The sequence below is a fragment of the Bidens hawaiensis genome, unplaced genomic scaffold, assembly GCF_021521415.1.
Source record: "Bidens hawaiensis isolate Kalapana, Puna unplaced genomic scaffold, B.hawaiensis_p1.1 tig00050810_1, whole genome shotgun sequence".
Taxonomy (NCBI): Eukaryota; Viridiplantae; Streptophyta; class Magnoliopsida; order Asterales; family Asteraceae; genus Bidens; species Bidens hawaiensis.
The window spans coordinates 1-121,960 of NW_027506177.1; the positions used below are offsets into that span (position 1 = coordinate 1).

Here is a 121,960-nt window from a genome sequence, read left to right on the forward strand (position 1 = left end):
ACCAGCTCAGCAAAACTCAACTGTAGTGAATCGCCGTGCTTGTTTTGAATGTGGGAGCATGGAGCATTTTAGAAGGGACTGCCCCAAACTGAATCGAGGAGCAGTCACCGGTCGAAACCAAGCATCGACTTCAGGTGCGTCTCGGGGACGCGCGTTTGTTATTGGGTCAGGAGAAGCACGACAAGACCCGAACGTGGTAACAGGTACATTTGTTGTTTCTGATCAATATGCTTCTGTGTTATTTGATACTGGTGCCGATAGAAGCTTTGTTTCCACTAGTTTTATGTCCCTGGGTAATATGCCAGTTAGTGAACTAACAAATCCCTATACTATAGAGCTCGCAAACGGTAACTCTATAACTGTCAACCAAATAATCCAAAACTGTTCCATTATTCTTAACAACTACCCATTCCTTATTGACCTACTCCTGGTAGAGTTAGGAAGTTTTGATGTAATCATTGGCATGGACTGGTTAACCAAGTATAAGACGGAGATTGTGTGTAACGACAAGACAGTTAAAATTCTCTTTTCGGATGGTGAGGTGATTGTAGTACAGGGAGAGAAGTCTGGTTCGATGTTACCTCTCGTGTCTCATCTCAAAGTATTGAAATGTTTACGCCAAGGTTGTATGCATTTTTGGCAAACGTGACTATAAAGAACCTTGATGAGAAACACATAGAAGAAATTCCCGTTGTACGTGAATACCCCGATGTCTTTCCTGACGATTTACCTTGATTACCACCGAACCGACAGGTTGAATTCCGCATAGACTTAATTCCAGGATCAGCCCCTATTGCTAAGGCACCTTATCGATTGGCACCTTCTGAAATGCAAGAACTATCCAACCAGTTACAGGAATTGTTAGATAAGGGTTTCATTCGTCCAAGTTATTCTCCTTGGGGAGCACCGGTATTGTTCGTAAAGAAGAAGGATGGAAGTTTTAGAATGTGCATCGATTACCGGGAATTAAACAAAGTTACCATCAAGAACCGATACCCTCTGCCACGAATAGATGATTTGTTTGACCAACTCCAATGGGCAAACTATTTTTCAAAAATTGACCTTCGATCCGGTTACCATCAAGTTAAAATCCAAGAGGAAGACGTGTCTAAAACGGCGTTCCGAACTCGGTATGGCCACTACGAATTCTTAGTTATGCGGTTCGGACTGACTAATGGTCCCGCAGTTTTCATGGACCTTATGAATCGAGTTTGTAAACCATACCTCGACAAATTCGTTATCGTGTTTATAGATGACATTTTGATATATTCGAAAACCAAGGAGGAACACGAGCAGCATTTACAAACTATTTTGGAGCTGTTGAGGCAGGAAAAGTTGTATGCCAAGCTGTCAAAGTGTGAATTTTGGCTACAAGAGGTACAATTTCTAGGGCACGTTGTTAACCGACACGGTATCCATGTAGACCCAAGTAAGATTGAAGCCATCAAAAGTTGGCAAGCCCCAAAGTCACCAAAAGAAATCCGCCAATTTTTGGGTTTAGCTGGGTATTATCGGCGTTTTATTGCTAACTTTTCCAGCATAGCCCAACCTTTAACTCTTTTGACTCAAAAAGATCGTGCTTACGTTTGGGGAGAAGAACAAGAAGCGGCTTTTCAATTGCTGAAACAGAAACTATGCCATGCCCCGATACTGAGTCTTCCAGAGGGAACTGACGATCTGGTAGTTTATTGTGATGCGTCCCGGAAAGGTTTAGGGTGCGTACTTATGCAAAGAAACAAAGTCATAGCATACGCTTCTCGACAATTAAAGGTGCACGAGAAGAATTATACCACCCATGACTTGGAACTGGGCGCGGTTATTTTCGCACTCAAGATCTGGAGGCACTATTTGTATGGCACCAAGTGTACAGTATATACCGACCACAAAAGCCTACAGCATATTTTTGACCAGAAAGAACTAAACATGAGGCAGAGGAGATGGGTAGAATTGTTAAACGATTACGACTGTGAGATTCGATATCATCCGGGCAAGGCTAATATAGTGGCAGATGCTTTGAGCAGAAAAGACAGGATCAAACCACTACGGGTTCGAGCACTTGGAATGATCGTCCAAACCAGTATCACCGAGCAAATTCGTATTGCTCAAAACGAAGCTCTGAAAGGAGATCACTTGGGAAATGAAAACTTGCATGGAACCGAACAAAACTTTGAAGAAAGAACTGACAAAATTCTATACTACAAAAATCGAGTTTGGATTCCCACTTTCAGTAATCTGCGTAACTTGATCATGGACGAAGCCCATAAATCCAAATACTCCATTCATCCTGGAACGGATAAGATGTACAAGGACTTGAAGGAGTACTATTGGTGGCCCGGTATGAAGAAGGATATAGCCACGTACGTCAGTAACGTGTGCGGGAGTTAAGGCTGAATATCAAAAGCCTTCGGGAATGTTGCACCAACCGGAAATACCACAATGGAAATGGGAACAGATTACCATGGATTTTGTAACACATCTCCCAAAAACTTCCCGAGAAAACGATGCAATATGGGTGATAGTTGACCGACTAACCAAATCCGCACACTTTCTTCCAATCCGAACCACGTTCACAACCAAAAAACTTGCTCACATCTACATCAATGAAATCGTATCCCAACACGGCGTACCCGTTTCAATTATTTCTGATCGCGATAGCCATATCACCTCTCGTTTCTGGCAAGCCGTACAAGAAGCTTTGGGAACCCGAATTGACCTAAGTACCGCCTACCATCCCCAAACCGACGGTCAATCTGAACGAACCATTCAAACCCTCGAAGATTTGCTTCGCGCTTGTGTACTAGACTTTGGTGGAAACTGGGATCAACATCTTCCACTGGTTGAATTTTCGTATAACAATAGCTATCATAGTAGCGTTCAAGAGGCACCATATGAAGCGCTGTACGGACGAAAATGTAGATCACCCTTGTGTTGGACTGAGGTTGGAGATACCCAAATTACACGATCTGACTTGATTCAAGAAACCACTGACAAAATCCGTAAAATCACAAGCAAATTGAAAATCGCCCGAGATCGACAGAAAAGCTACGCTGATATTCGTAGAAAGCCGTTATCCTTTGAAATAGGCGACAAAGTTTCTCAAAGTATCCCCGTGGAAAGGTGTCATTCGATTCGGAAAAACCAGTAAACTAACCCCGCGATACATTGGGCCATATGAAGTCATTTCTAAGATAGGTCCGGTAGCTTACCGACTGAAACTTCCTGTGGAGTTGAGTTCTATTCACGATGTCTTTCATGTTTCGAACCTGAAAAAGTGTCTTACTGACGAAACCGAAATCGTGCCATTAAAAGACTTAAACATAAACGAAAAACTGAATTTCGTTGAAGAACCGGTGGAAATATTAGAGGGAAAAATAAAACAATTAAGACACAACAAAATCTCTCTAGTAAAAGTTCGGTGGAATTCACAAAGGGGACCCGAATTTACGTGGGAGCGGAAATCTGAATTCAAAAAGAAATACCCGCACCTGTTTCCAAACAAAGACAAAGTTGAATAATCGAATTTCGGGGACGAAATTTTCTAACGGGGGGAGAATGTGACATTTGAGCCAAAACGAGGTAAACCTCAGCTCGTATTTACCGTTTAAGTAAATAAACGCCTTTTGAGTAACAAACGAACGATTAACCGAACGGGTCGGGTTATGACCCAGATATCTCGGGGGGGCCATTTATAAGTGATATACGATCTATACAAGCTAAAATATTAGAAATATGGCCTTAGTTTGATAGCAAACAAGTTGAACGAAAACATGCTCGTTTAATCACCCGCTATAGATTTAAAGGCGAAAGATAGTTACAAACCAAGCATTGTATCATCCGTTAAGCCGAAAAAGACTTACCAAACACTTATTTGGAACGTTTGAAGCGATCCGTGAAAATATTTTTGATTTTTACAAACGTATAGTATGTTTTTATAATTTTACACAAAACTAGCCGAAAAACACTTGTTTTCGCGTTGTTTTTCGCGATAAGTTTTTCGCGATAATTTTACACAAAACACACCTGATAAGTTTTTCGTGCCAAAACCGAACCTGAACTAAATTTGGACCGGGCTTTTCGTGTTTGGGCTTGAGAAATTAGAAACTTGGGCTAAAATGGGCCCAAAGTTGGCCCATGATGGTCCGATCGCAATCAGCAGCCCCCCCCCCCCTTATTTTTCTTTCACATTTAAACTAGATTCAAGCCATTTCCAACACCAACTCTTGAAAATTCTCGACATAAACTTTACTCCAGCCAGAAAACTTCCAAAACCCTAAGGTAAGAGCTTAAATAAGTAGCTTTTTTACTTGTTTGAACTTGTTTAATACCATAAAAACATGTCTTGGTTACTAAAAATCATTCCTAACCGTGTAAAAATCCTAAAAATGGTCCATAAACATGTTTTGATCATACACATGGTAAGGAACCTGTTTTGATAATTTTTTTGGCCATAAACACGGATTAAAGGGTTGAAACGACGTTTTTACGGTTCAAAAGTTCGTTTTTGTGCACTAGCCGAAACCCTAACTTAAGGGCTTTTATGTTGATGAATTATTGCTTGGTTTGTGATATAGGAATTGTATCTAGCTTGCTTAGATGCACAAGAACCTGAAAACTTGATTAAAAGGTCGGAAACGAGCCAAACCCGCTGAGGTAATGCCGAAACACTCGCTTACGGGCTATTTAGGTTAAGGTTGTGATGTGCATATTTTTAGGACTTGAAATTTTGCAGGGACATCAGGGACCATATCAATGAGTCCCTGTTCAAATTTGGTAATTTTTTGACCATCCGAGAATATTTGGCGATTTTATTACCGAATTGGGACGTTTATTTGGGAAAAATAGCTAAAATACTTCAAAAATTATGAAATTTTTCTGGGAACTCAGATTTGATTTATTTTGGTCACATATGAATTTTAGAATCATTTGAAGAAATTTAAAGGTGTTTTGTTTATTTGCGTTCGTGTAAATTTTTACAGCCGAATTTGGAACGAAAAGAATATCGCACGAGCTTTTAACATTCTGGAATTGATACAGGTTATTTTGGGACATGATTTGAGTATTCAGGAATTTTTGGTGAATTTTTGAAAATTGTTTGGGGTAAACGGACGATTTTCAGACGAAATATAGCTGTTAAAATGAATTTTTATAAATTAATAAATCAGTAAATAAATTCCAGAAATATTTTTATAAAAATCTACATATTTTAATTGATAAGTGGTTAAATTTTCATAATTTAATGATTAACGATTAATTAATTATGCTAATCTGAATATTAAACAAATTCAGTTTTTATAAAAACCGGCAAGTTCGCGACTAGTGAATCTGCGGGAATATCAAAACACCAAGAGTGATCAAAAAATCATATTTTTGGACTAGTTAAGTGAAAATGAACTTTTCTATGAGAAACCTGGACAATCCGGGTGGACTGTGCGCGTTTCTTCTCAAATCAAACTGAATAAGCGGAAACGGGCCCCGTGGCTAATCCGGGACCCCAGTATGTGATCTTTCTTTATAACTTAATCATTTTATTAACCAATACATTTACCCAAGCTTATTTTCCCATAACTGTTTTCTGTACGCGTAAACGAACAACTTGGCCCAGCTGGGAAAAACGGGAATCTGAGCCAAGTTCAGTTTTAAGTATTTGACGTTGAACAACATCACAACCTAAGCCTATTGCCACTTTCTGGGCGTTCCAACTACACCCAGATTAGTTATACAACTAAGTTTAGTATTGAGATTATAATAATATTAAAATATTAATATTATTATAATATTAATTATAGGAACTACTGATAACGGACTGAACAAACCACGAGTTGATACAGTACGGAATATCTACAAAACCGTGAGTTTCATGACCCCACTTTTAAACTGTTTTACGAACTTTTGCGGTGAAAAGCATGTTTGCTTATATCTATATACTTATCTGAAACATATGATGATGTGAATTATCTAAGTGCTAACACACGAAAGTCCCACGATCACAGTGATTAACTTCGAGCCGGTGGCTTGTGAATAGTACTATTGGTTTGATAAACCCAAACGGAATAGGCCTGGTTGCCGTGTCACACAGCGCCGTTTGCACATGACCATATTTATACAAACAGGCTATGTAGTGTTAGATATAGCTACCGGGGCATGTTGTGGGCGGAAAGGGGCCACAGTGGTTGATTGAGCGTGGGAAATGGAGGCACGCAGCACGAACAGTCCAGGCTTCACTGTAGCTTAGCATAATTACATCACATACATCATTTACATACTTACATACTTGTTTCATGATTACAAGTGTTGACTTGTGAATACTCATTACTGATTTCTTGAAACTCGTGAAACTCACCAACTCTAGTAGTTGACCCGTTTTAAACTGCTTTTCAGGTGTACCTAAATTGGAATGATTTGGTGACCTGTTACTTGACTGAAGTGTGTGGTTGATGCTACATGAATAGAAGCAAGGGCGATAGTAGTAAGAACGTTTAGTTAACGGACTAGTTTTGTTTGTATCGCTTAGACTGTTAAAAAATGATAGAACAAAGAAATGTAATATATTGTAAATTAGTTTGTAATGTTTCTTTATAAACAATGTATTGATATCAGAGGTGTCTGTTACATTCCCGTTTTATGCTTCCGCATTGTGCTAGTCGGGGTGTGACACTTTGGGAGTGATGAATATGGAGGAAAGATTGTTGGAAGAGGAACACTCACAAATGGAAAAGTATCATTTGAGAATGTGCATTGAAGGACTACAATACAACTTGCTCAGCATCTCTCAATGATGAACATTGCCTGATCTTGAAGCCTGAATTTATTATTCCAACTGACATGATTATGATGATGGCTCCAAGAAATGGCAACCTCTATGAACTGAGAATAAATACTGCAACTTCAAGAGGTGGTTCATGCTTTGTGTTAAAAGCATCTGAAAATTAAACTAAGCTAAGGCATAGGAAGATGTGTCATGTGAACTTAAAGAACTTGAACAAACTTGTAAAAGGTGAACATGTTGTTGGCCTTCCCTCAAGAGAGTTCAAATTGGAAGAAAAATGCACATCCTGCCTGAAAAGGAAACAACACAAATCCTCACATAAAAGCAAAATGATAAATACTATTGATGAGGTCTTGGAACTGCTACACATGGATCATTTTGGTCCTGTAAGTGTTCCAAGTATTGGGAAGAAAAGATATTGTTTGGTGATTACTGATGACTATTCAAGATTTACTTGGGTATACTTTATGGGCAGCAAAGATGAAACTGCAGAGTTGATCAGAATGTATGTGCTAAAAATTGAAAATCAACTTGAAAGGAAGGTGAAGGTCATTACAAGTGACAATGGTACAGAGTTCAGGAATGAAATTATGGATCAATTCTGCACTTCTAAGGGTATCTTTCAACAATATAGTGCTCCCAGAACTCCTGAACAAAATGGTGTTGCAGAAAGAAGAAACAGAACATTAATTGAAGCTGCAAGGACCATGACTGCTGATGCAAATTTGCCAGTCACCTTCTGGGCAGAAGCAATCAACACTGCATTTTATGTGCAGAACAAGGTTCTTTTGAACAAGGCTCAAAATAAGACTCCGTAAGAGGTTATCTTTAAGAGAAAAGCCTTATGTAAAGTTCTTAAAGCCTTTTGGATGCAGATGCTCGCTCTTGAATACAAAGGACTATATGAATAAGTTTCAGTCCAAATCACTAGAATGTTTCTTTGTGGGCTATTCATCTCATTCAAAGGCTTATAGAGTCTATGTGAAGGAGCACATGGTGGTTATTGAATCTTCTGATATAATTTTCAATGAAAATCATTTCCAAAATGTTGAAGGACCCAAGTGGCTATTTGACCTAGAAAAGATGATCAAATCATTCAAAATCTACAGTGAAGATATGGACAGCATGTACAGAACCAGCTTTGAAAATAAAGAAAAACAAAGACAAGTTGATATGGACAAGTTATGGTCATCTGTTGCTCCTGTTACAGTGAAGATATGGACAGCATGTACAGAACCAGCTTTGAAAATAAAGACTATTCTTGGTCATTCGAGCATAGATGTCATTGCTCAACAGCTCGAGCATAGAATGCAGTCTTGAAAACTTTTGCAAGTGTTTCGAGCATGCTTCCGTGGAATATGGGTGTTTAATGCCCTTCAAGCACAAACAATCCATACTAGTTTTTTCTCAAGTAACTCGAGCATGAATTTGTTACCAGTGGTCGAGCATGTACAGGTGTTCAGGATGACTTGCTTAATCCTTACTAATTACTGCTCATGCACTAAACTAAGTTTCTCAAGCACAATCACTGAAATGATTCACTTCTAAGGTTGCTCGATAGACTTTCGAGCATGCTCGATGAAGGTCTGAGCATGCTCGACAGACTTAAGTGATAATTTGTTGTTTCTATGCTACCTGAAAGTTTGTGCTTTGATACTGTGAAAGTGTGTGCTTAGTTACGAATGCTTAAATGATAACTCCATATTTAAAATCGTTGTTCTTCAAGTGAACTCTCAAAGAGCAATGGTTTTTAAATGGTAAAAGTTTCTTTTTCTAAACAACACTGTTTTCGGTGACTATGAATAAGAGAAATGATAATATTATCCAAGTTCCCAGCTTCAAGGAAGCAAGAAACTGTTTTAAGAGAAATTGAATCCAACCTAGTTGGGAAATGATAGAAAACTGTTTACGATAACTAACCCATGGATTATAAGTTCAAAAGACTTTGAGTACAGTCATTGGCAAAGTATGGTAGCTTTCCATAGTCTGTAGTTGCAATATATGATATAAACTTAAATTTGCTAAATATGATGTCGTGAAACATTGGAAAATAAGGTATGTTCTCTAGCATATCTCTCCGAATGATAGGCAGAAAGGTGATTATCCAATCATACACGAGCCCGTTGATGTTTCTGATCTATAAGAAAATCTATTAAGTATTTGAGCAGAAATAAATTATTGATATATAGAAAACCTCTCAAAAGAAAAAAAATTGAAAAGTATAAAAAGATCACAAGTATAATATATATAAATAAGTCATCTGATTTCATGACTTAAGGGGCACTAAGAGAACTACAGGGGTGGAGCATACAAGTAAGTCCTAAACACCCTGAATGTAAGGCATGTAAGTCCGGATGGCATGTAAGTCCAACGTTCAACCTTACAGTTTGTTATCAAAAAAAAAAATTATAACTAAATAACTGCTCTATTATACAAAAATCAATTTTGACCAGGGCATCAAGGGGTCGGAGTCAATTCGGGGTGATTTGGAGAAAACTAAATACGCTTTGAGAAGAGATTAGAGGCAATCTGAAGCTATAATTATAACCATTCCTATCTTATGCTCTAATTGAATTCTAAAATGTATCACCGAAAGCAATGACCATTATGCTAAGTATACCTGCTGTCAACCTAACTTGAGTAATAATAACACTGACCATGAAGTGGTGTGATCGTTGTCTTAAATAGTCTGATCCCATGTTGAGATCTTTCCAATTGACTTAAAATGAATTTTATTTTTGAACTGGATTTTGATCTCTTATGTCACCCTAAACTAATTGCACATTTGACTTACTGCTATGAGATGATTATTTTTTGGTAAAAGTTAAAATTTTGAGCATAAGACATGATTACTCATGTCTTGAATCGGTGGCATAAAAGTTGTGGTTCTCAAATTGAATTGAAATTTAAGTTAAGTGTTTCGAGCAAGGAAACTGTACTTGCTTATGCATTGTTGCTTCGAGTATACTATGAGATGTGTGAATTGACTATCTGTTTCGAGTATGACATAAGACGTTTTTCTGTTAAGTGTTCGAGCATGCATCTTATCTTCGAGCACCTGCTATGTTATGAACATTGGTGTTATGTGTTTCGAGCATGATTGCATGGTAACTAGCTAAGATCTAAGTTTTCGAGCACAAAGACCTGAAAGGAGACATTTATGTGTTTCGAGCATCGTTGTGTGCTAGATACTTAGGTATAAGCATTCAAGCTAAGGAACGTGATGAAGATCATTATGTTAAGTAGTTCGAGCAAACTCATGAACTTGACACTTAGGACGTAAGTTCGATTACGAAAATAGGAAAGATTTAATCTGCTAAGGCTTTCGAGCATAGTGTACTTAGAGCATATAGAGCTATAGATGTACAGAGCAAAGTTTCTAACACTGGAATGAATCTCGAGCATAGAGTAGAGATGATAAATTTCTAAGTACACTCGAGCATGATGCATAGTCGAGTAAGGTAAGATTACTAGTGTGACTCAGGATTGAATATTGAATGAATTTTAACAAGTACATTCGACCACACTACACCTCGAGTATGACTCAATGCTCTTCAGTAAATTAATTTAATGTGATCGAGCACAAGTCTAGAGGAATATTACTTTTTCTCACTGGTTGTACCATGTACTCAAACAAGGACAGAGAATATTCCAAGTACATCGAGCAAGAGTTGTACCATGTACTCGTGTATAAGGGGAGCAAGCTTTTAATTTGGCTGTATGCTCGAGCAAGGGAGGTACATTAAATTTGAAATTAAATGACAACTGCCGTGCGCTAGACGACAAAAGAGGTACTATACCACCCAAACGTTAGGTATAAAAGGGGGACTTTGAAAGTTTTTCACACGTTTCTCTCTCTATTAACCCTAAACGAAAACCCCTTTGCTCGTGCTATCTCCCTCTTGCTCACTGCTCTAATACTCGCTTAACTTCACTTCGATTACAGCCATTAGCTCTGTTTCGACTTCGGTTAGACTTCGTTATTCGATAATCGTCGCACCGATTTTGAAATTAGGGTTACTAATTGAACTAATTGACTAACTGTTTACTTGTTCTGATAGGTACGCATATTACTACGAAACAGGTTAATTGAAGACGCCATTACTCATCTATCTATCCTCCTATACCAGTTTTGCAACTTTGTGTACTGACAATTCTCTTATTTCTGCAGAACTGATGGCGTTTAAATTCGAAAAGCGGCACAATATGTGTGCTCAAATGGAGATAGATGATGAAAATCGCGAGTTGGAGCCAATGATAAATTTCTTAAACAACTCCAATCTGCGAGTGGCATTGATAGAAAACCCCACGATATACAGAAATCATATTTCAAATTTTTGGGGTTCCGCAACATATGTCAACGATGTCAATGGAGAAAGAACTGAGGCTTTGATTCTAAACCACGACATTGAGATAACAGAAGCATCAATCCGGGCTGCACTACACTTGAATGATAATTTTGGGGTTCAGCCATCTTACTCAGTCCCACGGCTGGTACGAGTCTTTCAAGAGACTATGGGCTACCAAGGAGGAGTTAAGGAGGGGCAATTTCAAAAGGGAAGTTTTCCCTAAGTCTACAGGTTCCTGATCCACCACGTCATACAGTCCTTATCTCCTCGGAGAGGGACATGGACTTTATTGAGCAGAGAGCTTGGCACTCTCACTGTAGCAATACTGTACAGGCAACCTTTTAATGTTTCAAGACTTATCTTTCAAGGATTGGTTTCAAATGCAGAAAAGGCAGAAGGACACAGATTCCTCATGTATCCAAGATTTCTACAGATTTTGATAGACGGGGTCTTGCCTGATCTTCAGAAAACTGGTGAAGTATTGAGGCCTTAGGATCCAAACATTTGCAAAAGAATGAAGGATGCTCAGAGCAAGTTTGTTGAAAATGATGAAAGGGATTTACTACCATGGTTGCTCGTGCCAGCATTTGAAGCTATTGATGTACCGAGGACTCCAGGGAATAGTGATGTTGAAGACAGTGATGGTGAAAATGATGATGGTAATGGTAATGATGGTGATGATGGTGCTGAGGGTGGAAATGACATGATGATTGGTAACGATGGTGCTGCATAAGAGGAATTGAGGTGGTTGTGCCTTTAATTGAACGGGCTGCACATGAGGAAGTTGTTGCAAATGTAGATGTGTAGGAGGAGACCGATGAACAGGATGAAGTTATGGTCAATCAAGATGCCGAGCTGATGGATGAGGATGTTTTTGTCACTCAAGTTGTATGAGATGTTGTAGAAACAGTAAACAAGATATCTTCACCAGACTCACCACCACCTGCAGTTCACCATGTTGACACAAAGTCTGTTAAGATAGAGGCTGAAAATGACGAGGTTACCTCTTCACCATCCCCTACTGAACCTGCTCTGTCTGATACCAAACAAACTAATAATACTCCTGTTCCTACTCCACCTACATCTCCACTACAAGTTCCATTACAACCATCCCAACCCACTCAAGATGCACATATTCAGGATCAACCTGCTTCTGAATCTACCCCACCAACTAAACCAATCCCATTCTCTGAACCATATAGAGTTCCATCTTCTAAAACAGCAGAGTCTGAACCACTCTCAGAACCCGCGTCAAAGCCAAATCTTGAAACCCCACCATCAAGCCCCAATCATTATGATGTTGTTTGTGAAAATGCCAAACTAGAGTTTGAAAACATAATGTTAAGAGAACGAAATGCCATTTTGGCTAAACGGAACTCGGCTTTGGAAGCTGCTCTAAATGAAGAATTAATGAAGATTCGAACCCTTGAGGCGAGTCTGAGGTTGAGAAGACCTCAGATGCACCAAAACAGGGGGAGAAACCTGAAGGTGTTGAGAGCTTGAAGGTGATTGGAAAGATGTATCAGAGTTCTGAAGAGGAAGTGGTGAAAGTTGGACCATCAGATGCCCTAAACATGCTAAATCAAGCATATGATGATGAAGAATCAGAGGATGAGGGGGAGAATAAAGAAAAGGAAGAAACCGAAGAAGAAATTCATAAAAGAAAAGCTAAAGGAAAGAGGGTTGCACTTACTGATGATGATCTACACCCCCTGCCCCAACATACAGTTCAATCTTATGACATATTGCACAAAGAAAATATAATTGATCCAGAAATAGCAGAAGTTGAATCTGTGAAGGCTGCTATGAGATTGATAAATGAAGAATTAGAATCTTTGGATCAAGAAGAGGAAGAGGAAATCCCTCAGGAAGTCATTGAAGCCTTAATAAACATGAAAGAAAAAGATCAAGAAGATGAAAGGATGATAAAAGAGGCAGGTGATTCTTTTAAAGTGATAATTGAAGCTCTTAAAGCAAACATGAATGATGTTGAACAAGAACCTGCACAGAGTGAAGAGCCAGTTATCACCGAACTTGAAGAACCAATAACCAACGAACCAGAACAAGAACTTGGATTGGGACCAATCATCCATGAAGAAGATGAAACCATTGATATCTCAACAAGTACTATGGTTAAACTAGTAATAATGAAGGATATTACACTCATTCTAAATAACCCAGAGAGACATCATCCAGAGATAGTAATAGCAGCAAGAAAGGCTCAAAACTTCATTGATTTGATCAAAGAAGGAGAACCAAGAGTTGAGGACCATGTGGAACCAAATGAGCCCATCATTCAAGAAGTAACTGAAGAATCAGAAAAGACTCATGTAGATGAATCTGGTATTGAAAAATCTGAGTCATTGGATGAGGAAATCATTATTGAAGAACCAGAAACTGAAATAGAGCAACCTGACACATCCCTCCAACTCAATCATCTTTGAAAAGAAAAGCTGCATCTGAAGTTAAGACACAAAAAGCTAAAAGACATAAATCCATGAAGAAGATGGTGTACAAATTAAGGTTAGACAAGCTTGAAGAGAGTATGAGAACTCAATCCACACGAAATGATGAACCAATGATTGAGGCTCTCCATGAGCTTGAAGAGACTGTTAATTTGAATGATGAGAATGAAGATGAGGAGGAGTTGAAGGAAACTGAAAAAGAAAATGAAAATAAAGATTATTTGATCAGTTTGGGATATGATCCATTATATCTTCAAAGACTATCTGAAGAAGAAATAACAAAGGAAGCTGAGGATTGGAAAACAAGAAAGACCAAAAGAGAACTGTTAATGAAGATTGGTCACAAACCTGCGTTTCTTAACTTGCAACCCTTCGATAAGATTGACAGACTCTACAAAAGAGCTCATTTAGAGGATATCTCACACTATGTGAAGAAGGTAGCAAAGAAGGCAGAGAGAGAAAAAAGTATTGAAAGAGTCTAACAGTAGTAAGAAAAGGACTGAGAAGAAAGTAAGGGATGAAACAGAATATGAATCATTGAAGGCAAAACACAATGATATAAAATTTCTCCAACTGTACGGCTACAGCTACAACTTCTTAATAAATCTCTCTCATGAAGAACAGAAGAGAAAAATTCAACTTGTAAAAGCCTCTCATAAAGACAAGAAAAGTGAGGAAGAATATCAAAGAGAACAAGAGCTAAAATTAAGATTGGCGAGAAAAAGAGAGGAGGCTAAGAAGAAGGAAGAAGAGGCAAAGAAGTGGTTTGAAGACCCTTAGACGGTAAATATGTTAAAAAGGATTGTGATGGAGAAAGGAGTGATTGAAGAGCAGTTTCAGAACATGCCTCTTGAACAATTAATGGAAATATATAATAGAGAGCAGAAACTGTATATTGAAACACAGAGAAAATTGCAGGAAGATAGGAGGAGAGCTGAAGAAGAAGTACATGTTGAAATGATAAGTGCTCTCCACAAGAAGGGAGTAAAAATGTCAAGGTTGTTGGTGCAAACAGAAGAAACAATTAAAAGATGGTATGTAGAAGAAGGGCTCGACAAAACAAAAACTCAGATAGGGAGCTCGAGTAGAACCCCAAGGTCTGAGAGTGTGAGGCCTGTGCCTCCAAGGAACTTAAATTTGCCCACACATATCTACTTCGACAAAAGATCAAAGACCTTAAGGGCTGTAACTGAAGATAAGGAAGAACATCTCATCATCTTTAGGGATGATTTGAGAAATTTCACAAAGGAACAACTGACCAGGATGACTGAACTGACCTTGTATGACAATCAAATTAGAAGTCAGCCATCTGGTCAACAAAGGAATGATCTTTCTAAATTCTTAAAAGAACAGGCAGAAAGGGGATTCCCATTCCTGAAGCAAAAGAAAAGAGAAATTAGAAGTCAGACAGAGAGAGAGAAGAGGAACAAGAGGATAATGAAGTACACACATCTGAGCTCTCCCTCTTTGACTTGAAGAAACAAAGAACACAAGCAAGCAGCTCACACCACAAAAGAAAGACCTTGAAAGAGTGCTTGTCTATGAGAAAGGTTATGCAGGAACCAAATTCAAAGGTACAACAATTCGGGAGAATCACATACATAACATACAATCAAAATGATGATTCCACTACCTTGAGAAATGAGTCTGGGATACCTATTGCGGTGATAAGACATGATGAAGATCTCAAATTCTTGCATCCACAAGACTTACAAGATCTAACTGATGCAAGATTTCCAAGTGATGCCTCCGATTCCTCAGAGCTCGGCATGCTCAAACAAAAGGCCGCCTATGTCAAGAGACTAAAGGAAAGATCTGATGCTAGGAGCAGAGGAAGAAGATAAAAGAATGGAGCAAATTGACGATTGTTTTTGTTTCTGTTTATCTTTGTAAATTTTTTATTTTATTTTGTGTTTGATGAATGAAAACTTCAATTTGTAATGCCCAAAGGGCAGAATTTCTGATTATGCAATGAAATGACTTGTTCTTGAATGATATATATTATATGTCTGATACATGTGTAACTCTATGCAGGTATGTTTTTGTAAGGCCCCGAACCCGGGAACCCCACAGTTGGTAATCATAGAAAACACTTGTAAAAATATTTAAACTTAAAAATGATTCATTTCATTAAAATAAGCAATTCAGAGAATAGTTCAGCAGAAAACATAAATAATAAAATGAGCTCCCAAAACCCGGGAATTTTGCCCAAAATCAACCTAGTTATCTTTAAATAAAAACTTTTAAAAATAAATGTTTAATAGTAAAACTTCAACTCCCGTATGCCCTTCACCGTCCAAGTAGCTTCGTGCACGTCCAAGCGATAAGGCATCCTCTTTCTAACCTGAAACTCACACTAACATGCACACAAAGTCAGCTTGAGGTGAATGAGTTCAAGTTTTAATTAAATAATATCAGTAAATAATAGTTATGATAGTCATACCATAAGTTTTAAAAAAATAAAAGGGTGCATCCATCAAATCATCATTACCGAAAACTAAACATCCTCATACATACATATACAAAATTTATATGTAAACATCCTTTCAATTACATCTCTATATATATCACAGTATATATGTATATAATATCCACGTATAACATCAGGGTAGAGCAAACGTACAACCCAAACACGTAACATCAGTGCATGCAAACACAAAGTAGGCATACACAACATCAGTAGTCGAAACGACTACAACATCGCCAGATATAGGCCAAGAAATAATGTATATACATATATATATATATATATTTAACATCCCAAGGCCTACCATATGCTAGCCAGCCTATATAAATTCGTTTTAAAAAAAAATTTCATCAAGTTAGAAAACACTTAGGTGTGCATACTAGCCCAAAATTTTAAAAGAGTTAAAGGGGGCATCATGAACTCACCTGAAATCGATCGAACACCTGCAACGAGCTAGGAAATCCCTAAGGGCACAATCACAAGCGAGGCCCTGTAAATTATACATAACGCGTCACTAAACTAGACCATAAGAACACTCATGCCTAATGGGTCGTTCAAGCCCAACACTTTGGCCCAAGGCCCATCAACTTGGCCCAAGGCCCAACACCTTGGCCCAAGGCCCAAGGGTAATCAAATCGGGTCGAATGCGCGTGTAATAAACCTTAAAAACATTTGTTAAAAGAATCAGCCCCGAATGGACCAAATTCCATTTTAAATCTTTTCATTCATCAAGATTATGTCACCCGAGTTGATAGGGTTGACGGTTCCTTTTTACAACTCTTACTTTAACATTTAAACTAAAATTCGCGCACCGCCGACTCGATTAACGAAGCACTAACCACAACAGCCCGAGCATCAAAAAAATAATTTTTCCACAGCCCTTAAACCCCCCTAGGGCTGTACAAACTGATTCGGTCGGTCACCCGATCAATTAACGCATCAAACTCAACAATTTGCAATTCTACACCCGATAAACCCTAGTTTTCGAACTAAAATCGATTGACCGACCTAAACACCTCCATTGGCCATGAAATTATAATATGATGTACATGTCATACCTAGTGGGATTTTGATGTGAAAACCTCACTCGAAACAGCCCTGGAAAAGCTCAATTGGGTAGCCACCCGGTTAACCTACAACAAGACGTTTTCCGATCAATACGCGCAATATAAGGATCAATTAACGTGTAAAAGACTTGGGGAATCGTAGTACACACCTTGAATTGATGTTCTAAGGCTTGGAATCGGTTGCAAAATAGAAAATCACGGGTCTTGCCATTGTTCTTCCTGCCGATCGCAACAGCTGCAGAAATGGGGCTAGGGTTTTTTTTTAGTGTTATAATATGAAACTTTTTCATTCTAGCCCCCGGAAAATAACAATAAGGCAACTTGGAAGAAATGTTAAGTGATTAGACGTACCGGGATGACGTAACGGCTTTAGAGAAACGTCAGATAAATCCTGAGAATTATACATACTTTACAATCCTTAATTCTTGAAACCGGAATTAATGGGCGTTACAGTCCACCCCCCTTACAATGGGATTCGTCCCCGAATCCCGATGCGACAGGAACAACTGCGGATAATGCTTCATCATATCGCCTTCGGACTCCCAAGTGGCCTTGGAACCCCTACGGTGTTTCCACTGCACCTTCACCTGTCTAACCACCTTATTTCTCAAACGCCTCTCCTGACGGTCAAGAATAGCAATCGATTGCTCAACGTAGTTCAGCTTACTATCGAGTTCGATATCATCAAGAGGCACATGGGCCTCTTCATCCGCTAGGCATTTCCTCAGATGGGACACGTGAAAAGTAGGATGAATCCCCGCGAGCTCCTCGGGTAATTCCAGCCTATATGCTACCTCACCTACTCGGGCCAATACACGGAACGGGCCAATAAACCTCGGACTGAGCTTCCCCCTCTTACGAAAACGAATAATGCTCTTCCAGGGAGAAACTTTTAACATAACCCGATCCCCAGCCTCAAACACAATAGGCCTTTGCCTTTTATCTGCATAAGACTTCTGACGATCCTGCGCGGCCTTCATAAATGCTTTAATCTTGTCGAGCTTCTCAGTCGTAGCCTCGACCACCTCTAAACTACCCAACTGCTTTTGACCAATGGAACCCCAATAGACTGGGGTCCTACACCTCACCATACAACATCTCAAACGGTGGCATCCCAATCGTGACATGATAACTGTTGTTATACGAAAACTCCACCAACGGTAAGTGACGGTCCCAACTATCACCAAAGTCGATAACACAAGCCCGCAACATATCCTCGAGAGTCTAAATGGTCCTCTCGAACTGACCATCCGTCTGTGGGTGGTAAGCAGTACTGATGAGGAGTTTGGTGCCCATCTCCTCGTGAAACCTTTTCCAAAACCTGGAGGTGAAACGGGTATCCCTATCCGAAACAATAGATACCAGCACCCCATGCCTAGAGATGATCTCACGAATAAACACATCGGCCAGCTGATCAGAATTAAAAGTCTCTTGAATCGGCAAGAAATGGGCGCTCTTGGTCAATCTATCCACGATTACCCAAATGGTGTCATAATTACCCCTAGGAGTACGAGGCAGTTTAGTCACGAAATCCATAGTATGATGCTCCCATTTCCACTCAGGTATTTCCAACGGCTGAAGTTTCCCAAATGGCTTCTGATGCTCGGCCTTAACTTGTAGACACGTCAAACACTTACTCACGTACTGAGCCACCTCAAATTTCATCGCAAGCCACCAATAATTTTTCTTCAAGTCTTGGTACATCTTGGTCGCGCCTGAGTGAATAGAATAGCGCGACTTGTGTGCCTCATCCAAAATTTTATCTCTGAATCCCCCATACCTTGGTACTCATAAGCGACCATCCATATATTTCACCCCGTCACCGACGTCTTCCAACAATTTCCCCTGACCCCAAACACATTCTGACATAATCCATTCCACCTGCAATGCTTCATTCTGGATGTTGGCTATTTGTTTCAAAATGTCGGGTTTGAGAATAAGCTGGTAGGATTTCACACGAATCGGCATCGGTCTCTCCTTCCGGCTCAACGCGTCGGCCACCACGTTAGCCTTACCGGGGTGGTACATAATATCCAAATCATAGTCCTTAATCAACTCCAACCATCGACGTTGACGCATATTCAGTTCCTTTTGTTCAAAGAAGTATTTTAAACTCTTATGGTTGGTATAAATAACGCAAGGAACACCGTACAAATAATGTCTCCACAACTTAAGCGTAAACACTACCGCCGCCAGCTCCAAATCGTGGGTAGGATAATTTGCCTCATGAGGCTTCAACTGCCGTGAGGCATAAGCGATGACTCGACCTCGCTGCATCAAAACACACCTAAGCCCCTGATAAGAGGCATCAGAATACACCACCAAATCATCGGTGCCATCAGGTAAAGCTAAGATCGGGGCATGCGTCAATCTGTTCTTCAACTCGAGAAAAGCCTCCTCCTATTCCGTACCCCAAACGAACTTAACACTCTTCTTAGTCAGCTTGGTCAGAGAAGAAGCAATTTTTGAAAAATCGGGAATAAAGCGGCGGTAACACCCCGCCAAACCTAGAAAATTACGGATTTCGGTTGGAGACTTAGGAGACTCCCATTCATTCACGGCTTCCACCTTTGCAGGGTCAACCAGAATACCACTCGGGTTAATAACATGGCCCATGAATTGGACCTCACGTAACCAGAAGGAACACTTAGAAAATTTCGCATACAATTTGTTCTTCCGCAGAGCCTCCAACACTTCCCTGAGATGACCGGCGTGATCGGATTCACTCTTAGAATACACAAGAATGTAGTCGATGAACATAATAACCGAACGATCGAGCATCGGTCTACACACCCGATTCATAAGATCCATGAACGCAGCCGGTGCGTTGGTCAAACCGAAAGACATCACCAGAAATTCGTAATGTCCATAACGAGTGCGGAAAGCAGTCTTAGGAATATCTTTCTCCCGAATCTTCAGCTGATGATACCCGGACCTAAGGTCGATCTTCGAGAACCAATTGGCCCCTTGGAGTTTATCAAATAGGTCGTCGATCCTCGGGAGCAGGTACCGATTTTTAACAGTGAGCTTGTTCAACTCACGGTAGTCCATGCACATTCGCATGCTACCGTCCTTTTTAACGAACAAAATCGGGGCACCCCAAGGCGAGATGCTCGGTCGAATAAAGCCCTTATCGAGCAAGTCTTCCAACTGGGCCATAAGTTCCTTCATTTCATTCGGCGCTAGGCGGTAGGGAGCTCAGGCAATGGGCTTGGCGCCCGGTACAAGGTACATCCGGGAAATCCCGAACAATAGGAACATCACCGACGGTAGCCACCTCGGTATTCACATTCATAGCATACGCCATATATGCCTCGCACCCCCGCTGCATCAACTTTCCCGCCTTAAGCATGGATATAATATGTGGCGTCGCATCCTTCCGATCACCAAAGACCGTAAATCGAGTCCCATCTGGGGCCCTTAGACGAACGAGTTTTTGACCACAAATGATCTGAGCATCAACATTCGCGAGCCAATCCATCCCGAGCACCACATCGAAACAACCAAGCGGCATCAAATACAATCGCACCGGAAACCTATAACCAGCCAACTCGATGGAACAACCCTGAATAGCCCTAGACACGGACACGGATTTTCCTACGGCGACGTCAACCTCAAACCCATCGACTACGCGCTCGGGTGATTTATTCAACAAGGAATAGAAAGCGTTAGACACGAAACTCCTACTGGCGCCCAAAACAAATAAAACTGAAGCCTGTAACTCATCAAGTAGGAAAGTACCTGGGACGATATTATACTACTTCTTAGCTACATGGTCAACACATACGATTTCAAAGGAACAAGAAATTATAATGGTGGAACGAAAGCTAAATAAGGAAAAAGTACCTAAGACGAAATCCGCATCCTCTTTCGCTTCCTTCTTGGAGATGTTGAAGGCCCTCGCCCTGGCCTTCGGCTTCTCATCCATCTTCCTCCTCGAGGAAGTCCCCTGCCCGGACCCCCCCCCCCCCCCCGTTTTACTGGAAGGACAGTTTGATGCCAAGTGACCCGAACCCTTACAGCGGAAACAGGTAAATGTCGGACACTCGAAATGAGGGTGTCCTACCTTATCGCAACGAAAACAAGTGCCAGACCCCATCCTACATTCCCCCTTGTGTGGATTCCCGCACTTCTTGCAATTACCGAACTCCGCACCCTTTTTAAACCCAGAAGTCTCAGTCTTTACCCTTTTCTCAGACGGATTAAAATTGCTTCCACCGGGCCGCTTACCGTACGAATTTGAGTTCCATACCTTCCTATTCTCGGGCAGCGGTAACTTCTCCCTCTGATCATATAGGTACCAGCTAGAGTGACCACCGAGCGAAAAGAGTTCATGTCAGTAATCAACACACCCCTACGAAGGTCCACCGGAAGCCCCTTCACGTACTTCTTAATCCTCTTAGTTTCGGGAGTAACCAAATCGGGACATAAACAAGCCATCTTGTTAAACTTGGTGGTATACTCCCGATGCGACATAGTACCAGCCTCCAAGGTCAAGAATTCCTGCTCTATCTTATCCAACTCATGCGGAAGACAAAACTGATCGAGAACTAATTTCTTCAACTCATCCCACGTCATCCTCCTAATCGAACGATCACCCATAGCTTGCGCCAAGTTATCCCACTAACATAGTGCCTCGGAACGAAACGAGGCAGTAGCATAAGTCACCATATCATCCCCCTTGCACTTACCAACCCTCAGAACAGCCTCCATCTTTCTCACCCACTGATGTGCTGCCAATGCATCTTTTGTACCATCGAATGAAGGGGGTCGCACTTCTTAAAGTCACCATACGAGCAACCCCGGGTCGATACACTAACTGTCCGCACCTCATCTTCATCCCCACTTGGCACATATACTTCCTCTTCCTCTTCGACCTGTACCTTCGTACTCTTCCTTCCCCTATCCGAACCCTTACCAACAAGTGACTCCTCCATGGCCCTGACGGCCTCAGCAACGATCTCAGGAATGGCGCTATAGAGCACCTGATAAACCTCATCCGCGATAGCCACGCGCATCGCAGGATCTAAGGCGAGGTTATCCCCCTCCTCGTGAATCGGGGTGTCCTGCTGGGAAGTAGGAATCTCACTCTCGGATTCGGCACGTGGCTTACGAACACGACCACGAACACTAGAACCACCCTCTTAGCTGCTCGAGTATTAACCATGACTTATCCCTACAAAGACAGAATTTTAATATGGTCAGGTACAAGTGGCATTTAGAACATGTAAGGTAAGGGTAAACTGCTAATGACGTTGATCAAGTGTAATTTGTCGTTTACTTTACCCGCCCGTCCTAATCACCCCCTGCCCTTATCCACATTAGCCTTCTATCTAACACTTAAACAGTTAATCACATTCTGGAAACTTTTAAACTTAAAGGAACGACTAATAATCTAAAGTTACCTCTTGGCGTGCAGCTACTCGCGGTGGGCATACTGGTCTCTTTTCTTACAGTTCGAGTCCAAGCATTCGGGGATGCTCGGATCCCTCGAACCAAGGCTCTGATACCAACTTGTAAGGCCCCGAACCCCGGGAACCCCACAGTTGGTAATCATAGAAAACACTTGTAAAAATATTTAAACTTAAAAATGATTCATTTCGTTAAAATAAGCAATTCAGAGTATAGTTCAGCGGAAAACATATATAATAAAATGAGTTCCCAAACCCCGGGAATTTTGCCAAAATCAACCTAGTTATCATTAAATAAAAACTTTTAAAAATAAATGTTTAATATTAAAACTTCAACCCGTATGCCCTTCACCATCCAAGTAGCTTCGTGCACGTCCAAGCGATAAGGCATTTTTTTTCTAACCTGAAACTCACACTAACATGCACACAAAGTCAGTTTGAGCTGAGTGAGTTCAAGTTTTAATTAAATAATATCAGTAAATAATAGTTATGATAGTCATACCATAAGTTTTAAAAAAATAAAAGGGTGCATCCATCAAATCATCATTACCGAAAACTAAACATACTCATACATACATATACAAAATGTATATGTAAACATCCTTTCAATTACATCTCTATATATATCACAGTATATATATATATAACATCCATGTATAACATCAGGGTCGAGCAAACGTACAACCCAAACACGTAACATCAGTGCATGCAAACACAAAGTAGGCATACACAACATCAGTAGTCGAAACGACTACAACATCGCCAGATATAGGCCAAGAAATAATGTATATACATATATATATATATTTAACATCCCAATGCCTACCATATGCTAGCCAGCCTATATAAATTCGTTTAAAAAAAACATTTCATCAAGTAAGAAAACACTTAGGTGTGCATGCTAGCTATAAATTTAAAAAGAGTTAAAAACATTTCATCAAGTAAGAAAACACTTGGGGGCATCATGAACTCACCTGAAATCGATCGAACACCTGCAACGAGCTAGAAAATCATTTTAAGGGCACAATCACAAGCGAGGGCCTGTAAATTATACATAACGCGTTACTAAACTAGACCATAAGAACACTCATGCCTAATGGGTCGTTCAAGCCCAACAACTTGGCCCAAGGCCCAAGGGTAATCAAATTGGGTCGAATGCGCGTGTAATAAACCTTAAAACCATTTGTTAAACGAATCAGCCCCGAATGGACCAAATTCCATTTTAAATCTTTTCATTCATCAAGATTATGTCACCCGAGTTAATAGGGTTGACGGTTCCTTTTTACAACTCTTACTTTAACATTTAAACTAAAATTCGCGCACCGCCGACTCGATTAACGAAGTACTAACCACAACAGCCCCGAGCATCAAAAAAATAATTTTTCCAACAGCAGCATAAATGGGGCTAGGGTTTTTTTTTAGTGTTATAATATAAAACTTTTTCATTCTAGCCCCCGGAAAATAACAATAATGCAACTTGGAAGAAATGTTAAGTGATTAGACGTATCGGGATGACGTAACGGCTTCTGAGGAACGTTGGATAATTCCCGAGAATTATACATACTTTACAATCCTTAATTCTTGAAACCGGAATTAACGGGCATTACAGTTTTGGTGCATCTGAGCTTGTTCCAATCTAGGGGGAGATTGTTGGGTCTGATTTTTGATAAGAAAGATTGGAATCTTCTAAACCTCCTCATAAAATAGCTAAGTATGGACTTCGAGCAAGCCTAGGCGATCGAGCATGGTTTTACTACTTCGAGCAACGTCTTCAGAACCTTAAATGGTTAATTCTTCTAAGTGTTAAGGCTTCGAGCAAGCTACACTTCAACGAGCAAGAGTATTCTTCTATCGAGCATGGATTGCCAATCGGGCAAACAACTTGATAATACAAGTTTTAACCAATTGTTATGACCACAGGATGATCGAGTATATGGGGACAAGCATGGATGCAATAAGAAGATGTCAAGTGATCAAAGCAAGGACTTCGAGCATAGTTTAGTTCCCGAGCAAGATTTACATCCGAGCATGCTAAAGATTGCTGAATAAGTAAAGATGAAGACATCAAGAAGAATGAGCTTGCTCGATGGACTAGTTCGAGCAAAGCATGGACAAGTCAAGAAGAACGAAGCTTACTGGAGGAGAATATATTCTCCGAAAGAGAATATATTCTAAGTAAAATATGCTCGAAGAAACTCATCGAGCATACCTAGCATAGTGAGTATGCTCGAGCAAGATTGTTACCTTGTTCGAGGACTCAACACCTGTATTATTTTCTATTTCATTATGTAATGATTAGGAACTTTTAGAAGGAATGTAAGGGTCTATAAATAGAGTCCTAGGTTTCCATTTAGGGCACGGCTTTTCACACAGCGCTCTGTACGGAAAACATTCTAAAGGAATATTCTATTGTTTCCTCGTATAGCCGCCACCTGCGCCGTCACACGAAACCCTAGACATTCCTTACACTGTTCCATTAATGAGTTATTAAATACAGTGAATCTTTGTCTTTAAATCATTCTTACTGATTATTCATTTACGTTTCCTGCTTGTTGTTTATTCCTTCACTCCTTTGTTCCCACTCGCTGGATATCCTGATTCCGCCGGGATATTCAACAAGCCTTTTGGTAAACAGAGTCGGTGTGTTCTTGTCAACCTTTAGAGGTTTCACCCGACTCACAGTACTGAAAACTCTTGATGTTCTGATATTCCAGCGGGTTCGTTAATCACGAACTCGTCGTTTTTTATCATAATTGAATTTGTTTAATCTCTAAATTAACACAATTAATTATTTGTTAATCCTTAAATTATGAAAATTTAACTACTTATCAATTAAAGTATGTAAATTTATAAAAATATTTCTGAAATTATTTACTAATTTAATAATTTATGAAAATTCATTTTATCCGCTATATTTAGCCCGAAAATCGTCCGTTTATACCAAACGATCTCCGAAAAATTCACCAAAATTTATGAGTGACCATACATCCCAAAATAACCTGGAAATTTCCAAACTCGAACAATCTTGCCAAATATCCATTTCGAGCCAAAAACGACTATGAAAATACAAATAAACGTAAATGCACAAAACATACTTAGGGTTTTCCAAATGACCCAAAATTTCATATTTGATCATGATATACCAAATCTGAGTTTCCCACAAATTTACAGAATTTGTCAAGTATATTAACTATTTTTCTCAATTAAACTCCCCAATTCAGTAATAAATTCGCCAAATATTCTCGGATGGTCAAAAAAAATTACCAAATTTGAACAGGGACCCAATGATATGGTCTCTGATTTCCGTAAAAAATTTCATGACCTAACAATATGCACAACACAAACTTAACCTAAACAGCCCGAAATCGAGTGATTCGGTATTACCTTAGCGGTTTTGGTTCGTTTTCGCCTTTCTAATCAAGTTTTCAGGTTCTAGTGCTTCTATCAAGATATATACAGCTATGTCACAAAACAAGCAAGTTTAATCAACATGGAATCCTCTTAACTTAGGGTTTCGGCTAGGGTATTAAACCGAACTTTTGAACCGTAAAAACGCCGTTTCAACCCTATAGTCCGTGTTTAAGGCCAAAAAAGTGTATGATTCTGATTCCTAACCATGTGTATGATAAAATATGTTTTTGGACCATTTTTAAGGTTTTTACAGGTTAGGAATGTTTCTTGGTAATCAAACTATGTTTATATGGAATTAAACATGATTAACTGGTTAAAAAACTTGATAAAAATGAATATTTACCTACGGTTTTTGAAGATTGGATGAAGAACAAGGAGATTCCAGATCTTAGCTCATATTTTGATGTTCAAAAATATCTCAAGTGTCTTAAATATGAAGTAACTAAAATAAATAATAATATTTAGGGTTTTTTTATCAACTTTGGCGGGCTGGGCATGTTGGGCACCCTTTTGGGCCCATATGGCCTAATTTTCTCAATTTACGTGCCCGAACGTGAAAAGCAAAGTCCAAATTTTTTTTAGGTTTGGTTTTTGGCAAGTAAAATATATCGGGTACGACAAATAGTGCAAAAACGTCCGTTTTTCAGCCATTTTTGTATAAATTTTTAAAAACATACCATTTATTTGTAAAAATCGAAAATATTTTTACGGATCTCTTAAAATATCCCAATTAAGTGTTTTGTAAGTATTTTTCGACTTAACGGATGATACAATGCTTGTTTTGGAACTAACTTTTACGTTTAACGTCATAGCGGTTGGTTAAACGAGTATGTTTTCGTTTAACTGGTTTGCTATTGTACTAAGGGCATAATATCAATATGTTGGCTTATATTAAACATATATCACTTATAGATGCCCCCCTAAGATATATGGGTCATAACCAGACCCGTTTGATTAATCGTTTGTTCAATACGCAATAAGTGGTTAATTGCTTATTCTCCGTGTAAATACTGAGGTGTATCCGGTTTTGTCACGAATGTCACACATTGCCAGGTGACAAGACGCTTGTCAAAGAACCGACACCCTACTATTGTAGATTTGGCATTTAGCTTACAGCTTCCATAATATGAATCTGAGTATGCCCTCAGCACAAACTCATCGTCTTTTGGATACCAGAGACCGACCCCTGGTCATCCCTTGAGATATCTTAAAATTCTTTTGAGAATCATGAGATGTGAAAATTTCGGATTCGACTGATATCGGGCGCACAAGCATGTAGCATACATGATGTCTTGCCGTGAAGCAGTGAGGCACATCAATGAGCCAGTCATGGATCGGTATAACATTTAATAAACCTTCTCCTCGTTGGGATTAAGACCAATACCATGGTTCAGTGGTAGAGGAGTACTGATTGTCGTTGCATCAGCCATGCTTAACTTTGACAGGACATCATTGACATACTTTTTTTGGTGGATGAAGATACCATCTGGTAACTGCTCCACTTGAAGTCCTAGAAAAACTTCATTTCCCCCATTGCACCCATTTCAAACTTAAGCTTCATCACCTCCTCAAACTGCTTGCACAGATCATCATTTGTTAACCTAAAAATGATATCATCGACATATATTTGAATGATTAGAAAATGTTCGTCAACCAATTTGGTGAATAGTGTACAATCAATCGTTCCTCTGATAAACCCATTGTCCAAAAGATGTTGGGACAATGTCTCATACCAGGCTTTCGGGGCCTAATGGAGACCGTACAGGGCTTTATTAAAGAGTTACACTTTGTCCTTGTAGATCGGATTGAAAAACCGTGGTGTTTTTCCCACGTAGACTTCTTCACTTATCTTTCCATTCAGAAAAGCGGACTTGATATCAAGCTGATACACCTTGAACCCTTTCCATGAAGCAAAAGCCAAAAAGATCTGAATTACTTCTAGCATTGATACAGGTGCATAAACTTCCTTGTAGTCCTCTCTAGTTGAATCCCAAAACAACTAATCTTGCTTTGTTTCTCACAATAACCCCATTCTCATAATGCTTGCATTAAAACAACCATTTTGTATTTATTTGTGTCTTGTCCTCAGGCAAGTTGACGAGCTTCCAAACCCCGAGCTTCTCGAATTGCATTAACTCTTCTTGCATCGCATTAACCCAGCTCTCTTCAGTCCGGGATTCTTTGTAAGTCTTTGATTTCTATGAAATAAAACATTTAAATAAGAACCGATTTTTTAATGGAGATACACTAGTATAGAAACACTGTAGGCTTTGATCAATTTGGCGTCTAGTATGAACCCCAGCGTTCAAATATCCAATGATGTTATCCTCTGGATGATATGATAATGTTCTTGGCACAACTTCAGTAGGAACTGATACTTCGGTTTGAAGATTGGTGACATTCTCTTCTTCAGCTACAGTGGACTGAGAAATAGCCTCAATAATCACCTAGTATGTTTCACCGTTGTCGTCAAACACGGGTATTGTCTCTGGAACTGCATAAGGTAGGATTGGATCTGGGACATCTTGAGGAACTGTCATAACAGGAACTTCTGGTGTGGATACAGAATATTCAGATAACTGTTGATATAAAAATGTAACAGTATCAATAGATAAAGATTCCTCAGGGAGTTTGGAACTCTCCCAAAGGCTCTCATAATTGAATAGCCGAGAATCTCCTGGTCTTTGAACTGGAGGAGTGTAACGTTGACAGTCAACGTTATGGACTTGTACAATCTTGTGGAGGCTAGGAATGTATACACGTTGTAACGGACTAGCATGCCCCACGAAAAATCCTTCAATTGATTTAGGACCAAACTTGCCACTTGGTTCAAGAATTGTACATGTAGATCCAAACGGGTCAAGCCACTTAAGATTTGGTTTACATCAATTAAGTAACTCGAAACACATTTTTGCTGAACTTCTTGACGGTAAGTACCCGGTTGAGTGTATAACAAGCTGATGCCACTGCTTCGGTCTCGAAATTCACAGGTAATTTCGAATCAACAAGCATGGTACGGGCTGTTTCAATCAAAGTGTGATTCTTTCATTCAGCGACCCTGTTCTGTTGTGGAGTATAAGGTACGCTAAACTCATGAAGAATCCCCGGTCATTACAATATTCCAGCATCTTGTTATTATTAAACTTAGTCCCATTGTCACTTCTTATTCTTCGAATTGGTAATTTGTACAAATTCTCGAGTTTCTTGAATAAGATCATCAGGGAATCAAAATTTTCATTCTTAGACTCCAAAAACATCACCCACGAAAATCTGGAATAGTCATAAGTAACCAAAAGACAGTAGAGTTCGCCAGTGATACTTATGACATTCACCGGACCAAAAAGATCCATATGTATGCATTCGAAAGGTACGTTGATGGAATTGACAAGTTTCTTCGAATGAGTTTTCTTCGTTTGTTTTCCCTTCTTGCAGTCCAAACATTCGTCATTCAATTGAAAATTCCTTAAGTTCACTCCCTCGACCAAGTTATTATGAGCCAAATGATTCATCTTCCTCGCATTAATGTGACCCATCCTGCGATACCATAACACAGACTCCCATTCTGATGCCTTGGATATGAAACATTGAACAGTCCTTGTAGACGTTGATGCGGTACTCATGTTAAGAATATAGAGATCATTCTCACGAGGAGCACGCATTAGTATCCAGTCATCAGGAATTTTGAAACTAGGTTTCAAAATTAGGCACTCCTTGTTTGTGAAATGAGTTGAGAAACACTTATCATAGATTTGTGATATGCTGAGAAGATTGTTCTCCATCTCCGAAATGTGGTTGACTTTATCAAATATGACTTTCCCATTTGTCAACGTGCCTTCACAAACTATTTGTCTAACTTGATTACCAGCGAACCGACATACCCTGTCATGTGCCTTGAAGCTCCATTATCCATAATCCAACGCGAGTCTTGAGATCTTGGAAGCCCCTGCACAATCAGTAAATGATTTAGTGAAATAAGGAAACCCAAGCCTTATTGGTCTTGGGTTGCTTAAACCTTTTAAACAACATTTTTTTCATTTTCTATATCTGATTTGCTTGAAAGTAAGTCATAGTTCAAAAAATGTGAATCAGATACATTTTTGTCCTCTTCAAAACTCGGTGACTTTTCTTTTAACACGGTTTTGGCCACCCAATTCTGACCGACATTTTGTTTCTTAATGTAAAAAGTGGATGGCTTAGAATTAACATTCTCGGATTTTTCACACCCACTCTTTACATTCTCTTCACATTTTAAAATCCTAACCTGCTCGGATTTTAAAACAACAACTGGTTTATTTACATGCCCACTCCCTCAACCCGTTCTAAAAAAATGGGATTCCGTGTAATAAGCTTTTGATATTCAGCAATTCCTGTTAAAAAATAATCGCAAAAATCCAAACATTTATCTATCCAGCCATGAGGTAAATCAGCAGCGACTCCACCAATACGAAAAAAATTGTGCATCATTCGCATACCGGTGGCAGCTTCGAATAGGTCATATATAATTCTCTTTCGCGAAAAATATAGAAGAAAGGAGTTTGTGCCCCAATATCTGCCATAAAAGGGCCAAGCCATAACAAATGCGAAGCTATACGACTTAACTCCAACATAATGACTCTGATATAACTGGCCCTTTTAGGGACTTTAATATTGCCTAATTGCTCTGGCGCATTTACAGTTATTGCTTATGTGAACATAGTAGCTAAATAATCCCAACGTGTTACATAAGGCAAATATTGTATAATTGTTCGATTTTCCGCAATTTTTTCCATACCTCTGTGTAAATAACCCAATATTGGTTCACAGTCAATAACATCTTCACCATCTAAAAAAATGGGATTCCGTGTAATAAGCCTGGTTTCTTGTTTACAACCTTTTGAGGTGGAGCGTGATCATGTTTGAATCTATTGGGACAAGCGTAGAATACGTGCCCAACTTCATTAAAGTTAAAACAACATCTCCGATCAACAAATTTATTGATCTGAGATGACGTTTCAGCTTTTTCACGCTCGGCCTTTAGACGATAAAACTCTTGGTTTGACTGATTTCTAAAAACAACCTCTTTCTCAGACATGGACGTTTTACCATGAACAAACACAATCTTTTTAACTTGTGTTGGTTTAGTTCGATGAGTTTGCTTATTGTAAAAACTAGTTTTATCAAATCTCATCGAATCAACACTGTTTTCCTTTTCCAGCACATGATCTTTAACCGTTTCCTCAGTTAAAACAGACTCTGCAACCTTAATTCCAGTTGAATCATCACAACCTGAAATTTAATTTTCAACTTTCTCGCAGGCAACATAATCATCATAAACAGACCTTGTGGTATCATGAAGTGGAGTTTTGACTTCCACATTCGATGCCTTCTTGAAACCTTTTGGTTTCTTGGTAACATATGCATTCCACATGGGTGGTGGTACAACATGATAATCCACATTTGATGTTATGTTCTTGTTCACATCTTCCTTAGATTTTGGCAAGTTTATAGGCATAATATGATCGAGAACATAAGAAGATGCAGCATAACTCACCAGTTTTAAATTGACTCTCTCAGTCTCAATCTTAAGTGTTGTAACTCTAGCTTGAGAGCTGCATTCTCATCTATATGTCTGTTGATGGCTATTTGCTTATCCTTAACCATGTGTTTTAACTTTAAAATGGTCTTTTCATCTTGTAGGATTATTTCCCACAATTTCTTCTCACACGTTTGAAGCTTTACATAAGACTCATTAGAGTATTTAAGGTCCAATAAAGCATTGTCATTATGCTTTTTCAACTCTTTAATTTCAAGATTTTTAAAATCACATTCATCACATGGCAATTCACATTTTTCACACACAATTGAGTTTAGAGTTACCTGGTTAGCCATGAATGCATGATCAGTTGGTGAACATTCTTCAATTAACCTTTCAGACTCTTCATCGGTTATGTCTTCAACTATTCCATCAACAAACTCCTCATTCTTCCCAATTGATTCCTTAAATTCATCATCACTTGAATCCTTGTCCTTCGATTCTTCCACATTATCTGATTCCTTAACCTCTTCTTCTCCAAAGTCAATCTTACCATGTGGTACCACTTCGTCATTGAACCATCCTGCAGAACTTTTAACAATGTCAAGAGGAAATAAAGAAGTAAGGTAATCAGAGGGAACTGTGTGAATCTTGTCATAAGTTCCTAGAAGCTCGTCATCAGAATCAATTTGATTAACCTCTTGATCATCCCTGTCATAATGTGTGTCCTCAGTAACAAACACAACCTTCAAAACATTATCCAAACTCTCATTCTCAACACTTTCAACCACCTTGTCCTCGACCTTTTTCTCAACCATCTCACCCTGTTTACAACCATAACAACTTCTGCTATGTTTGCCTGGAAAACCGAATTTTAGTTGAACCCCTCATCCATCTATGCAGTAGCAGCCTTTTGTTGTGATGTAGAAGCCTCTGTCGGTTTCTTACCTTTGGAAGATTCAGCCTCGTTTTGAGAAGGCCGATGATATAGCCAGTTGTAATAATCCCTCCTAAAAGGCTTTGCAGTGTTGTCATCTACGATCTTGCTCGTACACTCCCTTTTGAAGTGTCCTTTCTACTTGCATCGAAAGAATCTAACTTTGGATTTATAAAAACCCAACTTTGAAGTAGACCCATCCAACACATTCCTTCCTGTAATTTCCTTGAAACGTTGAGCTCTTCTGATTACACTAGCCATACACCAACGAATATCTATCATCTCCATATCTTCCGGGTCAATTTGATCGTAATCTTCTTTAGTCATGTTATTGTAACCAATCCAATTGGAAACTAAGCATTCATACGACTCCAAAACTGAACCCAGAAATGCCATATGTTCTTTGACTGTTTCATTGGTTAGGCCTTCTATTTTCTTCAAGTTCATAGCGATATTGCATTGGAGAACATCAGGGTTAAAAGCTTGTGTGTTTGGAGTTGATGCTTGATGTACTAGAACAATGCCCGAATAACTACTACTATATTGTGGAGTAGTAGGAACATTTGTCACAAAGGTCTGTTCAATTTGTTCAGCACAGAAAGTTGTTGGAATCTTGGGATTGGAAGATACACCTGATTGTGAACCCTTGTAGTACAGTCCAAAGTCTTGTGATGCAGTAGTTGATTTCATCTTCTACTTCTTCCTTAGTTCAAGCTCATGTGCTTCGAGCTTCTCGATAAACCTTGCTAGATTATAAAGACGGGTAAAAGCAATTGGATTTTACTACTAGATCATAATAAATTTGCCCCATTCTTCTGGTAATGCATCAGGAAGTTTATCAATATACTCGTACTCAAGCATATCAATACCTAGTCTCTTCATCTCATTGACCAGATGGCAATAACGTTCAACTAATTGTGCAAGCGATTCTCCCTTGACTTGAGTTAAAATGTCAAATTCTTTCTTGAGTAAAGCCATTTTACTATTTCTCATATCAAGATTACCTCTTTCTTTGTTCAACAATGCCTTCCAGATCGAGTAACATGAACCATTGTGCTGTAAAAGCTGAAAGATTTCAGCCTTGATAGCTTGTTGAAATAGGTTCAACATCTTCTTTTCCTTTAAGAACAAAGCCTTATCTCGTTCAATTTGTCACAATAGATAATTGTTGCAAGTCTCGTTCTTAGGAATGATATACTCTTCTTCAACAGCAGTCCAAGTCTCATAGTTTAAGCCTGGACATAGGTTTCAAACTTATCTGCCCAAGAGGGGTTGTCTTCCATACGGAGAAGCTTTGGGGGTTTGTTTGAAGTCCCCATTTCATTCTCTAGATTAATATTCTGAAGCAGAGCAGAGGGTTGAGACACGAAAGCACTTAGATTATCCATGATGATGAGATAAACAAAAAAATGCAACACCAAACAAGATCAGAGTAGGAGAAGAATGCAAATTGGAACAACGAATATGATTTAAACAGAAACCAACGGATATGTCAGTCAACGGATAAGTGGTTGGTCAACACATATGTCAAGACAACGGATATGTGAACACCAGATATGTGTAATGGATTGGTCAACGTATAAGTGTGAACGGACATGTATGGTCAACGGATATGTGAGTGTAGTCAAAGGATAAGTCAACGGATATGTTATCCCAACGTATATGTTTTAATGCGTAACATATACGGTTTATATGTTATGCGCCGTATATGTTATACGCCATGAACATATACGTGAAAATCGCATATGCGTTCAGAATACCCATGATGATAATTTGACAATTTGATTGACCAAATGATGATGAATTTGAATGAAACTTTGAATTTTCACGAAGGTATAAGAAACAACTTGTGAAGAATTGAAGGAATTTTGACGGTCAAATTTGAAGATATAAAGAAACACATGAAAAACTTGAGATATCCAAGAAAGTAACAAGCCAATATGCTTTGATAACACTCGAAAGGGATGAGTAGAATGATGTAGACACTTATTAGGATCGGAAACGGTTACCGCTTACGTTTCGAAGTGCCGAAAACAACAAGATTGGAACATCACAAGTAACGTTAAGCTCATATTTCATTAATAATCACAAACAAGTACAAGATATGATAGAATTGAGCACTTTCTCTCTCTAGCTTCTCTCTCTAACAACAGATTTGAATCACCAAAAGCTACTAAATCACGCATAAGAACAACTATTTATCGGCTTCACTTGAAATCACATAGGGCGTATAAGTATACGACGCATATGTTATGCACCGCAAAACATATGCGGCCCTATGGCGATTTATGCGCTATTCATTCAACATATGACATTTAATCCCTATACAAACAAAACTTAGACCCTAGCAATAGACATTATGTACTTACACTATTTTTCTTGTTTTTCATTCTGTATGCAAAATCCTGACTCCAAATATATTTTGGGTTCGATTTTAGCAAGAAAAACAGATCGGGTGCGCCAAACAGAGTGAAAACGATTGTTTTTTGGCCAAATTTTTGTAAATTAAGAAAAACATACCATTTGCTTGTAAAAATACAAAATATTTTCACGAGTTTCTTAGAACATCTTGAATAAGTGTTGCTAAGTCTTTCTCAACTTGAAGGATGATACAATGCTTGTTTTGGAACTAGCTTTCGCGTTTAAAGTCATAGCGTATTGTTAAATGAGAACCTTTTCGTTTAACTGGTTTGCTATATACTATGGCCACAATATCAATATGTTAGCTTCTAATATACGTTATAGATGCCCCCCCCCTCCCCCGAGATATTCAGGTCATAACCAGTATCATTTGGTTATTCGTTTGTTCGTTACGGAATAAACGGTTAATCGTTTACTCAATCCGTAATAACTAAGGTATACCTGATTTTATCACGAATATCACAAAATGGGATGAACAAGTGACTGTTCGGACCATGTTAGAGCGAGCAAATTGAAGTTGTTATAGCCCAGAACTCGATTTATCAGTAAAATAGGTATAACGGGATGTAAGGAAGTGATCTGAATGGAAAGACATGAAAACTCTATTTGAATCGAGTTCTGAGAAACTTGACTCATTTGGAGGGAAGGAATCGAATTGAATCTAAACTCGATTCGATTAGTTGAACTCGACTTGATTAGTTGAACACAACTCGATTACTTGAACTCGGCTCGATTAGTTAAACTCGAATCGATTAGTTGAACTTGAATCAATTTATTGAACTCGACTCGATTAGTTGAACTCGACTTGATTATTTGAAACTTGGCTCGATTAGTTGAACTCGACTCGATTAGAATGAGATTCGATTAAAATGGGCTTAGCTCAAAATCATGAAAAGGTCATTTTTCTAAAGAAATTTTAGTGAAGCCTTGTTTATGAAAATAAAATTTTTCCAAGCTGACCTTGCAGCTCGAACCTAACCAGGGGCTCTGCCCCTTGGACCCAGCTAGGGACTGTTGCCTTTAGACCCCGCTAACAGGGGCGCTGCCCCTAGAACTCCGTTCGTTAGGGACTTCACTAACCTAGACTATGATTTAATTAGGAGTAGCTAAGTGACGCTTGTAACTTGTTAAACAGTTAGCCGTGCGTAGCTGAGAAGAGGTGTGACCATAAACTCTAGGAACAACCTGATCAACGTGAGTTCTAGCCCTTTCTCTTTGAATGTTTTCAGGCTGCGTGCATACTTGTAAAACTAGATGAATATATATATATATAGGGAGAGGATCAAGAGAAAACTCACCTTTAGAGAGAAAACTAAAAAACTCCTAAAGAATTATTTTTAATTAAAAATAAAAAAAAATATTTTCAAAATTCTGTTTTAGCCATTATTCTTATATTTTCTTATATTTCACTCGATAAATATAAAAAAAATAAAAAAAAACCCGCTGTAATGCACATACGTATTACTGTGCGATACCATTGTATTACACATATGTATTACTATGTATTTTTGAGCTTAATAGTGTTTTATTGCATATATTCAATATTTGTATATTGTATATGTATAGTAGTGTTGTATTATATGGAAAAAAATAATAATAAAATAAAAGTCGATGTGGTGCACATGTGCGTTAATGTTGTATTACACATACGTACTAATGTGTATTCGATGTGTGTATTAGTCTTATATTGCATATATGCAATAGTGTGTATCAAATATGTGCAAGTGTTGTATTCTATGCAATACAAACACTTTTGCATATATGTAATGCACATTATTACACATGCGTACTATACCGACGAGGTTACCAACAAGTTTTTTTTTTTTTAACCAATAACAACATATAAGAATAATGGAAAAAAAAAAAAGAAACTTCAAAAAAAAAAATTTTAAAAAGTTAAAAATAGTTTTTTAGAAGTTTTTAGGAGTTTTTAAGTTTTCTCTTTAAGAGGGGTTTTCACTAGAACCCACCCTTATATATATATAGAGTGTGAATAGCCATTACAAAGATTGAAAGAATATTTGTAAGAATTTGCTAGGTGTGTTTAAATTACTTAATTATATGTGATTGTAAGAGCCAAGTAAGAGTATAATGTAAGAGTCAGGGCGGTAGGCCCTTCCAATACCGGGGTAAGAATAGAGTGGCCGACTCTATGATATTGGTACAAGAGTTGGAACGGCATAACCTATAATATATGTGCTAGAGTTAGGTCGGCAAACCCTTACAATATCTGTGCAAGAGTCATGTGATGTTTTATTTGAAAGCGTTTAGACTTTCATAACAAATGGTTGAAGTTTTTATTATTCCGCGCATGTCACACCCCGACTAGCACAATGCGGAAGCGTAAAACGGGAATGTAACAGACACCTCTGGTATCAACACATTGTTTATAAAGAAACATTACAAACTAATTTACAATATATTACATTTCTTTGTTCTATCATTGTTTTACAGTCTAGATGATACAAACAAAACTAGTTCGTTAACTATACATTCTTACTACTAACGCCTTTGCTTCTATTCACATAGCATCAACCACACACCTCAGGCAAGTAACAGATTACCAAATCATTCCGATTTAGGTACACCTGAAAAGCAGTTTAAAACGGGTCAACTACTAGAGTTGGTGAGTTTCACGAGTTTCAAAAAAATCAGTAATGAGTATTCACAAGTCAACACTTGTAATTATGAAATAAGTATGTATGTATGTAAATGATGTAATTATGTTAAGCTACAGTGAAGCGTTGACTGTATGTGTTGCGTGCATCCATTTCCCTCGCTAAATCAACCACTTTGGCCCCTTTCCGCCCACAACATGCCCCAAGTAGCTATGTCTAACACTACATAGCGTGTTGTATAATTATGGTCATGTGCAAACGGGGTAAAGTCTCAGCAATACATGCCGGCTCCGTTTGGGTTTGTCAAACCAATAGTACTATTCACAAGCCACCGGCTCGAAGTTAATCATTGTGATCGTGGGGACTTTCGTGTGTTAGCACTTAGATAATTCACATCAATACATGTTTCAGGTATGTATATGTAATCAAACATGCATTTCACCCCAAAAGTTCGAAAACTGTTTAAAGAGTGGGGTCATGAAACTCACGGTATAGTAGATAATCAGTATTGTATCAGCTCGTGGTTTGTTCGGTCCGCTATCAGTAGTTCCTATAATCAATATTATAATAATATTAATATTTTAATATTATTATAATCACAACACTAAACTGGGCTGTATAACTAATCTGGGTGTAGCTGGAACGCCCAGAAAGTGGCAATAGGTTTAGGTTGTGATGTTGTTCAATGTCTAATACTTAAAACTGAACTTGGCTCAGATTCCCGTTTTCCCAGCTGGGCCAAGATGTTCGTTTACGCGTTCAGAAAACAGTTATGGGAAAATAAGCTTGGGTAACTGTATTGGTTAATAACATGATTAAGTTATAAAGAATGATCACATATTGGGGTCCCGGATTAGCCACGGGGCCCGTTTCCGTTTATTTAGTTTGATTTGAGAAGAAACACGCAAAATCCACCAGGATTGTCCAGGTTTCTCATAGAAAAGTTTGTTTCTACTTAATTAATCCGAAAATATGATTTTTGATCACTCTTGGTGTTTTGATATTCCCGCAGGTTCGCTAGTCGCAAACTTGCCGATTTTTATAAAAACTGAATTTGTTTAATATTCAAATTAGCATAATTAATTAACCGTTAATTATTAAATTATGAAAATTTAGCCACTTATCAATTAAAATATTTAGATTTTTATAAAAATATTTCTGGAATTATTTACTGATTTATTAATTTATAAAAATTCATTTTATCAGCTATATTTCGCCTGAAAATCGTCCGTTTACACCAAAAAAATTCCAAAAATTCCACAAAAATTCCTGAATGCTCAAGTCATTTCCCAAATAAGCTTGTACCAATTCCAGAATGTAAAAATCTCGTGCGATATTCTTTTCGACCCAAATTTGGCTATAAAAATTCACACGAACGCATATAAACAAAACACCTTTAGACTTCTCAAAATGATCCCAAAATTCATATGTGATCAAAATACATCAAATATGAGTTCCCAGAAAAATTTCATAATTTTTGAAGTATTTTAGCTATTTTTCCCAAATAAACGTCCCAATTCGGTAATAAATTCGCCAAATATTCTCGGATGATCGAAAAATTACCAAATTTGAACAGGGACTCATTGACATAGTCCCTGATGTCTCTGAAAAATTTCAAGGCCTAATAATTTTCACATCACAACCTTAACCTAAATAGCCCGTAAGCGAGTGTTTCGGCATTACCTTAGCCGGTTTGGCTCGTTTCCGACTTTCTAATCAAGTTTTCAGACTCTTGTGCTTCTATGCAAGCTAGATACAAATCCTATATCACAATCCAAGCAATTTTTCATCAACATAACAGACCTTAAACTTAGGGTTTCGGCTAGTGCACAAAAACGAACTTTTGAACCGTAAAAACGTCGTTTCAACCATTTAATCCGTGTTTATGGCCAAAAAAAACTATCAAAACAGGTTCATTACCATGTGTATGATCAAAACATGTTTATGGACCATTTTTGGGATTTTTACATGGTTAGGAATGATTTTTAGTAATCAAGACATGTTTTTATGGTATTAATCAAGGTTAAACAAGTACAAAAGCTACTTATTTAAGCTCTTTACCTTAGGGTTTGAAGGATTTCTGGAAAATCAGGTTTAGAGCTACTTGGACCTCAACTTCTTATCAACTAAAATGAATAATCAAGCTTGTGGAATAAGTTTTATAAAAATGGGGGTGGGGTGGCGGCTGCGGCCGGGATTCCTTATGGGCCCATGTTGGGCTGTTTTGGCCCAATGATCTGGTTTCTCAAGCCCAAATACGAAAATCCCAGTCCGAATTTAGTTCGGGTTCGGTTTTTGGCGCGAAAAACTTGTCGGATGCGTAAACAGCGCGAAAACGAGTGTTTTTCGGCTAGTTTTTTGTAAAATTATGAAAACATACTATACGTTTGTAAAAATCAAAAATATTTTCACGGATCGCTTAAAACATTTCAAATAAGTGTTTGGTAAGTCTTTTTCGGCTTAACGGATGATACAATGCTTGGTTTGTAACTATCTTTCGCGTTTAAATCTATAGCGGGTAGTTAAACGAGCATGTTTTCGTTTAACTTGTTTGCTATCAAACTAAGACCATATTTCTAATATTTTAGCTTGTATAGATCGTATATCACTTATAGATGCCCCCCCCCGATATATTTGGGTCATAACCCGACCCGTTCGGTTAATCGTTCGTTTGTTACGTAAAAGGCGCTTATTTGCTTAATCGGTAAATACGTACTGAGGTGTACCTTGTTTTGGCTCAAATGTCACAGTGCAAGTTTTAATTCACTATGATATTTAGAACTGTATTTGTGAGTAAATTCAACTTCCAATGCAGGGCACCGGGCTCAGGCCTTACAATACACCTACATATATTTACAACAACTAAACAACCAGTATATTCTCATATAGTGGGCATATGCACAACTGTAATAAATACAAGCATATGGACATATACAATTATAATGTACACAAACATCACGACATATACACTAACAAACAAATCACCTATACAACCAACATTTAACATAAAACCAAAAGTCCAAATATGGTTAAATTAAAGTGTGTGTAATTCTACGTTCTCTGAAAAATAAAAATTATGTGCAGTTTTGGTTTCGATATTGTAGTTTTGGGTTAAGTGGTTCATCTTTTATTTAACACTGTGTAGTTTATAAGTTAATAATGTATAGTAGAAACTCTATAAAATAATACATTTGGGACCACCAAAATTTATTAATTAAAAGAGTTATTAATTAATCGATAAATTAATAATTATTAATTTATATATTAATTAATATTTTATTAATTTATAGTAGAATACTTAGTTTACAAACGCCTTTCAAGCTTCCACTTAATTATTGTATACAATGCATGTATATCAAATGAACGGCCCAATTTCTTGTTGAACAATTTCTTATTGAGCTATGAGAAAACAACACCAGAAGTTCTTACCATGCTAAGGAAAATTAGAGATGAGATTCAAAGGGAAATTGATTTCAACAAAAAACAAAAGACAATTGAGTCATTTTTCAAGAAACCTTCATAAATCATTCATGTAATACGCTATATATAAGGAATTATTAATTTATATTTTATATGGGGTCTAAAGAAATTATCAAAAATGTATTATCTTATAATTTTAGCGAATTATTAATTTAGCACCCTATCCCCGAGTCGGGACCGGCAAAAAATATTATCTTAGAGAGTTTATTAAATAATCGAGTATTAATTTATCGAGTTTCTACTGTATTCAACAATATGTAAATCGTTCACTATATTATTATACAAATACACAATAGTACATGTTTGACTTCAAAAAAAAACACGCATGCACTTAATCCAAAATAACCTACACAAAAATAATCCATTCAAATTTCATTTACATAGGAAAAGTCATAAACATAAGCTCACTACAACCTACACCGCTTAATACATACATATATATATACACACACATAAACAGCATAAATGTTCTCACACAATACAATAATACACAAACATAATTGGTCCTACACACATACCAAATTGAATTAAACTTTAACCTACACTGCACAATATATCATTCGCATGTGTTAAAGAATAAAAATTGAGAACTTTAAAACATAAAACAAAAGGTTTTAAAACATATAAGACATTATTGTCGCAAGTTTCCATAGTATATGTTTTTTTATCAAACATCATAAACATATAATACATAGCACCTTCCTACACCATCTTCTGTAATATATAAAAATTGTAGACATATCAACAATTACGAACATCTCATTAAATTAAAAATTAAACTTACCAAATATTTGATGTGAAAATCCAATAAAATAGGGATACACTAAAAATTAATATCTAATTAAAAAAAATATTATTTATAATTAAAACAATTTTATAATAAAAAAATAAGCGGGTCATGGGTCACCAAATCCAGAGAGTTTTTATCATTTATTTGTGAAATCCTTTTATAACATATCATTTATTTGTGAAATCCTTTACCATAAAACCCTGATTGGGTGTTTGGGATTCAATATTTTTTCCTTCTTGTAACTTATTAACTTTTATAAGTTAAAAAGGTGTTGGATAATGTGACTTTTTTAAGTTTAAAAATAAGGAAAAAAGAAGTTTTTATAAGTTTGGAGGGAGTAACTTATCAAAAACAACTTATATAAGTCAAAATGAGGTGCAAATAAGGAATCCCAAACATAGCCTAAGTATTTTTTAACTTTCTTAAAATAAATAAAATTAAAATCGAGAAAAAATAAATATTAAAGAATGAAAAATGTAAAACAACCCCCGTAATATGGGGGATAAAACCTAGTATATATATATATGTAATTGCCTACATAAAAATCCTATGTGTCGCGATGTGGTTACTCCCCGCCCCCTCTCGGGCCACCAGATTGCTTCATTCCTGAATGGTGGCTTCTTATGCATTTTACCCGAATTCGCGGGTATGGGTCTTATCAAAACCAGATAATCCTTAAACGGGTTATAGCATCTCATTTATGAATAAGCCCTTTCATCATTAAATAATAATTTTCGCAGGTTATGGGTCTCACTAAAGCCGGATAATTCTTAAACAGGTTATAACATATTATTTGTGAAACTCCTTAATCATCAAACAATAATTTTCACGGGTCATGGGTCTCACCAAACTCGAATGACACTTAAATGGATTATAAGATCTCATTTATTTGTGAAACCCTTTTAACATCAAACCTTAATATAATTTCTCTCATATACATTTTTCCTGTTGCCGGTCTATCATCTCCATCACCGGTTTACTTATGATTACCACCCACCATCATTAGCCTCCCCTCTCATGCATCAATCACTATTGTAACCTACATTAACCGCCCTTTTTCATAGGCAAAATATTTGTTTTCATGTTTGTTCGTTTAAAAAAAATCAGCATATTCGTGTCCGTTTATGTTCGTTTGTTAAACTCTAAGAAACCTATATATCTCAATTGAAAGAGCCCTAACGTTCAATAAATATAATAACGTAACAAACTACTATATGCGTATGAACTTAAAACAAAGCTACGTTAAAAAATAAAACATATCATTACAAAATATAAAAACAGCAAAACGATTAAAAACAGAAACCTAAATAAAACCTCCGTTACACGGGTATAATATATATAAACGAAATCTTTAAAAGCTTTCTGGTTTCTTCTTAAATTCTCTCAAGCCACCAGATTGCTTTATTTGTAAATGGAGGCTTCTCATGCATTTGACCTGAATTCACGGGTATGGGTCTCACCAAACCCAGATAGCTCTTAAACAGGTTATAACATCTCATTAAATTAAAAATTAATCTTACCAAATATTTGATATGAAAATCCTATAAAATAGGGATACACTAAAAATTAATATCTTATTTAAAAAAAAGATATTATTTGTAATTAAAAAACAATTTTATATTTAAAAAAATAAGCGAGTCATGGGTCACCAAACCCGGATAGCTTATAAACGGATTATAACATATCATTTATTTACAAAACCCTTTCTTCATCAAACCCTAATTATATTATTAACTTTCTTACAATAAAGAAAATTAAAATACAAAAAACAAATATTAAAAAACGAAAAATGTAAAGCAACCCCGTAATACGAAGGATAAAATCTAGTGTGTGTGTCTATATATATATATATATAGATATAGGGGAGATTTCAAATGAGAACCACTTTGAGTTTTAAGAACTCGAAAAACTCAACATAACAATTTTTTTTTTAATTTTTTTACACATACGTAATATATGTAGGTTACATATACGTACAAAAATTACAGAATTTTTTACGCACTGAGTCGACTTATTACATATGTGTAACGGATGCTTATAGTTGTGTAATCACTGTACATCTTTATTCTCTCTCATACTTTAATTTTTTAATCACATTTAATCTCAACCGCATAATCTAATTTATTTAATTAAATGTGTGGTCAAAAATGAAATTTTTAAGTTCTTAAAATTTAACAAGATTATTAAAATATCTCTCCCATATATATATATATATATATATATATATATATATATATATATATATATATATATATATATAGAGCAAGGTTAAAACAAGAAGTGGTTTTTTCCTAAAAAGTGTAAGAAGTGATATGGAGCATTGGATGAAATATAACAAAGAAGGGTAGGATGGTCCATAAGTATTTTTATTATGTTTTGAATTAATTTAAGAGTTGTTATATTAAATATATATTAATAATGTTTAACTTAATTGGCGTTTCATCGGGCGTCCAAAAGTTGCCATAACCAGCACAGCCACCAGGTAGGACGATGATTGTCATGGCCTGGAGCTCTTGATGATATCGGAAAGTGGGAAGAACTCGGTTTACATGCCGGAGCCAGAGAAGATTGATGAAACAGGGGGCGGTGTGTACTCAGATAACACAAAAGATAGGGTTGATTGTGTACATAGGGTCCACCACATTCCTTAAAACTCAAGAACATAATTTGGAGTTCAAAACCGGTCTCCACATCAAGATTGATGTCCAAGCCATACTTTCTCCCTGCATTGATCTCTATGAAGGTATGTGAAAACCTAGATCTCTACTTTCGAATATGTGGTTTAGCGTTATACTACTACTGCCAACAACGGCTATTTTAGTTTAAAGTTGCCGAAAAAGGTTGTTGGCGCCTGATCGGGTTGGTGGCTGGATGGTGGTGGTCGACATGGTTGGTAGCGGTGGCCGGTCGACATGGGGTGAACGGAGTTAGGGGTGCCGAAAACCATGAAGTCGCCGGGAAAAGGTTGTTGGTGCCATATCGGGTTGGTGGTTGGGTGGTAGTGGCCGGTGTTGGGTCGGATTTATGATAAGGAAGATTGGAATCTTCTCAAACTCTTCAGAAAACGGCTAAGTATGGAATTCGAGCAAGCCTAGACGATCAAGCATGATTTTACTACTTCGAGCAAGGTCTCAGAACATTAAATGGTTAATTCTTCTAAGTGTTAAGGCTTGGAGAAAGCTACACTTCAACGAGCAAGAGTATTCTTCTATCGAGCATGGATTGCCAATCGAGCAAACAACTTGATCATACAAGTTTTAACCAAGTGTTACGAGCACAGGATGATCGAGCACATGGGAACAAGCATGGAAGCAATAGAAAGATGTTAAGTGATCAAAGCAAGGACTTCGAGCACAGTTCAGTTCCCGAGCAAGATTTACATCCGAGCATGATAAAGATTACTAAATAAGAAAAGCTGAAGACAACAAGAAGAATGAGCTTGCTCGATGGATTGGTTCGAGCAAATCTTGGACTAGTCAAGAAGAATGAAGTCTACTGGAAGGGAATATCTTAACTGAAGATATTCTAAGTAAAGTATGCTAGAAGACATACATCGAGCATACCTAGCATAGTGAGCTTGCTCGAGCAAGATTGTTATCTTGCTCGAGGACTCAACACTTGTATTATTTCATATTTCATTATGTAATGATTAGGAACTTCTAGAAGGAATGTCAGGGTCTATAAATTGGGGTCCTAGGATACCTTTTAGGACAAGGATTTCCAAACGGAATACAGGCTGGCACGCACTAAATATGAAAACATTCCAAAGAATATTCTCCTTGTTTTCTCATACAATCGCGGCCGCCGTCACATAAAACCCTAGACATTCCTTTCACTATTCCATTAATGATGTATTTATTACAGTGAATCTTTGTCTATTGAATGAGATTTCATTGACCATTTACTACTGTTTTGTGTTTATTATTTACAGTCATTCGTTCCCACTCGTTGGATATCCTGATTCCGCCGGGATATTCAACAGGTCTTTGGGTAATTGAGTCGGTGTGTTCTTGTCAACCTTTCTAAGGTTTCACCCGACTCACGGTCCTGGCAAGTGGTATCAGAGCTTGAGTAAGCTCGATAAAGTCCACGGGATTGAAGCTGTGTGATAAAGCTTGAAGCTTTACTCTGTTTTTACTACTACAAATCACAGATCTAATAAGAATGGAAGACCAGGAAGTTTCCACCAACAAGATTCCAAGGATGCTTGGCCAGGAATACTTCATCAAAAGGTAGGTGCTCTTTGAAGCAGCCATAAACTACAACGACCCAGAGCTTTGGACTTCCATCACTGAAGGAAACTATGTTCCCTCAACAGCTCCAAACAACAATGCCACCGTTGAGCTAAAAATGAAGAAACGAGACGATAACGCTTTGTCTATGCTGAAGTTAGGGCTTTCTTGGGAAATTTTGTCAACTGTCAATCATCATAAGACCGCAAAGGGTATGTATGATGCAATTATTGAAATGTTTGAAGGAAATACTGAACTTAGAGACATAAATAAAGACAGACTAAAGCAGCAACTAGACAGGTTCAAGTTTAAGGACGGGGAAAGACTGAAATCAGTGTTACAGAGGTTTATGACAATTGTGAATGATATAAGAACAACTAATTTACAAATCTCTGACTTTGAGCTAAACAAAAAGCTTTTATCATCACTGTCCGGGGAATGGTACACTGCTAGCAAGTTTATCAAAGAAAAGGCTAGTTTTCCAAACTTCAAGTTAGATGATGTGATTGCCTTTCTCAAGGCTGCAGAACATGAGATGATAGAGAACCATATGATTAGGGAGGACAAGCCAAGATTTCAAGTAAATAATGCTCTTGTAGCAACAATGGGCAACCTCTCAATCAATAATCAACAGCCTATCAGTGAGGAACTATCAGACACAAGTTCAAGCTGCAGTGGCCAATCCAAATTCAATGTTCAGCTGATTGAAGATGATATTCCCTCTGCAGCAAATGGGCAGTCAACGTTCTTGCAGAACAACAATGCTTAAGGAATAGATTATCAAGCATTATTTTCAATGTTTACTAATTCATATCACGCTTTTGTAGCCAAGAATCTGATAAACACAAGCATTGTGCAAGAAGATCTGGAACAAATAGATGCTGATGATTTAGAAGACATGGATATAAAATGGCAGACAGCTATGTTGGCAGTAAGAAGCAAAAGGTTGTATAACAGAACTGGCAGAACAAGTTTCAATGGACCAAATGAAAGAATTGGTTTTGAAAATTAAAGGCCATCTGTTATAACTGTCAACAACCAGATCATTTTGCTAGAGAGTGTAACATGCCCAAGCAAGTTGGCAATCAAGTTAACCAGAATCAATTCTATCATAACCAGAACCAGAATTTCCAGCAGAGAAATCAGATTTCCAACCAAAATCCCTATCAAAATCAAAACAGAACCCAGCAACAAACATTTCAACCACAAAGAAACAATCAAATGCAGGTTCACTCAAATAAAAATAGACCAAATCAAAACACTATAAACCAGTAGAGAGATCAAGGAAATGTAGTTGTTACAAGGGTGCCACAGGATGGAAAATTTGATTGGAGCAACCATGCTGCTGAGATGGAAAAGGCAAATGTTGCATTCATGGCCATAGTGCATGACAAGCCTGAATCCACAAACTCTCAAGTACAATCTGATATCTCAATTTCTTATCTTCATATTACAATTGATGAATTAAATTAGGAGATTGGAAAGTGGAAAACTGAGTGTGGAAGAAAGGAAGTATTCTTGAATGTCTATGAGGCAAGTGAAGCAACCTATGAAAGTCAAATAAAGGGACTTGAAGAAGATTGTATGATGGCATACCAAACCCAATCAAGAATAACAATTGAAATTGAAGGGTTAAAAGGATGTATGCGGATGAGAAGATGAAGAATGCTGAATTGCTGATACAAATGGAATTCTTGAAGAACCTTGTTTCCATAGGGAATATTGTGGGTCATATTGATAAAATGACTGAAGAAGAGAAGTATAAAAAGGTGCTACCACCTTTTTGTGATAGCTACCCACTGAAGGTACACAAGGAGAATAGAAGTGAGTATCTCAAACAATTTAAGAATGTCTTTGATGATAAGGCTGAGTTTGTTGAGTAGTAATTGCAGCTGTGGGAGCTCTAAGTCATCTAAATGCAAAAAGAAGAAAAGATCAAGCAAAAAGAAAAGTAATCAGATTCATCTTCTACCAAAGATGACTCCAAAGTTAAAAAAACACTATGAGAAGATGAGAAGGGAACATGTAATGTTTGACATATGTGCAAGACCACAGCCTGTTATCAAGAAAAGAACAAAAAAACAGTGAAATCTTCCTATGATCAGTCCATCCACCAATTTATCCAGTTTTCTCTAACCATGAGTTATTTGATATTGGGGATGTTGATTATATGCCAATGAGAAGAAATTCAAGACAAGAAGAAGGAAGCTCATCAAGAACTCCCTCCAAGCTAAAGAAAATTGTGTTTGTCAAGGAAAAGTATCCACAAAAAATTGACATCAGTAAGCCAATCAAGATCGATTACTCCAACACTCTGTGTCTAAAGACCTCTTTGGGATTTGACTTTCCCAAACCTAGTGACAAAATCAAAGACCAACAACTACTTAAAGATATGGGAAGTTTTGCCAAGGTATGGTGCAAGAAATGTGATGCCTATGGACATCACACTGATTCTTGCTGGATTCTTGAGGACAGCTTTGAAATTCCTGATGTGGTGAGTGGATTCGATATGAAAAGTTACAAAGAAATGTATGAGAAATACTTGAATGGAAGTAGAAAACCATCTGACAGTGAGGAACAAAAGCAGATCCTTGAAAAGAAACTCAAAACGATTCTGAAAATCAATGAAAATGTGAAAGAGTCACATAAAGCTAAGAAGAACAATAGGTCATCTGATAAGGGAAAATCAAAGATTAGACCAGGAGTTCTTAACGGTGATGAAAAGTTTCTGTTAAAACAGGGATTTGAACCAAAAGGGTTCCAATGGAAGACAAAGAAGGAGGTGATTGAGAAGAAGAACTGTGTTATTGAGCAAATAGAAGAAGTAATCAAATCACAAGATGTGCAGAATGGGTCAGATTCTGACACAGAATAAGAATATGAGATTGTGTATGAAGACCCACCTCCAGTTTCAGTTCCAACTGCTGATGAATCATCAACTAATATTGACTTACAAACTGATGCAGTTTGTAAAGCAGATTCCAACTAATTATGTTTTATGTGTATGTGCAGGAACAGTCCTTGAACAGCAATGATTTATGGTACATGGACAGTGGATGTTTCAGGCACATGACTTGTGACAAGACTGCACTGCTCAATTATGAAAGAAAATATGAAGGGCCAGTTGCCTTTGGGAGTGATGAGAATGGAGGGAAAATAGTTGGAAGAGGAACACTCACAAATGACAAGGTATCATTTGAGAATGCTCTTCATGTTGAAGGACTTTGATGTGTTGTAAAACACACTTATTTTCCGCGCCTTTTATCTACGTATTATATTATATTTTATGTGTTTAAACTTGTTTTATATAGGTTTTACATATTAATCTTTATCTTGTAGGTTATGAGTGAAAGAGGGAAGAAACCGAGCTTTTCGAGGAGCTTACGAGCCTTATACGCATGAGATTTCAAGAAACAACTCAAAGCCCGGCCCGATTACATGTTGGAAAAACCCAATTCTTACATTATAATATACAAAAAATAAAAAAAAAAACCCAAGACCCCCTACCCTATTCCGATCGGAAATCAGCAGCCAAGAGGAGAGGAGAAAAGTTTTGTGCAGCCAAGGTTGGAGCTTGTGACATCTAGGGAAGGAAGAAGAAGGCAAGGACAAGTCTCGGGATCATTTACCATCGATTATTGCAGCCAAGAAAAGCCCGGAATCAACTTCATATCCTTCCTCCTTAAACATTGTTCATCATATTATTTTACTTGATCAATTGATACATAGTTTTGCAATTGTGTTAGAGATTGACTTTGTCAGTCAATCTCGTTAGTCCAGTTAAGTAATTAAAAATCAAAAATCAATTAAATATTATTCTTAGGTAGGTCTTGTCTAGGCTTAGTGATCGTTAGCGTCCTTACGTGTCAACGTGTTTGATACTCGGACTTCCTAGGTCTATGCTACTTGCGATCGGTACACTTGCCGGTTGTGTGTGGTTTTAGGATTTTTGTTTTATATTTAAAGCTTAGTTGTGAGGGTCATTGTTATAGGGTTATCCGACGCACATCAAGTTTTTGGCGCCATTGCCGGGGACACGGTTTTAGGCGTTTTGAAAGCAATCCGAGTTAGGACTTACCTTTTGTGCTACTTGTAATTATTTTTTGTTTTGTTTATTTGTTAGAATAGTTTAGATAATTTTATTTCTAATTATAGTTTTATGCGTCAAACTCGATCTCGAGGACCACCCGACACTGAAGCATTTCCCGAGCCAGAGAGAGTTTCGTGAGAAACGTCGCGCCGTTACACCATCGTCCACTTCTTCATCCGTTGACTCCGACGATAGGGATAGGATCATGGCGACAATCCACCACCGAGGAGGGCAGTTACAGACCGGGCCCGACCGGCCAATGATGGCGTGAGACCCAGCATCGCACCACCCGCCATTGGAGTTAACGCGAACTGGCAGATTTCGTCGAACATTCTGAATACCATTTCTCATTCTGCTCAGTTCCACGGATTACTTCACGAAAACCAGCATCATCATCTCACACGCATTGCGTGTATCTGCGACACCTTCCATCTTGCCGGCGTATCCGAAGACGCCATGAAACTCCGCGTTTTTCCGTTCTCGCTCATCGATAAAGCGAGCCTGTGGATCGAGTCCCTCCCACAGGGCTCCATAGCTACTTGGGTTGCCATGCAGACCCAATTTCTTGAGAAATACGATCCCCCGGCTAAGGCTGCTCATCTACGTAATCAGATTCATTCTTTTCAGATGGAGGACACCGAGAGTTTCTACGACGCATGGGAGCGTTTTAAAAATCTTTTAGCGTTGTGCCCGAACCACGGCTTGCAAGATTGGGCGGTTGTAGAGAAGTTTTATAATGGAGTGACATATGTGACGTAGAACATGCTTGACACGGCGGCGGGAGGAAATTTGCTGATGACGAAGTACCCGGATGAGTGCATCCCTTTGTTTAACGGGGTAGCTATGAGTGGATACCAACGACTACCCGCCAAGGGTGGTAAGAACGTCGACTTCATTTTACGCGACATGCATTCGGTGGACACGACCACCGCACTCACGGCACAGGTTGAGGCTTTAGCGAAGATTGTGAAGGACTTGCAGACGAAGAGCAAGCTGTGCGAGATATGCAGAGGAGGCCATGATACCGTTTAGTGCGCCGTCAGTTCGCAGGGGGAGGCCGTAGACTTCATAGGAAATCCAAACCGAAACCCAAATTTTTTCAATTCTTATAATTCGGGACGGAGAGGCAACCAGAATTCCAACTGGAGGGGCGGTAATCAGTCCGGTTTTCAGCAGCGTCAGAGTCTATTCCAGGATATCGGTAAGGGAGTAAGCAGTGGGGAGAAGAAGTCCACTTTGGAGGACATGATGGCGCAGCAGACGCAGATGTTGTCACAGCTTATGACGCGAGAGGATTCCCAACATAACGAGACCCAGGAGAAGTTTCGCAAGCACGAGCAGTTCATGAGGAATCAGGGAGCGTCGATTCAGAGTCTCGAGCGGCAGATGGGAGAGATAGCCAGTCGGTTGAACGAGAGGCCGCAGGGTACGCTACCGAGTAACACCGAGCAGAACCCGAAGGGATTCGCAAAAGATGTGACAACGAGGAGCGGTGCAGGGACACGAGATGAGCCCGTGATTCAAGAGATGTCTAGAGGGAGAGTCGTCGAGGAGCCTGCAGTAGTTGTAGAGGAGCAGGTGGATGAGGAGATTCAGATGGAGTCTCTGCCGGACCAGGTGCATCAGAGGAGCAGCCCAGGGAGTTCAACACAGGCCGAGAGACAGCAGTTACCGAGCGAATCACCGAGAGTCTACAAACCTAGAGTACCATACCCCGGGAGACTCCGCAGAGATAGAGATGAGGAGCAGAATTCTAAATTTCTTGATCTTTTGAAGCAGCTTCACCTTAATATTCCATTACTTGAGGCACTGACTCAGATGCCTAAACACGCGAAGTTTTTTTGAAGCCCAATTCTTACATTATAATATACAATAAATAAAAAAAAACCCTAAGACCCCCTATCCTGTTAAGATCGAAAATCAGCAGCCAAGAGGAGAGGAGAAAAGTTTTGTGCAGCCAAGGTTGGAGCTTGTGACATCTAGGGAAGGAAGAAGAAGGCAAGGACAAGTCTCGGGATCATTTACCATCGATTATTGCGGCCGAGAACAGATCGGAATCAACTTCATATCCTTTCTCCTTAAACATTGTTCATCATATTATTTTACTTGATCAATTGATACATAGTTTTGCAATTGTGTTAGAGATTGACTTGTTTATGATTTCTATTGATTGTTGAATTATTGTTAAGATGATTGGGATAAGTTTATTGATGTTTTTATTAAGTGTTCATGGCTTTCCAAATATGATTAGAGGCTAAACTTGTTAGTTCTACCTAGGAATGATGATTATTGTTAGTGTTTGATGAGCTTGTTGGATTGTTTGATTGATAGACTTGATTTGTTAATGTAAAGTTTGATTTAGACATGAAATAGGTTGTGTTTAAGGGCTGGAAATTTTGGGTAATTCATTGCTTAAACCTCTTGCATTGGTTGATTAGTTTTGTATTGATTGATCGGTGCATTGTTTGATTCTAGACTTTGTGTTTAGGGTTTGTTTGCGGTAGGTACAACCGTAGGGTTTTGTTACATGAATTTGAGGTTAAAGTATAGCGGTTAGACACCTTCTTAGAAACCGAGAGGTGATAAGAAGTTAGGGTTGTCTCATTGCCTTTGCATGCTAGAATAAGAATTGCGCGAGAGCGAGTTCTTTTCTTGTCAGGTTTAGGTGTTTGAGCGACTAGTTGATCTATTTTGGTTTAAGTTGAATTGTTCCTCTATCCTTGGTTGTGTAGTATTCATTGCGATTAGGGTCTAGTGTTGGTGAGACCGAGAGGTGAGTCAACATTAGAACACGTTAGCAATTCTTTCCCGGTTTGGTCGTTTTAGCCGATTAAGAGTAGTTAGGGCTTATTGAGTGAGACCGAGAGGTGATCTAGTGAGCCTGAGCGATCCTTAGTCGTGTCATCTTAAGGGACCCGTGTCTAGATATCATCAAATCCATTAGCTTGTTAGACCTACAGTTTGATTTAGACCTAGGTAGACGTTTTTCTCCATACGAAGTTAACACAGTTAGTTTGTCGTTAAGTTTTCTATTTTAGGTAACTTTTGTTAGTCAGTCTAGTTAGTCCAGTTAAGTAATTAAAAATCAAAAATCAATTAAATATTATTCTTAGGTAGGTCTTGTCTAGGGTTAGTGATCGTTAGCGTCCTTACGTGTCCACGTGTTCGGTACTCGGACTTCCTAGGTCTATACTACTTGCGATCGGTACACTTGGCGGTTGTGTGTGGTTTTTGGATTTTCGTTTCATATTTAAAGCTTAGTTGTGGGGGTCATTGTTACAGGGTTATCCGACGCACATCAAGTTTTTGGCGCCATTGTAGGGGACACGGTTTTAGGCGTTTTGAGAGCAATCTGAGTTAGGACTTACCTTTTGTGCTACTTGTAATTATTTTTTGTTTTGTTTATTTGTTAGAATAGTTTAGCTAATTTTATTTCTCATTATAGTTTTATGCGTCAGACTAGATCTCGAGGACCACCCGACACTGAAGCATTTCCCGAGCCAGAGAGAGAGTATCATGAGAAACGTCACGCCGTTTCACCATCGTCCACTTCTTCATCTGTTGACTCCGATAATAGGGATAGGATCATGGGCGACAATCCACCACCGAGGAGGATAGTTACAGACCGGGCCCGACCGGCCAATGATGGCGCGAGATCCAGCATCGCACCACCCGCCATTGGAGTTAACGCGAACTGGCAGATTCCGTCGAACATTCTGAATACCATTTCTCATTCTGCTCAGTTCCACGGGTTACTTCACGAAAACCCGCATCATCATCTCACACGCATTGCGCGTATCTGCGACACCTTATATCTTGCCGACGTATCCGAAGACGTCGTGAAACTTCGCGTTTTTCCATTCTCGCTCATCGATAAAGCGAGCCTGTGGATCGAGTCCCTCCCACAAGGCTCCATAGCTACTTGGGTTGCCATGCAGACCCAATTTCTTGAGAAATACGATCCCCCGGCTAAGGCCGCTCGTCTACGTAATCAGATTCATTCTTTTCAGATGGAGGACACCGAGAGTATCTACGACGCATGGGAGCGTTTTAAAAATCTTTTAGCGTTGTGCCCGAACCACGGCTTGCAAGATTGGGCGGTTGTAGAGAAGTTTTATAATGGAGTGACATATGTGACGTAGAACATGCTTGACACGGCGGCGGGAGGAAATTTGCTGACGACGAAGGACCCGGATGAGTGCATCCCTTTGTTTAACGGGTTACTATAAGTGGATACCAGCGACCACCCGCCAAGGGTGGTAAGACCGTCGACTTCATGTCACGCGGTATGCATTCGGTGGACATGACCACCGCACTCACGGCACAGGTAGAGGCGTTAGCGCAGATTGTGAAGGTCTTGCAGATGAAGAGCAAGCTGTGTGAGTTATGCAGAGGAGGTCATGATACCGTTTAGTGCGCAGTCAGTTCGCAGGAGGAGGCCGTAGACTTCTTAGGAAATCCAAACCGAAACCCAAATTCTTTCAATTCTTATAATTCGGGACGGAGAGGCAACCAGAATTCCAACTGGAGGGCGATAATCAGTCCGGTTTTCAGCAGCGTCAGAGTCTACTCCAGGATGCCGGTGAGGGAGCGAGCAGTGGGGAGAAGAAGAACACTTTGGAGGACATGATGGCGCAGCAGACGCAGATGTTGTCACAGCTTATGACGCGAGAGGATTCCCGACATAACGAGACCCAGGAGAAGTTTCGCGATCACGAGCAGTTCATGAGGAATCAGGGAGCGTCGATTCAGAGTCTCGAGCGGCAGATGGGAGAGATAGAGAGCAGAAACTGTATATTGAAACACAGAGAAAGGGATAATAGAAGATTGTGATGGAGAAAGGGATAATTGAAGAACAGTTTCAAAACATGCCTCTTGAACAATTAATGGAAATATATATTAGAGAGCAGAAACTGTATATTTAAACACAAAGAAAATTGCAGGAAGATAGGATGAGAGCTGAAGAAGAAGTACGAGCTGAAATGATGAGTGCTCTCCACAATAAGGGAGTAAAAATGTCAAGGTTGTTGGTGCAAACAGACTAAACAATTAGAAGATGGTATGTAGAAGAAGGGCTAGATAAAACAAAGACAACTCAGCAAGGGAGCTCGAGCAGAACCCCAAGGTCTGAGAGTGTGAGGCCTGTGCAACAAAGAAATTTGAATCTGCCCACACATCTCTTCTTTGATAAACGCTCAAAGACCTTGAGGGTTATTACTGAAGATAAAGAAGAACATCTAATCATCTTCAGAGATGACTTGAGACAGTTTACAAAAGAACAATTGACCAAGATGGCTGAATTGACACTGCATGACAATCAATTCAGAAATCAGCCATCTAGTCAACAAAGAAATGATCTTTCAAAATTTATCAAAGAACAGGCAGAAAGGGGGTTCCCATTCTTGCTACAAAAGAATAGAGAGCTCAAAAGCCAGACTGAGAGGGAGAAGAGAAAAAGGAGGATCAGTGAAGTGCACATCTCAGAACTCTCCCTCTTTGATACCAAGAAACAAAGGACTCAAGCAAGCAGCTCACACTATAAAAGGAAGACCTTGAAGGAGTGCTTGGCTATGAGAGAAGTGATGCAGTAACCAAACTCAAGGGTGCAACAATTTGGAAGAATCACGTACATAACATACAATCAGCATAATGATTCAATCACGCTGAGAAACGAGTCTGGAATACCCATTGCTGTGATAAAACATGATGAAGATCTCAAGTTTATGCATACACAGGATCTTCAAGACTTAATTGATGCAAAGTTTTTAAATGACTCCTCAGATGATATGGAACTGGATATGATCAAATGATGTGTTGTAAAACACACGTATTTCCCGCGCCTTTTATCTAAGTATTATATTATATTATATGTATTTTAATTTGTTTTATATAGATTTTACATAGTTTTAATCATATTGTAGGCTATGGGTTACAAGGAAGAAAAACCGAGCTTCTTGAGCAGTTTAAAGGCCTTTTACGCATACGTTTTCAAGTAAAACTCAAAGCCCGGCCCGTCTACAACATGAAAAAGCCCAAGCCTCATATTATAAAAAAAGAAAAAAAAAACCCTAAGGAGAGGAGAAGCTGTGATCGGCAGCTGGACAGGAAAGGAACAAGAGAAAAAAGGTTTTTGCAAGCTAGATCTTGGTGTCTTGGCGGCTAGGGAAGGAAGAAGAAGGCAAGGACAAGTCTCATGATCGTTTACCATCAATTTTACAGCCAAGGAGCAGCCCGGAATCACTCCATATCCTTCCATCTTTTACATTGTTCATCATATTATTTTACTTGTTCAATTGATTACATAGTTTTGCAATTGTGTTAGTGATTGACTTGTTTAAGATTGATATTGATTGTTGGATGATTGTTAAGATGTTTGAGATGAGTTTAATGATGATTTTATTAAGTGTTCATGGCTGTCCAAATATGATTAGTGTAACGCCCGTTAATTCCGGTTTCAAGAATTAAAGCTTCTAGAGTATGTATAATTCTCGGGATTTATCCGGCGTTTCTCGGAAGCCTTTGCGTCATCTCGGTACGTTAAACCATTTAACTTTCCTTCGATTTTGCCTTACACTTCAATTTGGAGGGACTTGGATGTAACTATTTTTATTATATCATAAAACAATTAACCTAACCCTAAAACCATTTCTAGCGGCCGATCGGAAGAGAGACCCCCCCCTGCTCGAAAATCTTCTGTCTAGCCAAGTTTGATCCGTAAAAACTTCAAATCAAGGTCGGTTTTATGATTCCCCATGTCTTTTACACCTTAATTGATCATATTAACGCGCTTATTGGTCGTTAAGGTTGAGTTTTGATGATGACAGTTTGCTGACAGATTCGTATATGTTTATTGTAGGGTCTGTAACGCGATGATAATCCATTTTTTTGATCTATTCTTGATTCCATGATGTTCTACTTTGAGTCTAGTTTCCAGAAAGGTATAATACGTAATTTTTGGACGAAATTTGAATGGTTTTTATGAATTTATAAAATCGAGTGTCAAAGCTGATGCGGGATGACGGATTCTGGTCTGTCTTCCTGACGTCATAACCTTTTTTTCGACAGGTCCAAATTGGTTGGTTCCACTTCTGGAAGTTAGTATTTTGAGTTAGGAACCAAACCCAATTGGAATCGTTTAATTTGGTTCGGTAATAAATTTTATAAAAATAAAACCATTTTGATCAATAAGTTCATTTTAGGCTTAACCGGTGGATGTTCAATTGTGTTCTTGTCGGGGCTGTTTGAAGTGAGTTTTTGCACCACAATCTTCCTAGGTATGTCCCGTATATCATACTTAAAGATCATGTTCATAGGTGTTCGTTTAGTTGATCAACTAGTTGTAGTTTGATTGTTATGTTTGGTTGTCTAGAATTGTAGTTTGGCGCGTTTAACGCGAGGGTTTAAGTGATTAATGACCAATTCAGCTCGGGGACACTTGGTTTGATGTACAGGCTGTTCAAAATTCATTTTTATAAGTTATGGGGCTGAATTGGTTGTCGGTTACTCCAACGGGTCGGTACAACGCGCAATTGTGTTTATTGAATAGTTGGTGCGTTGTACTTGCGGGTTACCGACCCATTTGACTCGTGTGGCGTCGTGTGGACTTGTTGGCTGTGATTTTATCATAATGGGTCCACACGGGGCTGAGTTGGATGTTAACGGCCTAAACGACTCCTAAACGCGCGTGTTAGTGTCACCTAGTGCTCCCGAGGGCAAATTGGGAATTCTTTATTCCCGGGAGTACCTTAGGGTCGTTTTGGTGAATGTGAGACCTCGGGGGCTATTGTGATTAAGTATGATGAGGTCGAGGGTTTAGGTAACTCGAACCATGTTAGAACGTCTCGTAGGATAAACGAGTCATCTTGATGTCATTAGTACTGATTGAATGTAAACCGACAGGTGTTTGAGTTTTCAGATTTCTTAGGGATTCTCTAGCTCGTGGTGAATCCGCGTCTTGTGTCAGGTGAGTTCTTGATGCCCCGTTTAACTCTTTTTAAGTTTTGGGCTAGCATGCACACCTAAGCGATTTTGCTTATGAAATGTTTTAAACGATTTTACATAGGCTTGCTAGTATTGGTAGGCCTTGGAATGTTAAAGAATGTGTGTATGTATATATATATATATTATAGAATGGCCAATATTTGGCGAATGTTGTAGTCGTCTCGACTACTGAATGTTGCGTATGCCTACTTTGTGTTTGCATGCGTTGAATGTTACGTGTTTGGGTTGTACGTTTGCTTGACCCTGAATGTTATTATTGAATGTTATATATATATATTTATATATATAGGAATGTACGTATAGAGGTGTTCATACGTAAGGATGATTATTTATTAAATGTGATGACCTAACTGATGTAATTCCGTTTACAGTTTTAAAACCGTTGAAATGATTATTAATACTTTTGTTACTTATTTAAAACTTGAACTCACTCAGCTTAAGCTGACTTTGTGTGCATGTTAGTGTGAGTTTCAAGTTAAGAAGAGGATGCCTTATCGCTTGGACGTGCACGAAGCTACTTGGACGGTGAAGGGCTACGGGATTTGAAGACTTTATTATTAAACATTTCCTTTTAAAAATTTTTATTAAAGATAATTTAGTTAGTTTTGGGAAAAATTCCCGGGTTTTGGGAACTTATTATATTATTTACGTTTTCCGCCGAATTATACTCTGTGATGCTTATTTTAATGAAAAGAATTGTTTTTAAGTTTAATTATTTTTTTACGAATGTTTCGAATGATTACCAACTATGGGGTTCCCGGGTTCGAGGCCTTACAATTAGAGGCTAAACTTGTTAGTTCTACCTAGGAATGATGATAATTGTTAATGTTTGATGAGCTTATTTGATTGTTTGATTGATAGAAGTTAATTGTTATTGTAAAGTTTGATTTAGACATGAAATAGGTTTTTTTTAAGGGCTGGAAATTTTGGTGATTCATTGCATAAACCCCGTGTGTCGGTTGATTAGTTTTGTATTGATTGATCGGTGCATTATTTGATTTTAGACTTTGTGTTTAGGGTTTGTTTGCAGTAGGTACCACCGTAGGGCTTTGTTGCATGATATATTGGATTAAGTACAGCGGTTAGACACCTTCTTTGAGACCGAGAGGTGATAGGAAGTTAGGGTTGTCTCATTGCCTTTGCATGCTAGAATAAGAATTGCGCAAGAACGAGTTTGTTTCTTGTCAGGTTTAGGTGTTTTGAGCGATAGTTGATCTATTTTAGTTTAAGTTGAATTGTTCCTCTATCCTTGGTTGTGTAGTTGTGACATTTGAGCCAAAACGAGGTACACCTCAGCTCGTATTTACCATTTAAGTAAATAAACGCCTTTTGAGTAACAAACGAACGATTAACCGAACGGGTACGGGGGGGGCATTTATAAGTGATATACGATCTATACAAGCTAAAATATTAGAAATATGGCCTTAGTTTGATAGCAAACAAGTTAAACGAAAACATGCTCGTTTAACCACCCGCTATAGATTTAAACGCGAAAGATAGTTACAAACCAAGCATTGTATCATCCGTTAAGCCGAAAAAGAATTACCAAACACTTATTTGGAACGTTTTAAGCGATCCGTGAAAATATTTTTGATTTTTACAAACGTATAGTATGTTTTTATAATTTTACACAAAACTAGCCGAAAAACACTTGTTTTCGCGTTGTTTAACACACCCGATAAGTTTTTCGCGCCAAAAACCGAACCCGAACTAAATTTGGACCGGGCTTTTCATGTTTGGGCTTGAGAAATCAGAAACTTGGGCCAAAATGGGCCCATGATGGTCCGATCGCAATCAGCACCCCCCCCCCTTATTTTTCTTTCACATTTAAACTAGATTCAAGCCATTTCCAACACCAACTCTTGAAAATTCTGGACATAAACTTTACTCCAGCCAGAAAACTTCCAAAACCCTAAGGTAAGAGCTTAAATAAGTAGTTTTTTTACTTGTTTGAACTTGTTTAATACCATAAAAACATGTCTTGGTTACTAAAAATCATTCCTAACCGTGTAAAAATCCTAAAAATGGTCCATAAACATGTTTTGATCATACACATGGTAAGGAACCTGTTTTGATAATTTTTTTGGCCATAAACACGGATTAATGGGTTGAAACGACGTTTTTACGGTTCAAAAGTTCGTTTTTGTGCACTAGCCGAAACCCTAACTTAAGGGCTTTTATGTTGATGAAATATTGCTTGGTTTGTGATATAGGACTTGTACCTAGCATTCTTAGAAGCACAAGAACCTGAAAACTTGATTAAAAGGTCGGAAACGAGCCAAACCCGCTGAGGTAATGCCGAAACACTCGCTTACGGGCTATTTAGGTTAAGGTTGTGATGTGCATATTTTTAGGACTTGAAATTTTTCATGGACATCAGGGACCATATAAATGAGTCCCTGTTCAAATTTGGTAATTTTTCGACCATCCGAGAATATTTGGCGAATTTATTACCGAATTGGGACGTTTATTTGGGAAAAATAGCTAAAATACTTCAAAAATTATAAAATTTTTCTGGGAACTCATATTTGATGTATTTTGGTCACTTATGAATTTTGGAATCATTTGAAGAAGTTTAAAGGTGTTTTGTTTATTTGCGTTCGTAAGAATATCGCACGAGCTTTTTACATTCTGGAATTGATGAAGGTTGTTTTGGGACATGATTAGAGTATTCAGGATTTTTTGGTGAATTTTTGGAAATTGTTTGGGGTAAACGGACGATTTTCAGACGAAATATAGCTGATAAAATGAATTTTTATAAATTAATAAATCAGTAAATAAATTCTAGAAATATTTTTATAAAAATCTACATATTTTAATTGATAAGTGGTTAAATTTTCATAATTTAATGATTAACGATTAATTAATTATGCTAATCTGAATATTAAACAAATTCAATTTTTATAAAAACCGGCAAGTTCGCGACTAGTAAATCTGCGGGAATATTAAAACACCAAGAGTGATCAAAAATCATATTTTTGGACTAGTTAAGTGAAAATGAACTTTTCTATGAGAAACCTGGACAATCCGGGTGGACTGTGCGCGTTTCTTCTCAAATCAAACTGAATAAGCGGAAACGGGCCCCGTGGCTAATCCAGGACCCCAGTATGTGATCTTTCTTTATAACTTAATCATTTTATTAACCAATACATTTACCCAAGCTTATTTTCCCATAACTGTTTTCTGTACGCGTAAATGAACAACTTGGCCCAGCTGGGAAAAACGGGAATCTGAGCCAAGTTCAGTTTTAAGTATTAGACATTGAACAACATCACAACCTAAGCCTATTGCCACTTTCTGGGCGTTCCAGCTACACCCAGATTAGTTATACAGCCCAGTTTAGTATTGAGATTATAATAATATTAAAATATTAATATTATTATAATATTAATTATAGGAACTACTGATAGCGGACTGAACAAACCACGAGTTGATACAGTACGGAATATCTACAAAACCGTGAGTTTCATGACCCCACTTTTAAACTGTTTTACGAACTTTTGGGTGAAAAGCATGTTTGCTTATATCTATATACATATCTGAAACATATGATGATGTGAATTATCTAAGTGCTAACACACGAAAGTCCCCACGATCACAGTGATTAACTTCGAGCCGGTGGCTTGTGAATAGTACTATTGGTTTGACTAACGGAATCGGCCTGGTTGCCGTGTCACATAGCGCCGTTTGCACATGACCATATTTATACAAACAGGCTATGTAGTGTTAGACATAGCTACCGGGGCATGTTGTGGGTGGAAAGGGGCCACAGTGGTTGATTGAGCGTGGGAAATGGAGGCACGCAGCACGAACAGTCCAGGCTTCACTGTAGCTTAGCATAATTACATCACATACATCATTTACATACATACATACTTGTTTCATGATTACAAGTGTTGACTTGTGAATACTCATTACTGATTTCTTGAAACTCGTGAAACTCACCAACTCTAGTAGTTAACCCGTTTTAAACTGCTTTTCAGGTGTACCTAAATTAGAATAATTTGGTGACCTGTTACTTGACTGAAGTGTGTGGTTGATGCTACGTGAATAGAAGCAAGGGCGATAGTAGTAAGAACGTTTAGTTAACGAACTAGTTTTGTTTGTATCCCTTAGACTGTTAAACAATGATATAACAAAGAAATGTAATATATTGTAAATTAGTTTGTAATGTTTCTTTATAAACAATGTATTGATATCAGAGGTGTCTGTTACATTCCCGTTTTACGCTTCCGCATTGTGCTAGTCGGGGTGTGACAGAAGTATTCATTGCCATTAAGGTCGAGTGTTGGTGAGACCGAGAGGCAATTCATCATTAGAACACGTTAGCAATTTTTTTCTGGTGTGGTCGTTTTATCCGATTTTGAGTAGTTAGGGTTTATTGAGTGAGATCGAGAGGTGATCCAGTGAGCTCGAGCGATCCTTAGTCGTGTCATCTTTAAGGACCGGTGTCTTGAAGTCATTCAATCCATTAGCTTGTTAGGCCTACAGTTTGATTCAGACCTAGGTAGACGTTTTCTCCATCCTAAGTTAACACAGTTAGTTCCCCGTTAAGTTTTCTATTTTTGGTAAGTTTTGTCAGTCAGTTTGGTTAGTTCAGTTAAGTAATTAAAAATCAAAAATCAATTAAATATTATTCTAAGGTAGGTCTTGTCTAGGGTTAGTGATCGCTAGCGTTCTTACGTGTCCACGTGTTCGATACTCGGACTTCCTAGGTCTATACTACTTGCGATCGGTACACTTGCCGGTTGTGTGTGGTTTTAGGATTTTTGTTTTATAATTAAAGCTTAGTTGTGAGGGTCATTCTTTTAGACATATCCGACGCACATCAAGTTTTTTGGCGCCGTTGCCGGGGACACGGTTTTAGGCGTTTTGAGAGCAATCCGAGTTAGGACTTACCTTGTGTGCTACTTGTAAATATTTTTTGTTTTATTTATTTGTTAGGATAATGTGGCTAATTTTATTGATTTGTATAGTTGTATGCGACAGACTCGATCTCGTGGACCACCGGACACGGAAGCATTTCCCGAGCCAGAGAGAGTTTCGTGAGAGACGTCGCGCCGTTTCACCATCTTCCACTTCTTAGTCCGTTGACTCCGACGATAGGGATAGGATCATGGGCGACAATCCACCACCGAGGAGGACAGTTGCAGACTGGGCCCGACCGGCCAATGCTGGTGCGAGATCCAGCATCGCACCACCCGCCATTGGAGTTAACGCGAACTAGCAGATTCCTTCGAATATTCTAAACACCATTTCTCATTCTGCTCAGTTCCACGGGTTACTTCATGAAAACCCGCATCATCATCTCACTCGCATCGCGCGTATCTGTGACACCTTCCATCTTGCCGGCGTATCCGAAGACGCCGTGAAGCTCTGCATTTTTCCGTTCTCGCTCATCGATAAAGCAAGTCTGTTGCTCGAATCCCTCCCACAGGGCTCCATAGCTACTTGGGCTGCCATGCAGACCCTTTTTCTTGAGATATACAATCCTCCAGCTAAGGCCGCTCGTTTGCGTAACCAGATACATTCTTTTCAGAAGGAGGATACCGAGAGTTTCAAAAATCTTTTAGCATTGTGCCCGAACCACTGCTTGCAAGATTGGGCGGTTGTCGAGAAGTTTTATAATGGAGTGACGTAGGTGACGCAGAACATGCTCGACACAGCTGCGGAAGGAAATCTGCTGACGACGAAGGACCTGGATGAGTGCATTGCTTTGTTTAACGGGTTAGCTATGAGTGGATACCAGTGACCACCCGCCAAGGGTGGTAAGACCGTCGACTCCATATCATGCGGCATGCATTCAGTGGACACGACCACCGCACTCACGGCACGGGTAGAGGCTTTAGCGCAGATTGTGAAGGACTTGCAGACGAAGAGCAGGTTATGCGAGATATGCAGAGGAGGCCATGATACCATTCAGTGCCCAGTTAGTTCGCAGGAGGAGGCTGTTGACTTTATAGGAAATCCAAACCGAAACTCAAATTCTTTCAATTCTTATAATTCGGGATGGAGAGGCAACCAGAATTCCAACTGGAGGGGCGGTAATCAGTACGGTTTTCAGCAACGTCAGAGCCTTTTCCAGGATGCCGGTGAGGGAGCAAGCAGTGGGGAGAAGAAGCCCACTTTGGAGGAGATGATGGCGCAGCAGACGCAGATGTTGTCACAGCTTATGACGCGAGAGGATTCCCGACATAAGGAGACTCAGGAGAAGTTTCGGGAGCACGAGCAGTTCATGAGGAATCAAGGAGCGTCGATTCAGAATCTCGAGCGGCAGATGGGAGAGATAGCTAGTCGATTGAACGAGAGGCCGCAGGGTACGCTACCGAGTAATACTGAGCAGAACCTGAGAGGATTCGTGAAGGCTGTGACGACGAAAATCGGTGCAGGGGCACGAGATGAGCTCGGGATTCAGTAGAGGTCTAGAGGAGGAGTTGTCGAGGAGCCTGTAGTAGTTTTAGAGGAGCAGGTATATGAGGAGATTCAGATGGAGTCTCCGCCGGCCCAGGTGCATCAGAGGAGCAGCCCAGGGAGTTCAACACAGGCCGATAGACAGCTTACTGAGCGAGCCACCGAGAGTCTACAAACCCAGATTGCCATACCCCGGGAAAGTCCGTAGAGATAGAGATGAGGAGCAGAACTCCAAATTCATTGATCTTTTGAAGCAGCTTCACCTCAATATTCCATTCCTTGAGGCACTTACCCAGATGCCGAAATATGCGAAATTCCTTAAAGATATTCTCTCGAATAAGGAGAAGTTAGCTGAGGTAGCTTCCATCCCTTTGAGTGCTAGTTGTTCTGCTGTCTTACAGAGGAAGTTACCAGAGAAGATGGCCGATCCAGGGAGCTTCACTATTCCCTGCACCTTGAGTGATGATACGGTGGTTCATGCGCTGGCTGATCTTGGTGCCAGTATTAATCTCATGCCTTATTCCGTGTATCGCAAGCTGGGTTTAGGCGAACCAAGGCCTACCAGGATGAGTATCCATCTTGCTGATTGTTCTGTGAAATACCCTCGAGGGGTGGTCGAGAACATGCTCATTCGCATTGGTAAGTTAATCTTCTCGGTGGACTTCGTTATTCTTGACATGAATGAGGATGATAATGTTCCACTCATTCTGGGCAGACCTTTTCTGGCCACCGCACATGCGTTGATCGACGTTCGCGATGGCAAACTGATCCTTCGAGTTGGGGATGAGAACGTCACGTTTGAAGTTCGACAGTCACCTAGGCATCCCAAATCGGCTGATGACTCCCTATACTTCATTGACACAATCATGACTCATGTGGGGGAGTTTTCCGGTGACCTCTGTGGAGGCTCCGCCTCAGACACACAGATTTTAGATAGGGAGCTTCTAGAGGTTGAGATGGTCGCCTTGACTGAACTCCCCCCTGATGCTGACATTGAGTCGTCTTCCTTTGACTCTGAGTTAAATACCGGAGATCATCGTTTTCGTCAGTTGCATGAGTTGGAGGAGTTGCGGGACCATACTTACGCGCATTCATATCGTTATAAGCAGCACGTGAAGGAACTGCAGGATCGTAAGTTGAAGGGTATTGAGCAGTTTAAGTGTGGGGATTTGGTCTTATGGTATAATTCCCGGTTGAGGCTATTCCCAGAAAAGTTGAGATCCCGTTGGTCAGGTCCGTTTATGATTACTGAGGTTTTTCCGGATGGCACTGTTGAGATAAAGGATAAAGGCGGGAAGTTTATGGTGAACGGTGATAGACTGATGCACTACATTGGCGAGCCGATGACTAATCAGACGGTCGAGGTATTCTACCTTGACTCGTTCTCCGAGACGTAGACGTGTGGATGCATCACTCGGGAGACTGCCCGAGTTATAGAGTTTGTATTTTTGTTATATGTTTGTGCTATCTGTTTTATTTGTTTTGTCTGTTTCAGGATGTTCCAAGATGAAACCGCTCGTACTCAATCTTTATTCGAGTGGGTCGATTTAAGGGGTATTCCATTATTGAAAAATAAATAAAATAAAAATATATATAAAAAAACCAAAAACACAAAAATATGTTTATTTCTTTATGTTTTTGTTTGCGTTATTGTACGCCGCTACATGCGAGCGATTTTGAGATTTTGCAGGTTATATTATGCGCATGGTAGTTATGGTGGCGTTTTGGAATAGGTTCTCCCGAGGTTGCGACCGCGAATGAAATGCTATACGGTCGTTTGGATACTACTCAGCTGTTGAAGATTCTGCACACAAACCAGGGGAGTAACCCGTTCTTTTTTTTTATTCTTGTATATTATCTTTTTATTTTATTTTATTTTCCTTCTTTTCCTTGTACTCATCGAGGACGATTTCGTTCTAAGTACGGGGATGGGGTTTATTTTACTTAGTTGTAGGAAAATTTTTGAAAAAAAAAATACATAAAAAATAAAAAATAATAATAATAAAAAATAAAAAAATTTTGAAATTTTTGAAAAAAAATAGTCCCTTGAAATTTGTTTTCTCTACGTTAAACAAGAGATGATATTATTACCGAGTAGTGGTTATTTTATAGTGTTTTTAAAATATATATATATATATATAATAAATAAGAACAGTGCCCATTAGACCCGCACGTAATGTATGGCAACCGAACAGTTTAGACTCAGTAATCGATGTGTCGGTAGGCTCAGCCTTTGAGAATGAAAGGGGGCTTTGGTTGTTGACCTAATTGAACCTTTTAAATGCCTGACTTTAGTGGGAAACATCTAAGGGTTTTGTTTGTTTAACTAAACTCGTGACAGGACTGGAATGAAAAGCCGGGTCATACTCAAGCCTCGAGTCACATGATCGTCTGTATATATTAGTTGTTTTATCTTTTGTATTTGTTTCTGTTCATGCAAAGCTATGTACTATGAGTATCCAAAAAAAAATGCAAAAAGCCAAAAGGCAGAAAAAGAAAAAAATAAAAGAGAATACATTTGTAATTGTGTGCACTTGAAAGAGAGCTAGAGTTTATAGTTTGTATATGAGTCTAAATGTTTTAATCATGTGGCAATAGGTTTAAGTCAAGTTGGGGTGACTCGGCCCGGTAAAACCATAATGGAATTGGTGAAGTGGCAGCAGGGCTTTTAAGTGTGGGTTCCACTTAGTCATACAAATTAATGAAATTGTCACGCCTTATTTGCCTCAGTAAGTATTGGGGGCATGGGTTTAAAGTGGACAGCAATACCGGCAATCGACCTAATCTAACTTATTAGGTGAAAGTTGGAAGAAATATTTGGGTAACGGGTCACTTGTTCTAATACTTTAAAAAAAATTAATAATAATAATAAATAAATAAAACCAAGAGTCGTCGGTGAACTCGGATATGATCCTGTGTAGTATTCTTTTTCAGGGACGAAAAAGTCTTAAGTGTGGGGATATTTGATGTGTTGTAAAACACACGTCTTTCCCGCGCCTTTTATCTAAGTATTATATTATATTATATTATATGTATTTTAATTTGTTTTATATAGATTTTACATAGTTTTAATCATATTGTAGGCTATGGGTTACAAGGAAGAAAAACCGAGCTTCTTGAGCAGTTTAAAGGCCTTTTACGCATACGTTTTCAAGTAAAACTCAAAGCCCGGCCCGTCTACAACATGAAAAAGCCCAAGCCTCATATTATATCATATTATAAAAAAAGAAAAAAAAAACCCTAAGGAGAGGAGAAGCTACGATCGGCAGCTGGACAGGAAAGGAACAAGAGAAAAAAGTTTTTTGCAAGCTAGGTCTTGGTGTCTTGGCGGCTAGGGAAGGAAGAAGAAGGGAAGGACAAGTCTCGTGATCGTTTACCATCAATTTTACAGCCAAGGAGCATCCCAGAATCACTCCATATCCTTCCATCTTTTACATTGTTCATCATATTATTTTACTTGTTCAATTGATTACATAGTTTTGCAATTGTGTTAGAGATTGACTTGTGTATGATTGATATCGATTGTTGGATGATTGTTAAGATGTTTGAGATGAGTTTAATGATGATTTTATTAAGCGTTCATGGCTGTCCAAATATGATTAGAGGCTAAACTTGTTAGTTCTACCTAGGAATGATGACAATTGTTAATGTTTGATGAGCTTGTTGGATTGTTTGATTGATAGAAGTTAATTGTTATTGTAAAGTTTGATTTAAACATGAAATAGGTTGTGTTTAAGGGCTGGAAATTTTGGTGATTCATGCATAAACCCCGTGTGTCGGTTGATTAGTTTTGTATTGATTGATCGGTGCATTGTTTGATTCTAGACTTTGTGTTTAGGGTTTGTTTGCGGTAGGTACCACCGTAGGGTTTTGTTGCATGATATATTGGATTAAGTACAGCGGTTAGACACCTTCTTTGAAACCGAGAGGTGATAGGAAGTTAGGGTTGTCTCATTTCCTTTGCATGCTAGAATAAGAATTGCGCGAGAGCGAGTTTGTTTCTTGTCAGGTTTAGGTGTTTTGAGCAACTAGTTGATCTATTTTAGTTTAAGTTGAATTGTTCCTCTATCCTTGGTTGTGTAGTATTCATTGCCATTAGGGTCGAGTGTTGGTGAGACCGAGAGGTGATCCATCATTAGAACACGTTAGCAATTGTTTTCCGGTTTGGTCGTTTTATCCGATTTTGAGTAGTTAAGGTTTATTGAGTGAGACCGAGAGGTGATCCAGTGAGCCCGAGCGATCCTTAGTCGTGTCATCTTTAGGGACCGGTGGCTTGAAGTCTTTCAATCCATTAGCTTGTTAGGCCTACAGTTTGATTCAGACCTAGGTAGACGTTTTCTCCATCCTAACTTAACACAGTTAGTTCCCCGTTAAGTTTTCTATTTTTGGTAAGTTTTGTCAGTCAGTTTGGTTAGTTCAGTTAAGTAATTAAAAATCAAAAATCAATTAAATATTATTCTAAGGTAGGTCTTGTCTAGGGTTAGTGATCGTTAGCGTTCTTACGTGTCCACGTGTTCGATACTGGGACTTCCTAGGTCTATACTTCTTGCGATCGGTACACTTGCCGGTTGTGTGTGGTTTTAGGATTTTCGTTTTATAATTAAAGCTTAGTTGTGAGGGTCATTCTTTTAGACATATCCGACACACATCATCAAACAAAGAGCTGCCAATGTCAAGAGATTAAAGGAAAGATCTGATACAAGGAGCAGAGGAAGAAGATGACAGAATGGAGCTAATGGATGATGGATTTTATTTCTGCTTATCTTTGTATTTTTGTTTAATTTGTAAAAACTTTAATTTATAATGCTCATGAGGAAGAATTCCTAATTATGTAATGAAATGACATGTTCTTGAATATATTTTCTATGTCTGATACATGTGTAACTCTATGCATGTATGTTTGGTGAATCTGAGCTTGTTTCAATCTAAGGGGAGATTGTTGGGTCGGATTTATGATAAGGAAGATTGGAATCTTCTCAACCTCCTCAAAAAACAGCTAAGTATGGAATTCGAGCAAGCCTAGACGATCGAGAATGGTTTTACTACTTCGAGAAAGGTCTTCAGAACCTTAAATGGTTAATTCTTTTAAGTGTTAAGGCTTCGAGCAAGCTACACTTCAACAAGCAAGAGTATTCTTCTAACGAGCATGGATTGCCAATCGAGAAAACAGCTTGATCATACAAGTTTCAACCAAGTGTTACGAGCACAGGATGATCGAGCACATGGGGACAAGCATGGATGCAATAATAAGATGTCAAGTGATCAAAGCAAGGACTTCGAGCACAGTTCAGTTCCCGAGCAAGATTTACATCCGAGCATGATAAAGATTGCTGAATAAGAAAAGCTGAAGACATCAAGAAGAATGAGCTTGCTCGATGGATTGGTTCGAGCAAAGCATGGACTAGTCAAGAAGAATGAAGTCTACTGGAAGGGAATATCTTCATTGAAGATATTCTAAGTAAAGTATGCTCGAGGACAATCAACGAGCATACCTAGCATAGTGAGCTTGCTCGAGCAAGATTGTTATGTTGCTCTAGGACTCAACACTTGTATTATTATGTATTTCATTATGTAATGATTAGGAACTTCTAGAAGGAATGTCAGGGTCTATAAAGAGGGGTCCTAGGATACCTTTTAGGACACGGGTTTCCAGACGGAATACAGGCTGGCACGCACAGAATACGAAAAACATTCCAAAGAATATTCTTCTTGTTTTCTCGTACAATCGCCGCCACCGTCACACAAAACCCTAGACATTCATTTCACTGTTCCATTAATGATTTATTTATTACATTGAATCTTTGTCTATTGAATGAGATTTCATTGACCATTTATTACTGTTTTGTGTTTGTTATTCACACTCGTTCGTTCCCACTCGTTGGATATCCTGATTTCGTCGGGATATTCTTCAGGTCTTTGGGTAATCGAGTCGGTGTGTTCTTGTCAACCTTTCTAAGGTTTCACCCAACTCACAGTCCTGACTGCCGGAGTGGTGCCGGTGCCAGTGGCGGCGATAATCGACGGTTCCTCACGGAGAGCCATTCGATTGTTTTGGTCGTCGGACTTGTGACCTAGCTCACGAGTGAGCTGGAAAACCCTAGCGGTGGAGGTTGCACGCCAAATGTTTGATGAAATTCCGAAGAGGAATAACGTGTCGTGGAGTGTTTAAAGTTGACGTATTAGTATGATGTTTATTGTGTTTTTGTTCATCATGTTCAACATAGTGTGTTGCATGCCAACTATTTGATAAAATGCCAAAGAGAAATACGTGTCGTGGAGTGTTTAAATTTGATGCATTAGTATGATGTTTATTGTGTTTTTGTTCGCATAGTGTTTTATTGTTCTTGATGTTCTTGGTCTTATGTTTAAAAATTATAACACATTGGACGAACATGCCCCTGCAGTGTTATAAAACAAGTATTAAAATAAAACACACCGCCTAAAAATACACTTTCAATCTAGACCATCTGAACATCAAATATAACGCACCAAATTACTTCACACACTTTTTAGACACACTCCAGGGTTTGGTTATTGTAGAAACTAAGTGTTGGGTAGAAAATGTAAGAAACAATCCAAGCCATTCATTATTAAATCCAAGGGATAATATTGTGTCTAGTAAAACAAAGTATTTTTTTTAGTTTAAACCATTGTAAAAGGGCAAAAAGGTGAAGTGATAGTTTTCTAAATAAGGAGAGTGCTTAATATTTGCCTGGTTGTTCATTTTTCAACAAAAATTCACACGGTTCCCTCTTTATTTACACTCCGAGTTTCGACTAACAAGATTGAAGATAAAATGAGGCAAACGAAGAACAACGATGGGATTTCAACTAGTAAGTCTCTCGTTTTAGTGTTGATTAGATGAGATTAGGTAAAAACCCTAATATTTTTTTGCACCAGTCTCCCTTGTCGACTGTTTATTTTTTTATAGTTAATAACGAAATCCGAACCCGTACAGGTGTAAGGCACCATGGATTTGTGGTATTTTTACAAAAATCGAAGTTCAATTGCAATATTTGTGGGTATTATTTATGATTGATGTGTTCATTTTTTTGGTTTTATTTTGGTGGGTGTTTTATTTGAACATTTAGAAACACAAGAGGGGGAACATCATATGTTCAAGATTGCCAAAGCAAGGGAGCATAGAAGGAAAGACCTAGGGGCTGTGAAGTTTATAAAGAGTGAGGATGGGCAGGTACTAGTTAAAGAACAGGATATCAGATTAATATGGAAAACCTACTTTTAGAACCTTTTCAACAGTGAGAGGGCCTACCAAGAAGAAACCGACAACACACGCCTACGACGACAACAACGGAATAATTGCTTCTGCCGACGTATTAAGCAGGAAGAGGTGAGGAATGCACTAAGGAGGATGGGAAGGGCTAAGGCAGTTGGCCAGACAACATACCTATCGAGGTGTGGAAGTGCCTAGGGGAGGAAGGAGTTTTGTGGTTAACAACTCTATTCAATAGTATCTTCAAGTCCGGTAAGATGCCAGATCAATTGAGGAGCAGCGTCGTAGTACCTATTTATAAGAACAAAGGAGACGCCCAATGTTGTGAGAACTACAGAGGCATTAAGCTACTAAGCCATACTATGAAGCTATAGGAAAGAGTTATAGAGACAAGAATTAGACGAGAAACCCAGGTTACAATGAACCAATTGGCTTCATGCCGGGGCGGTCTACTACAGAGGCAATACACCTCCTAAGAAGACTCATGGAAAAGTATAGGGAGAAGAAGCGTGATCTACATATGGTGTTCATTGACCTAGAAAAGGCGTACGACAATGTGCCACGTCGACTCCTTTGAGATAGCCTTGAGGGCAGAGGGGTCCGATGGAAATATATAGAGGTGATTATGGATATGTATGCCAACACTGCAACAAGTGTGCATGCGTTTTTGGGGGATACTGACTTATTCCCGGTGGGGGTAGGCCTTCATCAGGGCTCAGCACTCAGCCCATTCCTTTTCACGATAATCTTTGACGAGTTGTCAAAATCAATTCAGGAGACAGTCCCTTGGTGCATGATGTTCGCAGACGATATTGTCTTAGTGGCTGAGAGAAAACAAGATTTGAACATGAGGTTAGAGGAGTGGCGAGCAGCTTTAGAAAATTAAGGTTTAAGGATTAGTCGCTCAAAGACCGAGTATCTCCATTGTAACTTTGGCGGAAGAAACGATGATGAGGAGATCCAGATCACCATCGAAGACCAAGTGGTTCCGCGGGTAACGAAGTTCGAATATCTAGGATCGTTTGTCCAGAGTGATGGGGAAATAGATAGTGACGTGGCCCACTGTGTCCAAGTTGGATGGAATAAATAGAGGGCAGCTACAGGAGTTTTATGCGACAAGAGATTCCCAAACAGGCTAAAGGGTAAATTTTATTGAGTCGCGGTTAGACCGGCAATGTTATATGGAACAGATTGCTGGGCCATCAAGAAGTCACATGCGCCTAAGCTAGAGGTAGCAGAAATGAGAATGCTAAGGTGGATGTGTAGGCACACACGATTGGACCGAATAAGAAATTATGTTTTCCAAGAGAGATTAAGGGTTGCTAACATTTCAGATAAGATAAGAGAAGGGAGATTGAGATGGTTTGGACATGTGAAGAGAAGAGAGACGACGGCTCCTGTCCGATCTGTAGAAAATATTAGTATAGAGGGGAGGAGGGATAGAGGACGTCCCATATTAACTTGGGTCGAGAGGATTAAGCATGATTTGCTAGATTTGCACCTCTCGGAGGACTTGGTTGAGGATAGGAATTCTTGGAGACGTAGGCTTAAGGCTAAGGACTTTTAGGAGAAACGTAGAGTTTTGATTATAATTCTATCATAGGGGGTGTTTGTTTACCTTATTTCGAGTGAAAAATGATATATTACGATAATACCCTATCCTCAAATTAGTATTTATAACACATCTTTAGTATTCATTACTAATATCACTATTATTATTGATCCATTCCCATATCTAGTACAACTATTATTACTATAACACATATTAACACATATTTAGTATTGATCTATTCATTATAATATCACTATTATTGATCTATTCATTACTAATATCACTATTATTACTATAACACATATTTAGTATTCACTACTAATATCACGATTATTATTGATCCCATGCATATGGTTTTCGAGCCGGGGGTCTCTCTAGAAGCAACCTCTCTATCCTTTGGGATGGAGGTACGGTTTGCCTACATCCCACCCTTCCCGGACCCTGCTAACAGCTTTGCTATTGTTGGGATTTATACTGGATATGGTTGTTTTTTTTTTGTATTTTGGTGGGTGTTGGGGTGACCGCAGTTGGTGTGGGTTTCTGGGTCGGTGTTAATAGGATATATGGTGGTGCTATATGAGTTTGTTTTTAGTAACATGTATGTTAAACATTATGTTTGTTTAATATGTGTTGTTATGTTGGTATGGCTTTGTGTTGGTTTATCATGTGTTGTTAACAAGTGTAAGTATGTGCTGTCAGGGCGATTATGTTAGTTCATTTTAGTGAAGATTATGCGGGTAATTTAAGAGATGGGGGCATGGTATTATTAGGTTTTGTTGGTTACCACTAAGTTGTTAAGGTTTATGCATTATGTGTTGGTGATAGAAATGTTGATAAAGTATGTTGATATGATTTGAGCTCTTTGGGTTTTGTGTTGGTGTTGATATGATTTGAGCTCTTTGGGTTTTATGTTGGCGTTGATAGAATTTGAGCTAGTTAGTTTTTATGTTTGTGTTGCTAATTTACTTGTCTTTTAGTTGCTACATTGTGCCAACGATCTAGTTGTGTGCTTGTCTTTTAGTTGCTAAACCAGTGTTGCTAATTGACTTTTGTACTTGCCGTCTTTCAGGAATGGAAGGAACTAGTTGAGAGGATGATTAAATAAATTGATGTGTTCATGGATGTAGTTGAGGTAATTATAAAAGAAGCAGAGGATATATATGAAGACAAAAGTAGTCTTTCAATTAGAATCAAGGCTGAGAAAATACACAAAAAATTGTGTGTTGATTTATGTTGCTTGATGGGACCTTAAATATGTTCTTATTTATGTTGTTGGATTTGTGTATGTATATTTTTGTGTTGGTTTGAACAAAGTATCGTCTTGACATAAAACCTTATCACAATAGAAATAGAAAAACTTAACGTGTTTTCATTTTGTGTTATGGATTTTATGTATTTCCTTTATTAGTGCTTTATTAAAAACACCTTTATTTAGATTGAGTTTTAAGTGTGTTACTATGAAAGTTTTGTGTTGATTTTATAATTTGATGATCATGTGTTGACATGAAGCATTTGTTGTAAGACCCGTAATTTAAAATATGTTGCTATAAAGCATCGCGTGTTGCTATAAACTTGAATTTAAACACTAATTTAGATAGTAATTGGATGTTTATGCATTGTTATGAAACATTATGGTACTGTTTTTGTGTCTTTGTGTTGGTTCAATTCCACTGATTTTAATTATTCAAGCAAAAAGGAGAAAAAGTAATCGGATTCCTTTCATGGATCAATTAAAAATTTTGCTATTGAAGATCAAATGAAGTAGATTTTGAATATGAGATTGAGTAAATTGTGGAATGAAATTATGTAACTGATGGTGATCCTTTGCATGATTATAGGAAATGGAATAAATATATTTTAACATATGACAAAACTGCCATTTTCTATTAAATTTAATTTTTATTTCTCATCTTCTAATTGGCTCCTACTATTCTCACAAAAAAATCATTTTTTATTTGATCCTACCTCCTCCACTTCTTATTATAACTCTACCATATATATATATAGGGGAAGTATAAAATGAAAACTCACTTGAGTTGTGAAAACCCGTGAAAATCCTATGTAATATCGTTTTTTTTTTTGTTACACACGTAATACATGTTGTAACATTTAATACAAAATATCGAAAACTAAAAAAAATGTTTTGCTATTTTTTAACATTTTTTTACTAATTTTTATATATATTTTTAGGAGAGAGAAAAAGTTATATTTATGTTTACATTTTTTATTAACTTTAATTGTGTATCACAAGATTTAAACTTTAATTAAAAACATGTGGTTGAGAATGTGTTTCTAGAGTTTTCACAACACAAGTGGGTTTTCATTTTAACCTTACCATATATATATATAGGATCAGGATCATGTGAGAACTTTTTGGAAATTGAGAACTATGAGAATCATTTTGGACAACAAAAAAACCCAAAAGTAAAAAAAAATCATAAAACAAAAAAAAAACACAAAAGTAAAAAAACCAAAGTTCTTATTTATCATCCCGGTTTCTAAAAAGAAAAAGAAAAAAAAAACGTAAAAAAAAATTCTCGGTTTAGCTAAATTATACATGTACATATATGTATAATATGTACATATATGTACACACATGTTTTTTTTTCTATACACATATGTATAATTTAAGGTAAATGATAATGTATTTATGTGTACATTACATAACTAGAGATTAAATGAAAGTATACATATGTTTATAGGTATAATACGAATTAAAAAGAAAAAAAATTCGGTTTTTTTAATTATACATATATGTATAATATGTACATACATGTTTTTTCCTATACACATATGTATAATTTAAGGTAAATGATAATGTACATATGTGTATATTACGTAACTAGAGATTAAATGAAAGTATACATATGTGTATAGGTATAATACGAATTAAAAAAGAAAAAAAAATTCGGGATTTTTTTTTTAATGAAACCGGAATGAAATATAAGAATTTTGGTTTTTTTTACTTTTTTAAAATTTTCGGTTTTGTTTGTTTTATAATTTTTTTAATATTTTTAGAGGGTTTTTTTAGTGGTCCAAAATGGTTCTCAAAGTTCTTAATTTGCCAATGGTTCTCTTAGGATTCTTACCCTATATATATATATATAGAGAGAGAGAGAGAGGATCAAGAGAAAACTCACCTTTAGAGAGAAACTAAAAAACTCCTAAAGAATTATTTTTAATTAAAAATAAAAAAATATTTTCAAAATTCTGTTTTAGCCATTATTCTTATATTTTCTTATATTTCACTCGAAAAATATAAAAAAAATAAAAAAAAACCCGCTGTAATGCACATACGTATTACTGTGCGATACCGTTGTATTATACATGTGTATTACTATGTATTTTTGATTTTAATAGTGTTTTATTGCATATTTTCAATATTTGTGTATTGTATATGTGTAGTAGTGTTGTATTATATGGAAAAAAAATAATAATAAAATAAAAGTCGATGTGGTGCACATGTGCGTTAATGTTGTATTACACATACGTACTAATGTGTATTCGATATGTGTATTAGTCTTATATTACATATATACAATAGTGTGTATCAAATATGTGCAATAATGTTGTACTCTATGCAATACAAACACTTTTGCATATATGCAAAGCACGCTATTACACATGCGCACTATACCGATGAGGTTACCGACAAGTTTTTTTTTTTTTTTTGAACCAATAACAACATATAAGAATAATGGATAAAAAAGAAACTTCAAAAAAAATTTTAAAAAAAAGTTAAAAATAGTTTTTTAGAAGTTTTTAGGAGTTTTTAAGTTTTCTCTTTAAGAGGAGTTTTTACTAGAACCCACCCTATATATATATATATATATATATATATATATATATATATATATATATGGGAGATTTCAAATGAGAACCCCTTTGAGTGTTAAGAACTCGAAAGAACTTAACGTAATGAATTTTTTTTTCGAATATTTTTTTACACATGGGTAATATATGTAGGTTACATACACGTAAAAAAATTACATAATTTTTTACGCACCGAGTCGACTTTTTACACATGTGTAACGAACGTAAAAGTTAGTGTAATCACTTGCATCTTTATTCTCTCTCCTACTTTGACTTTTTTGTCATATTTAATCTCAACCATATATTCCAATCAATTTAATTAAATGTGTGGCCTAGAATAAAGTTCTTAAAACTCACCATGGTTCTCAAAAGATCCATCCCCATATATATATATATATATGATAGATAAAGGATAAAATACAATAATCATTTATTGTACATTACGTACGCGACATTTCTAACCGTTGATTCCCAAAATCACAATTACACTAATCTGTTCGTCCCTATCCTCAATCCTTCTCCACCACCCCTCACCGGCATCTTCACACCTCCTTCACCTCCGCTCGCCGGCGCCATCAACACTCTTCGTCACCATCATCGTCGTCTAAAACGAACTTATCGGAAAAACGCAAAACTCGTCACAGGTTTGTTTAGTTGAATTGAAATTGAAATTGAAGTCAATTGATCGGTTAATCTTTGAAATCGATTCAATGAATCATCAATTTGAAGCTTTAATCGATGAATTTTAAGTTCTGGATGATAGGTTGTTGACATTGAACGTTTTAGATTTGAACGTATTAGTTGAACGTATTAGCTGAACATTTAAATTTTTACTTGAACTTTTAAAGGTTTGAACGTATTAGCTAAACGTATTCGGCTGAACTTATTTAGCTGAACGTTTATGTTTTTACCTAAACTTTTAAATGTTTTGAACGTTTTAGCTGAACGTATTAGCTTAACGTATGTCGCGTTGTAATGTACGTTAAGCGATTATTGTACGTTAACATTCCCCTATATATATATAGGTAAAGTGTAAAATGAAAACCCACTTGAGTTGTGAAAACCCTTGAAAACTCTATGTGACATCAGTTTTTTTTTTTTTTTTGTTACATGTAATATATGTTGTTACATTTAATACAAAATATCGAAAACTTAAAAAAAATGTTTTGCTATTTTTTTTAATTTTTTACTAATTTTTTTATATGTTTTCAAGAGAGAGAAAGTGTAAATTAAATTTTACATTTTTTATTTACTTTAATTGTGGACCAAAAGATTTAATCTTTAATTAAAAGAATGTGGTTGAGAATGAGTTTCTAGAATTTTCATAACTCAAGTGTGTTTTTGTTCTAACCTAACCCTATGGATATATAGACACACACATGCGTAAATGGTCACACAATTTAGGATATTAATAATCCCAAATTTCAAAAACAAATAAAACTTTGAAAAGCAATGAAAATTTTATAACTAATCTCTTTATTTAATTTTGTACATATTTATCGCTCACATTCAAAGTTTCTTCAAATAAAAACTTTGAAAAGCAATAAAAATTTTACTGATTTTGCTTCATGTAGTATTTGTTTGGAAGCTTGATGATAATGACTTTCTTTTTGAAATTTATAACTTTTAATTAGATTTTTGAAGCTTACTCAATAAGCCAAACTGAATCACTATTTTCTTAAAAATTTATTATTGTTACAATAATAATAATAATAATAATAATAATAATAATAATGATAATCTAACTTGACTTTTGTTGTTTTGAAGATTGCAAAGGCATGAGGTTGATCAATTGATGGTGAAGACAATATAATAGACCGGATTATTGGTTTTGTCACGAGCACTAGTGACCATCTTTGGAGCATGCCTTAGGTGTTTTTGTGACTTTTGGTGTTTTATAAACAAATAATGTATTTTGTTTATACCAATGTAAATAAAAGATATTTATTTATAAAGTTATAACTTATATAATTTAAATTGTTCAACCCGTGTAATATAAGGGTATCTAACCTAGGGGGTGAGATCTAAAAAGAACTCCTCTTAAACTAATAAAAACTATTTTTAATTTTTTTTAAAAAATAATTTGCGATTTTTTTTCTTTCCTCATTCTAATAAGATGATATTATTCCTGAAAAAAAAACCGTCGATGTAGTGCATACACTAATGTGTATTGCATATATACAATAGTATTTTATTGCATATAATACAACACAATTGCATTATATATACACAATTGCATTATATAACACACACTATTGAATATATGCAAATAGAAACACAAATAATTGTACTCAAAACAAACTATCGCATATACGTAATACAACACTAATGCACATATGCACTACATTGTTTTTTTTTGTATTTTTGTATATAATATAACACTATTGCACTAATACAATACAAAAAATTGCATATATGTTATTCAACATTATTGCACATATCAAAATACACACTAGTGCACATATGCAATAAAAAAAAGTCGATGTATTACATATGTGTACTACAACGGGTATTTTTTTATTATTTTTTTAATTTTTTTTATAATTTTCGAGTGAATGGTAACAAAATATAAGAATAATGGCAAAAACAGAAATTTAAAAATATTTTTTTAATTAAATTATAAATATTTATTTATTAGTTCTCTAGTTCTCTCTTTAAGAAGGAGTTCTCTCTTAATCCTCTCCCACCTAGTGTGTGTATATATATATATATAACTTTGAATGTGTGCGATAAATATGTACAAAATTAAATAAAGAGATTACTTATAAAATTTTTTATTGCTTTTCAAAGTTTTATCTGTTTTTGAAATTTGGGATTATTAATATCCTAACTTGTGTGACCATTTACGCACATGCGTAAATGCGTAAATGGTCACACAAGTTAGGATATTAATAATCCCAAATTTCAAAAACAGATAAAACTTTGAAAAGCAATAAAAAATTTTATAACTAATCTCTTTATTTAATTTTGTACATATTTATCGCTCACATTCAAAGTTTCTTCAAATAAAAACCTGCCATCATTACGTATAATCTTTTAACTTAAACTTACTGGATTCTTCAAAATATCATCTTTAATTTCTTGTATTGAGACCTCTTCTTGGCCAATTTTGATTGCCAATGCCCCTTCCTTCTAGGAAGATATGATTATACGAAAGCTGTTGTAAGCATGCAAAAGATTATGGATTAATCATTAATCCTCCCATCTCACAACAAACAATACGAAATGAAAAAAAAGTTAACAACCTTGGGAAACACAGCATCTACCGAAAATGTTTTTCATGATATCCAATTCCTCATTTATAATAACATCTTCACTAGAAACTATGATTTCAATGCAAATAAAAGACAAGAAAGCTTATTTCCATATAAAAGATATATGTTGTATTGAACCTTCCACACAGTAGAATGCATAGTTATCAAATGCGCTAGGCGCACTCGAGAGGCAAAAAAAGTGAGGGCATAAAGAAAAAAAAAACGCCCTTGAATAAAAAATTTAAAATATATTATGTATATGAAAATTAATGCTATTCATCAAATAAAATAAACAAAAGCTATTATATAACAATTAATATTATCTAATTAGTACCAAAAGTTCTATAATAGTCAAGAATCAAATGTATTCCAGAACTTGAATAAGAAAACGCATCAATATAATGCCTATGACCTCTCCTAGGTCTAAGGTTTAATAGCACTCCTTGCGTTTCTTTTGCTCGCCTTTTATCATCTCATGTTCTTGGCATAGACAATGCCGAAGCGCTCGACTAAGAACAAGAAGCACTTTTATTGAGCCTCGCCTGAAAAATGGGCCTAGGCGCAAGAACAGTGGCGGACCCAGGATTTTTGGTCAATGGGGTCCCATTTTTTCGGTATTCAAATTTTTCAGGTCAGTTGTTGTTCGGGTCTGGTCGAGATGAGGCGAGGGACGTAATAAAAAACAACATTATAATAAAACACACAAAATCCTGAGTTGTTATCGTTAAAATGGTCGCCAAGCTTTTGCATTTGCATGTCTAATAGCGTGTTGAACTTTTCGACCTCATAATAATAACGATTGGTGATATAAGAATTTGAAGAAAAGCTAATGAAAAAAAGATTCAGAAATTTGAAAGAAAAACTAAAGAAAAAAAGATTCAGAAATCTGATTTTGACATGTACTATTTAGATTATATCGATCTACGTTGAACCAGTTTGTTCTTGAAGAGTGGTTCTTGGACCCATGAACTAAAAAAATGATTTTCTCTAGATTCTTAGCTCTAAATATGGTTGAGTTCCAACCTTTTTACTATGCTGTCTCTATTTATTTATAAATTTTGATTTCCTACGACCAAAAAGTAACCATGTTAATAAAAGGGAAAACAAACCCTTAGTAAATAATGAATATTGACTTGGGTGTTTGTTGTAATGTCTGCACACAGTGAGGTTAAATTTTTAAAACCTTTACTAAATAATTAGTATTGAGGAGGGGAAACAAGGAAAAAAACAAAAACAAGTATCTTGCAAGACTCGAACTTGCATCCATCAAAAGGGAAAACAAGAAACTTTTCACTAGACCACATCAACATTAATATTATGGGTTCCAAATGTTAATTCTTACGGGGTCCTTAAAAAATTTTATATACCGCTTATAGGAAATTTTTAAAAAACATTGGTGTCCCGGGACCCCGATTGCGACTATGTGGGTCCGCCCCTGCGCAAGAAGCGATAGCTTTTAATAACTATGGTTAGAATGAATGCCAGCATTGTATGGAATACCAAGTGAAGCAAGTCTTTGCAGCTCTCCCACATTTATGATCTTCCTTGAAAGTTGCATTACACCAAAGTAAACAGATCAACTAAATGAACTGTTAATTCAACACATTCGCGTGTTATCATTACTGAATTCTCTTGCTCCTTCGTAATTTCAACACAATCACACTCAAATTACAATAACACACAACTAATGTACTGTTAATTATTCAATCTCAACAACAAAACATAAAAAACCTAACATAACTGCAATTGCATCAAACAATAACATAGAACTGACATTGTGATTATAATTGCGTATGTAAACACTTTCTAACCTCCTAAATTCTCTTATTCCTTCATAATTTCAACACAATCACACTTAAATCACAATAACACACAGCTAATGCCTCTCAATTATTCAATCTCAACAACAATAAAACAAAATAAACCTAACCTAATTGCAATTGCAATTGCATCAAATAACCTAACTGCAATTGCATCAAAATATGGAAGTGGCATCTTAATTATAATTGTTTATGTAAACAATTTCTAACCTCCTGTGACAGCTGCGCCTAATGAGACGCGGACTAATTTATTCCCTCTCAATTCCGTTCTCCTGCGTCTTTCGAATGCGATTTGGTTCTAACTACACCGGGAGACAGCAGAGATTCACGGATGAATTAGAAAAACTAATTGAAGATTGAGATTTGGGAGGTTGAAGAGGACCACATCGAGCTCCAGAACTCGTGTATTCACCATATTGTTCGATCGACTTCGTGTGACTCCCTAAGGTTTCGTTACACACAGTGGGGGTGATTTTGGTATGTGTGTGTGTAACAGATGTGACAATTGAGGATTTTTTTAGTGGGATCGTCTTCTTCGTCACGTGCCTACGCCATGTTTGAACTTCAAAGCCGTGATTGTTTTTCGAATTTTCTAGGGGCGTCATCCTTTTTTTTCTACGAAGTCGCTTAATCCGTCATATACAGGACTATTCGCGGCGTATTAAGCGATTTTTTAGAAAATCCCGTCAACTTCTTATTATGTTTTTTTTTTCTTTTTTTTATTTCTTTTTGTATAATAAATTTTTTAAATAATTAGGTTGTTTTTTATTTAATATTAATAAATAGTTGTTATTAACGGTCAGTTTGTTTTGTAAGAGTTCGTTCAGAACAATAAACACATAGATACACCAAAACATGTATTATATACAAAACCAAGAGTTCGTACAACTAAAACGAAACACAAATAAAACAAAATATAAAAATCTATGTAAAACCACCGAAGTCCTCGCCGAGGGCCGTCAACGCCACATCATAGATGTCGACGTCGTCCTCGCCTTTGTGTCTGGCCCCTGATCTCTGACCGGCGTTGTCCACGTCTAACGCCCGACGTACTCGTCTCGTGGTCAAAACTGGGTGGGGGTGGTACCTCATACCTAGTACCACGCTGAGCGACGTCCAGGTAACTAACGACCCAACTCATCTGACACTGGATCTATAGCATCTCAAGCTCCAAGCGCACCACGCGATATGTACGTGGAACGTGCTGCGGCAACGGCTAATAACAAAACAATAAAAAAAACGTTTAATAAATAGACGAATTAAAAGCAACCGTAAAACGATAATATAATAAAACATACCTCATTCGCGTCCAGATCAGGAGGCACATCCCCACCAGCTTTTGCATCCCTGTCGGCCCCCCTACTCAACCCCCGCGTCGATAAGCTGATCAACAATCTGCACCTCCGTTGCCGCGAGTTGGGAAGGCTGAACCAAAGGCACCAGGACGTAAGGGGCACGTGCCCAAACCCCGACCACCAGTCGGTCGTACGGGCCGTTGTGTAACACCCCGCAACCGCAGCGGAAACGTAAACGGGATGCAACAGACACCTCTGATATCAACCACATTGTTTATAAAGAAAACTGAATGCATTAATATACTTCAAATTACATTATCTTGTATTTCATTACCGTCTAGGTGATACACACATCTTACAATACGATACATAATTCTATCTGTTATAATGTATCCTAACATCCCGCACACAAATCTTACACACATCAAGCACTTAGCACGTAAGCAATCACTTCATCTAAATTGTACCTGAAAAGCATGTGAGAAAACGGGTCAACTACGAATAGTTGGTGAGTTTCACAGTTTTAGTAAACCATTATAAATCCATATCATAATATAATATTATCTGGGGACACTGTTAACCCAGTACTGTACTCACTCCGGGGACACTGTTAACCCAGAAACACATCCAATAACCTCTGGGGACACTGTTAACCTAGAAACACATTTAATAACCTCTGGGGACACTGTTAATCCAGAAATACATTTAATAACCTCTGGGGACAGTGTTAACCCAAAAATACATTTAATAACCTCTGAGGACACTGTTAACCCAGAAATACATTTAATAACCTCTGGGGACACTGTTAACCCAGAAATACATTTAATAACCTCTGGGGACACTGTTAACCCAGAACACTGTTTCGGGCCTTACAATATTAGCAACTCAGACAATTACCATCTTGATACATTACCGTACGATTCCCGTACAATAAACATTATATAATACATTCATTTCCATGCGATCGGCATGTACTTAAACACTTTGATAAAAACATGCTTTCCGCCCCGGGAAAATATTTAAAACAGTTCAATAAAAAGGGGCTCGTGAAAACTCACCTTAGCACATGCAAGCAGGTAACAACAATCAATATCAGTTAACTCGTCCAATCTGTAATATGATCCCTACGATCGTTACTATACACTCATTATTAATATAACTTTAACCAAGTTAACCGGTACATCTGGGGGCACTGTTAACCCAGCACTGTACCTGTTCTGGGGGCAAGGTTAACCCAGAAACACTTCTCCGGACTCAGATTGTGATGTCGTTTAGAGTTCCATGGTCACAACTACTATTAGTTGTTTTTCTCGTTTTGCGTGCCTAGCACGGTTATCCGTTTTTATGTTTCAAAAAATGAGTTTGGTCACACACGACCCGAAAATAGTCGTTGACTGATAATTTAATTAAAGATGTGAAATTATAGCTCGGTTTAGACGTCCCGATTGGCCGCGGGACCCGTTTCCGTCTTTGGTGTACCGGAAACTGTTAAAATAGGTTAAAATTACTCAAATCATCCGAATTATTTTCGGATGATTTATTTTTACTTGTCTAACTCATTTATATGAAAATAACCCATTTTTAAGGTTTTTATACACCAGTCAGCTCGCTTAAGCGAACTTCACCGGTTTACGCGTTTTAACTTTAAAAGTTTGATAATTAGCACAAATACTTATCCGTTTACTCTCGGATCTTGAAATTTTGCACAAATCACTTTTTAACAGTGGGGAATTTTATAAAAATATTTCCAGAATTAATTTCTATATTTAAAATTTATTTATCTATTTTTAAACACCATTTAAACACTAAATATGTCGTAAATACCAAACCATCTTAGAAAAATCCCAAATTTTTCCTGGATGTCCCCTGCCATCCACATAGTCCCCTGTAATTTTTCCAGAACCAAAATCTTCTTTTACATGCCCTTTTTCCAAAACCGAGCTAGAAATCCCTATAACTCGTTTAACCGAAAAGCCTACTTAGACTTCTCCAACGGACCTCAAATTTTGTGTGTGATTTATACATGATATGAAAAGCTTATCTGAAATTTTCCAGAATTTATCATGATATTTAACTATTTTTCACCATTTTGGGCCAAAACCGAGCATTAAATTCACCAAATATTCATCCTTTATCCAAAAATTACCAAATATTCACAGAACTCATATTTTCATGTGTTTAACACCTCTGTAAAATTTCATGACCTAACTCCAAACGAGCCACAATCTGTCCAAAATACATAAATCATACAAAACCGAACTACCTTGTGTTTCTAGCCTCAAACCGCAAGAGTCTCGCTTTCTAGCCTTTGCTAGCAACTAGGTACAACACCTACAAGCACAATAACACCGCACCAAGCAAGTTACACCCACAATCAAGCCATTTCTTTCATGGTTTCGGTTATGCTTTAAAAACAAAGATTTAACCGTAAAAATTCGTTTTTGATTCGTTTAACTCCTTTCTTGGACCAAGATCCCTTGTATAACCCGTATACATCACTTGATCATGCAAGAATCGGTTCCATCTCGGGCTTTCACCCTTTTTCACTTGGAATCTCATTTCCTTGCAAGAACACTCAAGAAACGAACATAAACACGTACATAACACAATTTTACCTCGGTTTTTCTTGTCAAAAATCTCGGTTTTTGGCTTTTGGTCTTGAGAGAATTGGAGGTTTGTTGAATTGTGTTGTGAAAAAAAGAAAATGAAGTGTGTTTTGATGTGTGTGGTCCGATCGGACATATGGGGTGGATGGGGTGGGTCCCACAAGTTCATTTTTGGCCACTCATTTGGATATCCGAAATCCGGATAATGTTTTGGATAATCTGGTTCAGTTCGTTTCTCGGTTAAACGTTTAATTCGGCTTACAACGAGGCCAAAATGGTTGTTTTTCGGCTTAAAAATAAAATTTATACAAAACCGATTTAAAGACTTTAAAAACTTAACCCTTGACATTTATTAACTCGAAACGTCATATTATTAGTTATTACGCATCTTTTTCGGCTTGATCGATCGTCTCTTGCTCGGTTTGGTATTAAAGGTTTCGTTTAACGTACCGACGTACTATTAAATCGAAATCCTTTTTCTGCGCTTTAATCCACTTACCCCGAAGCTTTAATACTTCGTAACATCACTAAATATCATATATCTCGTCTATAATTGAACCCTCGATTCATTCGGGTTTCAATAACTATCGATCGTTTGATCGCATATTCAATACGGTGAATTATATATTCACGTACAATCAATACAATGAACCATGTATTCTCGTATAATTACCATGGTATCTAATGTACCCGACATTACATATGACGTAACTAACGTCTATCGGTTAGGGTATACCTGGTTTTGTCAGAATCGTTACATTCTCCCCCCGTTAAGAAATTTCGTCCTCGAAATTTTACACGCCCTCTATCTCCCTTCGAGAGAAAGGTGGGGGTTTTTCCCTCAGAATTCACCCCCGCGTTACCAAGTATAGTCTGGTCCTCGCTGTGAATTCCACTTAATCTTAATTAATAAAGCTTGGTATGTCCAAACTGTTTAGTTTTCCCGTCTATTATCTTTACGGAATTAGTTATGATATCAAGCATGTCCTCTATGAGTACCTCTATTACTAGTACTCTCGTTGCCTCATCGCTTAGGCACTTTTCAATCCGTATACATGGCAAAATATCATGTATAGTACTTAGCCCCTGGAGTACTTTAATTGATAGACTAAATGACCAACCATGGAGATAGTTCTCACGGGGTCCAATATATTAAGAAGCTATTTTCGGTTTTGCCAAACCTCACATCACCTCTCTCTAAGGTGATGCCTTAAAATGCCTTGTCACCTCTATTTAGTGACAATGGTTTCCTTTGAACGTTGACATAAATCCTTTGCCAATCCTCGCGCTACTTTCAACTTCTCTTAAACATTATAAACCCGATTGGTTGTTTCTCGGATCAATTCAAATCTTATGGCTCAATCGACGCTCATTTTCAATTTAACAAATTGGTGATAACTACTTCACCCATAGAAAGCTTCAAGCTCTCGATGCCTCCTTCCCATCCTTCCAATAATGAAAGTAGGATGACTATTTCGATCTGAGATTATTGAAAGTGGTACTTCAAGACGAGTTACCATTTCATCATCAGGAATTTAGGCAAAAATTCATTGTAATTTATTCCCACTATCATTGGCGAATTTTCTGTCGTTGTGGCGTTCCCTAGGGTTTTCGGTGTGCAGCCTTATCTCTTGCATAATTCAATATTCACCAACACACGTGACCATAACTTTCTCCAAACTCGACCATTAATAAAAATCCTTTCAGATATCCGTATCATCAATAGTCAAGTCCGATCCCGGATGTATGGATTATTTCGATCTATGCACTTCGTCAATGATTAATTCACGAAGGTCATGGAGGGTCGGGATCCAAACCCAATTTTTGAAGTAGAGAATTTAGTCCACGCGCTGTTCGAAATTCTCCTCATTGCCGTAAGGTTCCTTCTTTTCCAATTGTTCCTCTTTCAACGTCTCACGTTGAGCGACTAGAATCAGGTCCGAAAGATTCGACTAGACTATCATCCCCAGTGCTCGCACTCGCAATGGCTTAACCCGATCTTCGTTGCCTCATATTCAGTTCCTTCTGATCAAATATGTGCTGCCAACTTTTATGATCGGTGAAGATGGTGCACTTCGTATCGTAGAGACAATGTCTCCACATTTTAAGTGCGTAGATAACCGCTCCCAGTTCTAAGTCGTGAGTAGTGTAATTTTACTCGTGTACTTTTAACTGTCGGGAAGCATAGGCTATAACCTTAATATACTGCGTCAACACGCATCCTAACCATTTACACGATACGTCACAATACGCGAGAAAACCATCGTCTCCATCGGGGAGACTTAAAATCGGCGCTTGGCACAATTTTAATGGTTTCTATCTTATTTGGATCTTTGTGAAATCTTTGTTACTTTACAACATGACCAAGGGATTATACCTTCTTTATTCAAAATCACATTTCGAAAACTTCACGTACAACTCCTCTTGCTTTAACACTTCCACAATTTTCCTTAACCGTCGTTCGTGCTCTTCTTTACGTTGCGAATATATCAAAATATCATCAATGAATGCCATGACACGTTTGTCAAAATAAAGTTTACAGACTCGGTTCATGAGGTCCATGAATACTGCCGGCGCATTTGTTAGCCCGAAAGGCATAACTAAGAATTCATAATGGCCGTAACGAGTCCGAAACGCTGTTGTTGCAACGTCCTCCTCTTGGATTTTTTTTTTTATTTGGTGATAACTATATCTAAGATCAATTTTCTAAAAATAAATCGCCCCTTGCAGTTGGTTAAATAGATCATTTACTTCGAAGAAGTGAATACCTATTCTTGATCGTCATTTTATTCAATTCTCCCTAATCAATAGATATCCTAACACTTCAGTCCTTCATTTCCCAAATAACACTGGTGCACCCCATGGTGACTAACTAGGTCGTATGAAACCTTATCCAATAATTCTTGCATTTCAGTTGGTGCAAGTCGGTAAGATGCTTTAGCAACAGGGCCAGCTTGAGGTATTAAATCGATTCTAAATTCGACCTGTCGGGTTGGCGGTAATCCAGGAAATTCTTCTGGGAAAACTTGTGGAAATTCGCGTACCATAGGGATATCTTCTATATGTTTTCTTTAAATACTTTGGCAATCGCGTTTGTTAAATACACCACGTCTTCTTGTCGTAAATATTATAACATCTCAAGATGAGATTAGAGTGGTAACATAATACCGTACACTTTTCTCTGTATCAAATCGCTTCATCGTCCGAAGGAGATCTTCTAATCATCTTCTTTTCATATTTGATTTCAGCTTCATGTTGAGTTAGCCAATCCATGCTAACTGTTACGTCAAACTTCTTTACTTTACTGGTCGTAGGTCAATAAGGAAAGGTTAATCGTTCAAAATAATAGGACAATTCCGTACAATTTAGTTAACCATTAGGGATTTACCGTTAGCGATCCTACAGTATAGGGTTCTATAGTTTCACTAATCGGTATCTTTCCATAGGGTAGGAGGTTAGCAGGAACTAACCTCTATCGACGACCGTAAAAATATCACTGAAGCCCATTGATTTAAAACTACCACGTACTTAATACTACTTTTGGATCATGACGTGCTTCATTTGAATTAGTCACAAAAGCACGGCTCCTTGCTTGATCAGAGGTTGATGCTTGTCATGAGGTTCATCATCCAAGACACCTTGGTTCAACTTTGGGCAATCTCTCTTGAAACGTTCTGTACTGCCACATTCATAGCAAGTACAACTGTTTGGCATAATTTGATTTCTTCGGATGGATTGTTATTGAAGTTGTTGGGTTCGGAGTGGTTGTACATGAATGGGTTGGGGTTGCCGGTTCACATGGCTTCAACTGGTTCTACAAATGGGGCATTACGTCCATCTTTACCACACCCGTGGCCTACTATCACTCGACATTCTTCTTCCTTTATCATTTCTCTTCTTTATTACTCGACGTCTCACCTAACGTCCTTCTAGTCCACTTCCCATAGAGTAAAATATATCAATGTTGGCTTGCGACACAACCCTTTCAAGGTTGTATATTTTACAGGATTGACTATACTCTTTATCGATGGAGTTAGTCCCCAATATTGCGCTCACTTCGCTTAGTTTCAGGAGTAATTAGCCATGTTACCAGACATGACAATTCCTTCAAACGATTAGCGTTTTCTAAGTGATCAGCATACAACATTTCTATCTTCCATAGTTCAGTTTCCAATCTCTGAACTTAATTACTCGAATAAAAGTGCTCTGGCACAAGAATTTTAAATCCTGACCATATTATCTGAGCAATAATTTTTTTTTTTTTTTTTTTAACTATAATTTTGTAACATCGTGTTCCATCACGATACCACATAATCTACCAACATATCTGTAGCATATTTCACTACACAATGTTCTAGACTCTTACCAATAACCTTAACCATTTCGATCTTTTCTATCCACTCGCTAATCTATTCCTTCCTTTACCATCAGTCAACTATTAATAATCCTTTAACACAACCGATAAACATATTCTTCACACCGGATCTAATTCATTACGACTACTATTCATGTTTAGTATATAACTAATACTTGTAGTCATAATAGCATTCGGTGGAACATTATCACTTTTAGTAATACCACCAAGAATTGAAATATTCATATTCATGTGATTGCTCGATCTACAATCTTGCGATCACATTTGTATCAACAGTAGCAGTGATCTGTGATACGACATTCGGTATCATCATCTTCTATCTTTGAGCAATCAACTGAATCATATCAATCTCCATCGTTGGAGTTACTCTTTTTATGTCATTCTGCCGTACTCATCCCGTACGCAGTAATCAATACTAATCTCACCATATAACTCGTTACCAGCTCAATCATGACAACGGTATACATACACACCAAATATTATCATATATATTACACATACCGGCATCTAGTATATATGTCCCACAAATATAATAACATATAGACTTAACCTGACGTCGGTTAACGTCTAAATATGGTTCATAATCCTTGTCACCATCTGACATATAGATCTTTCTCAACAAAAATCAATGTTTAATATTCATGATTTCAATATCCTTCTGCATGTCAGTATAACCGATACATGCTCACCGTGAGCACCAAACGATTACGTACCACGGAGTTATAATATCCGTGTCTATTCGTATTTCCGGTATACGCGGTATACCACCTACGAACGAATAATCAATTATGCTATAATGATTCCAACACCTCTTTGTGTATGGGTAATCATTCTATTCGAGCATACATGGGCGTAGGCATCTAACGGATATAAGGATAACATAGGGAGTTGCAAGGTTCAAGATAATCGCGCAACATGGGTTGCCTTCAAATATTATTAAATGCTATTATGGGAATCTCTATCACTTGCTCAGTCAATGTCCTCAGGCGTTCTAGGTTCGTTGAAACCGGTAATTCTCGATCTGGAGATGGTATGACTCATATGTTTAAGAGTGAGAAATACATATGTATTTCTATATATTATTTTTATTTGCTGATTTATTATCAAATTTATTATTACTATTATTTTATGTATTTATTTACCTTAATGGAATAAGAATGGTTTCAGGTACGGATCCGTCCGTACGTGAGGGTCGACGGTTCGGGTGAACATCTGGGGTTATTAGGATATACGGTACCGGTGTTGGTAGGGTAAGGGATTCATCAATTTTGGTTGGGAGTGACGGTTACTAGATATTTCTGGTTAATGTCAAACGGGAGATCTAACTTGGTACTATCATAATTATGACCCGATAAGTCAGACTCATCATCAACCGATGCTCTTAGAAATTTCGGCATCCTTGGTATTTTTATTATTTCATCCCCCGGTTCCTTATCCGAGCCCCATTTCTCCATACATGTACCCACAAGATATGCACGTATATATATATATATACACATTAGCACACATAAATAATATTATATACTTTACATATATGTTGCCATTTTTACCTATCAACGTACCCCGTGACTTCCCCTGAACTCCCTCGTGCGGACAAGTCTGTTATTATGTTCCGGACCATAATAACTCACTTGTCCATCCAAGTTCATCCAGACCTCGTCACTATAAATTATTAGTTGATATTCAGATCCTATAATACTTGAGCTACTGGTTATATTTTAGGTATCTTTTAAAGACATCCTAATTCTTTTATAACCAATGGCTCTGATACCAAGTTCTGTAACACCCAGCAACCGCAGCGGAAACGTAAACGGGATGCAACAGACACCTCTGATATCAACCACATTGTTTATAAAGAAAACTGAATGCATTAATATACTTCAAATTACATTATCTTGTATTTCATTACCGTCTAGGTGATACACACATCTTACAATACGATACATAATTCTATCTGTTATAATGTATCCTAACATCCCGCACACAAATCTTACACACATCAAGCACTTAGCACGTAAGCAATCACTTCATCTAAATTGTACCTGAAAAGCATGTGAGAAAACGGGTCAACTACGAATAGTTGGTGAGTTTCACAGTTTTAGTAAACCATTATAAATCCATACCATAATATAATATTATCTGGGGACACTGTTAACCCAGTACTGTACTCACTCCGGGGACACTGTTAACCCAGAAACACATCCAATAACCTCTGGGGACACTGTTAACCCAGAAACACATTTAATAACCTCTGGGGACACTGTTAATCCAGAAATACATTTAATAACCTCTGGGGACACTGTTAACCCAAAAATACATTTAATAACCTCTGGGGACACTGTTAACCGAGAAATACATTTAATAACCTCTGGGGACACTGTTAACCCAGAAATACATTTAATAACCTCTGGGGACACTGTTAACCCAGAACACTGTTTCGGGCCTTACAATATTAGCAACTCAGACAATTACCATCTTGATACATTACCGTACGATTCCCGTACAATAAACATTATATAATACATTCATTTCCATGCGATCGGCATGTACTTAAACACTTTGATAAAAACATGCTTTCCGCCCCGGGAAAATATTTAAAACAGTTCAATAAAAGGGGCTCGTGAAAACTCACCTTAGCACATGCAAGCAGGTAACAACAATCAATATCAGTTAACCCGTCCAATCTGTAATATGATCCCTACGATCGTTACTATACACTCATTATTAATATAACTTTAACCAAGTTAACCGGTACATCTGGGGGCACTGTTAACCCTGCACTGTACCTGTTCTGGGGGCAAGGTTAAGCCAGAAGCACTTCTCCGGACTCAGACTGTGATGTCGATTAGAGTTCCATGGTCACAACTACTATTAGTTGTTTTTCTCGTTTTGTGTGCCTAGCACGGTTATCCGTTTTTATGTTTCAAAAAAATGAGTTTGGTCACACACGACCCGAAAATAGTCGTTGACTGATAATTTAATTAAAGATGTGAAATTATAGCTCGGTTTAGACGTCCCGATTGGCCGCGGGACCCGTTTCCGTCTTTGGCGTACCGGAAACTGTTAAAATTACTCAAATCATCCGAATTATTTTCGGATGATTTATTTTTACTTGTCTAACTCATTTATATGAAAATAGCCCATTTTTAAGGTTTTTATACACCAGTCAGCTCGCTTAAGCGAACTTCACCGGTTTACGCGTTTTAACTTTAAAAGTTTGATAATTAGCACAAATACTTATCCGTTTACTCTCGGATCTTGAAATTTTGCACAAATCACTTTTTAACAGTGGGGAATTTTATAAAAATATTTCCAGAATTAATTTCTATATTTAAAATTTATTTATCTATTTTTAAACACCATTTAAACACTAAATATGTCGTAAATACCAAACCATCTTAGAAAAATCCCAAATTTTTCCTGGATGTCCCCTGCCATCCACATAGTCCCCTGTAATTTTTCCAGAACCAAAATCTTCTTTTACATGCCCTTTTTCCAAAACCGAGCTAGAAATCCCTATAACTCGTTTAACCGAAAAGCCTACTTAGACTTCTCCAACGGACCTCAAATTTTGTGTGTGATTTATACATGATATGAAAAGCTTATCTGAAATTTTCCAGAATTTATCATGATATTTAACTATTTTTCACCATTTTGGGCCAAAACCGAGCATTAAATTCACCAAATATTCATCCTTTATCCAAAAATTACCAAATATTCACAGAACTCATATTTTCATGTGTTTAACACCTCTGTAAAATTTCATGACCTAACTCCAAACGAGCCACAATCTGTCCAAAATACATAAATCATACAAAACCGAACTACCTTGTGTTTCTAGCCTCAAACCGCAAGAGTCTCGCTTTCTAGCCTTTGCTAGCAACTAGGTACAACACCTACAAGCACAATAACACCGCACCAAGCAAGTTACACCCACAATCAAGCCATTTCTTTCATGGTTTCGGTTATGCTTTAAAAACAAAGATTTAACCGTAAAAATTCGTTTTTGATTCGTTTAACTCCTTTCTTGGACCAAGATCCCTTGTATAACCCGTATACATCACTTGATCATGCAAGAATCGGTTCCATCTCGGGCTTTCACCCTTTTTCACTTGGAATCTCATTTCCTTGCAAGAACACTCAAGAAACGAACATAAACACGTACATAACACAATTTTACCTCGGTTTTTCTTGTCAAAAATCTCGGTTTTTGGCTCTTGGTCTTGAGAGAATTGGAGGTTTGTTGAATTGTGTTGTGAAAAAAAGAAAATGAAGTGTGTTTTGATGTGTGTGGTCCGATCGGACATATGGGGTGGATGGGGTGGGTCCCACAAGTTCATTTTTGGCCACTCATTTGGATATCCGAAATCCGGATAATGTTTTGGATAATCTGGTTCAGTTCGTTTCTCGGTTAAACGTTTAATTCGGCTTACAACGAGGCCAAAATGGTTGTTTTTCGGCTTAAAAATAAAATTTATACAAAACCGATTTAAAGACTTTAAAAACTTAACCCTTGACATTTATTAACTCGAAACGTCATATTATTAGTTATTACGCATCTTTTTCGGCTTGATCGATCGTCTCTTGCTCGGTTTGGTATTAAAGGTTTCGTTTAACGTACCGACGTACTATTAAATCGAAATCCTTTTTCTGCGCTTTAATCCACTTACCCCGAAGCTTTAATACTTCGTAACATCACTAAATATCATATATCTCGTCTATAATTGAACCCTCGATTCATTCGGGTTTCAATAACTATCGATCGTTTGATCGCATATTCAATACGGTGAATTATATATTCACGTACAATCAATACAATGAACCATGTATTCTCGTATAATTACCATGGTATCTCATGTACCCGACATTACATATGACGTAACTAACGTCTATCGGTTAGGGTATACCTGGTTTTGTCAGAATCGTTACACGTTGGGCCCATCGAACGAATGCACAATGTGCATGCTGGTGCAACGGCCGCGGTCCAGCGGGTGAGGAGGGATTGATGCGATAGGTAACCATCCACCATGTCTCCGTGGTCCAACGAGATCGCAAGCTAGGTGACGTACGGGCCACCCATCAAAGACCCTTGCGCCTGCCTGTGGTAATCCTCGACAAAATACTCTACAAAACCCCCTATCAAGGTTGCAGGCCGTGCCGGTCAGCAGACACCTCCAAAAAAATAGGTCACGGAGGCTGCAGTGCTCCGCGCCCTGACTACGACCCTAATTAACGTCGTAATGAGTCTATGTAGATACTTGTATAATATAATATAATATAATATAATATAATATAATATAATATAATATAATATAATATAATATAATATAATATAATATAATATAATATAATATAATATAATATAATATAATATCTAACGCGTAACGTGGAGTAAACCTCCAGTTTCAGCTCCCGGTGCGTTGATTGGGCCGGCTCCATGGCTATCATCTCCGATGTGCTCGGCCGATCGCCTCGTGCGTCACAATCCTCAAAAAATAGCCAACATATGACCGTGTTGTAATGCGGGGTCATCTGTCGGAGGCGTCAATACCGGACAAAAGGGTCGGTACCCTCTTGAAACTGTAAGTGTGCATCGACTAATACGCCGTCACCCGCTATCCATCTCGGGTACCACCCCTGCCCCTGCGCTTGTCCCTGCTCCTTTTCCTCTAGCTCAATCTCCAGCTCCATCTCCACCTCATCATTCTCCATCTATAATTATAATAATAATTCAATTCAATAATAATAATAATTCAATAAAAATAATAGTAACAATAATATTAATAACAACAACAACATCAACAAAAACTAATAACTTATAACAAAAATAACTAATAATAATGATGCATAAAAAATACCAGCGACGGCGTACAGCACTGGATGCCGTCGATGGCTGTCTTCTCCAAACAGATGGCCGGAATCCGCCCGGAATCTGGCCAGAATCCGGCCGTCTGTTAGGCCGTCGTCGTCGTCGTCGTCATCATCATCATCATCGACACATGAACGCCATCATCCTCATCTCAACATCATCATCATCCCGATATCTATCCAAGAAAAAAAAAATAACTCGAGACGTACTTCGTGTCATGTCGGTGTGTCGGCGCAATCGAAACTCGTGTCGATGCTTCAATGGTATTTGGATGTCTGGAGGTTTGTGTGTGTGTTTGGATGCTTGGATAATAATGGAGGTAGATCTGCAGATGGGGGGTTATAAGAGGCTTAATACGCCGTGTATAGTACTATACGCGGCGGATTAGGCCTCTTTTAAACCCCCGTCTGTTTAAAAAGGGCCTAATAACATTATTATTATTATTGTTGTTGTTGTTGTTAGAAGTTAATGTTAATTATTATTATTGTTAAATAATATTAATTATTATTATTTTTGTTAATTAATATCAATTATTATTATGGTTAATTAATATTAATGATTATTATTATTAGAATTTGTTAATAATTAAATTTATTTATTTAATGATAAAAACCAATCGCTTCATATCGAGTAGGTTGAAAAATTCTAGGATTATCCCAACAATGCTTAAATATTCATCGATAGAGTCAAAATATGAAAACCCAAAAGTTTTATTTTGTTTAAGTGATGGTACACTCGGTTCATATCGAGTAGGTTATTATAGATGATATTATTACACTTTTACAAATGATGTCAACCTACATCAATGGTAGGAGGGTGTAACATCCCCGAAAAATCCCATATTTATTTTAGGCTAAAAATGTCAACTTAGAAATATGAGGGATTAAAAAAATTCTCAAGACAATTAATGTGGAAAATAAGATAAGAAAAATAAAGGATCTCATGTTAAGAAGTTAAGAAAAATCCATCCCACGTGTAAAGAAGGAAGAAAGTGGAAGCATTCCAAATGGATATAAATAAGAAAGAAAACTTTCATCCCACATGGAAAAAAGGAAAAAAAATGAAAGCTCTTTGTAAGCAAGAAAGTTTACATAGTAATATTCTTATTTGGTTAACCACACTCTGTAGTCCTAGCATAGGGTGCCAAGCACCCGACGTGCACGAGCACGGGCTCAGGCGGTGGGCATAATGTAGCGTTTTGATGGGGCACTTTGCACTTTGCAAGCCGCTTAAGAGCCGCCTTTAGTATTTTGAGAAAGTACAAGGACTAAAAGTGAAAATATGAATTTAAAAATACTTTGCGCTATGCGAATGGATCAGATATGATGTTTTCGCGCTACGCGAAAGACAAAATACATAAACCGACATTGAGTTGGTTCGCGCTACGCGGAGTACTGAGTTAAGATTTCTTCGCGCTACGCGAAGTAACTCCTACGCATGTATGACACGTGGCACCACGTCAAGCCACGTGGCACGACGCCAGATGACTCAGCAAATATAATGGCGGTTCGGGTGACGCGAACGGCTGAACTGTTTGTCCTTCGCGCTATGCAAAGGAATCCAAAATCAACTATAAATAGAAAGGGTCACGGCAAGTTATGTCGCACACCCAAACACACATTTTATACACATAGTTAATCTTGGGAAGCGTGTCGCATCTTGTAGAACGTGCCAAGCTCCGAAGTTCTGACGGTTTAAGCTCTTGTACAAGATAGAGAGTAAAGGCACTACTCGATCATTCTTATGCAGCTGAACTCCGAATCGTGTGTGGTAGGGTTCCGCTTAAGTATTATTTAATTATTGTTGTGATGGCTTAGACCATAGTCCGGGGTATAGCTCGAACCTTGATCGCAGTTAAGCATAATATAATTTTTTATAAGCAAAGGTTATAGACAAATATTGTTTCTTCATCATTAAGAAACGCAAGCATTCACACACAAAGAGTATAGTTAAAATAATATTTCATATGATTAAGGAATATAATATTCATTTACAAATGTTATAGTTAAAGTAATGTTTCTTCTTGATGAAGAAACTTGGCATAGATGTTTCTTCTTAAAGAAGAAACATAACACATAATTGATAAAAAAAAAAGGACTAAAGGTCCATATATTTTATATAAACAAATGACTTGTCAAGGTTAAAGCTACACAAAACAGACTACGAGGTATGAAGCTAGATTTTTGATCTAGATATTTATACAAAGGTTATTCTCATACTATAGGTTCGAGATAACAATCAATAAATTAGAATCAGAAATTAGTAATAAGAATCCTTAATAGAAACTGATTACAGACAGAGGTCAGTAACAGAAACTGATCATAAATATGAATCAGTGTCAAAAACTGATCACAATAAAAATGGTGAATACGCCTTAAACTTTTACAAACTCTTTTAGAGTCAGATTGTTTGCACAGGATCTATGAATCCTTATGTAACACTATGAAAATACCCTATCTAAGCTTGGGCTAAAAATGTCAAACCTGAAAGATAGATGGTCAAAATGAAATTCTGATATTTAATTTCATCGTGCTAGCTGAGAGTGGATCTATTTGGCTCTATGCGAAGTAGCTGTAACAGAAACCAAGAGAATGATGTTTCGTGCTACGCGAAACCACGTTAAGTAATCTGATACACGTGTCCAACCACGTGTCAACATATGGCATGATTGTACATGCCACTTGTCATGATATTGTTTCTCGCGATGCGTACGGCTAACCTTGTCCTTCGCGCGATGCAAAAGAGGTTTAAATCGCCTATAAATTGGGCAGCTACAAGTTGAGACCAAATCATCCCAAAAACACCTTCTTCTACGCATACTTAACCTAGGAATCCATGCCATAAGTTTTCCGGCTTTCCGAAGGCTTATTTTCTCGAAGTTTGTGCAAGAAACGAAGTTTCGAAGACTAGCTATCATCCAACCGCCTTGTTTAGCGAAGTTTTACCATCAAGTTGCTGATCATTTCTTGTTCCTTTCTCGAGTAATCGCTTAAGCTAGGAATTATGCTTATGTTACTTCATTATACAGTTATTTAAGACCTAATCAAGAGTATAGTCGTCAACTGTAAATGATTTTTAAATAATGTTTTTGCAAAGGAAATGACGTTACCTTCATAAGAAGTGATATCATTAAACTATATATTTTGACGGGCATGTAGTAACTGAAATTGGGATATCATTAGTAGAAGTTTCTTGCCTAAGGTAAGTAATTCGTACAAATCCCAATTAACCGCGGAACCCGTTTACTTACCTGAGAAGCTTGCCAACACGATAGAACCTATTAGACCAAAGCATGCTATCCCAAACGTCATATATTAATATAAGAATATTTTCATAAACGACTATAACACTATCAAGGTTAAATCATATTTAAGGTCTGAAGATTAATCAAGAAACACCATCAAGGTATTTATGTAAACCTATTACAAATCCTAGACTTCCAAATCTAGACTTGCAAATCCCGTACTTGCAAATCCAGATATGCAAATTCCAGACTTGCAAATCCCGTATATGCAAATCCTAAACTTACAAATCCCGACTTGCAAATCATAGACTTGAGTTGTGCATTATAATCTACACTTCGGCATTGAATAAAATTGATATCTAAACGTCACTAAGAATAAGCATGTCGCAACAATAAATTTGTTTTTTTAAATATAATATATTTAAACATATAGAATGAAACAAAAATAAATAAATAATCTTGTCAGTTATATGGGTGGATAAAGGACCAAAGTTGAAACTAATTCTTGTATTTACAAAATTGAGTAAAGTTAAGGAGGTAAATAATAATTTTAAATTAGAACTGTCAAAATTAGATAAATTTAAGTTAAAACTGTTATGCTTTAAATACTTGTAAATTAATGCAACTTTAACTTGTACTTTATAATTCACATTTGGTTTCAGATATAATTTATATCAAAACATGGATAAAAATAAGAACGTTGCAACTGTATGTTTGAATTTAATAAAAAATATAATATACTCAAGGATATAAAAGATATAGTAAAAGAAATAGATTTGAGTAATATGTGAACGAAATTAAATGTTTATGTAAGATGGGTTGATTCAAAGACATTTTTAGCTTTTGAAATTGAAAAAACGGGTACTTCAAAACTTTCACAATTGTATCGAGTTAGATACATTTAAATTTTTAAATTTTAAGAGGTTCCATAGATATTTTTATTTCAAAAGATTGGTGAAATAACTATTGTTGCTTTCCGGTAACTTACTGATAACAAATTGTATCAATCAAGAGTATCGAGGGTTCAGGAAGTCAAACTATAATTACATGCATCTACTCTCCGAATTATTAAGTTGTATTTAGAGACGCGCACTGCTCAACCGGCCCGCACTACTCAGCCGCCCCGTACTACTCACCCTCCCCGACTCGTTTACAGAATGGCCACTGCTCACCCTCCCCGACTCAACTCTCTCCATGGGCTGTTGCTGCACCACCAAAACCGAAAACTTAAACTCCGACGTAGCTAACAAATCTCCGATTTTTCCCAGCTCGGGGCACTGCGACCACTCCGAAAGCCCATACGTCAACTGTGAATAAGCATAACCGTGATCTCTACCAACTATGAACAAATCACACCCATTTTCCATTTGTCTCAGCAAATGCACTGTTTCAACGGCATCTTTTGCTACCTCTTCTTGAATATAGATATCTCGTCCCTTACACTCCATCCGAAACCGATCGATTATCTCCCGGTCCATTCTCTGTTCATGGATCTCTGGTGCCATTTCCACGTCGACAGGCTTTGGCCGTAGCAGGACAAGCAGTAGGCTGATGTGGTGGTGTTGTGCCATTCGGGTACTGTATGCGAGTGCTTCTCTGTCGTCTGCACCGCCAAGGAACAGCTGGGTTATGCGGAACACCTTGGTTCGTCTGGCCAGCGCCGAGTTTGGTCCTCCAATTTGGCCCCGGTCCACGAGTATACCGATTGAACAAGGCGCTTTCTCCATTATTTTGGAGTTCACTGATCTAATTCCTTGAATTGTAGCTTCAATGGTTCCATCAATAGCCCAACGCTTGTGAAATGGGACAATCACAATGTTGGCACATTTGTTTATAGCTATTGTGATTACATCTTCATGCATGCTACCATACGGCGACATGGCGATTAAGTGTTCGACCATAACGGAGTTGTGGTTGCGCTCCATGAAATAATAAAATGCTTTTCCCATTTGTAGCACCCGATTTTGTGCCGAGGGTACTTTTTCGACTTCCGAGATTGGGATTAAAATGGCGGATGCTCGGCCTTCGAGTGGGTGTAAGTTCATTGTGGTGACTTCCATGTGTTGGTGCCTTGTGGGATTTGATACTTCTAAGAGGTTTATGATGGATGGAACATTGTCTTCATTGTGAATACAAACCACGATTCTAAAGAAATCGTCTGGTTCGCATTCTATGATGCTGTTTCGTTTGTATGTTCGGTATCTTGTTGACGGATCGTAAAAATGCCACAGCACAAACCTTACACTTCCTGTTACTACTAGCATGTTGAGTATAAGAAGAGAGTATGCCTGATCTGTTACGACCTGAAAAAGGAAACATGATTAAATTCTATACCTCAAAGAAATTGTGTTTGTCGGGGGGCTAGTGTTTGTTTTTTCAAGTCTAGGTGGTTTAGATGATTAATGTACAACTGATTCTTGGGAGATTTACCAGATGGTTTTTGTTTCTAGGCATACTGCTACCCGAGGTAGTAGATTGTAAAAAATGTGACAGAGGAATGTTGTGTGGCAAGTGAAGTCCATGAACATTAGGCATGCAGACTCAGCTTGCCACCTAATTCAAGGAGTTTGCATGCCCAAAAAAAGCGTTTATGGACTTTGCTTGCCACGTGATAATTCTGTATCAGTTGATTTTCTATCTACAGTAATGAACTCCGCAACGTTGGACCGCCTAGAAACCAAAACTATCTCAAAAGTCTCCTTGAAACAGTTATATATTCTCTAAATTAATCTGCTAGAAACACTGCGTACGTTATACTTGGCATGTGCTTTTGTGATCAATGCGCCTTATATATGTACCTCATTATGCCGTATAAGCGAAAAGGCGGAGACATCAATGATGCCTTTTGTGCACATGATCATAGCGAAATGAAAAGCATCCTGCAACGGCACGCTGAAATACATGGCTAAAACAAAGTTACTTATGAACTTAGCCAAGTATGCTAATGTAATGAAAGCCTCAGTGATCAAAGCAGCAAACATTTCATCACCTCCAAGTGACTTCAGGTTCACCTTGAATGCACATATTGCAAATTTGGCCGGAACCAAAATAGTAGTCGCCACCCAATCTAGTCGGTTCACTATGCCCGAACCAAAAGGAGGCCCATCAGGCAAACATATGCCCATGGTGAACCCCCCAAATGAAGCATTTTGCCCCAAGCATTCTGATAGAAACCCACACAATAAAACTGTAACCAGCACCACTAGAAACTGACTCTCTTTAATATCCTGGCCTTCAGGAATCCTCTTGGCCATCCATAACACAAATGGGCGAAGCACGAAACACATGGAGATCAAAAAGCAAGCGATCCAGAACACGTTCTTTAAGGGCTTCCAGTCTTGCCTTTCCAAAGCCACACCAATGGTGGTCAGCCCTAAAGAAGTGATCCAACTGCAGAAATCAGTAACCAAAGCCGTGCTACAGGATAGCCGACCCAGGTCCGAATTCAACAAGTTTAAGTCCGAAAGAGTGCTGGTGACTGCGGGGAATGTTGTCATGGATGTCAAGGCTACCACAAAGGGTATAGTATGAAGAGTAACCTCATCCATTTCGATTAAATTAGGCAAAGGCATTAAACACATTAGGCAAACTGCATAGGGTACCACAAAAGACATGCAACCCATGAGAACCATGTGCCTATGAACACTCTTTAAGATACTCGTGTCAATTTGAACCCCAACCACAAAAACGTGTAACATGTACCCAAAGTTGGCGACCGTATAGAGCACCAACTTGCCGGATTCCGGGAACAATTGGTGGAGAATGTGGTTGTCAAGCCTTACGAGCCAAATGAACACCATACAACCCTGGAAAGACGATACGAATTGATCAAGGCATGGACAAAAAACAAAAACATGCATGCATGCACATATAGATTTTATCTTACGATAAGTTGGCAAGAGAGAATACTTTGTCGAAGGGGTTTGAGGAGATAGAAGAATGCTTGCGAGACGAAGAAGATGATACTGAGCTGAAGCATCAAAAGGGGTACACTGAAGGCTGAAACATCGCATCCGTACCACGAACATCCCATCGAATTGGTCATATGCAAATACTGGCAAATCATTTGTTCGGGCTCGTTAACACCGGGAACGTATCCCTCCGATGAAATTATGGCCGGTAGGTGAGACATTGTTTGGTTTAATTTCCTGAAAAAATTACAACAAGTTTCAAACGAAGCAAGAATCGCACAAGGGTGTGGATAAGCAACAGAGAAAGAGAGGGAGGGAGGGAGGGAGGGAGGAAGATTGTTGATCAATGATTGGTTTGCCTAAAATCATGGGTGTCCATTTTCTTTTATTTATTGAATTCTTTCGATTAATTAAATTTTCTTTTTAAGTAATACAAATTCTAATATTTATTCTAAGTTGTGTCAGTTTGTAACATGTTAATACGAGCTGTTGAAGACCTATACGGCTATACGGGTCGTATAAGCTGCAAAAGTCTTCTTTGTACACTTAACAGTCATGCGTGATCTTACAACCCGTATAGCTTTGCGAGCCGTAGAAAACCATGAAGGAATGGAGGTGGTGTATAAAAATCACATCCGTTAAGATAATGCCACCAATCTCAAATTTTCTTCGTTTATCCCTTTAATGGTGACTTTCGAAGCCTTAATTTTATTTTTAAAAATGTAATATTTCTATTGTTGGACAATATGAAAGTCCTATTTTTCGGAATTATGTTGCTGTCACTACTAAAATGTTGAGGGGTGGCTGTGTATTAATATTTTGTACTCTTTGGTCCCAAGTTATAAGTTATTTTCGTTGATTTTTAATATCATTGGAGGTTGCCCTCCGCGCGTTGCGTAGGTTGCAAGGTTCAAACATACATTAAACATAGTATAACGCTATGGTCGTAAGGTTCAAACACACGTTAAATATAGTATAACGCGTCGGTCGTAAGGTTCAAATACACATAAAACATAGTACACTACAATAACTTGGCCGCCACACCACCTTACTTTTTTGTTGCTTGATTTAGTATGAAATCTATTAATACAAAAATCAATTTCAATTTAAAAAAACAAAAAACCGGACACCAACAAGTTCGAACTCGAGTGTTGAATATTGCAAGATCACAACAATACCACCAAGGCAGCTTACATTTATGTTAATTTTGTTAGTTTCAAATCAACAAATATATAAACTACCTTCGAAATATTTAGAAAAAATAAACATAGTGGCTATTGTGTGGTAGCCACTGATTGAACCTCCCAAAAGCTACTATAGCTTAAGGTTTTCATTTATATATAGTTAATACTCGTTAAAGAATGAGTAAAAGGGGTAAATTAGCATTTTACACCATATAACCCGTAGCTTTGGCTTCTTTAAAAATAGTAAGATTTTTGCCCGATTAACTTAACTTGCCTTTTGTATATTTAAGGCGTAGATCAAATTTTACTAGCTCACCTTTTTACTCAACTATTTGTTTTATATATATAGTGTCACACCTCAACCTAAGGCGGAAATGTCGGGGCGTGATCCGATTGCTCACGGCTCGAATATACTATCATAAATATAAATGACAATATCTAATTAATTATTTTGTTCAAATACTACACACAATAATCAAATACAACCAAAAAATTCAAATAAATAAATACAACAAGTCTAAATCCATGTATGTCTTCATTATAATCCTAAGGTCTTTCTAAGTGTCCATCCTTCAACTCAAGCAACCTGCATGTGTGTAGAAAATGGAGTTTTGTCAACAAACATGTTGAGTGAGTTTACCACCAAGTTTTGACACAAAAATAATGTTAGTATGATAAATAAGCAAAACGTAATAAATGCGGCAATGAAATCAAACCACAAGCAAGTAAGTTGTCGATTAAACCATTACCAAGCGAATCGGGCGCCGGTAAATCAACCATAAACATATAAGAATAAGACCGTTGCCAAGCGAATCGGGCGGCGGTCAATAGAATGAGAACCCTCTCCAAGGGGATATGTCAAACGAATTAATACAATAACATATAAGCACATAACAAGTAGATTTGATTAATCACACACAATTACACGTTTGCTATTTTTGATATGTATGTATATATAGATATGTATGTATATTATTATATATGCATATGTCCCCCAAAACGTTTATGAAAATCAAGTAAATAGGGGAATGATAAAACTCACCTTAGACGGAAGGCAAGTGATTAATAAATTCGACAAACGAAATAATGATTTAAGCGAGTCGTCCAATACACGCCCAACGAGATTAATGATAAGAATCTGAAACTTTGTGATATGAAACTATAATTAAAAACGAACTTAATGCCGCTAGAATCAATCCAAACGGATGAGTAGAACTCTAGTTATGTTGATTTTAATGTTTAAACGAGTCGAGTCTGACCAGAATCCGAACTTCGAGTCGGGAGTCGGGTTTTGGTCAGAACCCTTAAAATTTAATTAAGAGAAGAAAAGTCTTCTAGACCTAACATTGAATCCGACCAGAAGTATGAGAAAATGAGAAGTCAAAGTTGTTGACTGTTTTACCCTTTATCGGGTTTTAAAGCAATTGACCAGTCAATACCCTTCAATCTCAGAAATTGATTGAAGGTTATTGACTAGGGAATATTTATGAACACTTTTACAGTTTACAACTTACCCGGAAAGTGAAAGGATCAAGACATATAAGAGTCAAAGATCAACGTATAAGCAAAGTCAAACGTCTTGTGTCTTTAACGAATATGCAAAAACCGAAGGGTTTGAGAATGAGCATAGGTAGGTGACGGCTGGAGGAGATGTAGTAGGGTTAGGTTAAGGTTTACAGCAGTGAATTATGATGTGTTTATATAAGAATAGCTTAAACGAACCAAATATAGGCTTTTTGGCCCGTTTAAGCAAGTATATGCGATTTAAGGAAAGAATCTTCGATTTATTCACAAAGATCTGATCTTGGACAAGGGAAAACGAGTTAGGAATGGCATTTTAGTTGTATGGTGTTTACTTGAACCTTAATTCACTCTAACATACCTAAAATAAACGATTTTATACCTTAAACGAACTAGAAAACAAACTAAGGCTTAAACAATCTGTGCAAGTACCCCGTCACGCCGCGCGGCCACCTAGGGTGGTCCCGTCATGCAGCGCCCCAGGCCAAAATGAGGGAAATTTTCATTTTTTGCATTTCCCTGTAGTTTGATATTTGGTCCATTATTGAACTTTTTATGTTTTAAATAAGGATTTAGACATTATATAAAGTATGAGGGGTATAAATTGAACATTAGAAACTTAAATATATTATTTTTATTTAATAATGAAAATCTAAATTATTCCCGGTCGGTTTAAACGTAAACGAAAAATCCGAGATGTTACAGTCTCCCCTACTTTAAGGAATTTCGTCCCGAAATTAACGAAAACCAAAACATCATCGTTTTGAAAACAAATTAAACTTTTTAAGGAAAATTTCATAACGTAGAACTTCTTAATAACCGAAGCAACGCTTCAAATGACAATCCGATAAAGGTACTTATATATAGGATGTACCAACGGCGTATCCACCGTGTCCTTATCATCTCATCATTCGTACCGTTACCCAAGCTACCTTAGGTTCTAAATCATGACACATAATTGTACGTATTATGATTTCCATGCGAGGACTCGGATAATTATGTTCACGACCATAATTACTCTTATCGTCGTATGGTCCGCATAATTCGTTTCATCACGTGGGTTATAAAACATTTAAAATCATCACTTTGTAAGAAACAAACGTTTTGAAATAACATTTTTAAGAGAAAAAAATTGTCTTGATAATTTTAAATATAATTTCAAATTATAATTAATAAATGTTCTAGTTGAAATAATAAAACCGTGAGATTTCGAAAACCTCTTTTGCTTTTAAAAGTAAAATTTTGTAAACTGAAGAAAATAGATTTGGTGAAACAGATGTTATGGTCATAATCGAGATTTAAGGAAATGAGGTAGAGATACAAAATCCTAATTGATTAATTTTGATAAAGGAATTTTATTCAATGGATAAATTACGCAAAGGTTTAATTTATAACAAATAGTTAATGGCATGCGGAGTTCTTAAAGATCGCATTATTTAAGAATGAAGTTTCTAAGATCGAGAATATAAGTTTAAACATAGTTAACGAAAATTTTGGTGAGTCGAGTTTGGTTAATTTAAGTACTTATGAGTTTAAAGAGAAGTTAATATAAGGTCATAGCTTTTCAAGTTGGTGATTTTGAGATTTAGATTAATTCGAGTAAGATATTCTAAAATATTATAATAGTTAATAATTTAAATATTAATGATAATGCGAAAATATACGTACTTGAATTAAATTGTTAATAGATTAAATTGAAAAGTGGATATTCCCCGAATCACCGAGATAGTCCTATTATAATTAAATCTTTAAAATTAGATAAAATTTAAAGTAGGTAATTAAATTAGATTAAGTTGAGAATTCGTGGATTTTTCCTTTTTCATAAAATCGTTATAAATATTAGGGAATATGTAAATTGGATTATTGATAATGGAAATTTAAGTAAATAACAAATTTCTAAATTAATTGTGATAGCAAAAATAAGATGTGAAACATTTAATAAAAATGAGATAAATATGAGGCTAGAAACGCATGAACCACCATGACTATTCTAACAACTACGAATTTATCATCTAAAACGTTCAAAATTTTCAAAAATCAAAGTAGGGAGTTGAAATATTTACGATGAAGGTTCAATCAAAAAGTCAATTTAATAATAAAAGTTTAAATTAATTAATGGAAAAAAATTTAATTTAAAAATGGAAATTAAATTTAGAGAATACATATTTTAGTTTAATAATAAAATTTACAATAATTGAATTTTAATAATAAATATTTATAAATGGAAAATAAGTTGTGAAAACCATCATGATATTGAAGAAAACAAGAGATAATAAAATATTTATTGTTTAAAGTTGAGGATAAGGATTTAAATGTACTTAGAAATTTATAGTTTGAGGATATGGATATAATTAAGAAAATATAATTTAAATAATAGTTTAACCGATATGAGTTAATATAAGATTTCTTGTTCGGTGTATTTTAGTTTTGTCGAGGTTGGCGTTCGTTTGGTTAACGGAATACATCAGCAAACTCATTGTCGATTCTAGTAGCAGCAAACTCATTGTCGATTCTAGTAGCCGAATGAAAATCATGAGAAGCAGGCGAACGACGTGGATTACGATGATTTCCTAGGGAAGACATTCTACGAGGACCAAGGATAAAATTTTCCAAATAATATATATGAGTTGGAAGCATTTAAGTAAATATTGTTTTATAAAATTTTCCAAAAATAAAATAACTAAGTGTATCAAATGAGTTGACCTCCCATGAGCTTTCCATGGCAATTTGAATGACCCAACTAAATAAACAACATAAAGTTTGTGAATTGGCCTCCCATGAGCATTCCATGGCATTTTGATGGCCCAATTCAAATAACGTGTAATAAACAATTGAGTTGGTCAGGCCATGAGCGTGTACATGGCATTTAGCTGACCCATCTAATTAAAGAATTATCGAATCAATGGAGTTGTTCGGACCATGAGCGTTACATGGCATTTAACCGACTCAACTAAATATCGAATCAATGAATCAAATATAAGTAGTTGGTGTATCTCGGGAACCACCCCGGATGATACGTTCCAACCTAAAAATCAAATCAAAAATGGTTTAAGAAATGGATAGTTGGAGTGCCCAAGGATTTCCATGGATTTTTCACCCGACTAAGCATTTAAAATAATTTAAAAACACAATTTGGAAGTATAACCGTTTAGCCGGTTATGTTTACCACGCAACCGTTTAGCCAATTACGGGTACCACTTGAAGTTATGGTTGTACGAGATTTGTCATACCCTCACGCTTCAAGGTGAAAGAGAAAAACACAACACGAGAATTCTAAAGGAATTTCCCACAATAATATATAATCTACCAAAAATTAAGAGGATTTAAAAATATTTTGAAAGTTGAGGCATAACCTCGGAATTTGTGTGTATGTGCAACAAATAAATAAGATAAATACAATTTAAACAATTAATCTAAGCAATCTGTAAACAATTTATTAAATAGCACATAAGGCAGTTTAGATAGGCACGTATAGGGTTCCTAACATATGTATAGGACCATTTCTAACGACCTATCTTATAACCTTCGGCTCTGATACCAATCTGTCACACCCCAACCTAAGGCGAAAATGCCGGGGCGTGATCCGATTGCTCACAGCTCGAATATACTATCATAAATATAAATGACAATATCTAATTAATTATTTTGTTCAAATACCACACACAATAATCAAATACAACCAAACAGTTCAAATAAATAAATACAACAAGTCTAAATCCATGTATGTCTTCATTATAATCCTAAGGTCTTTCTAAGTGTCCATCCTTCAACTCAGGCAACCTGCATGTGCGTAGAAAATGGAGTTTTGTCAACAAACATGTTGAGTGAGTTTACCACCAAGTTTTGACACCAAAATAATATTAATATGATAAATAAGCAAAAAGTAATAAATGCGGCAATGAAATCAAACCATAAGCAAGTAGTTTGTCGATTAAACCATTGCCAAGCGAATCGGACGCCGGTAAATCAACCATAAGCATATAAGAATAAGACCGTTGCCGAGCGAATTGGGCGGTGGTCAATAGAATGAGAACCCTATCCAAGGGGATATGTCAAACGAATGAATACAATAACACATAAGCACATAACAAGTAGATTTGATTAATCACACACAATTACACGTTTGCTATTTTTGATATGTATGTATATATAGATATGTATGTATAGTATTATATACGCATTTGTCCCAAAAACGTTTATGAAAATCAAGTAAAATAGGGGAATGATAAAACTCTCCTTAGACAGAAGGCAAGTGATTAATAAATTCGACAAACGAACTAATGATTTAAGCGAGTCGTCCAATACACGTCCAACGAGATTAATGATCAGAATATGAAACTTTCTGATATGAAACTATAACTAAAAACAAACTTAATGCCGCTGGAATCAATCCAAACAGATGAGTAGAACTCTAGTTATGTTGATTTAATGTTTAAACGAGTTGAGTCTGACCAGAATCCGAACTATGAGTCGGGAGTCGGGTTTTGGTCAGAACCCTTATAATTTAATTACGAGAAGAAAAGTCTTTTGGACCGAACATTGAATCCGACCAGAAATATGAGAAAACGAGAAGTCAAAGTTGTTGACTGTTTTACCCTTTATCGGGTTTTAAAGCAATTGACCAATCAATACCCTTCAATCTCAGAAACTGATTGAAGGTTATTGACTAGGGAATATGTATAAACAATTTTACAGTTTATAACTTACCCGGATAGTGAAAGGATCAAGAGATATAATGAGTCAAAGGTCAACGTATAAGCAAAGTCAAACGTCAAGGCTTGTGTCTTTCACGAATATGCAAAAACCGAAGGGTTTGAGAATGAGCAGAGGTAGGTGACAGCTAGAGGAGATGTAGTAGGGTTAGGTTAAGGTTTACAACTGGGAATTATGATGTGTTTATATAAGAATAGCTAAAACGAACCAAATATGGGCTTTTTGGCCCGTTTAAGAAAGTATATGAGATTTAAGGAAAGAATCATCGATTTATTCACAAAGATCTGATCTTGGACAAGGGAAAATGAATTAGGAATGGTATTTTAGTTGTATGATGTTTACTTGGACCTTAATTTACTCTAATATGCCTAAAATAAAAGATTTTATACCTTAAACGAACTAAAAAACGAACTAAGGCTTAAACGACCTGTGCAGATACCCCATCGTGCCGCGCGGTCACCTAGGGTGGTTCCGTCGTGCAGCGTCCCGGGCCACAATGGGGGAAGTTTCATTTTTTTGCATTTTTAGTCCCTGTAGTTTGATATTTGGTCCATTATTGAACTTTTTATGTTTTAAATAAGGATTTAGATATTTTATAAAGTATGAGGGGTATAAATTGAACATTAGAAACTTAAATATATTATTTTTGTTTAATAATGAAAATCTAAATTATTCCCGGTCATTTTAAACGTAAACAAAAAATCTGAGATGTTACATATAGGAGATGGATCATGCGGGAAATAATTTTATAGCGAAAAGTGCGAGAAGTAATTTATAACCCTTAATTAAGTTTAATCCACGGCCTACATTAAACATGGCAATCTTGTAATTATTTCATCTTTTGTTTTAATGTTTTTTAGCGCAAAAGGGTATTGTTATATTTTTCATTATATGCACAGATTTGTAACGTCTGATTGAAGATCGTATCCCAAGTTTCATGCCACCATAATCTCTCATTACATAATCAAAAGTTCCCCAAATTAAAAATTAAGACGGTGGGAAGAAATCTTCACAAGCCCATTCTGTGTAGCTACATATAATTCCTTGTGTAGGTATAGTTTATTCTGTGTAGGTAATTTTTCATATTATTTTTAGATTTTTCTGTGTAGGTACATATCATTCTCTGTAATATGAATATAGGTGTGTAGATACAGATCTTTTTGTGTAGGTACATATCATTCCCTGTGTAGTTATAGTTCATTCTGTGTAGGTAATTTTTTATATTATTTTTAGATTTTTTTTTGTGTATACGGTATATTTTTTTACTGGTATTTTTTAAATAAATTATGAAACTATTATTTATACATATATGAAATAAATCAATTAAAAAAATCATTATTTGTAACTTCTCCAAAAAGTATGGCTTACCATATATAAAAAGACACTTTTTTAACTGTATATATAAAAAGATATATGGGTTTACAATTGTAGCCTTACCATTAAATAAATGATAAAACAAAAAGATAAAGTACGCGACAATAATAACCGTTAGATTTTCAAAACCCAAAATCACAATTACACTCATATGCTCGTCCCTCTCCCTCATTCCGTCTCCACCACCAGTCGCCGACATCAACACACCTCCTTCACCTCCGCTCGCCGGCGCCATCAACACTCTTCGTCACCATCATCGTCGTCGACAACGAACTCATCGGAAAAACACAAAACTCGTCACAGGTTTGTTTAGTTGAATTGAAATTGAAGCTAATTGATCGGTTAATCTTTGAAATCGATTCAATTAATCATCAATTTGAAGTTTCAATCGATCAATTTTGAGTTCTAGATGATGGGTTTTTGACGTCGAACGTTTAAAGCTAAAAACGTTTTAACTGAACGTTTAAAGGTTTAAAGCGTATTAACAGAACGTATTAGCTTTAAACCTTTAAACGTTCTATTAATACATTCTAGGTTGAAATGTTTTATTTGTGATTCTTCCTTATAAGTTTTAAACCTTTAAACATTCTATTAATACATTCTAGGTTTATACGTTTTATTTATGATTCTAGGTTGAAACTCTACCTTAAATTGTGATTCTTCTTATACGTTTTGATAAAACGTTCTGTTTTATTTGCAGGTAACGAACATTTTTAGGGTTAAATAATTAACTCAATTAGTTTGATATCGATCTGCAAATTAGTTTAATATTGATCGACGGTTGAATTATACGAATATGGACGGACGCTCGATGAATCAATTGATGAATTAAATCATAGAATTAAATTTAAGTTATTTACAATTATGCCACCACGTGAAATTGAAATCGACGTTCAAAAAGCTGGCGTACCTAATGTACGATAACCGATTATTGTACATTCAAAAAGTTCGCATACTTAGTGTATATATATATATATATACTAGGTTAGTTACCCGTGTACAACACGGGTTTAAGAAATTAATTTTATAACTCCAAAATGTTTGAAATATTAATAACGAAAAGTCATGATAGATAAATTTGCTTATTAAACAAAAAGGTACAAACAAACATTACAATTATTAGATTAATAAAATTCTTGTGACTAATACATTGATCATAAATCAGCAAATCAGTGATGTTTTCCAACGAAATGAGATTTTCTGGGTATTCTATACATGCTTGACTTTTAGCACGTTTTCAACAAGTGTATGCCTATTAAGAAAATACTGATTCAAAGTTAGGAAAGTAAGTTTTAAACCCATCTTGCTTGCGTCTTCATTCCCTAAAAATTTAATCAAGTTGTGATTGATGAATATAAAAAAATAAAAATGATGTTGAAAATTTACCTCCCCATCCATTATAATGTCATCACATTTTGCTATTTATAACACTATATAATTACCAAATTTTTAATGAATTAAATTGATATAAAAATGTCATCACGTTTTGCTATTTATAGCACTATAGAATTAGCAAGCTGTTATGAACTAATCGTTTGCTTCAGAAACAGAATAATTATTTTAATTATTAATCAAATTTCCATAATTTGTATAATAAAACACGAAATTTGTTGTTAATTGACGTGTGTGAATATATATATAAATTTGGATAAAAGTTCCACACAAATCGGGTTTTAAAAATAGGTTTTCACCTACAACTAAACCACACACGAAAGGCAAGTGTACCTATCGTTTGTAATTAAGTGTCGGCAAGAACCGAGTGTCAATCCATGAATACGGTAATTTTCTAGTACTAAATCTTTGTAAATGACTAATCGAACAAAGAAATCTTAATTTGAGTTTTTAACTAACTAAACTAGCATACAACAAAGCAAGTAAAAATACAAGAAACAATCAATCCAACAAAACTACCTAGACATGCATCCACTCTACCAATGTGATAAAATAGCAATGATATGGTAAACATCATGAATCTAAACATAAATACTAGATTACAATCAAGCAACCTAATACTAACAATTAATCATCATGATGGGTTTTCAATTAAGAATTAAACATAGACTAACTTGTTTGTCAAAACAACAAAGTCTCATAATCAAAGGAAAGCTAGCATGAACAACATTCTAACCACCTAAAATTACACTAAATTAGCTAAACTCATGAATTAAACATCAACTTATGAAACTTTAACTAGCAAGTCATCACCAAGTCAAGAATCATAACAACACTCATCAATTTTCCAATATCAAGTGTAGGGTTTCATGCTCACAATAATAATATAACCAAACTAATCTTTACTAGTCATTCCTAACTTAGCAATGTAAACAAAGAAACATGAACATTCAAAGTTTACAAACAAACATCTAGAACATAGTTTTCCAACATGAATGCCTAAACATTTGTAAGACTAACAAGGTATGCAATTCTAACAAGCATGAACACCATCAATATCAACTCATAACTTCAACATTTCCTTGAAAGAAAACCAAATTACCATAACCATACATAGATAAAAATCACAATAGTAAAAGCTTCAACAATGTCTAGATAGTAAATGTTTTTAGCCCATAAGGCTTAATACAACTACAATCAATCTAGAAATAAGCTTACAAAACATGCTATTAAACATAGAAATGCAAACCAAAATCAAGTAAGGATTGAAGGATGGAATGATGAATCTTATGTTGGTGGAAGCCTCCAAGAATCCCCTAAAATTGCTGCACTTGATTGAGAGAAAATCCCCAAGACTCCACACTCAAAAATAAGGATAATGGATGTGTATATATGCTATCTGGACGTCTAGCACGGGCTGCCACTGGCTGGTTATTTTGACTTTTCTCAGCATTGGATCATGCACTGGTTTGTAATGGCACATTTCCTGTTTGGCACGAGCAGGTGCACGGGCTGGCATGGCCGTGCAAGTCTGGCAGATTGCTATTTTTGCCTCTGAAACGCCATCTTTTCATGTTTTCTTTGTCGGGCGGGCGCCCGGACCTGCAAATTCACAAATAACTCAAATAAGTACCAAAAACAATGAACTTGCATGGCCGTGCAAGTCTGGCAGATTGCTATTTTTGCCTCTGAAACGCCATCTTTTCATGTTTTCTTTGTCGGGCGGGCGCCCGGACCTGCAAATTCACAAATAACTCAAATAAGTACCAAAAACAATGAACTTGCATGGAGTTCGGCATAAATATGAGGATAATTCAATGCAATAAGATGTACACTTTGTGTTACATCATTGATATAAACAAGTTTGTAACTGAATTGAAGGATTAGATATAATTTAGGTTGGCATCTAAGTTCACACATAAATTAAATGACACAGTCAACTTGCTAAATTAGATAGAGTTATTATAAAATCGTAATTTGAATAATTTGAATTTCACACAGAAAAACATGATTCAAATAGTTTAACAAGTTTTGCTATTTAGAAACGTTTCTAGAGGACTGTTATTAGGGAGTAAAATGCGAAAAATACTATGATTAATTAATTATAATTTCTATTCACGAATGATATGTTCAATCATAGAAAAAGTCATAGAAAACTTACCAGTTAGTAAAAATTAGTAGGTATTTCCAAGATTAAAATTATACAATCAAGTCAATTGTTTCTCAAAAATTTAAATAAGTCAAAACAGGTTAGGTCAACCTCGAAACACATTTTTGTACCTTTATAAGAAGTGATACCAAGTTATTTATAGTAAACGTTACATAAGATATGATTTATTTATTCCAAAATCACTTAATCATCATTTTGAATATTATTTTAAGAAGAAAAAAAACATTTTATTAAATTTTCGAAAAAAAACATCGAATATGTATCATATGTCATATGAACACAAAATCGTACAAAAATCATATATGAAATTGAAAAAGAACATTTTATTTAAAATTACAAAACAAACATCAAATAGTTATGCAAGTGTTTACGTTTAAGTATAATAGAAAATATTTGCAGTGAAAGTGTTTGAGAAGCCAAAAAAATAGATTAGGTCAAAAGAAAAGAAGATTTATAGGCATATAAACAAAAAAAAGTTTGTAAATATAATTTCATTTTTGTTACACATTCAAAATCATGGTGGCACTATGGTTTTTTCATAACTATTTTTATGACTATAATTTCATATAAAAAATCCTAGTACAGATAGATTAAATTATAATATAAATGCAATTAAAAATCAGAAACATTACGAATTTAGTATATATGATACCTTAGACACAAGAAAAATAATGAATGGGTAGGTGATGATTCAGATTCATTTCCTGTAACTAAAGATTGATTTACAGTTTCTCGAAGAAACATTACCAAACTCCAGAAAAATGACTTAGGGTTTCTGATATGATATAAGAGTAATTGAAGAAAGCCATTAGTTCTAGTCGCTAGTGATTTTGAATATGAAATTAGAAGTTTTCGATTTAGGTTTTCTGGAGATGAAATTCGAAGTATTGCCGCCAGTGATTTTGGAATTTGGGATCGATTTGATAGATCAATGAGAGGAGAGATTGGAATGTTAAACATTAGGAAAGAGAAAAAATAGAGTTTCTGAAAAATCGCCAATGTGTTTGTTCGGGTTATAAGTAGTTAATTGGATCGGGTAAGGATATGAACCGGGCCTGTAAAAGGAATGTGACGGGAGGCGGGAAATTGAAACGAATAATTTATAAGCCATCGAAGCATTAATATATAATTCAATTAATCATTGTTTTTTTTTTCTTGAAACTTAGGACCATAAAACTTGCATAATACCAAATTATCAATTGTATTTCACTGTTACAGTTTTATGCATTATCTGCGAGTAATTAATGCAACATTTTGATTAAACCTATCACTAATCAAGTAAACACCCCAAATGGGTTACCGCCAGATGAAAAAAGGGTGGTAGTAGGTTTGGCACTATTACACAGTGCTCTGTAACTTTTTTATTTAGGGGTTTGGAAAAAAAAAATTAGAATTATTTTTTGAGTGTTTTTTTAAATAAATGAAAGAGAATGGAAAAAAAAAGTTATGGTTTTTTCCTTCATAACGTTCCAGCCAAATATGGCCTGATTGTGAAAGAAATTTTAAGTCATGTAGAATATTACTAATTTACCATATCTTTTCCTTCCTATCTAATTCAAGAATAAGGACATAATTGTAAAGTTATAATTTTTTTCCTATATTTTCCTTCATATCTAACTTAAGAATGTAATAACACGTTCTTTTCTTCTATTTATTTTAACTCGAGAATCCTTTTAAGTATATAATTTTCTTTCCTTTCTTCCTCTATCCAATCCTTTTAAGTATATAATTTTTTTTTCTTCCTATCTAATTCAAGATGAGGACATAATTGTAAAGTTATAATTTTTTTCCTATCTTTTCCTTCATATCTAACTTAAGAATGTAATAACACGTTCTTTTCTTCTCTTATATTTTAACTCGAGAATCCTTTTAAGTATATAATTTTCTTTCCTTTCTTCCTCTATCCAATCTTATCATTTTTTTTCCTTGTATTTTAAACCAGAGAATGCAATGTTAGTATCATACTGCCACACTCTCATTTTAGTGGACGTATTACCTTAAAAGTATGGCTAGAGGGTACCGATATTTGTTGCTGGAATAATTTAATATGCCTCGATAAGTGTGGCTAAAGGGCACCTACAGCAACATGCACTTATTCTAATGTGGTCGCTTGTGTTATATGGTCACGAAAAAAATTTGCTTATCTCACAACCATTCAAAAACCATGGCTATTGCTTATCTCACAACCATTCAAAAACCATGGCTAAAGGGCTATAGGAATAATTCATTTGTCCAAATAAGTGTGGCTAAAAGATACCAACTCCCACATGAATTTATTATAACCGTGGCCTTTTATATCATATAATCACGAAAAAGTGTTTTTTAACAACATCCATTTAAACAAACAGTGGCCAAAGGGCTATTGAAATCATTCATTTTGTCCCAATAAATGTGGTTAAAAGGTACCAATGATCACATGAATTTAATATAAGTGTGATTGTTTATATAGTCACGAAAAAGTATGTTTTTGCCATGTCTATTTAAAAAAACATGGCTAAAGGGCTGTTGAAATCTCTCATTTTGTCCCAAGAAACGTGGCTAAAGGGTACCAACGGCCATAATACTTTATTATACCTGTGATCGTTCATATCATATACTCACGAAAAAGTATTTTTTGACAATATCTATATTGTCCGCTTGCCTTCTGTTTTGATGTAATCCAATAAACAATCATATATTATAGAAGCAATAAAGACCATATCTATTTAAACAAACTGTGACTAAAGGGTTATTGAAATCATTCATTTTGTCCCAATAAGTATAGGTAAATGGTAGCAACGGTCACATAAGTTTACAATAAATGTCGCTAAAGTTTGACAATATCCACATGAATGTACTGAAAAGCGTGGCTATTGCTAACCTTTGATCACACATTTATTGTAGTTTGGCCAATTTCGTGTAATTTGCCATTTTAATTTATATTTTTTGTAAAATAAATACAACAACAAATATGAAAAAGACTTAAAAACTAAATGATATTAAGAATAATAAACCAAAATTCATGTATAAGTTTTCAATTTAAACACTAACGCATAAACTTCTAATCAAAATCTTTTTCAATATAAATATTGAAGACATAAACTTCTAATCAAAACTAGCAACAATAGATTGTTTTTGTGTATCCTTACTTAAAAAAGTGTGATGAAATACTATATTTATAAGTTAGTTGAGAACTGTCGTAACGACATTGCTAAGAGGAGCTAGTGGCATTGGTGGGCCAGCTAGTGGCTTACATATGATTTTTTGCTAAAGGGGTCCTAATTTTTGCGATTTACAAAATTTTTGGGTCGGTCATTATTTGGGCCGGGTCGATGCGAGGAACATAATAAAACATGGAAATATGATGTTATTGGAAATGAGTAAGTAGAGAGAATCTACATTAGAACTAGAAAGAACATAGACTTTTAATTCATTTTTATTCATACCCGGAAAACATAGCGTAAGCTATACACACACATACACATATATAATCTTAGACAAAATGGCAAAAAAACGTCCTTTACGTTTGACCTAATTTTCATTAGGCGTCCTTTAATGAAAGAAATATCAGAAGACATTCATGTTTCAAATTTCTTTCAGGTTACGTCCTTTAGCCCTAACCTAGTTAAATTTTTCCGTTAAATTTGATCGTGTGCAGCCACATGATCGAGGGTAGGTTTGTAATTTTATTAATCCAATTAAAAATAAATTAAAACCCAACAATAATTCATCTCTCTCTGCTATCTCCTTCTCTTTCTCCTAAGTCTTAAAACACACATTTTCCGTTCGTCTTCTTCAACTCCGGCCAAGCCACCATCGCCGGCAGAGACCACCGTCTCTTATTATCGCACCCACAACCGTTATCTTCTTCAACCAAAACCCTCTTAGCAGGGCCACAACACTTCGCCCATGCCTGTTTGCGCCGTCGGCCAACCCACCATCGTAACTTTTAAACTCAGATGATAACTACAAGGCGCCGATCTACAACAACAACAACTGCAGAATGGTGCCTTAAACTGTAGAATGACCAACTCCACCATCGATCATCCCTGAAACACAGCCTCCATCTCATCCCCTTTCCCTAACCGAACCCTAGAAAGTGGCCCGATTCAAAAAGTCTGAAATTCGTTTCGATGTTAATACTTTGGGAACGAGATGTTAGGGCTTTTGTTCTGGATCAAGACGAAAAGAATAAGGTACTTCATACCTTGAATTATTGCTTGATCAACGCGTAGAATCTGGCCGGAAATGCGATAGCGGCGACGGCGGCGGGTGGCGGGTGTAACGGAGGCAGAGAGAACGATAATGACAACATGATTTGATGAGTGAAATGTCTCGTACACGATTGTAGTCTCGGTACATATGGTTCCTATAACGCGTAAAAACGCTAGCGTGATTCACGATTTGAGGTTTCGAGTCTGTTGTAAGGTTTCGAGTCTGATTTGCCATCCAATTTTAAGTTTAAATAGCTTGTCGGAATGATTTGTGGATGGCCGGAAAAACCAGGAAGAAGAGAAAGATGAAGGTTTGAGGTATGGGAAATTGGGAATGATGTCGTGACATCATGATAGAGCAAATCAAGTTTCAAAATTTGGCATAAATGCCCCTTCATATTTATGTAATTTTATGTTTTTTATTTTCAATCATTAAACATATATGGAAATTACAAACCTACCCTCATGTGCCTTGCACATGATCAAAATTAACGGAAAAACTTAACTAGGTTAGGGCTAAAGGACGTAACGTGAAATAAATTTGAAACATGAATTATGTATTCGCTATTTCTTTCATTAAATAACGTCTAATGAAAATTAGGTCAAACGTAAATGACGTCTTTGCCATTTTGTCTATAATCTTACATAAAGGACCAAAACATGAAAAACTAACTCTAACATAAATAAATGATTAATTATAGTATACATGAACAAGATAAATAATAAAAAAATATGCAAATCCACGTTTATATATGTTGTATAGTGATAATGGGTACATGGGAGAAATTAATGAAAGACACAAATACCCTAACTAAGTAACTAATATTGACTAAGACATAAATTTTTTTTTTAAAAAAAGCAATAAAAATAGAGTATGATGAGGGATTTTTCACTAGACCAATTCAACCTTTACGGTATGGGTTCCAGTGATTAATTTTTATGGGGTCCTTACAAATTTAATATACTACATCTAAGTAATTTTAAAAAACATTGGTATCCCGAGACCCCGACAGAATCTATTTGGGTCCGCCACTCCGCCCCTGGGGCCAGCAGTGGAAAGAGGTGTTTGAGATGCAGTTGTGTTCTTTGTAGACTTTGACCGACTGTTGACCCATCCATCTATCGTAGAAACAGGAGTGCGAACAGGACTTGTAGTCAGTAGAAGCGGCCAACTCATTTGGTGTTGCTTCATATTGGCCTGTTCCAAGTTTTCTCTTCATTGGCTGTAAAAACATCAAAGATGCATACTTATATAAGTAATCAAAATGGTACAAAGATCTTGTTGTAACAACCATCTAACGTTACCAAACTAGAAAACCAGATTACAATTTGCATGGCACTTAATTTCTTATAGGGGTGGAGACGAGCCGAGCTGCTCGCGAGCTCCTATAGCTCGGATCAATAAAAGCTCGAAACGAGCTGAGCTTTTTCGAGCTCGATCCGAGCCCCAACCTCAAATAAAGCTCGTTTAGTTAACAAGCCCGAGCATGAGCCTTGTATGCGAGGTTTGTTCAAGCTCGTCGAGCTTTACCAGGCCTTTTGTGTTATTAATCTTTACCTAGTTTCGATATGTATTAAGTTTACACTTCACATCAAAGCTCGAGCCAATCTTTGGCTTGTTTAAGATACAAAACAAGCTCGAGTTGAGCTTCGACTTGTTAAAAGGTTTTTCTCAATATATATAAAAATAAAAAAATGTTTAAATTGATTAGTAAATTACTTACTCTCCTACACAGCAAACCGGCACTCATATGCACTAACAAAAACTCAATACATTAAAACTCATATATGAACCAACTTGTAGCAAAAAAGTTTCCTAAATTCAAATATTAAAGAGTTCCTAACATCCCTTGTTAAAAATATTTGTGAGATTCAACGTACCGTCAATCTTGTCAAATGTGAGCAAGCATTGATCGTCGACTAATAACTGATTGATTATATGCCATGAGCTCACACAGTCACACCATCCCAACGACACCAAAAAATACCTTATGCAACGCCTCGACTTCTAA

General features: G+C 37.0%; 1 protein-coding gene across 1 annotated transcript; it reads right to left on the reverse strand.

Moving 5' to 3' along the window:
* Positions 1–47,016: 47,016 nt before the first annotated feature.
* LOC143616988 (cation/H(+) antiporter 14-like) lies at positions 47,017–103,230 on the reverse strand. Its single transcript, XM_077089669.1, has 5 exons — positions 102,448–103,230; positions 102,289–102,369; positions 100,627–101,793; positions 95,929–96,089; positions 47,017–47,089 (listed from the first exon to the last, which is right to left on the reverse strand). Exons 1-5 carry the CDS (start codon positions 103,186–103,188, stop codon positions 47,017–47,019), a joined length of 2,223 nt encoding a protein of 740 aa, XP_076945784.1. The 5' UTR covers positions 103,189–103,230.
* Positions 103,231–121,960: the final 18,730 nt, after the last annotated feature.

What these genes read in the sequence shown, in the direction of transcription:
- LOC143616988 (XM_077089669.1), bottom strand. Translation starts at nt 103,188, where the DNA reads ATGTTACACGTTTTTGTGGTTGGGGTTCAAATTGACACGAGTATCTTA. An exon ending in CGCTTATACGGCATAATGAG is followed by an intron (nt 101,794 to 102,288) that starts GTACATATATAA and finishes TTCCTTTTTCAG; the next exon opens with GTCGTAACAGATCAGGCATA. An exon ending in GGTACCGACCCTTTTGTCCG is followed by an intron (nt 47,090 to 95,928) that starts GTATTGACGCCT and finishes TGATTTTGATAG; the next exon opens with GGATTTTGGTTGGAAATCTG.